The sequence below is a fragment of the Dendropsophus ebraccatus genome, chromosome 1 (assembly GCF_027789765.1).
Source record: "Dendropsophus ebraccatus isolate aDenEbr1 chromosome 1, aDenEbr1.pat, whole genome shotgun sequence".
Taxonomy (NCBI): domain Eukaryota; kingdom Metazoa; phylum Chordata; class Amphibia; order Anura; family Hylidae; genus Dendropsophus; species Dendropsophus ebraccatus.
In genome coordinates, this window is record NC_091454.1 from 84,148,065 (window position 1) to 84,285,234 (window position 137,170).

The window sequence follows — 137,170 nt, forward strand, 5'->3', positions numbered from 1 at the left end:
AAGGATAGTGGCAGCATCATAACATGAATTATAACCTAAAAAAAAAAGCATGGGCTATCTTGATATATATTTCATTGCTTAGTGTGTGGGAGGCAAGGAACTACCCTAGATTTGATATGAATTCAAGGATACAGCTGGTACAGTTATGGAATACTATGAACATATTCTATGTGGGTGTTGTGCAAAGCAGAAATTATCCCATTGTAGGAGAGAAGATAGGCTTTATAATACTGTTATTTTTGGATAGATGAAAGCAATGGGAATTTGGGAACTATGAAAAACATTTGTGATGTCCACTGTAAAATGTGGCAGAAGATTCCTAAACAAATCAGCTCACAAGTAGCCCTTCAATTGTGCCTAATAGCACATAGCCTGTAGTGTATCATAAAACTATATAGAGTACCCGGGGAAAAGCTGCGAAGATGCGATTGCTGTGTGCAGAGGGAGCAGTAATTACCTTATATGTGGAACAGTCTATTCAGCTGACCTCCTTACTATGATCAGTAACCACAAGCAAGCCAGAGGGGGCATCTATAAGACATTTATAGCATATCCTGTGGATATACAATAAATGTCCAAAAGGTGACTACTTACATAAAGCTAACTCCCATTCTTTTTTCGTCGTCTAACCAAATGCATATTTGAAAAGCAATACAGTGAGAAAAACTATGAACCCTACTGGCAACAGATTAAGGGTATAAACCCACACACCGTATATGCAGCGTATTTACTACTGCGATACGCAGCAAATACGCAGCAAGTACGCAGCAAATACGCAGCAGATTAGATCTAAATAGCTGAACACAGCATCAAATCTTCAACATCACATCTGCTGCGTATTTGCTGCGTATTTGCTGCGTATACGGTGTGTGGGTTTATACCCTAACACAGCTCTAATATTAATATACAGTAGGTTTCTTAAAACAATGGCCCAGATGTACCATAACTTTCCATGTGCAAATGTAGACAGTTTCCAGATGTGGCACAGGCTGTTTGATAAATCTATTGCATTTGAAGACTGTTGGTTTAGACCAACTATTAGTGCTCCATATTTTTTATCCAGATTTGGCACATAGTGTCACAACTTAGGGCTTGCCCCTATTAGCAAGGCCACACCTCTGTTTGAAAGAGGCCAAAAATTGTCTCTAAAGTGTCTAAAATGCATAATTAATGTGAATAAAAGACACAGAAGTATGTCACAGTATGTCAAAACACTGAATTTCTTTACATAATTGGATTTTCCATCCCTTATCCATAACCCCAATTAAGGAAATTATAGCCAGCAATTATAGAGTGTTCAATACTGTAAAGGAAAAAGAAAATAAATGTTCTGAATATATAAATGAAAGTATCACAGATCATATTATAAATCGGCCATTTAATTTATCCATTTACTTCCCACACTGAATAATTTAAATGAATGATTTGGATTATCCTTCTCCATTTATGCCCTGTGATGGCCTTTGGTCATTTCTGCCAAAACGAAATATAAAAAAAGGGCTATATATATTTTTTTTTATCATTATGTTAATACAACATACTTACAGCCACTAAAAGAAACAGATTTTTGGTCTATTTTATGGGTGTATCATCTTGTAGCCCTTGACGCATCTCAAATTTGCCTCTTTTTGTGCCTAGTAGGAACCTGTAGTTGGAGTTGTATTTTTTACTTAGAGGAGTCCGGAGATCCTGAGAAGTGTCTATCTTTTACTATTCGACACCTTCAGTAGGTGGGAACCACTGGAAACCTATTCATTTTCTATACTGAACAATATTTATTTTAGTCCAAGATATAATTTAAAAAGTTTGCTGTTAAAACCGGTTTGCTATTGCTGGATAACCTACTGAATAATCAGACATCCCCATTGGATACCGACAATCTGTGACGCAGAGCCCCTCTTCACAGTGCCTTCAGGAGAAACCGGACCAATCAGTGAGCAGGGATGCCGGACCATTCAGGGATGCCGGACCAATTGGAGCTGGCACCTAGATCTCTATTTAAATTCCCGGTGGTGACTGTGAATAGTCTTACAAACCTCACTAGCATTTCTTCCATGTATTCAGATTTCTCAGTATCCTGATTGTTGCCTCATTTTCAGATCATGTTTCTGCCTTCTAATTTAGACCTGAGATACTATCCCGGTTTGACTGTTACTTGTTTTGACTACTCTGTTCGACTCTGTCCTGACCTGAGTTTGTTATTCCCATTGTTCCCATTGCTCTCTCCCACTGGTGCCATTTTTGTGGACCCCTGGTTCCACTGCACAGCATTTTTGAGGTCAGCACATTGATAAGGCCAGGTGATGTGATTTTACCAACTTGCACCATACCTATATGACTACACCTATATATACTGCCCTCTGAAGAGACTGGAGATGATCAGAGCATGATCAGAGCGTGAAAGAGATGTTCTGGATGAAGAAAAGGAATGCTGGAAGCACGTCAATGAGAAGAGCTCCTGGAAAATTATCATTTGTAGTCACAATACCCAAGGCTTATAATCATAATACATTGTCTTATCTGTGCCTGTGATTTATAAGTGACGAGTTGGTAATACTGCAGGTTACAGCTCTAGATATATTCAAAAACCATCCATCCTGGGAGGACCTGGCTCCATAGAGTCAGGTCAACATCTAAATTTAGACTTATCAACATATAATTGCCTACTCATCCAATCAGTGTCCACAGCAGTGTCCTGCCTCAGCCCCTCATTGGCTGATCAGGCAATTCCAATTGCTAACCCTGACCCCAGAAGTACTAGAAGCAGCAGAACTTAGGCTCCTTAAGAATGATGACAATAAGGAAGAAAGAAACATTTTAGCACAGAACAAGTATATGTTTTTCAGCAGACTGTATACAAATGGACAGACAGCAGACTGTACACAATTACCTATAAACAAAAATCCCTCAGGGCCCCACATACACAAGGTGCTTAATGTAAAAGAATATATTTTTTCATAACAAAATTGTCTGGAATTTAAACTATGGATTTCCCCACTGGAAAACCCAGGAGTAACAAACAGGATGAGCAGAGAATAGAGCTTCCTGTTTATGCCTCCTGGGAAAACATTGCATAGAATATTGATCTTATTATTAAAGACATTGTCCACATAACAAAATACTACATAAATGCATATGTTTTTAAAGGAACTGTCAGGAAAAGCTCAGCAAGGATTGTAGCAACTGTATAAAGCCAAAGTTAATTAAAGCAGAGGTTGCTTAGCCCATGCTCACCCAGCTGAAATTACATTCTGGAGTATTTCATAATCTAACAGAACATCTCCCTATGAAAGTAATTATATTTAAGGTAGTAAAACCTTAGTTTGTTATGCATGAGATAAGAGAGATTATTAAGAGCTCCGCGTGTATCAAAATAATTACCTGTAACAAGTAGACTGGAGTAGTCAACATTCCCCAAATTGTGTTTACAATGTCTTATACAAATTTATCAATGTGTATAAAACAAACACTGGTGTAATTTGCTCATAGCAGCCAATTACAGTTCAGGTTTCATTTTATTAGAGATCATTAGAATTTAAAACCTCAGCTGTCATTGTTTGCTATAGGCAAAATACACCAGTTTTTGTTTCACACAGATAAATCTCGGACAATGTTTTTTGTTTTTTTCTTTTGTGCCATTTTTCAGTTTACACTTTTGCCAGATTGCAGCTGTTTTTTATTCATATACTTAAGGCCCTATTCCACGGGTCGTTTAGAGGAGCAATATCGTTCGTATTCGGCCGATATCGACCGCTACAAACGATATTCGTCCCGTGGAATAGAGTGCAACGATCAGCCGACATCGTTCATGTCGGCTGATCGTTGCAGTCGCTTGTTTTTCAACATGTTGAAAAACAAGCGACTGATATAGCAGCGATCTGCTGCCGTCGCTCCGTTGAATAGGAGCATCGGCAGCAGGCGCTGCTGTATCCTATGGGCTGCCCGGACAATCAGCAATCCCCCGGGCAGTCCCCCCAGCAGCTCCCCGCCGCCCCTCCCGCACTCACCCGCTCGCTGACGCCGCGTTGAATAGCGGCGGCAGCGAGCGGGGAACGAGGAGCAAACGAGCGCTAATAGTGCTCATTTGCTCCTTCAAACGACTCGTGGAATAGGGGCATTAGATGCATTGCCAAACTAGCTTTTCCTGCGCCCAGGGCAAAGATTTAGTTTGTACACATAAACCTTACACCTTAAAAGAGAATTTCGGTTAAAAAAAAATAAAGTGTACCTGCCGCTATAATTTTTAAAATATAAATCAATAGTAGGTGTGAAATAAAGCAAGTTTGCAATATACATTCATTATTTTGTTGTTGTTTTTATTATGCTGTAAAACAAAACTGAACTTACCAGATATCCAGGTCCAGTGTCTTGAAGATTTTCTGATGCCTGCTGGTTGAAAAAAAACAGACTAAACACAGGAATTCCAGTCAGTACAGAGAGTCACAGCTCAATGTGTCCAGCAATCACATGGCTGCCTTCTCTCTGTGAGCGCTCAGATGGCCAGGGATATACAGGACTCCCTGTTTTCTGACTCTTTGAGAAAAAAAAACAGGAAGTAATAACTAAAAAAAATGAATGTAAATTGCAAACTTGCTTTATATCACATCTACTTTTTGTTTAGATTTTGAAAGTTATAAGGACTGTGACAATTTAACCTTGTTGAATCCACACCCATAACCTTCGCTTATTTGCAATAGGTTTCTATTACATGAATTGGGCCATTTGTCTGCAGCACATGCTGACTCACATCCTGAAGCTGCTGAAAATTCTCACTTCCTTATCCAGTCTGTCTCAACAGCTCTGTCCCCCCCCCCCTTCCTTCTGAGACAGAGGTCACATGATCTCTGTCTCTTCTGTTGCCAGGCAAGCTGTACCACCTCATCTGTAACCCCCGACCACCACTGAAATCACACAATGATCACCATAGTATAGGGAAATGAGAAAGGCGGCGGAGGCCGCAGAAACGTCGCATCAGACTCACCTTGCTGTGTTGCACTGTTTACTCCTGTTTTTGGATATGAAATAAATCACAACGTTTGAATTCTAAGCTGTGCTGTGGGGAATTCCTTGCTATATACAACGGGCTCCTGGTCAAAGCCGTCCCTGTTGGCACTCGGATCCACTACTGGTATAGTGCTACCTATATACTGTGATATCTATCTATCTATCTATCTATCTATCTATCTATCTATCTATCTATCTTCTTGACCAGGTATCATGATGTACAACTGGGATCATTTGTAAAAGTGTGAATCTGGGGCTTGAAGCAGCAAAGGAAAGGTGTCAAATAACACTGGTCAACAGCCAAAAAGGTTCCGACATGAAAACAGTTGATCTTAACTAATTTTGGGGTGCTGAGATCGAAAATGATGTTAAAATTTTTAATTGGCTCTAATTTTCAAGATATAGACGTACTTTCTATACTTCTCACAGCCTGTGATACAATACAGGCAAAAGTTTGCATTATCAGTATTGCATCATCAACTGGTATATTGCATCATCTAATGCTACGTTTACACGGAGCGATAATTCGCCCGATCGTACGATTAACGATTTCGAAGTAACGATTTTTTTTTTAACGATCAGCGTTTAGATGGAACGAATTTTTTGCGAACGATCAATGACGATTTATTAACATGTTCAAAGATCAAAATGAACGATTTTTAGCTAATCGCTTGATCGTTCGCGGATGCACACAAATGCATCCGTTTTTAATCGTTTTTTGCAAAAAACTGATAAAAATACAGATTGCAAAAACGCAGTGTGAACCTAGCCTTCATGGAACCCATCAATGCTTGCAGATTACTGTTGGACAGTTATCAGACACAATCCCATGTATGAATACAAAAGACGTGTAAATGCACCGAGAAGCCATTGAATAAGGACCTACATTCCAGAGTTCAATAAACATAATTAATTTGTAAAAATTCTTGGATATGCCTGTAAATTGTAGTTGATTTCAGATAGAACTAAGTTTCCTATGAACATATTTCAAAGGTTTATGAGCAATAAACTTGCTTCCTTATGATTGCAGAAGTAATAAATATGTCGGCTATTATACTGTATTCTATCTAATTCACAAAACAGTAACATGAGAACTCTCCGATATCATAGAAACTAGAGCCAATTCACATTTTTCCTTGTGATATTTGAATTCAGCACATAAAAATCATTAAGAAATAGATAATTTTATTTCTGAACCAAACAACTTTTGAAAATTGGTGACCAGTGTAATCGGTAGGGGATTGTGGAGTGAACCTGTATGATTTTGTGCATTCTATTTTTTATGGGATCGCTGGAGTGCCTCTTTCATAATTTTTAATAAGTTCCTTTGTAAATGTAAATTTATTTTCATGTTCTAGCAGACTAGCCATATTTTTGCCTGCATACAGAACATAACAGATAAATAGACTGATCTCATAGCGACTGCAGAAACAGAAATGTCTTTGTGTTTTTGCTGCTTAATATTTTGTATTTCCATCAGCAAGCTTGTCATTTACCAGGGGTTGTTGTCTTTTACGCTGAAGGGCCAAATGCTGAAAGTGAAAAGCATTGTAAATATGGTAAACATTGATAATTATATGTAGTTAAACAATGAAGTAAAACAAAGGGCATCGTTTACATGGTATAATCATGCCCCTTAGGACACATTAATGCAGCTATTTACACGCTTCTAATTTCTCATGGGTGAGGTAATCTCAGGATAACAACATCCTATTTGTTGTTCGCACTGTAGTTATGCTTGAAAGACTTCCTTGTGCAGTGTTTGTACAGACCAGCTTTACTGCAGATTTTCATTAAAAGACAGTAATACTAGGAATGGTAATAGCATACTCATGACGCACTTTTCTGATGATAGACTTTAACTCCCTTAATCATGTATGCTTGATCTAGAAAATGTGACTAGAAACTACATTTTCCCAGGATGTTAAGCCAACAGGTGAATGGACTTTAATTCCTTAAGCTAAACACGAGCAAAACTGCCAGGGTTATAAGTATGCCAGCTATTCTGGAGCCTTGCGTAAAGAATATTGGACATGTCCCTATTTTATTCTTTAGTAAGGATCCCTATTAGTACCCCTGCTATCGCATCTGTTTAGCATTAATCCTGTGCTGTGACATTGTGTGTATTATACCTGTATGTAACACCATTATATTTTGTTCTGTCCTGACATAGTACATAGTCAGTGTACATGGTGACCTCTATGTGTAAAGCATAACCTCTTGTGTTATGATAATATTGTCTGCATTATCTTTATACTATGACTTCAATATTCATAATATCTTAGGGCCCTATTACACCAACAGATATGGGACAGATTTTTTTAAGCCAAAGCCAGGAACAGGCTATAAACAGAGAAAAGGCCATAAAGGAAACACTGAGATTTCTTCTCTTTTTAAATCCATTCCTGGCTTTGGTTTAAAAAAATCTGACAGATAATCTGTTGGTGTAATAGGGCCCTTATGGTATGTGCACACTATGGAATTTGGGCGGAAATTTTAAGTGAAGTCCGTGCAGCGGTCTCCGCTTGAAGTTCTGCCTGTCCCACAGGGCCCTATTTCACGGGCCGAGAAGGGCCCGATCAACGATGTAAACAAGCGCTGATCTGCTAGATCGGCGCTCATTTACTGGGCCTATTCCACGGCCCGATGATCGTTGAGCAAGGGCTGCAGGGACATCGTTACCAATGTCCTTGCAGCCCTTGCACCATAAATTACCTGTCCGGGCTGCAGGGCTTCTCCTCCGCTCCGTCTTCCTCCCCGGGTCCTGCGCGCTCTAGCTTCAGAATGGCCTTTCAGCTGACAGGCCACTCAGCCAATCACAGGCTGCGGCGGTCCCGGCCTGTAATTGGCTGAGCGCTCTGACAGCTGACTGGCCATTCTGAAGCTAGAGCGCGCGGGACCCGGGGAGGAAGACGGAGCGGAGGAGAAGCCCTGCAGCCCGGACAGGTAATGTATGATGCTGCTGCTTATTAAATCGTCGGTCACCCGCCGCGCACCGCTATTCCACCGTAGCGATGCGCAGTGGGGAACCAATGATTTTAGGTCTGGCTCTAAATAAACGATCAGCCGATGACACAATCATCGGCTGATCACTTTCTCTATTCCACTGAGCGATAATCGGCCGAATAGGGCCAATTCAGCCGATTAGCACTCCCGTGGAATAGGGCCCATAGACTCAATGATATTCTGAAGCTCAATCTGCCATCGCCCAAAAAATTGACTTGTTAAACACTGTGACCATTTGATGAAAGGAATTAAAGCTTAAATAAATTGTTGGATCTAGTATTACGCTTGCATTTCATGTTCATGAACCTACAGTGACCTACAAGACGAAATGTGGGTAAGGTGTAAGGTGGGTAATGAATGTGAGTAAGGTGTAAGGTGCCAGGAATGGATTTGAAAAAAGGAAAAATCTCAGTCTTTTCTTTATGACCTGTTCTCTGTTTATAGTCTGTTCCTAGCTTTGGCTTCAAAAATCTGTCAGATAAATCTCTCTGTGTAAATGCACCCTTAGCAGTGAGTTCTATTTCAGAAAATCATCATACCACAATCATTTTGCAAGTTAGCAGTTATAATTTTCCCAATTAGGTCTAACTCCTTTAACCCTTTCATGACCTAAGATAATTGATTCCTCAATGCCCAGGTCGTTTTAGGACATCAGCTTATGGGATCATAATGATCCCATAAGCTGATGTCCCGGTGTCTGCCTCCTCTCACAAACTTGTAACAGCAGCAAGGAAAAGAGGGGAGGGGGCAGAGCTCACGGGCACACTCCCCACACGCCCAGCCTTTCCTCCCGACCCCCGCTGGCCTCCGTAGCCAGCAAACAGGAAGCCTGAGGCTCCCAGTTTCAATGGCTACCATCGGGGCTCTGCGATCACTATAGCAGAGCCCTATAGATGCTGCGGCCGTGCTGACCGCAATATCTATAGGGTTAACCCTCAGCACTGGAGCGTGGCTCCGGTGCTGAGAGTTGCAAAGGGTCCCCGGCTATCAGTGATAGCTGGGACCCACCACGGATAACACAGGCGCAGCTCCTGCACCTGTGTCATCCTGGATCATTAATTAACATTGCTGCAGCATCAGGCATAGGCTGCAGCAACGTTATTTAACAGTGCAGCAGCGGGGGAGGGTTAAATAACAGTTTAAAACAAAGTACACTTTTTTCTTCAAATTGTGTTGAATAGAAATGCAAACACTGTAAGATTATGATCACACACAGTATTTTTTCTCAGTATTTTGGTCACTCTTTTTTCAACCAAAACCAGGAGTGGATTAAAAACTCAGAAAATTATGCAAATCTCTACATTATAATTTTTCTCTGTCACATCCACTCCTAATTTTGGCTAGAAAAACTGCCCAAAATACTAACAGAAACACTGACCAAAATAGCAAAATAAAATGTGGTGCTTTTGCAAATTTTATGTTTGCATCTGGTCCATCCTTGCACCAAAGGGGTGGACATGGGGCGTATAAGGGGGTATGGCAATACACAGAGGGGGAGCGGCCTATGCATGCGCCGCATTTCTCATTTTTCCATAGGAAAAATGTCAGTGAGCTGGTGTAGGTTGAAAAATGTCAGTGAGCTGGTGTAGGTTTCATTTTTTTTTTTTTTTGCACTGATGGACTTGGATGTGCACAGGTTTTATGTGGAGGCATTGAGTCTACATAAATCCTTTGAGCTCCGGCGCTACAGAGAAATTTTTCAGCCCAGCACAAAAAACGCCGGACTTAATAAATGTCCCCCTATGTGTTAACATAGCCAAAATCTGAATGTTAATTTCTACTCTAAATCACATTAGCAGCATTTATATTTTATAGATGCTATACTCTCATGTTGACTTGATCTGTCTCCCATAAGCACAATGGCCAGTGTGTGTATTGGAAAAAGAAGGTAAAAAAAACACACAAACCTCACAGCTAAGTCATCACTTATAATTTACATGCTTTATTAAAGAAAGGCTGTCCATTTGAAGAAATGGAAACTATGAAGATTCTATAAATGGCCAATGAAGCTTCATCCAAGAAATAGGGAGAAAAAAAACAAAATCTGCTGCTTTGCCCAACTAACAATATGCGATTGAGAAATTGAGTAATAGCTGCCATGGATAGTATCCAGGAAAACGATGTAACATATTTCACATTTCCTGCCCATCCATGGCAACAATTTTAAGCTAAAACCTACAAATATCATGAAAGACAACAAATTTGTGTTTAATGCTGATTCCGAATTAAACAACAACAGTAAAATGTTTTAGCCATTGAACATGAAAATTGGGAATAGATTTTGTCTGTGAAATTGGCATTGATCATATTGGTTGTGTTGACATATCGAAATAGGATATGGATGTATGTTAAACATTGTCTCGAAATACAACTTTATTTCTCTTATACTATGATACTATACTGATCCAGGAGACCAAAGTGAAAAAAAAAAAACCTGTACATTCACCTGCCCAGGCTCCTGTGGCATTGGCATCACAGGGTTTCTATGGCCACTTACCTCACCCTGAAGAGGACTGGTCCGCCATTCAGTCCATTGAACCCCAAGACAATCAGCTCGGTATCCAAAGAAGGTATTTATTGAACTATGTAAATTTACTTGTGGTTTTTAATTTTTTGAATATGTTTTTCCTTTTAGTGTGTATTGAACTGCTGACTGTGCAGCCAGTAACCCTTTCATGTGTTTTTTTTATTACATGACCTCCTGATTTCACATTTAGACTATATGCCCATTAACCCGTTTGCTAATTTCGCATTAGCAGCTAGTCTTGGTTTTGGTTACAGTTGTCATTTAAGATCAGACCCCCAGGATCATTACACAGGTCTATTGTGTTTTTGTTTTTTGTGTATATTATATGATCAAATAACTTTGATGAACCTTTTAAAATAACATCTGGCAGCTAGAGAATTCCTTACATCAATTCACTTAAACCATTTTTATGTGCTGGCATCCATTAGCTGGGGCTTTCATTGGTCTTCTGAAATATGGGGGCCAAGTACTTGATAGGGGCCAAGTACTTGATAGGGGGCAAGACTCGTTCAGTTGCCACCACCCCTAACCTATCCCCACTGTGGACATGTCTGTTTTAGTAGAAGAAAAATGCATTTCCCACCACTAAAAAAACTATTCTGAAGCATTTATGCTTACAACTATAACTGTATTGGGTGGTTTCTTTATTATTCCTGCTTGAAAATTATGAATAATTATGATTAATAACTCTGACAGTGTGCAATCAGTGCTGAGAGTAGCAGATTGCATGAGGACCTGTCCTCAATTGTCAGTTTATATATATTCATATATATTTTGGAGGAATGGCACAATGTTGAGTTCTAGGAAAAGATGCCTCAATTCTTATTTTATGGAACATACAAGTTACTTAAACAAATCGTCTTTACGCATACTTGGATATCATAATTGTAAAATGAATTTTTATGCTGCCTAATTGTACATCTAAACTGGTTACCAACTGAGATTAAAGGTGATATGCCAACCGGACACTGAGCACCTGAAGCTCATGACCCAGATTTTTTTGCCTGGTGCCCCAGATCTCCAGCAAGCACAGCTTTAGACCATCCGTAAACATACACAAGTCCATGAGACTGCTAATTTTGAATGGTCAAACAATTTTAACATGGGGATAGGAACTGAAAGCAAGGCTATAAAGGTAAAAGAGCCAGTCAGCACTTTAACACAATAGGCTATGTTCACACAGCATCTTTTTTTTTTTTTTGGTTGTTTGATAGCAGTCTTCTAGAACTGCCATAATTTTGAGGCCAAATAATGTTCATTATTATGACCACAATTATTTGTACATTCACGGCCATCATTATAAAATAATGGCCGTCACTAGGCCTCAAAATTATGGCTGTCTTAAAAGATGTCTGTCAAATGGCCAAACTAAGAGAGTGTGTAATAATAGCCATAAAGTTTTTTTTTTCGTGTAACATAGAGTGAGACATTTACTTTTCAAAGTAAAAAAAAATTCATAAAAAAAAAGTATAAATTAAAATCAGGTTACATAATTTTACTTACTGTAATTATACTTACACCGAACAAATGCCACAGATACAAATACCACTGACACATTTCCTTTATTCCATTTATCCTTCACTTTGTCAGCCTGGGTTCTGTGTCAATCATGTGCTGGCATGGACCTCTGACCTCCTGTGTATATTTCCTTGGTCTGTTAACCCTTTGCTCGCTATTAGTTTTTCTTTATAAAGCGTGCTAAGTGTCCTCTTTGTATCTTGTTCACTATTATTCTAGGTTACCTGACTTTGACTTATTGTACCTTGACTTTGCTTGGATTCAGATTTTGTACTGCGTTGTTTGTTTGGATTTCCCCTTGGCCTGTTTGACTACCCTTGTGTTTGTTCTTCATGTCCTTGTTTTGTGTTACAGGTTGTCACAGGTTAGGGACTGTTGCCCAGTTGCCCGCAGTCACCTAGGGCTGTTCGAAGCGAGTATGCAGGGACAGAAGGCAGGGACTAGTTCAGGGTCCACTATCTGTGTCTACCTTGTCCCTTCCTTGGCTGAATTCTACTACTTGGCCCAATAATACTATATATATATATATATATAGTCACAACCGCAGGTAAAATCATATATATATATATATATATATATATATATATATATATATATATATATAGTACATTTTTATTCTAATATCTGCAACAAGTGAGGAGGGGATATTCATGGAGTTCTATGAGTATGAGACAATGTTGAAAATTGATTTTTACAGAACAGGAATTGTCAATGCATTATTATTAGGTTTAGTAGACATATTTCATTGTGGGACTGCATTATTTATGTGACGATGCTGCAGTTCCTTAATAGTACTGCAATGAGACTCCAACATGTGGAAACATAGCCTTTACACAAAAAGCTGTCAATCACTTAGTAGAACTGCCCATTTGACTACTTAGTTGACACTGAGCAAAGATTTTACATAAAATGGCAAGTTATCCTCAAACTGATCTATTTAAAATTCTTGTCATTTTAGGTGGCAGCATTTATGGCACCCACTACGTTTGGCTGTTCAAAGCCACTAAGATTGCATATCTTACCCAATGCTCATATTTAAAGTTTATGCTGCCCTAGGCACTGAGACTGCATTTAGGTATTTAACCCCTTAGCGACCCATGACGTATCTGATACGTCATGGCGCCGCGGGGGGTGTTCAGAGCGGGGTCCCGCCGGGACCCCGCTCTGAACGGCGCTGATCCCGGCTGACACGTGCAGCCGGGCAGTGCCTCTGTTAGCCGGCGCGGGTCCCGTTGCCGCGCCGGCTAATTAAGCACTTCAATGCAGCTGTCAAACCTGACAGCTGCATTTAAGTGCTTTATGCACACTATCCCTGGTGTCTAGTGGGTCGGATCTCGGGGGGGAGATCCATTCTTCTGGCCGGCCCGGGTCTTAGCGTCGGAATGACGCTGATCCCGGCTCGGCAATAGATTGCTATGGCCTGCAGCAGGCCATAGTAATCTATGACCGATCTCATGGATCTTTGCTGTGTATATACACAGCATTGATCTCTATGAGAGATCAGTGCTGTCTATATACAAGCCCCCCAGGGGGGCTTCTAGTCCATGTAAAAAAAAAAGTCAAAAAGTGTTTTTATTAATAAAAAATCCCCTCCCCTAATAAAAGTCCAAATCACCCCCCTTTTCCCATTTTATAAATATAAATTAATAAATAAACAAATAAATAAACATATTTAGTATCGCCGCACACGTAATCGCCCGAACTATTAATTAATCGCATTCCCGATCTCGCACGGTAAACGGCGTCAGCGCAAAAAAATTCCAAAGTGCAAAATTGCGCATTTTTGGTCGCATCAAATCCAGAAAAAATGTAATAAAAAGTGATCAAAAAGTCATATATGCGCAATCAAGGTACCGATAGAAAGAACGCATCATGGCGCAAAAAATGACACCTCACACAGCCCCATAGACCAAAGGATAAAAGCTCTATAAGCCTGGGAATGGAGCGATTTTAAGGAACGTATATTTGTTAACAACGGTTTGAATTTTTTACAGGCCATCCGATACAATATAAGTTATACATGTTATATATCGTTGTAATCGTAACGACTTGAGGAACATGCATAACAAGTCAGTTTTACCATGGGACGAACGGCGTAAATGCAAAACTCCCCGAAATCAAAACAAATTAGTTTTTTTTTCAATTTGACAGCGCAAATGATTTTTTTCCGGTTTCGCAGCATATGTTATGGAAAAATAATGCCTGTCATTACAAAGTACAATTGGTTTCGCAAAAAATAAGCGCTCATATACGTCTCTAGGTGAAAAAATGCAAGCGCTGTTGACTTTTAAACTTAAAATGAAATAAGCAAAAGCGCAAAAACGAAAATTGGCTTTGACCTTAAGGGGGATAAAGGGAACCTGTCATCAAGACAATGCTATCCTTTTGACCCTGAATCACCCATGTTGGGTGTTTTACATGCTACGGGTACTTGTCAAGTGTATCTTATACCAATTTATTCTACTTTTCATGTATAATCATGCTCTAAAAAACATAAAAATAATTATTAAAAAAAAGACTAGATGCTATCTTATCTATCGGCATCATGTTATAGAGCAAGAAGAACTTAGTAGACTGATATATATCTTTTTGGGAGAAGACTAAAGGCCCTATTACCATTTAAAAATTCGCTATAATGACCGAAAATTATCTGTCCGTGTAATAACACCCAGTGATCAAATGATGAACGAAAAATTGTCATTTGTTGTCTTTCAACATGTTGAAAAATTATCATGGTAGTTTGCCCGTCATAGGCAAATCTGTTAGTGTAATAGGTCTTTCGCAGATAAAATATGGAGCAGGGTCATCCTGAGGAACGATTAACAACTGCAAAAATGATCGTTTATAACAGCAATTGGTGAATGTAATAACATCAGAATTGTTTGCTATAATATCGCTAGTCATCGTTAGCGATAGATCGTTATAGCGAATCTTTAAATGGCCCAATGACTAATATAAGTTTATACTTACCACGCTGCTTGTGATTTGGTATCTGGTTTTCCAGTCCTCGGCCACTGCTGTATCTTCAGGTCACTGGCTTCCATAGAAGGATTTACAGCTGGAGGAGGCGGGGCCTGAAGAAGCGGCCAGAGGACTACAGAAGCCAGATATGGGATCACAAGCAGCGTGGTAAGTATATACATATCTGTGCTGTGAGTTGCCAGGTCTGCACCAACAATACAATAATTGTTGGCAGTGTCGGACTGGGGTACCTTGGGCCCATCAGGGAATTTAATTCTAGGGGCCCACACTACTTACACCAGATATAACCAAACCTTTGCACAGCGCTGTGTATGTGACCAGCAATGCTGGCTCACTGCTGGTAACTTGTCAGTCACTCTATGCAAACAGTATAGGATGCCACATAAGTATCTTGAAAGGAGAAGTCCCATTAAAGGGTAACTCCAGGTAGAGGTTAAAAAAAATGAAACTTCTACAGAAGCATAAAGCATTACTTACCTATCTATCCCATTTTTGAAACTACCAAAAATCCATTTGTTTTGGGGGGTTTGTTCTGTTTTGTGTTTCTGCATTTCCTGGTTTATCAGTTGTACACAGTACTACAGGTTCCAGAATGCAATGCTTTCCCTCAGCTGTTCATCACAGTCCTCCACCCTGCACATTCCCCACTCAAAGCTGCTGCAGAACATCTAGGCTGTGTTCACACATTGAAGTTTCATTGTGTTACTGAATTATTTGCAGTAATTTATGATTTCATTGTGGTCCCATGCGGCACACTGTATTCTCTACCTGTAACACCACACAGCACGCTGTATTCTCTACCTGTAACACCACACAGCACGCTGTATTCTCTACCTGTAACACCACACAGCACGCTGTATTCTCTACCTGTAACACCACACAGCACGCTGTATTCTCTACCTGTAACGCTGATATTGAACTAAAGTAAAGAACTTTTTGAATTTTTTTTTTCTTTTCATTTCCACGCACATATTATGGTCAAGCATCTTTTATCTTTGAAGTTGAGCCCCACAATAAGGCTCTGATAGTCTCTGCCATTTAGCATCATTTACATGTGTTACTGCACCATTTTTGTGAATACGCTGCAGTACTGCAATGACACTCCAACATGTGTGCACACAGCCCTAATTTCACTGCACACTTCTGCACAATTAGAGAAATGAGTGCTGCACTTGCTTCTGGCTGGTCAGAGATGGTGAATCACTCAGGGGATTGGGGGATCCAGACAAGCCTCCTGGGACATCACGCCCTGCCCCAGGTCTGCATCATCAGCCTGATCTCAGCAAACACACACAATGTAAGACAGAGGCATGGATGATTTGTCTCCTAAGGGAGGATAGCAGCAGGAGCAGGAGACAATATGGATCTGGCAAAAACTTTTTTCTTCTCAAACCAACTGGTGTCTGAAAGTTATATAGATTTGTAAATTACTTCTATTTAAAAGTCTTCCAGTACTTATCAGCTGCTGTATGTCCTGCAGGAAGTGCTGTGTTCTTTCCAGGCTGACACAGTGCACAGTCTCAGCTGCCACCTCTGTCCATGACAGGAACTCTCCAGAGCAGTAGCAAATCCCCATAGAAAACCTCTTCTACTCTGGACGGTTTGTGTCATGAACAGAGGTGGCAGCAGTGAACACTGAGTCAGACTGGAGAGAATACACCACTTCCTACAGGACATACAGCAGCTGATAAGTACAGGTTTTTTTAAAAATAAAAGTTAAAGGGAGCCTGTCACCTACCCCGTGCCGGGGTGACAGGCTCCCGACCCCCGTTAGAGCCCCCTATACTCACCTAATCCCGCCGGGTCCCGCTTATGGAGGTGGTCGGGTGACGGAGATCTCAGCCGCTGCAGCCCGGCACGCACGCTGAGAGATGAGTCCAACGCTCATAGAGAATGACGGAGCGCTGGACTCTCCTGTCATTCTCTATGGGTGTTGGACTCGCGCCGGGCTGCAGCGGCTGAGATCTTCATCACCCGACCACCTCCAGAAGCGGGACCCGGCGGGATTAGGTGAGTATAGGGGGCTTTAAAGGGGGGTCGGGAGCCTGTCACCCCCCTGTGCCATTAAATACAAATCTTTATACATCAGTTGATTTGAAAGAAAAAAAAGTACCAATTTAATTCTACTGAATTCACTACAAATGTGAACCAAGATTAAGACTGTTGCACATCTTCCTGCTTTTTGGTGTTTTTTCTGGCACTTTTTCTGCCGTGTTCTCATTTTAGTGTAAAGTTTAGTTCTAATTTTATCCCCTGTGGGGCTTTTTCGGTACAAATCATGTGATTCTTTATCATGTGATTCCAGGTTTTACGTTGAAGAACTGGGGAAAAACACTAATTTCCATATAGACATGACAATATTCCCCCCTATAGAAGCTTGTGGCAAAGCACAAAAAACCACCATAGCAGAAAAATGTCCTATGGGTGCTGTGTTTCGATTTTCCCCACTGACTAACATCTGGTCTCTGCGTCTTTGAACCCCAAAAATGCCATATGACATTTCTGAAAAACACCTCGTCTGAGTCCAGCCATATAGTACATGAGAACATACCCCTCTCCTAGTTATTCACAGGATAAGGGATAACAAGACCTATAGAGAATTAATGGAGCACTGTCCCCATTGTTTATTTGAGGGGGGGTATGTTTCCCACATTCTCATAACCACTGGGACCCCAAACAATCAGCTTGATATCCCCTATCCTGTGGATTTTGCAGGGGGGGGGCAGCTACCTAGCCCACACCTGCATGTATAGGTGTGGGGGCACAATACTCTGCCTTGCCCCTGATCCTGCCCACACACACAAGAGCCACTGGGTTATGTATATATCATGTATATTTATGGTGGTGTCTGTGTTGCTATGATTGGTGTGACCCTGTCACTTGATAAAACCTTTTGCCAAGCCTTGTAGATGTAGGTATAAGCCTTGTGATACATGTTTTTTCTTCAAGATTTGAGTGTTCCTTTAATCCAGGGATATGCACATACAAGCAGGAGTTCCACCAGCCACCACTCCATACTACTTGTGCGCATTGTGCAGGTGATAGATCTGTGTAGCAGGCAGATGTCCAGCTTTATGACTCTGCAATGACCCCCAACTTCCCCAAGTTAAACCAAAGAACGCAAAATAAAGACACAACACATTGTAATCAGGTGTCAAAGGGTCCCAATTTTATTTAAAATTACATGACACTGAAAATGGCAGACCCCCGACTCACGAAGAGTCACCCTCCAGCACTCAGGCAAGGAAAAAACCCCTGTGGGGGAAACCTCGAGGGAGCCATGGCTGGAGAGCTGCCCCTCCCCTGGGCTTAGAGGGTAATACCATACTATAAGTATAATAAACTGGATGTGAGAGAGATGAGGCTGCAATATCTGTCACCTTATTGATGGCTAGGCGGCTGTATCTCTTCTCCTTCACAGATCCAGGTCCCCTGCTAGAACCTCCAAATTTCATCAAGGGTAGGGGGCAGTAAATTAGTCAAGCTCAAGGTCCTCTGGCGCATCCAAGATGGCACTGATCAGGGCGCGGTGCATTGCTTTATGGAACCTTCTTTATGACATAAGCGCTTGTCATCAAAGTGCATGGTTGCCATGGTTACTGCAGGTAAACACATCTGAAGCATTAACCCATTAATGACTGGCGATGTGCTTTACTGCAGAGGTCACTAAACACACTTGTGACCAAGCAAACAGCTTATAGTTAGGCCACACTAAGAACACTAAATAATATGGTTTGATGTGGCCCATAGCAACCAATCACAGCTCAGCTTTCGTTTCTCAAATTACTCTGGTAAAATAAAAGCTAAACTGTGATTGGTTGCCATGCACAATTTAGACAGTCTAATCTGCCCATAGCAACCAATCAAAGCTCAGCTTTAATTTTATAAGAGCTTGTAAATATATGAAAGGTGAGCTGTGATTGGTTGCTATAGGCAAATCAGATTGTGTTTTGTCTGTGGCAGATTGATAAAGCTGCTCTATTGCTGTAAAATCTTATTATGATGATGATGACTGAAAACACGGGACATCAAGCTTCCCCATAATGCTTTGCAGTCAGCCCTTCCTCCATACCTCCCAACTTTTTGGAGGGACACTTGTGGTTCACAGACATTTCTATACACAGTTTAGAAAACCACTGTTATACAGTTATATACAGCGGATTTGTTAACATGAATGAGACAGCTGACAATCTTATTTCATTGTGGAAAGGGCAGCCCAAGAGTATTACTACATTTCCCAGGCTGTCATAGGAAATCAGTGATCACCCGATTAGTTGATCAATGGAGAAACTGCACTGACTGTACAAAAGCGGCTGTCAAGTTGTTTAAAGGTAAAATAGTCCACAGTATTAAAGGGGTACTCCAGCAAAAAAAAAATTCAAATAAACTGGTGCCAGAAATAAGTACTTTACTTCTATCAAAAAAAAATCTCCAGTACTTATTAGCTGCTGTATGTTCAGCAGGAAGTGGTTATTCTTTCCAGTCTGACACATTAATATTTGCTGCTAAAGTAAGTAACTGTCCAAAGTAAGTTCCTGGCATGGGCAAAGGTGGAAGCAGAGAGCAATGTGTCAGACTGGAAAGAATACACCACTTCCTGCAGGACATACAGCAGCTGATAAGTAGGGGAATGCTTGAGGGGTTTTAGTAGAAATAAATTAAAAATCTATATAACTTTGTGACACCAGTTGATTTGAAAGATTTTTTTCTTAGCTTGACATCGCCTATCCTATGGATTTTAGGGGGAGCACCACCTTGGGCCCACCTGGGAATTTGATTCTTGGGGCTCACCATACCTTACACCAGATATAATAAGCACCAAACCTTTCACATTACTATAGTGACCTTGTACAGAGCTGTGTATGTGACCAGCGATGCTGGCTCACTACTAGTAACTCTTCAGTCAGTCTATGTGAACAGCATAACGTGCCACTTAAGTTTCTTGAAAGGAGAAGTCCTATGAAACTAACAAATCTCAGGTAGGCAGGGGGGTGCAGGAACATAATAAAGAAAGTATATTTACCCATCCCTGTGCCCCCCGAAGCTCTTCCTTAATGTGCCCGCTCAGCCAATCACTGACTGGAGATGGACACTGCAGCAGCTATTGACTGGCTGAGCAGACAATCTATCAGGCGAGTATGTGACATTGAGCTGGGGCCGTGACATACACAGAATCTGTTTGAAAATGACTGAAAAACTTCCAGCAGCTGTGGGAGAGAGCGCGGTCCAGGGGCACAGGGACTGGTGAGTATAGTTTTTTATTATCTTTCCACACTCCACTGCCTGACTATCATTTGTTATGAGGTTTCTGTCAGCTGTAATTCGCGTTCCAAACTGCTGACACTGTTAGATGCTGTTAGGTCAAGAAGACACATGGTACCTTACATATATTTGTCTGTGCTTCTATAGCATAGAAAATGTTTTTATTCTCTGGTAGAAAGAGTCAGACAGGGAGGCCCACCTCCTGTCAGGGGCCCACCAAGGGGTAGGGCCCACCGGGGGATTCCCCTGTTCCCCTGTAGGCCAGTCTGAGCCTGATTGTTGGTGCAGCCCGGGCACTCGATTTCCCATGCCATGTAAAGGCACTGCAAACTAGCATCGATCTGAGGAATCGTCAGGTCCCAAAGGACCCTTAGTATGGAAAGATCAGAGATTTCAATCAATAAATTACACAATAAGTTATACTGAGTGCTTTCCCAAAGAGATATGTATCTATCTGAGTCATAGGTACACTTTAACCTTTGTACAACAATAAAAATCTACATTTTTCTTCTGTTTTTTTTTTTTTTGTTTTTCAGGGCTTCTACTTTACACTTGTCTGCTCTCCCCTCTGACACCATTTAAAGTATTTCATGACTACAGCCAGCTATTTCACAAAAAGGTTAATACAATTCTTTCCTCATAGCAAATTTCTTAATCATAATGTCACCCTCCTACTTCAATGTGCCACTCATTTCTTGGTTGTTTTTACCAAAGTTACTAAATAATTGTATAGACCTTCTTTAAAGTGAAACTCCGACAAATAGTGACTTTATGACAGGTGCTGTTTAAAGGCTAACCATACTATATAGATAATACCACTATACCGACGTTTCCCCTCTGTGCCAGTCACTGCACTGGTTACCCATTAAATCCAGAATCCACTTCAAACTCCTCACCCTCAACCATAAAGCCCTCCACAACTCTGCCCCTCCATACATCTCCTCCCTCATTTCCACCTATCATCCTTACCGTGCTCTGCGCTCTGCAAATGATCTAACCTTAACATCTTCCATAATCAGAACATCTCATTCCCGCCTCCAAGACTTCTCTCGTGCTGCACCAATTCTCTGGAACGCCCTACCCAAACACATCAGACTCATATTCAATACTCACAGTTTCAAGCGTGCCCTGAAGACTCATCTCTTCAGGCTCGCCTATAACATTCCCTAAACGGTTTTCCCCTTCTATTGTTTCCCTTGCTCTATCTCTGACGGTTGCTGCACTTTATATGTTTACTTGCATCAGACATTGGCGTTGTTACTGGCTTATCCTGTATTTCTATCTATGTACAATGGCTGGACCATGGACAAATAAAGCACTTATGCCTGGTGTTAACGAAAATTTATAGTCTGTAAGCTCGTTTATACTTTGTTTTTTTGTTTTTATTTATGTTCCTATTTATTCCAATTTAACTGTGTATTATGTACCTCTGTACTGTATGCATAGAAAAAAAAAAAGCGCTGCGGAATACAAATAAATTTATTATTATTATTATTATTATTATTATTATTATTATGTACCAGTTTTATTACACATTAAAGGGATTGTACAGGATTGTTCTCTTCCAAAATAGGTGATGCATCCTGCTACAGAATATGTTTGTTATTGCAGCTCAGTCCCATTCACTTTAAGGCTGGGTTCACACTATGTATATTTCAGGCTGTATTTGGTCCTCATGTCAGGTCCTTATAGCAACCAAAACCAGGAGTGGATTGAAAACCCAGAAAGGATCTGTTCACACAATGTTGAAATTGAGTGGATGGCCGCCATATAACGGTAAATAACTTCCATTATTTCAATATAACAGCCGTTGTTTTAAAATAACAGCAAATATTTGCCATTAAATGACGGCCATCCACTCAATTACAACATTATGTGAACAGAGCCTTTCTGTGTTTTCAATCCACTCCTTGTTTTGGTTGCTATACAGCCTCAAACATACAGCCTCAAATATACGTAGTGTGAACCCAGCCTAAGGGTGCATGCACACGACAAAATACGCATAAAGGCCGCTGTGGATTCAGTCACTGGCCCCTGCTCGCGGCAGCATGCATCTCCGTCCGTGCCATAAACACCATTTTATGGCTGGGCCTTTTCCGCCGTCCGCTGAAAGAATGCAGTTCAATGTTTCCAAATGTAAAACAATGCACTTGGGGAGAGGTAATCCTCTATTGCAGTATCATATTGGCTTCAGAAGAGAAGGATTTAGGGGTAGTGATTTCTGACAGTCTTAAAATGAGTCACCAGTGCAACCAAGCGGTGGGGAAAGCTACTCGTATGCTGGGGTGTATAGCTAGAGGTATAACCAGCAGGAAAAGGGAGGTTGTGATCCCGCTGTATAGAGCCCTGGTGAGGCCTCATCTAGAATACTGTATTGATAAAATAGAAAGAGTAGAAAGATGGGCTACAAAAATGGTGGAGGGTGTGAGGCACAAAATATATCAGTAAAAAGACTTAAGGATTTGAATCTGTATCATCTGGAGGAAAGAAGGAAAAGGGGGTATATGTTAATGGACTGCATAAGGTTCAAGAGGTAAGTGTTTTAATAAAGCATTAACTTAAGAACATTTACTTAAGGGGACACAGTCAGAAGTTAGTTGGAGGAACGATCAGAACTAGAGATGAGCAAATCGCTCATCTAAATGAAGCAAAGCACTTGTATGCAGGTGGCTCATAGATTGCAGGCCTGAAGTTGCCGCAGTCTGCAAGTGAACGGCAGAGCAAGGAAACGATAGTTCCCCATTCTGTCATTCCACCTGACTGCATTTGTGTCCAGACATTTGTTACATGGCCATGTCATTTGTGTCAGGCCTTGTGATGAGCTCCTAAGCATTACACTTGTACAACTGCACATGTATAGAGTAGATGGGGGGAGAAAGTACTGTGAATTGATAGGAAGCATTGTCCTTCGGAGACTGAGGGTGATGGTGTATGTTCTGAAACCTGCCTTAAGCAGTTCTAGAAATGATGTAAAGAGAAATGTACAACTAGCCAAACTACATTCTCAGCTTAAGAAGCATTAAAAGCAGAAGGCAAAAATGTGACATGTGAAAACAGGATATACAGCTAGACAAGGATCCTCTTTCATGACACCCGCATTTCTCAAAACCACATTTGTTTCAGGAAGAGAACACACAACACTACTATTTTACTGGGATATCCAAAAAGCTTTGTCGTCAAAGTCTGCCAAGCGCCAGTCACTCGTCTCTTGGAAATAAATAAACATTGCTCCTTCTTTGACCTCAGGAACAGAACACATTCCAGAAGAGACTGCTGTTGTAGAGTGTGCGCGTGGGAGAAAGGAACAAGAATCTAAGGCTCCTCAAAACAGCCTGACACTGTTAGTCATGAAGCACATCCTGGTGTGCTTTTCCATCTCATGTCATATGTGAAATAGATAAATAGATAGATAAAAAAAAATACTTTCAGACACATTAAATATAATGTTACATTTTTAGTTGGCTGGAAGCTGGAAGACCTTGCAATGATTACTGAAGCTGTGATTGTCATCATGTTAACAAAAGATAAAGAGATATAGGTGGAATAGATAAAAGCTGCCTAAAAAATGCTTAGGGCTGTATTAAGCGTCGGACTCGGGTACCTGGGGCCCACCAATAAAGAACCAATGTGAAGAAACATGCTGTCCGGATTCTATGTTGGATTTTACTGTATCTGTATACTGTATCTTATGAAGCTCTCCAAGGACACTGGGAGTTGTAGTTTTTGAGACAAAACAAATGGGGTAGCATGAAAGTGATAGTTGTGTAGACATGAGCAAATTGCTCATCTAAACAAAGTGAAGTGCTTTATTTGATCTGCGCTCCACTCATCAAGCTGTTGGCCTTCCAGCACGACTTCACTCCTTACCATCACTCCCAGGATGCCGGGAAAAGCTGGATCCCGGGGTAGAGCGGCAAGGAGCTGAGCTTAATGAGTGGAGCCCAGATCAAATTAAGCCCTTTGCTTTGTTTAAATGAGCGATTTGCTTATCTCTAGTTGTATGGATCAGTGCTTCTTAACTCCAGTCTTTAAATCTCCTCAACAGTATTCTACCCAAAGATGACCTAGGGCGATACTTGATGACTAGACTAGAATTATATCAGCTGTAAAAAAAATTTAAAACAGGACCTATTGGGGGATGTGAGGACTGGAGCTGAGGAACGCAGGTGCTGAGGATCCTAGTGCTGTAATCTATGGGTCTTTAACCCCTTAATGACCAAACCAATTTTCATTTTTGCACTTGATTTTCCTCCTCGTGTTTCTTGAAAAATGTATAGATTTTCCTCCTCGTGTTTAAAAGGCCATAGCACTTTTATTTTTTCACCATATGAGGTTGTATTTTTTCTGAAAATATGCTGCAAAACCAGTCAGGCGATTCTGCATGCGGTGATACAAAATAAGTTTTTTTTTTTTTCATTTAAAAATTAGGAGAAAGGCGTGATTTGTTCCGTGTATTATGGGGAAAGATTTCAGGTCTACAGCAAAAATTCTTGTTTGCAGTCGTTTATCAGTAATTAGAGGAAATGAAAAATTGCTTAGTCTAATAGGACCCTTAGACTTATAGGGCTTGTCAAGTTAAAGGGGTTATCCGGTTAGGTAAAATATAAGTTGAATCATCCCCCTCCCCCCACCCTCCTGAAGACTAACAAGTCATTCTGTCATCTTCCCCCAGTTCTGAGCCTGCTGCTTTTTGCTGAAGGCACAGAAAACTCTGTCTAAGCTGTTCACTCCATCTCCTCTTTCTTCCGTGATGGCTGAGAGAAGAAGATTAATTGCAGTAACTTGACCTCTCAGCTCACTATCAGCTTTACGCAGTGTATAAACAGCCAACCAGGGATGTTGTTTACATGACCTATCTCAGAAGGGAGGGAGGAGAGGGGAGAAGGGCAGAACAGCTTAAATACAATTTTCTATGTGCAGAAAGCAGCAGAAGAACTGGGGTAGGAGACAGATAAGGTTATCATGTGTATGGAATGAATTGTTAGTCTCCAGGAGGGGATATTCAACATATATTTTACCTTACTGGATAACCCCTTTAAATATTTTCGCAAACACATTCATCTTGCAAACTTGCCTCCATCTTCAGATACGCCTGCTCTCTCCTGCTATTGTTGACAGCTTATTGTCTAGGTGTCATATTCTGTTGTGGATGGTCAACTCGCCACATCACATGGCAGAGAGGAAGCGTGGTCTATTCCCAAGCCTGATTTATTATGAATTATGCCTGCTAGCAGGCATAAATCATGGCAGCAATCTACACCTGCTCAGGAGTAGGTGTAGATTTCGGCGCCCACCTTGCGCCAGGCGCAGGTCCCACAGGGTTTACTTAAGAGGCATACACATCTTAGTAAGTCTGGCAGTGGTAATGGGGGTGAGGCATGCCCATCATGCCCAGCATTAGGGGGCCCTGGGCAGAGCTGTGAATTGCCACGCCCACCTCCAAGCTACACCACATGCAAATATACATACACACAGATAGGCACACTGCATATGGTAGATACACAAATGCACTTACATATATACCACAAATAGGCACGCTACATACAGTAGATACACAGAAATCACAGATGCACCACCTCGTATGGGCGTGCAATAACCACGGTCCAAATACGTGTAAATTATATTTAATTTCCCAGAATCACGTATAAAATCTAACTTTTATTAGATATGCATTAAAAGTAAAAAATGTATTAAAACAAGTGTTCTACACATATGAAATAGGCACTTCACAACAGATCTAGGGTGTTGACCCTTTGATAGACTGGTATACTTAGGGATAGATTAGCCCAGATGTATAAAGATGAAACCAGACTTCAGAAAAAATTGCGATAAACAAGTATCTCTGTCTCAGTCCAAGTCTCTACGCGTTTCACCCAGATATATCCCTGGGATCATCAGGAGACCTTCACAAAACAGAGTGGTTGCTGTTTAGAGATTATATAGAATTGTTGTGTTTAAATAAATAGAAAAAATCAGATGAATATAGAAAAGGGTAGGAGACAAGTGGGGATATATATATAGTGTGTGTACTCTGTGCGTGCGTCAGGTGCTCACCCTGGCCCGGCCTCCGATAAGCACTTGGAGCGAAAGGTCAGGATAACCCCAAGACACAGACAAACCACACACAATCAGGAGTACACTTTTATGGCTGCAGTATTACATGTCAGAAACTGTATGTATGACCAATAGGAATAGCAATGACCCTCAGAGACAGTCCTTTGGGGTTCAGGTTAGATACCAGTATCCTATGATGTCACAAGCCACATGCAGATATGATAACATGCATAACCTCTATGATAATATATGGCAACATACAGTAGATACACACATGCACATATACAAACACACAGATAGGCACACTACATAAAGTAGATACACACATGCACATAAACATACACACAGGCACACTACATAAAGTAGATACACACATTCACATACACACAAATTGGAACACAACATACAATCATGCCCATATACATACACTCAAGTACACTCACCTGTTAGGTAAGTAATCTCTGGGGTGAGGAAGTGGTGAAGGGGGCCCTGTGTCTCTACAACTTCCTGCCTGTCATAATCATTGTCACCATATAGTAAGCGGGCGGTTATCCAGCTTACTCTTTAGAGCCTGTGACTGGGATGACAGTGGTCATTGGACAGTGGCTTCCCCAGAACTTCTAAACTAGGATGACAGCCCTGCAGCAGCTGCTATGGTGGTAGTTACGCCTCTGGGGCCCCCTATAAGTCATGAGCCCTGGGAAGCCGCCTACCCTGCCTAATGGGAAAAATGGCTCTGGTGTGAGGCCTAATTTAAGACCAGTGTTCCAATACACCGGTCTTAATAAATGTCCCACCATATCTCCATACATCTACATTATGTTTATATATCTATCAGTCTAACCAATGTTTTTAGAGTAGAGCGGTGGCCAGTGAACTAGACATTGAGATGGCAACAATGAGAGGGAAAGAGCGGCATATCAAGAGAAGGAGACAAGTTTGTTAAACAAATGTATTTGCAAAAATATTAAACTAAACTCAATACCAGAACTGTTACATATGATTGCTAGACATAAAATGACAGCAAATTTATGTACTACTGTATTTGTAATTCATGATATTAAAAATATAAAAGGAGAGTTTTATAAAAAGGGATCATATAGGAAATGGTATAGTACAAATCACAAAGCCATAAAAAAGCAAATAATGGATATTTACATCAGCTATTATTACTCAAGTGGTGGGAAAATTACATACAAATCTGTAAACACGTTCACAACAAGGCACAAGTGACAAGAAATAACTTAGCAGAGACCCTTGTCAGGAAACAGGGGGGAAGAAAGGAGTATATAAAGTATATAAGCTGACTGCAATGAATACCCCTGCAGCTCGATCAGAAGGAGATGATAACCAAACAATACTAGCAAGTGCTAAAATACATCAGAAGTATACCAAGTGTTTGTCTCACCGCCTCACCCAACATACATTTTGCTATGCTTTATCAAGGGTGAGAGTTAGCACATAGGATCTATGTTTTGCCCAGTCACATATGCGGGTGACAGGTGAATCCCACTCACCGCATAATGACCACCATATAATGTGTTATTTTATGTCTAGTTCTATGCCAGTACCAGTACTGGTATAGACATTTACTTTCGGTAGTTCAAGTGTTTATAAAAATATTAAACTAGACAAACTCTACAGGTTTAACGATATTAGTTGAGAAAGGCATACCCCTTTACGTCAGTAGACCTAACCCTTTTAACTCAGACTGCATAGGTGTTCTAATATTAAGCAGTCTATTAGTCATAATAAAAAGCAGTGAAGTCATAGAAGGAAAAATAAAAAAGCTGGGCATCCTTTGGAAATCCAAAAAAAGGTGGGAGGACATGAAAGGACAGCACTGCTAAGTTACTACAATGTGCTATTTTCAGCCTCAAGTCTGCGTAATAGATGGCGTCCAAAACTCTGCAGACTCAGATCCCTGATCCAGAATTCACACCTGCTCTTTCAATTGTACGATGAGTACAGAGTTTTCCTGGCTTTCTGCCTGAGACTTAAGCAGCATTTAGAGGGTCTGCATAAGGCACTACTATTTTCCTTGATCATTCCATCTCCAAACACATATCCTGTTTCCTGACCATTCAGATTGTCAGCTGCTAGATAAATCTCGCAGGAATGGTCAACCGAAAAAAAAACCATACCTGTGGCATCACATACTAAAATGACAATTACAGATTTTTTAGTATGCCCCAATCTGAGGACAATTACAGAAACAGACATTTCTATCTACAAACCAAGGAGCATCTCAGTTGTTCCACTTAGAGAGGTTTTCCAGGAAAATATAAAACAAGTGTTGTATGGCATGAAAATGTGGTGAAGATGTCAGGTAATCCTCCATAGCCTGTTGAGGAGTCAGCTGACCATTATTACAGCTACACAAAAATCCAATATTTTATTTTACTAACTGTTACCCTGGGCACATATGTTACATTCAGAGAGCTGTTTCTAGAACTCAGTTTTGTGATGATGCAGGATCCACTTGACGTGACTGTCACAAGAACTCGTGTCTAAGATGAACCTATGAGGCAACAAAATATCTTGGATAGGGCTCTGCTACTTGAGCTCCTTGTACCACAAGGACTAGGAAATCATGTTGTGTGTTGGCTGATCAGTTTACCATATATATATACCTGACTCCAAACTCTAATGATTTTAGACGCTAAGCCGTAAACTTTCTTTGGAGCAGTAAACACTTTCTTACATTGCGTTACCAATGATGCCTAAAGTTGATGTATGTTTTTAGTTGTGAAAATGAAAAGTAGTCTGTCAACTTATACTCACAATATAAGCTGTAGACATTGTAGGACTGACAAATATATGTAATATACTGTAAATTAGACACACATAACTCAGGGCTCAGAACTAGAAGTCGAGCTGACACAACTGTATGTAGGGTAGCCTGAGAAGGGGCGGGAAAGGACACTAACTGTGAGCTGACGTAGAGATTTGGACCTGATCCAACTCTGGAACTGTCGGGGTAAATAGGGGTATATAGGGCTCCTGGCAATTTCCCCATAAACAAACAATGAGGGCATAGATTTGCCTCCTGGGCACTTTGAAACAAGTCTAAGTAACACACTGACACTTTATACCTAGGCCGCGCTGGGTACATTTTCATGTACAAAATAAAAACAAAAATTTACTTTCAACAGGGCTTAGGGTAGATTACTATGTCAACCGTTTACTTACACGGAGTACCACAATCCTCCAGGTCTTAAGAGTGCATATAACATGCAAAAAGGAAAGTGTTTCTTGTTCAGGGAACTCTACTGTTTTTTTCTTCTTCTTCAATAAAGCAGTATAGTCTTTCTTAACACATGGTCTGTGCCTGAGGTACTTTTATACCCAAAGTATTTGTGGTAATCATTCCATAGACCCCCTTTTTACTTCTACTCAATACAGAGTACCCAGCTTGCTAGGTATTCTGACTGGGTCCCAAGTGTAGATGGTACTGTAGAAGCAGGTACTGTAGAATCAGTGGTGTCTGGTCTCACTCCTCACCACTTTCTCATTCCTGTTGTCCACCAGAGATGTCATGTCATGTTAAACAGCTACAGTATTTCTCAGACAAGATATTGGGATAGGTTATTATAGAGATGAGTAAACTGAACTTCCTGAACCAAAATTTGCTCCAACTTTTTCAAAGATGGTGGGCGCACATCTAAAAACCAAAAAAGTTGGTTGTCCCACCTGTCCACACTCTCCCGGTGTCCTCCTCTAAATCTTTGGTGTTTCCACCGGCTGTGTCAAGTGATTGACTTGAGAGTAACAGCCCGCTCAGCCAATCATTGACCTTGCGCTGGTGCAACTCCTGATGCTGCTCTAGCCCCTGCCTTTTGCCTTTGATGTGGGCAATCCAGTCAAGCAGAGCATTTTCCTTGGCAATCTGTGAATGAGTCTCTGGACACTTGTGTTGATTCTTTGGAAATTAAGTTCTAAATCAGAGCGTTTGCAATTAAGAAAGGCAGCATTGGCCATTTCCAGTGTTTGGGATCAGACTGAGCAGGTCTCGCTTGGCTGTTTGTAGTAAAAAAACACGTGTATTTCTTTTATTTGATAGGAAATCCTTCGGCTTTCTGTATAGGAAACACCAGAGAAATATTCACTCATATTATACAGCAGAGGACCAGATGCTGATTATACAGCCTGCACACCTGGCTGCAGATTCCTTCAAGACCTCAGACAACAATGGCAGCCAGCTCAGTCAATTACTGGCAGCGGCACTTTCCCATCTTAGTGATTGGCTGAATAGGATTATGGCCGCTACAGGGGACACCTGAGAAGGACACCAGTGGAACACGGACAGGTAAGTTCTGATGAGCGAATTTTTTGAACCACACTAAAAATGCTAAATGTCTGCAATTGTTTAGCTGTTTAGCTGTTTAACTTTGCATTAAAGTTAGAGGAACTTGCTGATCCTAACTTTTGAAAAGTTTACTTGTTTCTAGTTATGATCCATTCTGTGTAGGCTACATGGTTCTGCAAACCTCTACAACTTCTCCTCACAGTGTAGTTGCACTGTTCAGTAGCTGCTGAAAAAAGAAATGGTGACTTCTGTCCAACATTTATAAGTCAAGTACATGATTCACAGAACACTTCAGACTCAGGATTGGGAAATGTTGTATTGTGAGTCACTGTCCAGACAATTAACACAGACACACAGTAATGTTTCCCAGCCTTGTCCTCAAGATCCCTGCTTATGCCAAATTTTAGGACTATGCAATTAATAGACAATAATACATGATTCATTTGGTTATCTGGCACTCACTTCTCTAAGATGTTTATGGCAAATAACAAGTCTATTCAAAGCATAAGTGAGACATCCATTCTTGAATGTGCTCTAAGGGTACAGAGAATTTTACAGAATACCTGACATGACCGTAGGTAGGGCAGAGCATGAGAAGGGGTGGGGGAAGACACAGGCAGTGCAGCCTAATCTGGTCCCACCAACCGACCCTGCCTGTTTGCCTCAACAGAATGACCCTTCTTGGAATAACGTGATACACAAAACACAGAAAACACAAACTTACATACAAGGGATAGTCAACAGAGCCAAAGTCAGGCAAAGCCAGGTAATAATACAGGAAATGATATGGGGATGCTTGCACACTAGTCTAATAGCCAGAGTGGATATCATTATATACACTATATAGTAGGTCAAGGACCTGGTCCCGGATGTGATTGGACTAGACAAACACACACACAAACAGCCAAGGTGAGTGGAACCAGAAATCAATCACCTAAGCAAAACAGAGGTTAACTGTGAAGTGTCCAGACAGAACTCAGTGGAAGACACAGGTGTGGCAGATAATTCAATTCCAGAACAAAAGGACCAGAGCAGTGTTCAGGCTGGAGCAGATGAAACAGAATACAAGAACTAATTCATAGCCAAAAGTGCAGTGTTAGCCATACTTTATGAGCACAGGACTGACTAGGCATGGACATGACAATACTACACCTAATGAGATGAATAAGCAGCAGTTTAATATGTAGTTGGACCAAAGAAGGGCACTTATGAAAACAGTAGTAATGGCAAGTTTTCTTATGTTTATATATTATGCACACCAATAACATGTGCATCATGTAAATGAGGGTGTCCATTCTATGTGCAGTACAGGGGGCCCATATACATGACAAATGCATATTACAGGTCATGAAGCTCTTTAAAGGGGTTATCCAGCGCTACAAAAACATGGTCACTTTTCCCCTTACTGTTGTCTCCAGTTCAGGTGCGGTTTGCAATTAAGCTCCATTTACTTCAATGGAACTGAGTTTCAAAACCCCACCCAAACTGGAGACAACAGTAGGGGCAAAGTAGCCATGTTTTTGTAGCGCAGGATAACCACTTTAAAGTGAATGTACCACTTATGCTAATGAATTTTTTTTTACATGACCTGGTCAGCACAGAGATCCCGGTGGAGCAGTCCATTTTTCGTAACATGGTTTCATAACATGTATGCTCTATGCACTGGAGGCGGGCCTGGCGCCCCCAGTGTACTGATGTCCCATCCCCTCTGTAACTCGCCTCCTTTAGAATCAAGTCTGGCCAGGTCACTGAGCGGAGGGGATGTCGGTACACTGCGGATGCCAGGCCATTTATTGTTATATGAATGATGCAGAGTTGTATGTTTTTATTGGATGTTATTATTATTTTTCACTTAGATTTTAGGTCTAACAGTACATTAATATGATATTTGTATTGTTTACTCTAGTTTGGGCAGTCTGACGCCATCACGCAGGTGAGAGCTGCGTGGGCAACGCCTACCAGCCTTACCTGTGCAACTATTTAGGGGAGCTTCAAATCCAATGGGATAGCCATGATTAAGGGTGCTTGCTGCACTTGAAACGCATTTGCGTTTTGAAGGGACCAGTTTGTACAATATGCACTTTATAATAAATTTTGGATTTTATTTCCCTGCACGCTAAACTCAAATCTGGTTGAGTTGTGTGTTCAGCATGGACCAATCTGGAAGTGAGAATAACAGAGCTGTGCAGGGGGACAGTGACAGAAACTTTATATACAGCAGTGTGTATAGCTGAGTGTAAGTGCAGGCAGATTATAGCAGGAATGAAGAGGATGGGAAACACAAGGGCTGACAGAGCCTGCAGGGAGCAATGAGCATATATATAGCAGCACTCTGTCCAGGGAGACAGAGGTTACATCCATGAAGAGATTACCTTCACAGTCCCGTCCCCTGATGCAATTCCCAGCCTGAAGTGGATCTGCCATGATTTGGAAGGTGAGGGAGACTTCCTGGGTCAGAGTACAGGGCTGTAGACCCCGTTATGCAGGCCATGCCCCTCCTCCACTCGCGCTCCCACCCAGTACAGGGAGCTCTTAAATTAAAGCAATGGTCTTCAAACAAGTTACAAGTTTGAAAAACTGTGAGCTCTTCTTGCAAAACGCTCAATCCAACTTTCTCTTAAAGGGAACCTGTCACCCCCCCGTGCCGGGGTAGAAGGCCACCTGACCCCCGCTAGAGCCCTGGATACTTACCCCATCTCGCCAAGTCCCATTCCTGGAGCAGGTCCTGGGACGGAGATATCCTCGGAGTCCGATGCCCATAGAGAATGATAGCTCCATTCATTCTCTATGGGCGTGGGACTCATCTAAGCAGCACGCACGCCAGGCTTTAGACAGGGATATCTCTGTCCCGGGACCGGCTCCAGGAGCGGGACTTGGCGAGATGGGGTAAGTATCTGGGGCTCTAGCTGGGGGTCAGGCGGCCTTCACCCCAGCACGGGGGGGTGACAGGTTCCCTTTAAACCAAGGTACCACTGTAATTACAACACATGGATTGATATCACAGAACTCTTTGAAAGCACTTGGATTCTTTCAAGAAACTGGAGGGGAAAGTTCAAGCAAAACATTTAAATCTGAACAAACATTTCTGCTTCTAACTCCCGAATTATTTTGTTAAAGTATAATTTTATTATAAGTGTGATATATTTGCGAGAGAGGGGCTCACCCCAGTTTCTCCTGCCTGTTTCAGTGGTAACTGACAGGCTGCTGTGTATATATGTTAAAACTCAATGAAAATGTTAAGATTATATATATATATATATATATATATATATATATATATATAGTGGTGCCTTGGGTTATGAGCATAATTCGTTCCGGGTCCGTGCTTGTAATCCAAATCCACTCTTAAACCAAAGCAAATTCTTTCATAAGAAATCACTGAAATGCAGACAATTGGTTCCACACCCCTAAAATAATGATTTATTATTCTGAATACCATATAAAACAGATGAAACAAACATTCAGAAACAGCAGAATATGTGATATTATAAGTTACTGCACAGTAATGGAGAGGATGGGAAACACAAGGGCTGACAGAGACTGCAGGGAGCATGAAGGAATGAGCAGGGCAGATGTGCGCACAGTATAGCAGCACTCTCTGTCCGGGGAGAGAGGGGTTACAGCTATGAAGAGATTACCTTTATAGTCCTGTCCCCGATGCAAGCCCCAGCCTGAAGTGGATCTGCTATGATTTGGAAGGTGAGGGAGACTTCCTGGGTCAGAGTACAGTGCTGTAGACCCTGTTATGCAGACCATGCCCCTCCCCCACTCGTGCTGCCGTCCAGTACAGGGAGCTCTTAAACCAAAGCAATGCTCTTAAACCAAGTCACAATTTTGAAAAACTGTGAGCTCTTAAACCAAGTTACTCTTAAACCAAGGTACCACTGTATATTATCACTTTGCTGCTGCCTAAAATGAGGGCAAATCATGGACATCTCTACCAAATAATCTACACAGTTCATTGTCAAAAAGACTGCTTCACTCTCAGTACAGTATGGACTTTATCATGAACAGACCTACCATATGATAATGAATACTCTTCTCTCTGAAATAACCTACATTTACGGAGAAGCTGAAGTTCAAGCATATCATTATACAGGTGATGGAACACAGTCTAAGTTGGAGGCTTCTATGCTAAAGCTCTGGAATAACTTCAGTGAAAATGTTGAGCACAGACAGTCAGTTCCTGTCAGAGGTTCTAAGTAAGAATGTTTTATCCTTTTTAAAAACCAGAGGGATTTCCTGTTGGTATTAGCAGGATAAACTAGCCTTGTAGATATCTTTCATGTGAAGATAAAACTTTACATGAAATAGAAATGTTAGTCATGTTGCTTGTTATGACTGCCATGCAGACTCAGCAGTAGCTACCTCAGGGATGGACAAAATGCTGCACCACCTCAGGAGCCAGTTTTTTTTTTTTAGCTTGATCACCAAGTAAAAACTATTCAACAAAAAATGAAATTGCCACTAATAGTGCTATTAAAAGTAACTATTAAAATACCCCACAGACCCATGTGGATATCCTAGAGTGAGGTTTCCCCATTTAGAATCTATCTCTATAAGGTACAATTTAAAGTGACTCTGTACCCACAATCTGAACCCCCCCCCCCCCCCCAAACCACTTGTACCTTCGGATAGCTGCTTTTAATCCAAGATCAGGACCTGCGTTTGGCAGGTGATGCAGTTATTGTCCTAAAAGCCAACTTTTAAACTTGCAGCCCAGTGCCCAACGGGAGTATCTGTGCCCTAACTTTGCACAACGTCTCTGTCCCTCCTCCCCACCCTCTTCAAAATTAGGAATGCCACTGGAACATTTTCTCCTGTCTGAACATTGCACAGGTGCCTTAACGATCCAGCCCAGGATCAGCATACACACAGCTGACGAATAGGAGAAAATCTGCCTGGAGCATTCCTAGTGATGAGGAGGGCGGGGAGGAGGGACAGAGAAGTTGTGCCAGCCTAATGCATACACAATCGAAGCCCCGGCTGTTGGGCACAGGGATGCCAGTTTAAAAGTTGTTTTTTAGGACAATAACTGCATCACCTGCCGAACGGACCACAGAACAGATCTTGGAAAAAAAGCAGCCATCTGACGGTACAAGTGGTTTGGGGGGGACAGATTGTGGGTACAGAGTCACTTTAAAGGACATGTATTACCTAGATTTTCTTTTACTGATTAGAGTAAGATACTAAAAGTTGTTCTTGTACTCTAATCTGTTTCTATTTTCTGACTGCAAATTAAATATATGGCTGGATACAACCTCACACAGAAACATCGGCTGATCACAAGTGGTTAAGGCTAGAGATGAGCAAAGTTGCCAAAAGTTCGGGTTCTATTCTCTGACTATAATTATTTTAAATTTCACGTTATGTAGATTATTATGGGGGCTGCCATCTTGCCTGAGCTGTTTTTAACAGCATTTAATGATATGCTTTACAGCATGACTCATGGACATAGACGACTATAGACAGTCAGTCTGTCCCCTTAAGATGAATGTGAAACAATACTAAGCATAGTCTATGAGGTGATTACATAGGGAGCTGCTATTCTATTATACTGGTGCCACATTTCGCTACAATGTTGTACAGATGTTGACACAGCAGTCTCCTTTTATAATCACAGACCCACTAGAAAGTTTCGACTTAGTTTTACCCCCAGTGGTGCGAGAGAAAACAGCAAGATTTCAGGATTATTTTATAATATAGACAGGACAATGGAAAATTAGGGGAAAAAACACCAAATCACCAAGGATCCTTAAAAAATCGTTAACATTAAAAGCATAAAAAGCAAACAAAAAAATTGAAACAATAGGTAACTTACTGATGACACATTCCCTTTAGCTTCCACTCTGGTGGACCCAGCCTATCCATACATTATATGGCTGGCTATTCATTTGAAATAAATAAAGTAAATCCCTGTCTGTGCTAATGGTGAAAACAACTTTCCTCTAGACATAGAGGATACCCCCTTGTCATGGTTACTAGCCTATATGTAAAAAGATCACTAGAAAGATTATTTCCAAAAACCTGTTACCTTTGCTGGAGCTGCAGGTTTCTGCTTTCCAGTTTATATTGGGGTAAAGTCCTCCATAATAATGTCAGCCATGTCTCGCTTATCCCCATTATATGGTATTTTTCTCCCACTATTATCAGTTCTAATTCTTCAGCTTTATTATTTAGGCTTCTACCATTTGTATACATACATTTAATATGTTTGTCCATATTATATTTCCATTGTTTATCTAAACAACTATGGCATCATTTTCTGTTCTATAGTGTCTCCAAGTGCCAACAAGTGTCTATGTATAGCAGCCAATAGAGGATAAACTCGCCCAGTAAAACTGATAAAAATTTACTTGGATTGTAAAGAATGAACTAAATGTAATTTGTTCCACCCAAATTGGTACAGGTGGATTTTGGTACAACACATATAAGTAACAACTGCCTTTCTGTCCCCCTCCTCCATACACTGCAGAGCAGGAATTATTTTCCTCAGGTGACAGGGGCTATCCTGCGAGCAATGCCCTGCCCCCTTCTTGGCCTGCTCAGAGGAATGCTAAGGGGAATTTCCATATATGGGCTATGTTCACACTACGTAAAAGTACTTTATGCGGAGTGGAACATTGCCTTATCTGCTATGGGATCCCGGCCGGAGCGTATACATGTCGTATACGTTCCGGCCGGGATCCCATGCAGACCCGCAAATAACTGACATGTCAGTTTTCTGCGGCCCCAATTCAGTGAATAGCGGCAGCAGAAAGACCTGTCAGTTCCTATGAGGAGTTCTGATGCAGGCGCGCACTGATGCTCCCGCATCAGAACACTGCGTCCGGGAAGATCATCCGGCCGGTACTTAAGTCACAGAACGGCCAGTCTCTTTACGTTGTGTGAACATAGCCATAAGTTGTTTTCTGCTGCATGATCTAGAACTAGGACTGTGCGTTCATTTGCTGTCTGTTTAACAGATCAGTTTTTAAATGTTTCATTTTAACATATGTATATGCAAAAATAAACAGTTTCAATCCATATCTTTTTTATAATGTAAGTCAAAGGAAAACAGATCCTGATGGATGGCACACAACTGCATCCATTATTTTCTCTTCATAAAACAGATATTTTAAACAGACAGCAAAAAAGCAGTATATATGTAGCCTAAGGGTACTATTACACGGAACAATAATCGGCTGAATCGACACGATTCGGCCGATTATCGCTCTGTGTAATAAAGACAATGATCAGCCGATGATTGTTGTCATCGGCTGATCGTTGATTTGGGTTAGAACCTATAATTGTCTGGCGCCGGTAATGTAGATCGTCACTTGCCGGCCACGCACCACTATTACTCGTAGCGGTGTGCGGCCAGCGACTGACGATCTACATTACCTATCGAGGCTCCATGTCCTTTCAGCCCTTGTTAAACAATTGTCGGGCCGTGTAATAGGCCCAGTAAACGAGCGCCGATCTAGCAGATCGGTGCTCATTTAGAGTTGTTATCGGGCCCCTATCGGCCCGTCTAATAGTACCCTAAGACTTCATCTTTCCGTGCTGCTTCATTGTGGGCTATTCAATTAGAAACACCAGTGTCCCAGTCTGATGGCCAGCCTGGTCTATGTGTGCACTGACTGGCTGTGCAGAAATAAGGGCACAACATTTCTTCACTGTGAGTTTAATTTCCAGCATATAAATGAGAAGTGTGGCTTTTTGCAAAAAAAACTTTATCCGGGATGTAAACAAATAGAGTTCATGTCTTTTCGGTGCACATTTCATGAAAACCGTTTTTCTTAACTTGTTTTCAAATTATACATGTCACGCTTCACTCGTTATTCTCTTCACGGGTTCATCACTATGTACTGCAAAAGAGACTTGTTCTGTTATGACTCTTTCGTCTAGACTTGTGATTTAAGGGGTTTTTGCTTAGCAATTTCCTGTAAACAAAATAGTGTTATGAGTCTTATTTTATATATATATATATATATATATATATATATATATATATATATATATATACACTCACCGGCCACTTTATTAGGTACACCTGTCCAACTGCACGTTACCACTTAATTTCTAATCAGCCAATCACATGGCGGCAACTCAGTGCATTTAGGCATGTAGACCTGGTCAAGACAATCTCCTGCAGTTCAAACCAAGCATCAGTATGGGGAAGAAAGGTGATTTGAGTGCCTGTGAACGTGGCATGGTTGTTGGTGCCAGAAGGGCTGGTCTGAGTATTTCAGAAACTGCTGATCTACTGGGATTTTCACGCACAACCATCTCTAGGGTTTACAGAGAATGGTCCGAAAAAGAAAAAACATCCAGTGAGCGGCAGTTCTGTGGGCGGAAATGCCTTGTTGATGCCAGAGGTCAGGAGAATGGGCAGACTGGTTCGAGCTGATAGAAAGGCAACAGTGACTCAAATAGCCAACCGTTACAACCAAGGTAGGCAGAAGAGCATCTCTGAACACACAGTACGGCCAACTTTGAGGCAGATGGGCTACAGCAGCAGAAGACCACACCGGGTGCCACTCCTTTCAGCTAAGAACAGGAAACTGAGGCTAAAATTTGCACAAGCTCATCGAAATTGGACAGTAGAAGATTGGAAAAACGTTGCCTGGTCTGATGAGTCTCGATTTCTGCTGCGACATTCGGATGGTAGGGTCAGAATTTGGCGTCAACAACATGAAAGCATGGATCCATCCTGCCTTGTATCAACGGTTCAGGCTGGTGGTGGTGTCATGGTGTGGGAAATATTTTCTTGGCACTCTTTGGGCCCCTTGGTACCAATTGAGCATCGTTGCAATGCCACAGTCTACCTGAGTATTGTTGCTGACCATGTCCATCCCTTTATGACCACAATGTACCCAACATCTGATGGCTACTTTTAGCAGGATAATGCGCCATGTCATAAAGCTAGAATCATCTCAGACTGGTTTCTTGAACATGACAATGAGTTCACTGTACTCAAATGGCCTCCACAGTCACCAGATCTCAATCCAATAGAGCATCTTTGGGATGTGGTGGAACGGGAGATTCGCATCATGGATGTGCAGCCGACAAATCTGCGGCAACTGTGTGATGCCATCATGTCAATATGGACCAAAATCTCTGAGGAATGCTTCCAGCACCTTGTTGTATCTATGCCACGAAGAATTGAGGCAGTTCTGAAGGCTAAAGGGGGTCCAACCTGTTACTAGCATGGTGTACCTAATAAAGTGGCCGGTGAGTATATATATATATATATATATATATATATATATATATATATTAGAAATACTTACATCCTGTGTAGTAACACTTTATATTCCAGGTTCACAATATTTTTATGAACTTAAACATCCTCTGAGCATCAGTTTATATATTTTGTATAATTAATATACATAAATAATGTAACCTGAAGTTTCTTGGCCGGGTTGCAAAATCAGGTTTCCGTACCTTTCATAAGCCATGTCAAATATTGGTATGATTTTATGTGGCACTGGGACCAGTTACACTCCTTAGGCAGGAAGGCATAGGTTACTGCTACATTCATAGGGTATTAGTATGCTGCCATACCAACACTGAAAAGAATACCAGACCACCACCAAACTAACTTGTACGGAAAATGTACTTTTTTTTTTTTAAAGGATGTGTGTTATGTCCTATAGATTGTCCCAGAGAAACTTGTTATTCGTGTTCCTGTTTCATGTTCTACAACTTACATTCTTACCTTGCATAACTTTGACTTGCTCTTAAATGAGCTCAGCTAGTATGCACATTCCTCTAAATCTTTGAATATGGTTTAAAATGATCAAATAAAAGTAAACGTGCCAACATTGCACATTACTATGTTTGTATTTATCTTTTTGATGTTAAGAGTAGAACAAATGTCAATCAACAACCTAAGGTTGAGTCCATTGTATTTCAGAGATACGACTGGAACGGGTGGTGAAAATCAGGAATGCATTACACAGAGCAACCAATGTTTTCTCTGCATTTTGCATTCAGGTGAAAAGATAATAAAAAAAGCTCATAGAGAGGTGAAGTGAATAAAATGAACACTAGTATGTACTAATCGTGAAAATTTAGTAAATGTTCTATGCCTATAAACATCCTTTTACACGCACAGATAAAACACCTATTCTCTTGTTTAGAGAACAACTGATTATTTTCTTCTTTAAACAGTAGGCATTTAGATGAGAAGATAAATTGCTATGGAAAGCTGTTAAAGGAGAAGTCAGGCGCAAATTTTTATTAAAGTGATGTATTGCCCCCCCCCAAAAGTTATACAAATCACCAATATACACTTATTACGGGAAATGCTTATAAAGTGCTTTTCCCCTACACTTACTACTGCATCAAGGCTTCACTTCCTGAATAAAATGGTGATGTCACGACCCTACTCCCAGAGCTGTGCAGCGTGTGGCTGCTGGAGAGGATGATGGCAGAGGGATGCTCAGTGTCCCTCCAGTGTCCTGTGTCCCTCAGTGTCCCTCTGCCATCATCCTCACCAGCAGCCACAGCCTGCACAGCTCTGGGAGTCAGGTCGTGATGTCACCATTTTATCCAGAAAGTGAAACCTTGATGCAGTAGTAAATGCAGGGAAAAAAGCACTTTATGTGCATTTCCCTTAGTAAGTGTATATTGGTAGTTTGTATAACTTTTAGGGGGCAATACAATACTGTAATAAAACTTTTCGCTGGACTTCTCCTTTAATGCCATAATATATTCTATAAATATTCGTAATTGCATTGCATTGCAGTTGTATCAATATACAGTAAACAATGAGTGTTTACATAAAAAGACTTGAAAACAATTAACAATGATTTTGACATCAGCTTAAAATATGCGATCAGCAACATACGAACAATCTTTTGTTCGTAGTTTGATTGTTTCCGCGTTTACACCAGAAAATTATAGCTCAAATTCAAATAATTTAATCCTTTTTTTCTTACAATAATTAGACCAAACTCAGTTTGACGGTGATATTAAACCATGTAGCTGTGTATAGAGATCATTAGGTTCCTTTTACACACAGATATTTGGCACATTTTTAAAACCAAAGCCAGGAATGGATTTGAAAAGAGGAGAAATTTCAGTCTTTCCTTTATGACCTGTTCTCTGTTTATAGTCCATTCCTGGTTTTGGCTTTAATGATCTGTCAGATAAACTTGTCTGTGTAATAGGGCCCTTAGAGCCCTATTACAGGGCAAAATGACTTTCTGTAAGCGAGCGACAATCTCCAGAGCCCATGGAGCCCATATGCTGCCGGATAATAGGGCAGCAAAGGCTGCACAGGCATCATTAGCGATGTCCATGCAGCCCTTGTACAAAAATAAACTCCTACATAACTCTCCTTGCTCCCTGACGTCCTGCTAGCTTTGGCCTTCTCCTGGCACTGGTGTGAAGTCGCAGGCTGCTCAATCACCGGGACAGTGCTGTGCTGATGATTGGCTGAGCAGCTTGTCACTTCAAACAGTGTCAGGAGCGGCCTTAAGCTAGCAGGACGTCAGTGAGCGTGGAGAGGTATGTAGCATGATCATTTTAAGTCTAGACCTAAAGAAACGTTCAACCGATGATCGTTTCATAAGCTGATTGTTGGCTGTATTACACGGAGCAGTCGGCCTGATTCGACAATTGTCGCCTGGTGCAATAGGTCCTTTAGTCTCTCCCTGGCAGACATGTGGGGAAAGAGAGATTAGGCCTGTTGGGTTTCAACAAGGCAGACCCTTTGTCTGCCAAAAGAAATATAAATCACTGCCTGTTTCTCTTTTTCTCATTGAAATACATGTATGTTTAGCTGAGTTGAGTGTGCACGTTTATGGGAGGAGACAAGCAAAATAGCTGTCTGCTAATGTAAGGAATAGAGATACTAGATGCAGCCTTGGAAATTCAATCTGTCCGGTTTAAACTGTCAAGGCGTCTTCGTACGACACCATAATACTTACCATTAAAGGAGTATTCCGTCCAGGGCCGTTTTAATACATTGGTGGGCCCAGTGCACAGCCCTCAAGAGTGGGCCCCCCCCCTTCCCTTTCGGCACATTGTATAATGTACTGAATTTGCCCCCACACTGTATCAAGAGCCCCAATACATACAGTAGTTACCTTATAACACTATTTCCACCATACAGTGATTACATATTACATAAAAACTGCACTAAACAAAACAGAAAGATATCACCAATGATACCATTACATAATACCGCCACATCATGACCCCTAACACTACAACCCTATAACAGAGTGCAGTTACATCCAGTGACTCACCGGGGGCGTCTTCTCCGATCAGAGTCTGTCACCTTTTCTTTTTCTCTCCATCCAGCCTTGGCCACCTTGAAGTTTTTTCCTGGCTGTGAATCTTCTCTCCAGAATCTGCCAGACAAATATTTTAGGCTCCAACACACACAGTAGTTAGGTCCCTTGTACCCCTATACAGTAGTTACACCCCTCTCTACCCCTACATAGTTACACCCCTCTGTGCCTCCATAGTTTTAAGGTGTCCCTGTAGTATATAGACCCTCATGTGCTCCTCCAGTTATATACAGCCCTCCTGTGCGCTCCCCCATTAGTATATAGCCCCCCTGTGCACTTTTCCCAGTAGTATATAGCCCCCTGTGCTCCCCCATAGTATATAGCCCCCTGTGCTCTCCCCCATAGTATATAGCCCCCTGTGCTCCCCTATAGTATATAGCCCCCTGTGCTCCCCCATAGTATATAGCCCCCTGTGCTCCCCCATAGTATATAGCCCCCTGTGCTCCCCCATAGTATATAGCCCCTGTGCTCACCCATAGTATATAGCCCCCTGTGCTCCCCCATAGTATATAGCCCCCTGTGCTCTCCCATAGTATATAGCCCCCTGTGCTCCCCTATAGTATATAGCCCCCTGTGCTCCCCCATAGTATATAGCCCCCTGTGCTCCCCCATAGTATATAGCCCCTGTGCTCCCCCATAGTATATAGCCCCCTGTGCTCCCCCATAGTATATAGCCCCCTGTGCTCTCCCATAGTATATAGCCCCCTGTGCTCACCCATAGTATATAGCCCCCTGTGCTCACCCATAGTATATAGCCCCCTGTGCTCACCCATAGTAAATAGCTCCCCTGTGCTCCCCCATAGTATATAGCCCCCTGTGCTCCCCCATAGTATATAGCCCCCTGTGCTCTCCCATAGTATATAGCCCCCTGTGCTCCCCCATAGTATATAGCCCCCTGTGCTCACCCATAGTATATAGCCCCCTGTGCTCCCCCATAGTATATAGCTCCCCTGTGCTCCCCCATAGTATATAGCCCCATGTGCTCCCCAATAGTATATAGTCCCCTGTGCTCACCCATAGTATATAGCCCCCTGTGCTCACCCATAGTATATAGCCCCCTGTGCTCACCATAATATATAGCCCCCTGTGCTCCCCCATAGTATATAGCTCCCCTGTGCTCCCCCATAGTATATAGCCCCCTGTGCTCCCCCATAGTATATAGCCCCCTGTGCTCCCCCATAGTATATAGCCCCCTGTGATCCCCCATAGTATATAGCTCCCCTGTGCTCCCCCATAGTATATGCGCTCCCCCTCCCATATAACATTGAAAAAAACAAACACTTTTACTCACCTAGGTCCACGCGTTCCTCTTCTCTTCCCTCTTGTGGCCGCACTTCCTGCGGTCACAAGAGGCTGCACATCCCCTTACCCTCGCACCGACGCTCCAGTGACGTCGGGTGCTAGAGGGAGAGTGCGGCCTCTTGTGACTGCAGGAAGTGCGGCCACAAGAGTGACTGACAGGCGTTCCCCCCTGACAGGCTGGTGGCCGGAGCCCTGTGCGACCGCACTGGTCGCACGTAGCAACGGCCGGCCTGCTCGGGGGGGGCCCCTTTAACCAGTGGGCCCGGTGCACGTGCACCATGTGCCCTCTGGTTAAAGTGGCCCTGATTCCGCCCCCATAGTAAAAATTTAATTGTTGCTGGGGCAGGAAGGGAATAGAAAGAAAACAAATCTACTTAGCTAGTTCTGGTTCCAAAGCTTCCTTTCGGTCCCCTGCATCAGCAGTATCCCATCTTGGCCAGTGATTTGCTAAGATGGCAGGTCCTGCTCCTGAGCACCAGTCTCAAAAGCCGGAAAAAGAGAAAAGAAAGTGGAACTGGATGAAGACAAACAGGAGCTGCTGGGGAGAAGCAGGTGGTAAGTATGTTGTTTTTTCTATTTAGAATCACCCTCTTTATAGATCTCATCTAAATAACCCTGCGATTGCTACAAATTAAGATTTGAGGTTCTTCTAGCTCACTATTTGGGGCCATATATGATTGTCTCCTCTCAAAGTAACATGTAATCAAAGGGGAAATAGGGGGAATTAACAGTAAGTTTTCATTCAAGAAAACCGAAGAAAAACAAAGTGACTGTATTTTCCAGCATATAAAAGAAGTTTCACCAGTAAAATATAATTTTCCTGACAACTCTGACTTGTTCACAAAAAGAAGCAAAGCTTTGTGCATGAAAATTTTATCTGGGGTACAAAAAAAATGCACAGCTTTTTGGCACGCGTTTCACTTAACTTTGGAAAGGATTTCACTTAATTTACTACAGTTAATAAATGAAGAGAGTCTCAATAAAGAGAATCTTATTTGTCATTTTACTTTATTAGTCAATTGTAAAATAGTGAAAACATTTGGTTTTCACAAAATATATTTTACACATTTTTTGGCTGGGTGGGGGAAGTTGTTACCTTTCTCCAGATCAAAACAGTAGGAGGTAATAAATTCTTAAATTTACCCACAATCCTTCTCTTCATCTATGTCCCATTCCATGTCTCGGTTAAACATAGACATACATGGATATACATTTGTGTAGTCTTAGTCCAAATGCATGAGCACCGGCCCTCTTTCTAGGGTGGTATTGTGTCTCAACCAGGGACCCAAATCATCTTGTTCCAAGACAGATAGGCCAGCTTTCCCAACAGGACCATATTTTGTTTGGTCCTGTTGTATCGGTCCATGGGAAATCCACATTAACCTGCAAATCAGTAACTATTGAATTTCTTGTCTCATTTATTGTGCTATCAACAAACTTAACGTGGTCAAGATTGGGAATATATGTGGGTAGTAAACCATTTATCCATTATAGATGTTTTTTTCAATATACTCTACAATAGTACTGCTATCCATGCTTTACATACTTAGCCACCTCTTCAAGCCATCATTTAGAAGATGCTGTTGCAGCATTGCCTTTGTGATCGTAGTGTAAAACCTGATCTTTTCTCCTTTATTATAGGGGTATTCTGCCCAAAGTAAACCTTAAATATGTTGCTGCCCCTGCAAAAAACATAACAAACTGACTATTCTTACCTTTCCATGCTTCCCCAGTGTCGTTGATGTCATCTTCGAGTCCCCAACTGAGCGATCCTGCCTCCACTTTCAGGACGGACTCGTCTGGAGGTTGTCAGCCTCTCAGCCAATTACTGGCCACAGTGATGTCCCATCCCAGTCAGCGATTGGCTAAGAAGGCTGTCACTTCCAGACAAGTATGTCTTGGAAGTGGAGGCGGATTGTTCAGCCAGGGATCCGAAAATAATGTAGAGAGACACTGAGGACACATGAAAAAGTAAGAATAGGTAGAAACATATTAAACATTATTACTTTGGGCAGAATAACCCTTTAATGTGCAAAATCTCCAAAGTTTGGCATTTTCTAAGGCTGTGTTTACACACAGATATCTGACAGTTTTTTGAAGCCAAAGCCAGGAACAGACAATTACAGAGAACAGGTAATAAAGAAAAGACATAAATCTGTGTTTGTAAACAGCCTAACACAAGGTCTGGGTTGTCATCCGTTTTGCTTCAATTTTGCTTCCGTGTCAAGTGTTTTTCACGAATCTGTTTACAGCATTTTTAATTACACCGATTACATCACATCTGTCATTATGTCACATCCGTGTACATACCTGAAAAACACGGATCTCATTGATATCTATGGGGAATCCGTTCCCCATGATGACATGTCCTAGCGGAAGGGATTGGGCAATGGGCTATAACTTTGCTTGTGCAAATGGATCCAGACAACTTCATTGAATGCAGCCTTAGCAGAAACTAGGTTTTCTATTACTACTAAGTCTAGTGAGTATTATAATAAGGAGAAATATTTTCAGTTTGATGTGTGTGATGCTATATGGCACCTTTGGTCTGCATTTTCAGGGATGTGGTTAATGGCCCTGGGGACGTAGCTAGACCTCAGGAATTGCTGAGTATGGTCAAGCTTTCTGTAGCTGCTGGGTTATGGTGATCATTGTGCAATCCTGCACTGTTATAGAACAAAAACAATTTAAACAAGACAACTCTGGCTGGAGTCCGGTACCATTGGTAACAACATCTTCGTCAATTTTTAGTGACCATACAAGGTTCCATAGTTACAAAAAATAGGCAATAGCTGTGACCAAAGGCTGAGCTGCAGTAGCCCAGCACAGCCACTAGGCAGTGAACTGATAAACTGCTTCTGTTACTATTCACAGCATAGATCTGACCACGGCAGCCCCTCAGATATTGATGGTTTATCCCTAATATGTGGATTTAAAAAAAGCGCTTTAATATCTTTCTACTAGAAAGCCAGTATTTATTATTATCATACCTCCAAAGATTCTGGTACTTAAATATCTTCATTTTTTTACACTATATTTTTAGCCTATGGGTGCTGTATTTACAGTACATGTTTTTATAAAGTAAGCTTTACAATTACACCCAGATGGTCTGGTGGTTATTGTTCTATCAAAGCATCTGCTCTTGTTATACTCGTGAGCACAGTTTTTGTTCCCAGCTATGCCAATTATATTTGTAAAAGCCATGTATAAAAGTTGGAATTGTCACATTGTTTCATATTTAGCTGCTTCATGTGAAATCAACCTTTCCGTTTCTGTCTTCCAAAAGACATTAGGTAATTATAAAATATAATCCTAAATAGTGATGAGCGAACTTGCCGAACATTCAGATTCGGCCAAAGCCGAACGTTCTGAATTTGGATCCAAATGGCTGGAGAAGTTGGATGCTGCCAAAGGGCTTCCAGAAAAACATGGATACAGCCTATACATTTGGTATAAACCTCAGCCCCAATGAAAACGTGCTTCTGGGATATCTGTTTCGTATAGATAGCTGTGAGCTGAAGGTAAAAATTTACAATAGATCACAATTTTTGTCTATGGGAGGGTTTCCATAACTGTTCGGTCAGTCAGTTGTCTCTCCTATTCAACCCCTATCCTCCCCATATACAGGAATGTTAATGGACCTCTTCCTTCCCTCTTCCCCTTTCTCCCTGTTCTCCCTACTTGCTTTTACTCCTCTTCCTATCTCCCTGCTCTTTGGACTGCTTTGTTGGGTACAAACTTTTCAACCCTGCTTTGTGAAGACGCCCTCTTTCTTTTAGGCGATGTTTAGATGTAGATTAGGTCAAGGACAAGGTTACACAAGTTACATATCGTTGTAATCGTACTAACTTGAGGAACATGTCAGTTTTACCCTAGGGCGAACGGCATAAAACTAACTCCCCAAATAAAAAAAGTATATATATTTTTTTTATTTTACCACACATTAAATGTTTTCTGGTTTTGCAGGATACTAAATGCAAAAATTAAGCCTGGCATTGCAAAGTACAATTAGTGGCGCAAAAAATAAGAGGGGAGAGGACTGCATTAAATCACAGTCCGCTTACCCATTCTGTTTCAGAAAAAAAAAAGAGACTTCATAGACTTATATTAGGAGCCCGACTGATCACGTGACACAGAGCCAAGTGTGGTCTTCTCCCGGCTAATTCTCACGATCGGTAAAGAGACAGTCGTTCCCCAAAAAAACACTACTAGTACAATTGCAGCACAGTGAAGCAGAGCGAGTCAGCATAACTGCCAATCACCTCTCCCTCTGCTTTACTGGGCCATGGCTGCAGAGCTACTGACACACACAGCATCCCCAAGTCTAATGCTAATATGCATGAAAATAGACATTAGGGGAAGCTCAGTGTCTGTAATTGTGCATGCAGCAAAGTTAGCGATATGTAACTGTGCCAAGACTAGAGCTTGTGCAGCCTTGCACCTTTAAATCCCCTCAAACGTTACTATGTCTTTCTTGTTCACTAGGACCCAAAACGGTACGCAGTATTCTTTGTGTGGGGTCAGACTAGTGATTTGTAAAGTGGTAGAACTATGTTTATGTCATGTGCATCTACATCCCTTTGAGGGACCTCATTATCCTATTTGATTTGGCAGCAGATGTCTGACACTGCTTGCTGCAGTTACATTTACTGCCAACTAAAATTCCTAACTGTTCTCCCCACAATTATTCCATATATTGAAGCATTTTGGAACATAGAATATAGAAAATATTCATATGCTCACTTCTATCACATGTACACGACAAGCATATTCATCATCATTCTGGGAGTGTGGGTGCAGACATTCATATTGTTCTTCTCTGCCTTGTAGCTTACTGTGCATCTACAACTCTTTATGTATCTGGTGCAGAATTTGTGTTATAAATGTTCCAAAAGTGTATGAAAATAGATGGCAGAAAAGAGTTCTCTTCTATAAAGCTATAGATGCTGCTCAATATTAAAATAAGACCTGTGCCGCTCTGCTGGACGTGCTCAGGAGCAGTGGGCTCCATTTATCACATTTTTTTGCTCTGCCCGGCCAATTTACAGTTTTGGGCTATGTTGTGAAGTGTTGCTTCATCGATTCTACAAAAGCCCCTTCTGTGTGATTCTACAGTGTGCTTGTTAAATCTGACGCTAGGTAAAGACCCTTATCGCTCGGCGCTGGAAACAACAGACTCCTCCCTCATTTACAGATCTAATAGGACGAGTTAAAAAGATGAGGTCAATGGAGTAACTTACAGCTTCCTTGAATAATCGAGTGAGAGCGTTTGAGAAAGTATGGGCCCCCTGGAACACATAATCTTACTTGAAAGGCTTTACTTCTTAGGTACCTGACTTTACTTTCTCCCTTCCCTTCCCCTCCTGTCTTAGGCTATGTTCACACTACGTATATTTCCAGCCGTAGTGCGAACCGCAAATATACGCCCGTAGTTTTGAGGTTGATGTGTACGCTTGGATGTATACGATTTGTGGCCGCACAATGCACACTACGTATGAGCTTACGGCCGGATTGTATACGGCGCCATGAAAAATGAACAAGACCATTGTTTGCGGACGGAACTGTTCCAACTCACGGCCGCGGATTTCCATGCGGTTCCGTACGGAGTACTTATTTCAGCCAAATTGAACTTGATTTTTAGATCCAAAAGGTTCTGTGTGTTTTATTGGGTGGGCGAAGATTTTCAAGTAAATGACCTGTTTCAGATCGCTTCCAAACAAGCTAGGAAGCATAACTGTACTACGGCCGTATGTTCGCGGTTTGCCCGCATGTTCGCAATTTGGCCGGATGTCTATTTTTCCCTACGGTCGTAGTTTCAGCCGCACATGTCCGGCCACGTACGAACTACGGACGGACATATACGTAGTGTGAACATAGCCTTAGTTTGTATCTGTCTGGTCTATTTGTGGTCTATGAGGGAGATTTATCAAACTGGTGTAAAGTAAAACTGGCTCAGTTGCCCCTAGCAACCAATCAGATTCCACCTTTTATTTTCCAAAGAGTCTGTGAGGAATGAAATGTGGAATCTGATTGGTTGCTAGGGACAACTGAGCCAGTTTCACTTTACACCATGTTTGATAAATCTCCCCCTATGTTTATGATGTTTTTGTGTTAGTTTTTTTTTTCTCTCTACTGGCTGAGGATTGGCTAGTTATATGGACGGTGTTTTTTGGTTGGATATTGTAGTGTTCATTGTTGCTGATATACATGGACTCCTTAACAGCACTATAATTTTCTGTTCCCATAGATCGCTATGGATTGTTTTGATGAATGGGTAATACCTCCACTCTTGTTTAGTTGTGATTTGCCTTAGTCCAACTTGTTTGTAAAATTTTTAAAATGTGAATAAAAATTTACAATTTAAAAAAATAAAAATAAAAAATAAGACCATTGTTAGATTGTAACTAGTAACAGGCTTTAGAGGAAAAAAAACCTTGTGTTTGGGCTATACATACATTACACTCTTGGTCTTAGATTTAGTGGAAAAGAAAAAGAAAATCTCTTTCCTATTTTTTACTTGTCTTTTTAAGAAAACACTATTTTTATGTTTTGAAAGGACCATATCTAGAGTACAAAATGTCCTTGCACTGCAGATCTTCATCTGTTTTGAATTGTATATCCTTAAACACTGGAAGGGAATACTCAATGCGAGTGACGTCTTACAATTTATCCTATATACTGTATACACACACAAAATACCAGAAATTCTTCCTCACCGTGAGCAAAGAGACGGCTCCAACACTGCTCATTGTGCTGGAGTGTAATACCATATTAAGTAACAACTGGAAAGGTGAGATTATAATGCAAAGCACAACAACCTTCAGAACAGATGTGAATTCCACAAATATATTTAGAAATTCTTCTTGGTTTTTATAAGCAAACGATGTAAAATTTTAAATGTATCCTGCTGCAATAGAGGCCCTTTTACATGGGCAGATCATGGGGCAAATGACTGTTCCTAGAAACACTTGTTACTGTCAATTAGTCTGTGTAAAAGCCTTTTTTTTACTGTATCTTTATTACACAAAAATATTGCAAACATTATAAAAAAAAATAATAATTGCTTTGTACTTAAAAGGGTTAACCGGCTCAGACCAAATCCTTTAGTTAGAAGTATCCCCTGATGATAAGCTGATCACAGGGTGTCATGCCGCGAGGACCCAGAGCAATCAGTCAGGAAACCTGGCACCTGAAGGGAAATGAAGCCTTACACAGTTTCTCCTGAAAATAGTAGGCTGTCTGTGTGATGCTGGGCCATACTGGGGTATAGACACTTGTTGTAGCCACTCTTCCTTTAGGTTAATTATGATCTTATATTGGGGGGGGGGGGGGGGCTTCCTGTATAAATTCAGATTTCCTTAATAACATTATTGGAAATAGTTGGAGCCGCAAACACTAACCATTATGTCATTTGCTCAATATATATGTATGCTATGGCCAATCACATATAAAAAGTATAGCTTTTAGAGCTGTCACCAGTACCCAGAGCTGCACCTGCATCTTCAAATCACGTGGCCATCGTAGAGCCGCATGCGTGGGGCGACTGGGCATAGGACGGCAGATAAATATTCATGTTGAGCATGCGGCACTCTCCCCCATCCCGCTCTTGAAGCTATCACTACCTGGGGCCACTTTATATTTATAGAATTTATAGAGCAGCAAGGAGTGTTTCCCTGTTGCGCTAAAACATGCCTTGTACACGCAATGTCATTGGTGTAACGTTCTGTGTACAGGTTAACACCTTGAAACTAGTACACAAGCCAGGTGCTGGGTCAGTGATGTCATTCCATAACGTGACCGACATAAGGTACCCCCAAAGCTAGACCGAATTGCCAATAGAAGCCAGAATTTAAAAGGGCAAGTGTATTAAACTAATAAAAAAAATAAACTGTCCAACCCCTTTAATGTTACCTTTTACTTTCTGGCACTGTGATTAGGAACATATTACCTAATCTTATTGACCAACTTTGGGCAAGATCACAGCAACTTTTCCTCGATCTGGAGTTGTAACTATTATACCTGACCTACACTGGATCATTCGATTTTTTGGTTGTGTTAAATTGATGAAAGAACAGAGGTGTGAGCAGAAATGGGAGCTGTCACAATGAACCCACTCATTGTTTAAAAATATATTTTACTCATTAGGAACTATTAAAATCTGTGCTGAATGAAACACGTTTACAACCTAATCCACCCACAGATATCCACCATCTACTTCTGTACACTCAGTCGATGGGTTAATCAGGTGCATATTCTAAATTACCAATTTCTTGAACTATAATGTAGTGCTAGAAAAGAAGAATAATAGTTATTTTAGGCTGACTCTATTGGTGGAAATAATGGATTCTTAATAGCAAAGAATAGTTACAAATGTATCCAGTACTGTGATTCTCACATTGGAATTATCAGAAAGGTTATTCTGGCTATATTATTGAGGGAAGGAATATAAGCATTGATTTGGCCAGAGGATAAAATAAGAATTGAAGCTAAATCAAAAACACTGTTATACACACAGGAAAATTGATTTTAGAGGTCGTCTGCAAGGAAACGTTCAACTTCTTAGTTATACAACATAGCATCATTTAGGCCAGGGATGTCAAACTCAGGCCCTCCAGTTGTTGCAAAACTACAAGTTCCATCATGCCTGGATAACCAAAGCTTTAGCTGTCCAGGCATGATGGGAATTGTAGTTTTAAAACAGCTGGAGGGCCTGAGTTTGACATATACAGTATTATTTAGGCTGAAAATTTGCTAATCTGTATGTTGTGGGAGGAAACCTACCCAGGTCCCCAGCTGCAAGCCCACTGTGCTGTCTCATGATGCCATCTGTCCTCATGTTCTATTAGGGCACATAAATATCATAGTAGACCCACGTCAGCACCCAGTGAACCCAGGCAAATTCTGAGACCTCCTGGGAGGGCCCAGGCTGCCTCACTGAGGGGAGCAGCACTCTTTGCGTGGCAGCATGTAAATAATATGTATCAGAATGTAAAGAATACACCACTTCCTGCAGGGCATGCAACAACTGAAAAGTACTAGAAGACAAGTTTTCCCGAACAATGTTTAGAGCCCAAAGGAGATAGCTGCGGTCTGCTGCTTCTATTACACAGAGTGACAACAGCAGATAGTTGCTTTCTTAGGGTGGGTTGACACTACAGAATTCTCGCGGATAAACTCTGCGGAATTCTGTCGCCTGTCCGTGCGCCTATCCGCCGACTCAATAGACACCATTCTTTGGGCCGGCGTATTCCGCTATCCGCCGAAAGAAGTGACATGTCACTTCTTTTAGCGGATAGCGGAATATGCCGGCCCATAGAATGGTGTCTATGGAGTCGGCGGATAGGCGCACGGCCGTGCGCGCGGACAGCCAACGGAATTCCGCGGACATTATCTGCGAGAATTCCTCAGTATGAACCCACCCTTAGTTGTTTTTCAACATGTTAAAAGACTACGACAGACAACAATCAGCCGACATTGCTCATTGCCGTCTATTTCACGAAGCAATTATTGGCCGTAATGGCTGATAATTGGCTAAATACGGACGATAATCTCTTCGTTTAACCCCTAGACGACCCTGTGTGTACAGGTACGTCCAGGATCGTCTACGGGTGTTCAGAGCGGGGCCGCAGTTCTGGGTGCCGCATGTAGCCTGGGACCGCGGCTATTAGTGGGCACGGTCCGATTGCCTTGCCCGCTAATCAAGTAATCAGATGCAGCTCTCAAAGTTGACAGCTGCATCTGATTGCTTGCTGTCAGCCATCCCTGGTATCTCTAGTGGGGTGCAGCAGCCGAAAGCAATCCAGTGCCCATCTCATTGATCTATGCAGTATAACTATACTGCATAGATCTCAATGAGAGATCAGTGTGCCAATACTAGAAGTCCCCCAGGGGGGCTTCTAGTATAAGTGTAAAAGAAAAAAAAAGTGTTATTATTAATAAAATGCCCCCACCCCTAATAAAAGTTTGAATCACCCACCTTTTCAAATGTTATAAATAAAAATAAATAAATAAACATGTTTGCCTAAACTATTAATTTATTTAATTCCTGATCTCGCAAAAAAATCCCAGAGTGCAGAATTGTGCATTTTTGGTTGCATCAAATCCAGAAAAATTGTAATAAAAAGCGATCAAAAAGTCGCATATGCACACTCAAGGCACTGATAGAAAGAACACATCATGGCGCAAAAAATCACACCTTACACAGCCCCATAGACCAAAGGATAAAAGTGCTATAAGCATGGGAATGGAGCGATTTTAAGGAACTTATTTTTGTTAATAAAAGTCAGTTGTACCCCAGGGCAAATGGCGTAAAAGCAAATACCCCCCAAATAAAAGAAATGCTTTTTTTTTTCAATTTCACCACACATTGAAAAGTACAATTAGTGGCGCAAAAAATAAGGGCTCATGTGGGTTTCTTGGTGAAAAAATGCAAGTGCTATGGCCATAAGCGAAATTTGGGGGGGGCAGTGGCTCCTGGGCCCACACTGGCAGGGGCCCACTGAGGTCTCAGAGGCTTAATGCTGTCTGCAAAAGCTATTTCTTTTGCAGACAGCCTGCAGAGCGATGAGGAAGGAGCTGTGGTGACGTCATAAGGGGGTGGGGCTGAGAACTGGAGAGGATTCTTGTGGATGAAGGACCTGTGGTGATGTCATGAGGGGGCGGGGCTGAGAAGATGCTGGTGCATGAAGGACATGTGATCATTGTCCTCTTATATCTCCTCCTGTAATGTGATAGATAGATAATAGGAGATAGATAGATAGATAGATAGATAGACTAATAGATAGATAGATGATAGATAGATTAATAGATAGATAGATAGATAGATAGATAGATAGATAGATAGGAAATGGATATCTAACAGCTCATCACATATCTTGGATTGTACATGTATGATCACAACCAGCTCACCCCTTTGAGGTTATGTTCACACTGCGTATGTTTCTGCACGTAGTTTTGAGGTTGATGCGTTCGCTTGAAAGTATACGATATACGCCCGCACAGTGCACACTACGTATGAGCTTACGGCCGGATCGTATGCGGCGCCGTGAAAAATTACCAAGACCATTGTTTGAGGACGGAAATGTTCCAACTCACGGCCGTGGATTTCCATGCGGTCCCGTACGGAGTACTTATTTCAGCCCAATTGAACTTGATTTTTAGATCCAAAAGGTTCTGTGAGTTTTATTGGGCTGGGCGAAGATTTCCAAGTAAATGACCTGTTTCAGATCGCTTTGAATCAAGCTAGGGAAGCATAACTCTACTACGGGCGTATGTTCGCGGTTCGTACGCATCCGGACGCATGTCGATTTTTCCCACGCCGGCGTACACAATGCGGCCGGACTCATACGCAGTGTGAACATAGCCTTAATGTCTAAAAACTTATTACCTATACCACTATTATTTTTAGGCAAAGATAATCTGGTTAAAAGGGTTCTCCAGAATTAAGAAAAAAAAACATAGTTTCTTTCTTCCAAAACAGCGCCACCCCTGCTCTTAGGTTGTGTGTGGTATCACAGCTTAGCACTATTCACTTCAGTCGAATACCACACACAAACTGAGGACAAGAGTGGTGCTGTCTGTGGAAGAAGGCAGCTATATTTTTCTAATCTTAAGCACTTTAAATTTTTTTGTGGTTCTATATGTGAAATGTACAGAAGCTTCTTACACTGCTCTTTATCCTTATTCACTATGAGTAATGTAGAAGAATATTCCCTTTATTATTCAGAAATCCTTGTCACCTGCTGAGGTTCCCTATGAGTAACATAACCGGTTGGGGGCCCACTCAGACTCACTCGCCCCCCCTAGGCTAAACCCCTAGCTACGCCCCTGGCTATGGCCTTTTAAGCACAAGGAGTTAAAAAAGGAAAACGCAAAAATTTTAATTGGCCCGGTCCTCTAAGGGTTAATAGGGCCTTAAAGGCACTGTACTGTCTAAAGATATTGCAGAGATCCTTATTAGCAGATGAGCAATGCCAGCGGTTCAATCAGTAGAATCCTGGTGATTGGTTCACTTTAATGGTGTGAATTATGAGTACCGGTTACAAGTGGTGGCCAGAGGGGGCTGTTCTGGGTCCTGTTGTTTTCAATATGTTTGAAAGTGACATAGGAGGAGGTTTGGTGGGTAATGGTGTGTTTACACAGATAGATTTATCTGACAGATTTTTGAAGCCAAAGCCAGGAACAGACTATAAAAAGAGAACAGGTCATAAAGGAAACATTTCTCCTCTCTTCAAATCCATTCCTGGCGTTAGATTTATCTGACAGATTTTGGAAGCCGTCTGTGTAAATGCACCATAAGATATATCCGTTTGCTGAGGACACGAAAGTGTGCAAAAGGGTTGATAATCCCGGAGATGTCTATAATATAGAAAAGTTATATATGTATCATAATATAATAAGAAAGGAAATACTATAAGGGCAGACTAGATGGACCAGGTGGTCTCTTACTGCCAACAAACTTCTATGTTTCTATTCTTTTTTCTGAAGGATCCCCAACGTCTCCTTATCAGCTGAATCTTCACAGATCCAGACTCTGTGCCTTATAAGTGGCATATGCTAAGCATCTCTATTTGTATAAATGTCACAACAATCAAAAACTACAGTCTCAAACCTATTAGGAACAAGCTGTAAGTTACAAAGTACAGTGTTAGGCTATGTTCACACTATGTTTAAATTTAATTGACTTTAATGTAGTGCATTGAAGTCAATGTAATGACAGACATCCAATGCACACAGCGTATAAAATAACGGACGTTGTCAGTGCAGGTGTCAAAATAATGATCATGACAATTATTTGTGGATGTCTTTACGTCTTTTTGGTCGTATTTTTTTGGTGTTCACAGTTTTTATTTTTTCATCCTTCTTAACTAATTCTAGTACTAGAACAATGTACCAACAGCATTCATTGCACTGACGGGCTGCCAAACAGCAAAATGACGTCTTTCATTTTGACCTCAAAATGCCAGGCGTCATTTTTCCTTTTTCAAAGACGGGGAGGAAAGAATGTTGTGTGAACATAGCCTTAAGCTGTTCGTTGTGGTGACCTTTGACCAAGTCTTATGAAAAAGGATGTATAAAATACCATGTCAAGTAATTTTGCATGGTTAATCTGTTCACATCTTTGATCCCATTTTTTTTTCTTTTAATTCATGCACAAAACAAGATCTTTTATGGCTGCTTGACAGCATTAGAGGGTGTCTGCTAATGTTTTTGGTAGTTTAGATAGTAAAACAGATGTCAGGCAGATGATACAAAATCTAAAATCATCAGAAAAAAAATGAAGAAATGTTGCTTCCCCTTCTGCCAACTTAGAGGCTTTTTCAAGAATTTGAAATATGAATTACAGTGAAATTAAATTCTTTGAAATCTCACAATGATCACAGAGTATATTATGTACATGTAGGGGGAGATTTATCAAACTAGTGTAAAGTAGAAATGTCTTAGTTGCCCCTAGCAACCAATCAGATTTCACCTTTCATTTTCCAAAGAGTCTGTGAGCAATGAAAGGTGGAATCTGATTGGTTGCAAGGGGCAAATAAGACAATTCTACTTTACACCCTTTTTATAAATCTCTCCTGTAGAGTACAGATAATGCACAAAATGACAAAGAAAAAAACAAAAATTGACCACATCTTTATTAGACCACACATAAAAAATGAAATATAAAAAACTATACATACTAGACAACTAGGACACTACTATAACAAAATATGTGTGTTTTGGATGCATTCATGACAAAGTAACCCTCTAACTACAAAGTACTCATACAATCATGCAAAGTAAAAACATTGCCCTAAAGGGGTTGTCCAGGCTATTTGGGAACTTCTACTTTCATGTCCTCAGTTTCTGTCTGGTTTTGCAAGCTCAGTTCCATTGCAATGAATGGAGCTAAATTGCAATACTACACATAACTTGAGAACAGAAGTACCATGTTGGCAAAAAAGTAGCTGTGCTTTTTCTAAACCTGGATAACCCTTTTATCTACTGTTTCTGTAATGCACAATGCTATGGGCACAGGTGTGGTATAAAAAGTATGTACAGGAGCAAGGACTCCTGTATATCGCTGTACTTCTTGCTTCTGTACTGTAGTGATCAGTTCTATATACCCCCCGTATGGCAAAGTACATTTATTGAGCTGGGTCAGAGATCAGCCTGCCCAGTGAATGTAAAGTAATTAGCTATGCATAATGTACATGCTTGGCTACTGACATACACTTGGGACCTGTGGTAGGGCTTGGTGCCAACCTGAAATCTGAAATGTCGCAATGTGTGTGGACAGTGGAAAAAAAAGGGTATTTCCTGTATGATATCTCACATTATTTCTTATCACTGAGGAGATGCCTGATAAGCCTATTGATGGTTTCCACTGACAAACAAAACAGTTACTGTTCTCGCCTATAACACATATGAATTTGTACAAGCATGTTAAAATACATAGTTAAGGCCTATGTACCCAGAGTCTTTTTTGGCAGACTGATGGCCGTCTTTTAGGGCGGTCGTTATTTTGTAACAATGATAATTATTTGTACAATCTCCAGCCCCACAATGACGGCCATTCTAAAAGACCACTATCAAAGGGCTAAACCTCAAGTGAGGAAAGCTATGTGCACACCATTAACATGGCATACCTTATTTTTACTGTGTTAAAAAGCATAATCAATAAGTTATTCACTTTTAAGCTATGTTCACACACAGTATTTCCATCAGTCTTTTTTCAACCAAAAGCAAAAGTGGCTTGAGAACACAGAAACTGTGAAAATCTTTCTATTATAATTTTGCTCTGTCAGTCCCACTCATGGTTTTGGTTGAAAAAATACTAACCAAAATACTGAGTAGAATATATGTGTGAACATAGCCTTATATAATATGTCTGGTTCATGAAACTTGGGCATTACTTGCTATTTCCACAGTGAAATATACAGACTCCAGAATTCCAGGTTGAGATCAAAATTCCACTGAAGCATGAGCACCTCTTATATTCCGGTTGCAGTGATGTGTGCTGTCTTCATGTGACTTATTATCTGGGAGAAATATGACAATTGTATTGTGGATTACAACTAGAAGCCTTCTAAAGAACACATGCTGTGATGCTTTGTTAAGAGGAAACTCCAGACTTTTTTCTTTCTAACAATATCCTGTACGTAAAAACATGAATTGTTAATGATTCAAATTCTAGATCTTTTATGGCTGAAGGGTGTTTTACCTCCACAATAGGATAATTATCATTTATCTCATTCCAATATCATCAGATTTAAGAATAAAAAAAAAACATGATTTGATTATTCCTAAAAAATACACAAAATAACAACTTTAAGGGTAGCTTCACACACACCGTATTGCAGCGGATTTTATGCTGCGGATCCGCAGCAGATTTGATCAAAATAACTGAACATGGCATCGAATCTGCACCATCAAATATGCTGCAGATCCTGTACGTGTGAATACACCGAAAAAGAATAGGCAGAAAACTTGCTCCTTCCTTTTTCTTTCATCCAGTGCATCTGAACTGAAAAATGAAAATATAGCAAAGGGATTTCTCCTGCCCGTTTGTCCACAACAACACAGCCAATCTATGTGTCTCCATGGTAACAGACTACAAACTAGCACTGTGCACTCTAGGGCCAGATGGATGGCAGTATGACTACTATATATGATGGCAAGATCAATTTCTTGTAAGCTACAAAAGTATGTTAGAAAGAAGTAGACGACTAGTAAGAGTATGACTGTAGCATCTGACTACACAAGGTTTGATTCTAATGTGAAACCGTTCACAGCATGAGGCTGGGTTCACACTACGTATATTTCAGTCAGTATTGTGGTCCTCATATTGCAACCAAAACCAGGAGTGGATTAAAAACACAGAAAGGCTCTGTTCACACAATGTTGAAATTGAGTGGATGGCTGCCATTATATTTGCTGTTATTTTAAAACATTGGCTGTTATATTGAAATAATGGCAGTTATTTACCATTATATGGCGCCCATCCACTCAATTTCAACATTGTGTGAACAGATCCTTTCTGTGTTTTTAATCCACTCCTGGTTTTGGTTGCAATATGAGGACCACAATAGTGACTGAAATATACGTAGTGTGAACCCAGCCTAAGACAGGATTTCTACACACAGACTATTTGTAAATGTACCTCATTTTGCATTCTAGATGCAATGGAATAATGGCTGTGAGAGTGGAAATATGCTTTCAGAATTATATACCTGAGAAAATCATTGTCTTTTAGAATTCACAAGTCCACATATATAATAGTTAAAAAAATACATAATTATATACAGAAAATGATAATAAATAACATTTATTAAAACAAACAATTATTGCAGAATGTCTGATTATCAGTCTGAATCAGAAGTCTGTGTTGAGATCCTGTGCTGATTTTCAAGGCATTCCTTGAGTTTATCTTCCGTCAAGGTCAGTCGGTGTTCCAATATTGAAACCGTCTGTAAAACAAAGTTTTTACTTAGAAACTGGTATTAACATCCCTTTATCCTTTTATAACAGCACATTCTGGCGAGGGCTTACAATCTAAGTAGTTCTGTATTTAACAGAATTCTACATTGGAAAAATAAAACAAAAAACTTTAGGCCAACAGCACATTGTTGGCAAGAAAGTACATTGTGTACAGCATGTTGTGTACTACTGAGGCAAGCCATTAAAGTGACATTGTCACCCCCTTTTGATATGTGCAGTTCTCAGCACCACTTAGAAGTTTACATGCTGTACAGTTTATATATACTTGTATAAAGCATGTCTTTGTTGCCTTTTTGGTCAAATTGCTTTTTATCATTGGTGGATAGTGTCAGCTGCGTGAGGCTCCACTGGCTGTTGTGTTCCAGTCTTCCTTCCTACGTCGGCGCCATAATATCCGTATCCATAGATAAGGATACAGCAACGTCACTGCCTGACCATATCTGCGCAACAGATGATGAGTCCCGGCCTCCACTGTAGTAGGAGCGGCCCATTCCGATTACATCAAACTACATCGGGGAAAAACTATGAAGCAGACATAGGCAGGAAGAATAGGTCAAAACACCCAGTGAAGCCCTGCCCAAAAGACACTGTCCGCCAATGATAAAAAGCAATTTTGACCAGAAAAACAACAAAGACATGTTTTGACACCAAGCGAGTTCCATGCATAACCCCTATTCTGATTCTGGGATTGTGAACGGAACTTGATCAGCATGGACATATCAATAGTTACTCAATCTTTAGGTGGCAGGAGCAACTGCATGCCAATCGAGTAAAGATGCCGAATTAGAGTGCAGGGTCTCATGAACAACATACATACCAACCTGAGTCAAGATACTTAGCTGATCCACAATATGCTTCAAGGTGCTTCTAAGTGGAGAGTGGGAGGCTGGTTGCTCATCAACCAGAATTTTTTCTTTGTGTCCTCTCCTCTTTGATGTAGAAGGCTGTTGTGGAGAAGGCACACTGTCACTGGTCCTGGAATTCTCAGTATGCAGAGCGTGCATCTAAGATGTATAAAGATAGACAAAAATGGAAGTATATAGCAGAGAGTGTATTAAGCGAGATGCACCAATAAGCAACTTTTCTAGTTAGCAAGCCCTAATTTCCCACTGCAAGAGAAACAAAGGCCCAGATTTATCAATCGGAGACAAAAATGTGTCCAATTTTGTTAAAAAGGATATCCTGCTTCAATTAAACTGCTGCTGCTGTCCTTGGGAAGATCATAAACAGCCTATTCTTACCTTTCCGCTCTCCACTGGTGTCCTACATCACCGTTGGGACCTGGCTGAACAATCTCACCTCCACTTCCAAGATGGATTTGTTTAGGAGATGACAGCCTGCTTAGTCTATTGCAAACTGGGACAGCACTGCAACCAGTCACCTCAGAGACTAGTCTGTCTCGGAAGTGGGTGTGGGATCGGTTAGCCGGAAACCAGATTATGATGTAGGATGACACTGGGAAAGCATAGAGCAGTAAGAATAGGCTGTTTGCTATGTTCTCCCTGAAGGCAGCAGCATATTGAAGGGTTCATTTGGGCAGAATACCCCTTTAAAGGGGTAGTGCGGCGCTAAACAATTATTCACAAAATAACACACATTACAAAGTTATACAACTTTGTAATGTATGTTATGTATGTGAATGGCCCCCTTCCCGGTGTTTCCCCACCCCCACGCTAGACCAGGAAGTGTGGTGCATTATACTGACCGCATCTCGTGTCAACCCCCGTCCGCCATCCTGGGACAATGACGTAGTCTTCAGGAGGCCGGCTGGAACGCTCCAGCCGTCACTCATGCCGGCCCCCCTCTGCCGTGTCATCAGCAGCTCAGCCGCGATTGGCTGAGCATAACTGTGCTCAGCCAATCGCGGCTGAGCACAGTTATGACGCGGCAGAGAGGGGCCGGCATGAGGGACGGATGGAGCGGTTCGGCCGGCCTCCCGAAGACTAAGTCATGGTCCCAAGATGGCGGACGGGGGTCGTCACGAGATGAGGTGAGTATAATGCACCACACTTCCGGGTCTAGCGTGGGTGGGGGGAAACATGGGGAAAGGGGGCATTTACATACATAACATACATTACAAAGTTGTATAACTTTGTAATGTGTGTTATTTTGTGAATAATTGTTTAGCGCCGCACTACCCTTTTAAAGTCATTTTACATGGGAAGATTATCAGCAGGCATGAAAGCTCACAGTCAATATTTGGCCAGTGTAAATAGGGCAGCAATCAGCTGATGAGTGAGAAATCTCTTGCTCATCAGCTGATCGCACCTTTCGTGTGACCATTAAAATAATCATTGCTTGGCCTCACATTGTTCTATGTAAATGTTAATGTGCTGCTGCTGTGATGAAGTGAATAGGTAATTGAGTTTTGTTATGGTTTCGCAAATTTGGTGTTCTTCGCCTATTATTGCGGCTGTTAAAGGCTGAGTAAAAGGGCGTATCAAACCAGAAAAGTGCTACGAGCAGCCTTGGTTATCATGGTTATGATTAAGGGTGCTTGTAGCATTTGAAAGGCTTTTGCGGGGAGCAGGTTGTACAGTATGCACTTTTTTGGTGAGCTACAATAAAGTTTGGATTTTATTTCATTGCACGCTGGACTCAAGTCTACTTTTCCAGATTGATACAGGCATTGGAGTGGGAGCACCAGCGGGCAGTGAACAGCTGCGGTAAGCTGGCTAATCCTCTATACTACTGTGTAAAAGGGCCCTTAGACAGATAGCAACCAACCAACCACATCTCAGATTTAGTTTCTCTAAATGAGCTGTAACTGGTTGCTATCTGGGACAAAAATCAGACACATTTTTGTCTCAGATTAATAAATCTGGGAGACAGTGTTACATGGGTCCATAGAAATAAATGTACCATCCATGTAAAGCACAGATTAGCTGAAGTCACGACAATGTGAACTGCTCATTGCAGCTGCTGTCTCCTCTGGCTAATAGAAGGATGTCTCTATCTTCCACATGAAGATAAACATCAAAAGATACTTCTAGTATCCCATAAGTTAATGGCCATTCAAACAGACTGGCTGAATAAGCCAATTATTGCTGCATGTAATGGAGGCAACTATCAGCTGATGACAACGATTGTCTGTTTAGGTCTGGACGTTAAATCATCAGCCGCTGACTGCACATCGCTATGTGTAATAGCGGTGCGCCGCTGACTGCCAAAGATTGAACACACTGTTATACGTTACCTCTCCAAGCTCCCTGTCTTCTTCTGCCCTCTGCTTGCTTCCTGGTGGCTGCAGCTTGAAAACAGGCTCTGAGCTGAAAGGCCACTCAGCCACCGGGAAGCAAGCAAAAGGTTGTAGACCAAGAGCACGCAGAGGTAATGCATAACAGCTTAGGGCAAGGGCTGCACAGACATCACTAATGATGTCTGTGCAGCCCTTGCTAATCGATTATCGAGCTATGCAATAGGCTCAGTAAATGATCGCCAATGTAGCAGATCAGCGGCCATTTACATTATTGATCAGGCCATTATCAGCCGATCTAATAGGACCCTTAGGGCCCTATTCCACCGGACGATTTTGAAGGTGGCACATCTGTGGGTAGAGTTCATAATGTACAAATGAAAGTAGGTAAAGACATATAAATGTTTAAATAATAAAAAATGCATGCACATATTGTAGTACTGTACATGTTAGTATTGCAGCCATGGCAGCATGCACCTATACAGTTATTACATTTTGTGTGGAGGTGCTACTCGCTGTTTATTTTACCTTTTACACCTAATCTATGACAGGCATTCTTCAGTCACTCACCTGAATGAAAGTGCTGCCCAATTCCCTCCTCAGCTCCCCCCCCCCATTCTAATCTTCTTAATTCCAAAACACCCACTCTTTCATACGAGTAGCTAGCAGTAAGGCAAGAAATGACTCAAGAACATGTGAGAAGCACAAGAACATTTTGACATATGAATTAGTCTGATAAATGCTCTAAAGCAGAACAACAAAGCCCTTTTTTTTCAATGGCTGCAGGAGAAATGCAGAATAATACAGCACTCATTGAACTAAATCCACCATCCATGTAATGCATAGTGCCACCAGTGAAACCTTGGTATACAAGTAATTAGGTTTGAGAGCGTTTTTCAGGACAAGCTAACAATATTCAAAAATTGCAACTCTGTAAAAGAAAGATTTCTTAATACAAGCCCCCCTATTTCCCCATCCTGATACTGTACGCTGTCATTCTAACCCACTGCTACCTGAACTCTGCCAGTGATCAGACTCCGGCTCTCCTCCGCTGCCCGTCTGCATCGCCCTTCACCGATAGCTGCTCAAGACAGCTGCCACTCGTACCAGCTGGTAAAAGCACTTTATCAATACAGAACACCTTACCTATCTAATTTTTGGGTTGTGGAACAAATTTTCTGTATTTCAATTACTTGTTATTGCTTTGCTATACAAGTGATTTGGATTACAAGCACGGTCCCAGAACAAATTATGCTCGTAATCCAAGGTTTCACTGTATCATAAAACTGCTATTGCTGTAATTACTGTAATAAATCCGTCCAGTATAGAGAATAGATGGCTATATGAAATATTTAAATATTTTTGTTCCAAGGATGTCCCAATTAACTTGACTTGTATGGTAAAGAAAAAACGGTTTCCCCTTTAGGCCCAGTCTAGGTTTTGGCTTAAAAGAAATGTGTGCAGCAACTATACTGCAAAATTGCAGAACTTCTTGTATTCTCTTACTTTATCTATATTTACAATGTCAAGACAATCTCATTTTATATTACTAGACTTAGGGCCCTATTACACGGAGCGATAATCAGCCCAATTTATCCGATTATCGCTCAATGTAATAGAGAAAACGATGAGCTGATGAAACGATCAACTGATGGTTGCTTTAGGCCCCAACCTAATATTATCAGCCGCCAACTGTGCATGGCTACATGTAATAGCAATACGCGGCTGACGATTCTGCAAACAGACATTACCTATCCATGCTCCAGGGCTCCTTCTGCAGTCTGCTTCTGAATGACAGGCCGCTCTGAAGCTGCAGTGTACGGGACCCAGAAAGAAGCAAACCGCAGGAGGAGTCCTGGAGTGTGGATAGGTAAGGTCTACTGTTTAAACAAGGGGTGCAAGGACATTGGTAACAATGTATGTGCAGCCCTTGCTAAACAATTATCAGGTCGTGTAATAGTCCCAATAAATGAGCGCTGATTTAACACATTGGCGCTCATTTACAGTATTCATCGGGCCCTATCGGCCCATGTAATAGGACCCTTAATGATTTATAGAGTACCTGTACCCTCAATAATACAGAATTTGCTTTAGTAGACTGCTTTCGAAGGCAAACAGCATAGTCAAGTCAAGTGTATAGGCAGGTTATTTCACCTCAATAAGCACTTGGCTACTAATTGTTTCAGAAGTCTAACATAAATCTAAAATATACATGTGTGTGAAGGATGGTCAGATGCTATAGTAACAAATTTACAAGTGAACATGGGAAGAACACTTTGCATTTGCTACATAACAGAGTACACCACATCCTGGATGTGCAACAGTGTCATCCCTGACCACATCCTCTTAGTATTTGTTAGTTCTACCACAGAGATAACAAAGGGCTGGTTGTACTTCCTTTCCTAAGAATAAAATACCTTGACTGCATAGTCATAAGAGTACTTCAATGTGTATTAGCTTGACAACAAAGAACTACTGAAAAATTTCCACCTTACGCTGTTAACAGATAATAAACTAATGGCCTCTTTGCATCCGTTTCTCTGCTACATTTCTCTATTCACTAAAGAGACATTATTAAAATTTCAGTTCAGATTCTTTAGTGTGTTATATACCTTGGCAGTGCTAGTGGTTTTCTTTGTAGGTAAAGATAACAGAAACCATTTGAAATACTAATACTTTTCAGTTTAAAGTGTACATTTTAGGTACTTGTATGTACATGGGCATCAGTATTTTTGGCAATTATATATCTTGTATATGGCATTTCCACCAGTTTTATTACGTCTGGAGCTTCCATCCCTAGTTTTCAGTTTCCCAAAAGTTAGTGGGTAGAGCCTATTTTTTTTATGGCTCCCATACACTCCACAAACACAGGAGAGCAAAGGAGGGTATTTCTCTTTACTATGTGACTATAGATTTGGCTCAGAATCAGCATAGAGGACATTAAAGAACATTACTTAGTAGTGTAAGCGGCAATCCAGCACCGAGGAGCAAATATTCTTAAAGCGTAACTGTCATTTCAGGGTCATTTTTCTGAAAACATTAAATATCAACAGTACAAGCGATTTTAAGAAACTCTGTAATAGGTTTTATGTACTAAAAGAGTTTCCTTCTGTACTGAAAAAGCAATCTCCCAGCCTCCCCCCTCACATCAAATGAAGCAGGATTTCTGTCTCCATTATGTGGCTATGGAGAGGGGAGGGGCTGTTAGGAGTGACTGAGCACGGAGCAGTCCTGCAAAGCACAACACCCTGCAATCTTCTCTCAGTAAGTTCATAGATAAGCACTGACCTTTCTGACACCTCAATCCAGCGTATTAGGTGCCCAGAGAGTCTACAAACAGCTGACCTTTATGTCACCTCTTCCTGCTCCCTCATCTCCCTCGGCCCCTCCCCCCTTCATAGGCTTACAATGGAGAGAGCAGAGCCCGTCTTCACTGGCTTCTCTGTAATGAAGACGTGTTTGCCTGATAATGCACAGTTAAGAAGTTAAGAAGGCTGGGAGATTGCTTCTTGAGTACAGAAGGAGGTTTTTTGGCTGATGAAACCTATTACAGAGTTTCTTAAAATCGCTTATACTACTGATTTCTGCAATAAAAAAAAAAACATGACAGTTACGCTTTAACCCCTTCGTGCTGCAGCTAGTTTGGGCCTTAATGACCAGGCTAATTTTTCAAAATCTGACCTGTCTCACTTTATGCTCTTATAGCTCAGTGATGCTTTAACGTATGCTAGCGATTCCGAGATTGTTTTTTCGTCACATATGGCACTTTATATTAGTGGCAAAATTTGGTCACTACTTTATGTGTTTTTTGTGAAAAACATCAAAATATCATGAAAATTTTTAAAAATTTGCATTTTATGAACTTTGAAATTCTCTGCTTCTAAAAAAAGAAAGTCGTAGCACATAAATTAGTTACTAAGTCACATTACCAATATGTCTTCTTTATTCTGGCATAATTTGGTAAACATATTTTACTTTTTTAGGGTGTTACGGGGCTTAGAAATTCATCAGCAAATTATCACATTTTCGTGAAACTGATTTTGTTAGGGACCAGTTCTTTTTTTAAATGGATTTAGAAGTCTGGTATCCTGAAAACCCCCATAAGTAACCCCATTTTGGAAACTACACACCTTAAAGAATTAATCTAGGGGTATAATGAGCATTTTAACCCTACAGGGGCTGGAGGAAAGTATTCACAATTAGGCAGTAAAAAAAATGGAAAATTAAAATTTTCCAATAATATATACGTTTAGATTAAAGTTTCTCATTTTCAAAAGGAACAAGAGAAAAAAAGTACCCCAAAATTTGTAACGCAGGTTCTCCTGAGTACAATGGTACCCCGTATGTGGGCGTAAACCACTGTATGGGCACACAGGAGGGCTCAGAAGGGAAGGAGCGCCAATTAGCTTTTTCAATGCAGATTTTGCTGAAGACGTTTCTGAGTGCCAGGTGCGTTTGCAGCGCCCCTGTAGTGCCATCAAAGTAAAATCTCGCCATAAGTCACCCCATTTTGGAAAGTGCACCCCTCAAAGAATTCATTTTGGGGTGTGGTAAGCATTTTGACCCCATAGGTATTAGAGGAAAGTATTCAAAATTAGACAGTAAAAATGAAAAACTAAATTTTTTCCAATATTATGTTCTTTTAGTTTGACATTTCTCAATTTTATGAGGAACAAGAGAAAAAAAAGTACCCCAAAATTTGTAAGGCAGGTTCTCCTGAGTGAAAAGGTACCTCATATGTGGGCATAAACCACTGTATGGGCACACAGCGAGGCTCAGAAGGGAAGGAGCGCCAATTAGCTTTTTCAATGCAGATTTTGCTGAAGAAGTTTCTGAGCGCCAGGTCCGTTTGCAGCGCCCCTGTAGTGCCAACAGAGTAAAATCTCCCAATAAGTCACTCCATTTTGGAAAGTACACCCCTCAGAGAAATCATTTTGGGGTGTGGTGACCATTTTTACCCCACAGGTATTAGAGGAAAGTATTCAAAAGTAGACAGTAAAAATGAAAAACTCAAATTTTTCCAATAATATGTTGGTTTAGTTTGAAATTTCTCAATTTGACGAGGAACAGGAGAGAAAACGTACCCCAAAATCTGTAACTCAGGTTCTCCTGAGTAAAACGGTACCCCATATGTGGGCATAAACCACTGTATGGGCACACAGGAGGGCTCAGAAGGGAAGGAGCGCCAATTTGCTGGAGCAAAACTGCAGCTAGTAATGGTTATTAGAATAGCGCAGTTACTAAAATAAAATTAGAAAAAAAATGAGATTACAGGTAATGTGGGGTGGTTACGGGCAACCTGGGGTGGTTATGGGCAACCTGAGGTAGTTACAGGTAATCTGGGGTGGTTACGGACAACATGGGGTGGTCACGGGCAACCTGCTGTGGTTACGGCAACCTGGGGTGGTTACGGGCAACCTGCAGTGCTTACAGACAATCTGGGGTGGTTACGGGCAACGTAGGGTGGTTACGGGCAATGTGGGGTGGTTACGGATAAACTGAAGTGCTTATAGGTAATCTCGGGTGGGTACCTGTAATCTGGCATGGTTACCGCAATCTGGAGAGGGTCATTGGCAATTTGGGGTGGTCAGAGGCAACATGCAGTGGTCAGAGGCAACCTGCGGTTGTCGGAGGAAACCTGCGGTGGTCAGAGGCAACCTGCGGTGGTCAGAGGCAACCTGCGGTGGTCAGAGGCAACCTGCGGTGGTCAGAGGCGACGTGAGGTGGTCAGAGGCAACGTGGGGTGGTTACAGGCAACGTGGGCTGGTTACGGGCAACCTGCTGTGCTTACAGACAATCTGGGGTGGTTACGGGCAACGTGGGTAGGTTACGGGCAACCTGCAGTGTTTACAGATAATCTGGGGTGGATACGGGCAACGTGGGGTGGTTACGGATAAACTGAAGTTCTTATAGGCAATCTGGGGTGGATACCTGTAATCTGGCATGGGCACCGCAATCTGGAGGGGGTCATTGGCAACGTGGCGTGGTCAGAGGCAACGTGGCGTGGTCAGAGGCAACGTGGCGTGGTCAGAGGCAACGTGGCGTGGTCAGAGGCAACGTGGCGTGGTCAGAGGCAGCGTGGCGTGGTCAGAGGCAACGTGGCGTGGTCAGAGGCAACGTGGCGTGGTCAGAGGCAACGTGGCGTGGTCAGAGGCAACGTGCGGTGGTCAGAGGCAACGTGCGGTGGTCAGAGGCAACGTGCGGTGGTTACGTGCAATCTGGGGGGTTACATGTAATCTGGCGTGATTACGGGAAACCTGGGGGGGTTATGTGCAACCTGGAAGGGTTACAGACAATCTGGGATTGTTACTGCTAAACTGAAGTGCTTATAGGTAATCTGGGGTGGGTACATGTAATTTGGGGTGGTTACGGGCAATCTGGAGGGGGTCACTGGCAATTTGGGATGGTTACGGGCAATGTGCGGTGGTTACGGGCAACGTGCGGTGGTTACGGGCAATGTGCAGTGGTTACGGGCAACGTGCGGTGGTTACGGGCAACGTGCGGTGGTTACGGGTAATCTGGGGAAGGGTTAGGGGTAATTTGGAGTAAACTGCAATTATTACTATAATAAAAAAGTGTGTGTTTTATTTTTTTGTATGTTTGTCACTTTTTGTACTTTACACATTCATTTTCACTGTATTACTATGATTACTGTGATATTTTGTCGCTTTAAATTTTCCAGAGTTGGCTGGTTGTGAAGCGCATACGCACTTCATAACCAGCCAGGACGTCGAGGAGGACGGAGCTCCAGGATCAGGTGAGTATATGGGGAAGAGGGGGGTGACTGGGGGACGGGGGTGACAGGGGGGGTGACAGGGGGGGTGGGGGGGACATCACTTGTTATCCCCTGTCACCAATCATTTATGGTGACAGGGGATAAAAAGTGCCGGCGGCACATGGTACAAGCGATCAGCGGTATATAGTATATACCGCTGATCGCTTGTACCGGGACCCCACAGGGGGGTCCCTGATGACTGCCCCATGCTCTCCGCTACCTCCGGTGGCGGAGAGCATGGGGCTTTCATTCATTTAAACTTTTCCATCCCTGCGAACAAACATTGTTCGCAGGGATGGCGGCAGCCATCTTGGAAATGATGGCCGCCGGGGGAGGGGGGTTAGTTATCGGGGCACTAGGGGGGTCTGATATACACTTATTTCATCTCCCCCCGCTGTGGATTCACGGCGGGGGGAGATGAAAGGCGGCGGCGGCACCGGTAATCCCCTTTACCGACGGCCGCCGCTATAAAGTTAATAGCGGCGATCGTCGGTAAGGGGGGGGGGGGGCGGGACGGACCCCACACACTGCCCCAACCCCTCAGCAACCTCCGGTAGCTGGGGGGATGGGGTGGGGGCCGTCCCGGCCCCGCAGCCTTATACTCTGCCATCGCCGTAAAAAGCTGAGGGCAGCAGAATAAGTCCCATTAGTGACCACCGTAAAAAGCCGTATCGGCGGTCACTAAGGGGTTAATATAACTTTCAGCAGTGTCTCTCCAGTCACTCCCCCCCCTTCTCCATATTCATCTATAGCCCATATAAACTGATCCCACAGGGAGGGGATTCATTGTAGTAAAGAATTAAAGTGGGTCATCTCATTAAAGATTAACTGTTATCCCCATACGTCACTTCTTGACGGCCGCTAGGGCAGTCATACCCAGACACTGGAAATCCACAGCCCCCCCATCCATTGCGGAGTGGGTGACCAAAATTGACTTTTTGTTTCGCATGGAATCCCTGATGGCGGAGGATCACGACCGGGGATCCAGGGTAGAGCGATTGTGGCTCCCGTGGTCTTCTTTTAGGGAAAGTCAGGGCCTTGCAGCATACCTAACATAAATTGCTCTTAGAATGCCTTCGTGGCCGCCCCAGCCGATTGGTTCCTACTCCTCTGGATGGTGTTCTGGTTCCCCCTCCCCCCCCCCCTTCTTTCCCCTTCCCTTTTTGTACCTGACCTCCTGGACCTTCCCCCCACCTGCGCCCCTCTTATTCTTTCTGTATCCTTACTCTTTACTCTTCCTATTCTTGGGGTCTCTGCCCAGTGTTCTCTTGTTTGCTCCAGATTGTTGTGCCACTGGCGCCTTAGTTATTTGGGGGCGACGTAAGATTTTAGTGCACAACTCACACTACCGCAACAATGAATTGTAATAACCTAAATGTTATTTTGATGTACACCATGGCGTTTTCTTTACCTTGCATATAGCGTTGCCCTCAGAGTCCGCAACATGACTTTACCACATGTTAATACTGTTTATATGCATCTACTGTGGGAACTGCGCTCCCCCTCTGTACTGTTCTTTTTCTTATCTGTCATATAAGTAAAATTCTCCATAATAAACCTTGATTTACAAAAAAAAAACAAAAAAAAAACTTATCCCTATATTATCAGCTTCCTGGAATTATGTAGAAAGTGTATGGTAACGTGACCAAAAGTCTCTTCTATACTTCTATATTTGTATGGCAACTAGGCCACCTGTAAATAAGCCACCATCCTTCACACATACATACATACATACATAATCCTCCCAGGGGCGACAATACTTTAACCTGGCTTTCACAACCTTTTGCAGAAGTGTCAATTAAAATTAAAAGGAGCCCAAGCAAGTTAACAAAGCATTTCCTTATTATGTGTGGTTATAAACAAGATATTGGTTCTAGATCCAATTTAAGTCTGATCCTAGTTTTCATGCACTTTAAACAATATGACCATTTCCAGGACTGTATGAAAATAAAATCTCCGATCATTCTCGGCATACAGAAATACGGCTTCATTAAAAAAAAAAACATTCTAAAAGTGTACAAAAAAAAAAAGTTTGCTGCAATTAAAAAAAAAAAAAAATGTAACGCCATGGTTTACTAGTATGAAGTAAGGTAGCGTGAGCTGACTGAAGCAATTGTAAGGCTGTAGATTTCCAAAGGTGAGAAATTCCCTAGCAGACAGCCAAGTCTAAATTTAACAGCTCAGGAAGGATAACACTCCAACACTTACATAAATTACAAAAACACTGAAGCACACAGTAAGTGCTAAAAATAACAACGTGACCTGTACAATTAGAGCGGGAAAGCTATGGAAACTGGTCAGTGCCTACAGTGCCCGAGCTAGAAAATGTCATGGAAATAGCACTATGATGTATTAACAATATGTATACTAAACAAGATAACTGTTATAGGAGTCTACGTAGCCTCCGAAGCTATCAGCATTACCACTTTTAATTAAGCTTTAACATTTTAATTATTATTATGGAAAAATCTGGCAGCAATCTACTGTAAGACCAGGACTGCTCAAACACTGTTGCTTATTTGTTTATCTATATACACATACACACACTTCACCCATCAGCGTTGTTGCACTGATTACGGCAGTGCCCTTCATCTGGAGATCTGCCGCCCTGTTCTGTAGTTTTGGCTGGGTTTCGTTATATGTAGATGAGCATGTTTAGTACACCGAAGGCGGGTCTAGCACCCCCAATGCACTAAATTCTCCTCCCATTGATGGGCATCAATGGAAGAATTCTGTGCACTTCGGGCGCTACATATAACTCTACATCAGCTATACATCACCTAGCACAATACCAAAGTATGGATGGAGTGGTGTAAAGCATGCCAAGATTAGACTCCTAGGCAGTGGAAACATATTCTGTGGAGTGATGAATCATGAGAGGGCCCAACTGTTATGAATCCCTGTCTAGGTGACAATGGCAACCGATGAAATAAAGCAATTTTACTGCAGAAAGAAGAAGCAGACAAGTGTAATACAGGTATATATCAAATGTGCAGCATCTAAACTTGTAAAAATGCAGAGAATCACTCCTAGAGTAAGAGGGTGACAGTAATGCCTCAACACACCAAGCTTTTTTTGACAACTGGGATGACAGTTTGACAGTCCTTTTCTGATCCACCATGACTCTACCCCAGTGCAGATCTCTCACCCCAGTATTATCAAAAACATTTGAGATGAGCTGGAACAGATAGCTAGCAAAGCCCTTTTATCCCAAAATCGGTGGCTAACTTCATAAATCGTGTAGAAAGTCATTCCATAACAGTGGAAGTTGTTATTTATCAACAGTGGCGTACCTGTAGCAGGTCTTACATAAACCCCTGGCCCCATGCTGGATTTACTAAAAGGCTCACGAGGCAGAGACTGCATGGCAGGCGCAGAGATCTATACCAGCTTCAAAGCAAACATAGATTTCTGCCATGATTTACACCTCATCATGATAAATTAGGCAAAGGGGGAAACACCTCTTACCTGCCTTGCTCACCCCATTGCCTGTCTATGAGGGGTGCAGGGTCTTACGCCAGAGAAGGTGCACATTTGGTTGGTGCAAAAAATACTGCCTATTGTATTGGCCATGCAGCATATTTATGGGTAACGTCAACACGCTTATGCATATTTGGCACCAAGCACTATGTATTTGTTGGTAAGCATCTACTAGAAATCATTGAGCTATGCTTTAAAAAAAAAAAAAGCATAGCATAATTAACAACGAGTTTCAAAGTTTTTTTTTTTTAGGACAATAACTGCATCACCTGTCGAACAGACCCCAGGACAGATCTTAGATTAAAAGCAGCTATCCAAAGCGGTCAGATTGTGGGTACAGAGTTGCTTTAAGCACTAAGTATAACAAGCATGAATACTTCCTGGAAATCTACCTGTCACAGCATAACACCTAGAACATTCACCTACTATGCACGCACTGACATGATGCTAAACAAATATGTCACATCCTAATATGCCAGACAAAGTTACTCATCTAAATATACGTGTCATGTCATTGGGTGAAAAAGTGACAAGCTTACCTTATCTAGGTTTAATGTGCATATACACATCCATAAATAAAACTGTATGAGCCATTGTAAGGGAAATATTGGGGTACAAGTCCAAGCAAGGGGCCTAGGACCACCTGGTACCCTCTGACCCCACATAAATTTTACTATGAACTTTAACCCACCATGTTTTGCTAAAGCTTACATGTGCCTGCATTGTTATGATAGCCTGCTGCACTTGGCTATGACGCACTTATAGGGAACCTATCACACAGGGGATCAGGACAAAGCCCACCCTACCCCATAATAGAGATTTTTATACCTGTCTCTCACAGTTGAAGTGTAGCAATGAAAAAATTTAGGTGAGAAAACTTGCAAAATCAGCAGTGTATCAAATACTTATACTCCCCACTGTAGCTCAGAGCTAGCCTTACAATTTAAGGGTATGTGCACACTTCACAAAAGAGTCATAGAATCCGTTGCGGAAACTGGCACTCGCGCCCGCTTGCGGACTGCGGCAGGTGTGCGCTTCTCCGGCTGTGTCATAGACTCTATTCTGTGCACAAGCGGATTCCGTCGCCCATCCAAAATATGAACACGTTCATTCTTTGGATAGACGACAGAATCTGCCCATGCACAGAATGGAGTCTAATGGTGCGTTCACACCTACAGGATCTGCAGCTGATTTTCTGCAGCAGATTTCATTTAAATAACTGAACACAGCATCAAATCTGCTGCAGATCCTGTAGGTGTGAACGCACCCTAAGGGCCCTATTCCACCGGACGATTATCATTTGCATAACCGTTAATGATTAACTATCTCAAACGACCGCTATTGCGAAAGACCTGAAAATGGTCACTCATTTCCATGGAACGATAATCGTTACTTGTGATTGTAATTGCGATAGTTTTTTCTTCGCTATTTATTTGCTATTGCGTTCGTATCTATTGCGAACGACCGAACGATGTCTTATTCAATGCGAACGATTTGCGAACGTTTTGCGAACGAGCAACGATAAAAATAGGTCCAGGTCTTATAAAGCGATCAACGATTTCTCATTCGTTAATCGTTAACTGCATTTCAACCGAACGATTATCGTTTAGATTCGAACGATTTAACGATAATCTGAACAATAATTGTCCGGTGGAATAGGGCCCTAAGACTCGGGAAGAGATGTGTGCATCCGCCACATACCCCTAGGCTGCATTCACACAATGCGTGCTGCGATCCGGAGGAGGATCGTGGCACGGATCCCTTAGCCAGAGCCCACCCACCCCCAGCAGCAGAGATCACAGGAGCGCATTGTGTGCGCTCCTGTCATCACATCTGACTACTCACCTATTCCCCTGTGCAGGCCGGCTTCACACGCTCACCTGGAAGTGGCCTGGACTACGCTGCCGGGAGAAGAAGGTAGCGTAGTCCAGGCCACTTCTGCTGAACATGAAGCCAGCCTGCACGGCGGAATAGGTGAGAAGTAGATGCGATGAGGAAAGGGGGCTCCCCAGACGATTTTTATATCGTCTGGAGAACTCATAGGAGATAGCGTCTGCTGCGGGGCGATGGCTAACAGACTATGAAAGTTAAAGTTTTGTTTTTCAACATGTTAAAAAGACAAGGATCGGCCGACATTGTGCATGTTGGCTGATTATTGCTTTTTAACACCAGCTATTACACCAAGCGATTATTGGCCGATAATGGCTTGGTGTAATAGGGCCTTAACTCAGCATTGGCTAGAGGGCTGGAGAAAACCCTGGCAACTTAGGGGGCCCATGACTCTCTGCACTGTGAACTGACTGTAAAACATGGACTGTGACAAAAGGAGAGCTGAGCAATTCACTTCTCGGTCTGTCAATATCATTCTCTCTTGTGAGAATGGGGGCGCAGAACGCAATGCAAAAGCGGTCTCCCATACCCCTGCCACTGCACTGCGCTTCACAAATCCGGCCGATGGACCCACACACCAGATTGCTTCAGATTCGGATGTGGCTGGGAAGACGGGAGGGGTTGGAAGGTCTGGGGGGGGGGGGGAATGGTTGGTCATCGGGGGCAGCTGAACAGCTCTGCCCAGGGGGCCCATAATGATAAGGCGGCACTTCCTCTATCCCTATTATTTTGCTTTCTAGGTTAATACTTGGTGTTACTAGAAGCAAAACTATGACGACGCTTGTAAAGATCACTACTGCTTACTCTGCCGGGTCATTTTCAATCAGAAAGTAAAGGCAGTTGTATTTTTGCAGCAGCGGAATGTGAAGACAACAACACCATGAGCCTGTTGTCTCTTAACAGGAAAAGATGGTGATTAAGAACAGTAAAAATGTAATGACTTATGCCAGCATAAACAATTAACAAGAGTTGCACAACAAATAGTGAGATGCTTGCAAAGGTGCACAAAACAAACTGGTATTTTGTGTGGAGCCAGATAGGGCTCCAGCATGTTCTAGGTCAGCAGGAAGCTCATTATGAGTTGACAGTCCAAGCTACAGAAGCACTTTTCTGTAAGTGGCACATGAATAATTTCCTGTGTGAAAGCCCTCCTGTTAGAGTTGCATTCCTCGGGGTATATTTCTTCTAAGAGGATGTTACTCTTCCACAGGAAGAGAGGAAGGAACCAGTTGTTGCTGGATGTGTGGGTTGATAGCTGTCGGGCATTTTTTGCATGCCTCAGTATCAGCTGTGAGAGTGATGGCTTGAGCTCAAGTTCCCAGCCCAGTGAGGAAAATCAAATGACGGCTGTAAAGACAGGGTCACGGTTTACAAGTACAGTGATCTCAGGAAGCTCAGAGACAGAAATAACACCTGGAACGTCTAAACCTCCAACTGCCAGGAAATTGCTCATTTAATCTAAGACAAGCACAGAAGAATAAATCATGTTGACATAAACATTACTTAAGCCTTTTACTGACATCTATGCTTTGTTGCCCTGCTACCAGTGTTCAATAAGAAAATAACATCTATTTAATGGAAGGTTATGCAAGGTGGGAGAGGTTTACTCACACACAGTCTCAAAGAATCATTACCATTCAGAACTTGCAGCTGTAAATAGACTTTATTGCAGAGAGATCATAAACCATTTACGTGCCATTAAGATAAATGGTTCAGCAGGCTGATTTTGCTTCCTAACCTTATACTTTGACACTGTGTAACGTTCTATAGTAATAGTCCATTAGTTTTAATTGCTTTAATGTAAATGATGAAAACTAAGCAAATAAGGTGACATGAGTCCACACATCTGGGGAATTTATTAATGTTGGGACCTCAGTTTGCTGGCACAAAAAAAAAAAAAAAAAAAAAAAAAAAAAAATAGCATTTTTGCCAATTTTGCACTGGGGACATTACTTTAGCCCCTCAGTGCATGATACTGTGATGTCATTGATATCACTATTAGGCTGCACTAACAGTTTAAGTGCTAAACCCCTGGTGTTAGACTCCCTTTAAGGGCAGCGTCACACGCATGGTATCGCAGCAGATTTCAAACTGTGAGTTCCACAGCGCTATTCTGTACTGTTGTTTCCCGTGAATCTAGGTTCTTCTAGCATATTTTCATTCCGCTTGCCAGTATGTAGCCCCTGCCCACTTAACCCACTTCTTCCAGGCTAATACATTGTGAACCCTGAATTACTGCAGACAGATTCCCTTTAAGTACACGTTTAGCAGCAGAAACACTGTATAGCAGACCTTTGTAGCATGAAATCTACTGTAGATATGGTACATGTAAATGCACCCTAAAAGGTATGTTCTAACGTTGTGGCCCCACAATGTTGTAGCAATTATTAGCAAAGTCATATCGCCATTAGCCACTGCATGTGGGTGTAATTTTGTCTGTATGTAACTGCTGCAACATGTAGACACATTAAAGGGTTTATCCAGGATTAGAAAACCACAATTACATTCTGTAAAACACAGTGCCATACCTGTCCTCAGATTGTGTGTGGTATTACAGCTTTGCTCTATTCATTTAAAGTGTCACTGTTGTTATAACCTTCAAAATCTAAATCAACAGTAGATGTAATGTAAAGCAAGTTTGCAATTTACATTCATTATTTTTAATTATCATGAAAAACACGGCACTTCCTGTTTTCTGACACTTTTTTTTCCTCAAAAAACAGGAAACAGGAAGTTGTGTTTATCCCAGACCATCTGAGCGCTCACAGAGAGAAGGCAGTCGTGTTATTAACGGACACATTGAGCTGTGACTCTGTACAGGCCGGAATTCCGGTGTTTAGTCTGTTTTTTTTCAACCAGCACAGAAAATCTGCCTTCAGGAGACTGGACCTGGATATCTGGTAAATTCAGCTTTGTTTTACAGCATGATAACAACAACAAAAATAATGAATGTATATTGCAAACTTGCTTTATATCACATCTAGTGTTGATTTAGATTTTAAAAGTTATAACGACAGAGACACTTTAAATGAAACTGAGCAGCAGTACCACACAAACTGAGGACAGGAGTGGTGCTTTTTCTAATCCTGGACAATCCCTGAATTGTAGGCAGACGCTTGCATATCTCTGTACTGGTAACACTGGCAGGGTTATGCTTAAGAAAAAGTTGACCTGCCACTTGAAAGCAGGACACACTTCTCTGTATAAAATTGTAATCCATTATTATCTATGCATGTATCTAGAATGTGTAATACATTCTACATACACATAAATGGTACGCTACTTTTACTCTGACATGCATTACCGGCATTTTTAAATTCTTCTTGTGCATTCCTGTCCAACTTCAAATCATAATATGTGTTTATCGCTTGTGTAACATTTATTAAAAGGTTACGTAAGCAAATAGTGACACAGTGTTAAAGCTTATCTGTAACCTAAAATATAGTAGCGGATGTCTTGGAAAATTTAATTATGGCTGGTGAATTTCGCGTTGAGTGACTCACATGAGGGAGTTCCTTGTCTATTAACAGCTGAAAGGACACTTGCATGCAAAAATTATTTATACATTGACATGTTTACCAACCGGGTATAATTATAGCCATAGGAATATATTCTAAAAATGAAGCTTTCATTTGTAAGGCTATTTTTGCATATTCTGTTAAATGACCCACAGTCAGCAGTATAAACAGGGAAGACATGGAAAATATTAAATATAACGCAATGGTAATATTTTCTCTGTACATGTTCACATTGTGTCATCCATTTAGTTGTGGAAATGAAAAAAATTTAAGTGTGTCAAATAAAACAAACATATCGCTGCTGCTCCAGCCTCTTCCCATGGAGGACACTGCCATCAGGCTGCTAGGGCTCTGGGACACCTCCCCCAGCACAAGACGGTTGTTCTGGGAGCAGTGGTACCAGGGACTTAACCCTCAATAAGCTATTAAAGGCTACAAATAATTGAGCCTTAAAGGGGTTATCCAGCGAAAAACATGGCCACTATTTCCCCTCTTGTCTCCAGTTCAGGTGTGGTTTGCAATTAAGCTCCATTTACTTCAATGGAACTGAGTTTGAAACCCCACCCAATCTGGAGACAAGAGAGGGGGGGTTAAAGTGGCCATGTTTTTGTAGCGCTGGATAATCATTTTAAGTCCCTGGCACCACTGCTCCCAGAACAACCTGAGAAACCGGATACATTTTGCCTGCAGCACTACACAGCTGTAACTGCAGCTCAGCTCCTACTCACTCGAATGAGAGCTGAGCCGCAGTTAAATAACCCCACCACTACACCAAACAGCCGTTATCTACTTTTCCTCCTCTATAACCTAGGTGTGTCTTATAAAGCAAAAAATATGGTACTTCTATGTGAAAAACTTGGGTCTACTAGTACTTATCAGCTGCTGTATGCCCAGCAGGAAGTGGTGTATTCTTTCCAGGATTAGAAAAACAGAGTTGATTTCCAGAAACACCATCACTCATATCCTCAGTTGTGTGGCAGTAGTGTGTGGCATGGCAGCTAAGTTCTATTCAAGTGTATGGAACCAAGTTGCAATACCGCACACAACCTGAGGACAGGTGTGGCAACTATGTTTTTCTAATCCTGAATAACACCTACAGTCCCCAGACTTGACACCTGGCTTATCTGCTAAACTTTGTTCATGTTCAATTATACTCTGGTATCTCTGCTGTCTTCACACTTCTGACCTTTGCTTGTAGACAACACCTTTGTTTCTGCTGTCAATTCCACCAAGCCAGGCTATTCTGGACATCACAAACTTGGGTACTCCATGCGATTTAATCCATACCTGGCCTGAATTGGGTTCACACACAATATTAATTGTGGGTCAGACACAAGCATAATGGATGTGCACCTTTTATGTGGCTTGGGCCCACTCCTGAATATAGCTTCACATTGCGCCCCCTATCTACTATTTGGTATAGGTCTTCTGTTGAGCACTGGCACACTCTGAAATGTGTGTGGAGATTTATGAATCTGCTCTGGGATTAATATTTCACAAGAGCATTCTTACGGATGTTATAATTGGATTAACTCCATAAATGCAAGGGATATCAAGCCATCAGCATATAAATCTACTACTCCGGGTCAGCAGTACACATTTTATTCCTGACTGTTCACAGGAGGATACGCCTAACATCTTGAAATCCAACCTAATGGACACCATAAAACTGGCACTGATAAGACCAGCTAAAACATTTACACCTTAGTGACCATGTTATGTTTTTCTGTTATCATTTAAAGGAAAAACAATGTATCATCATTCTCTCTTTTAGAACTTAGGTATAATAATGTACATAAAAAGTGATAAGAGATTGCATAAAGAAAAATATTACTAATGCTATGGTTACATGTTGTAAAGTACATACAATCTGGGTGAGTTCAACTGTTGCTTATCTGTGTTATATATATATGAAATGGCAAGGTACAACTATTTATAAAGCCAGAGGTTAAAGGAGAGTGACAGTTCTCTAGTCAAACAGCTACATACTTACTATGAGCGGGTTCATTATAAAAGGCTACTTATCTCACTTAAACATCTATTCATCCACATTGGGCAGCAAACTAGAATAAACTGGAGAGGTTTAAGACTGTCTACTGATCTAGAAGTAGTCATGTATTAGATAATAAGTAATAGTACTGATTTAAAGTAGAAGACAAGAGGAGGTCAGAATAAGATCAGACTAAACCTTCTGGCCCATTAGGTAAGGAATACTATGGTTCTTGTTTGATGCTGATTAGAAAGTCAAGTTGGTCAAGGTTCCTACTAGAAGGGGACTTTTAATAGCTATCACACTTGGGCATTATTTTGGATGGTCTGTGCTACTTCAGACTTAGGGCCCTGTTAGGGTCCATTTACACAGAAAGATTATCTGACAGATTATCTGCCAAAGATTTGAAGCCAAAGCCAGAAACAGACTATAAACAGAGTTTAGGTCATAAAGGAAAGCCTGAGATTGTTCCTCTTTTCAAATCCATTCCTGGCTTTGGCTTCAAATCTTTGGCAGATAATCTGTCTGTGTAAATGTACCCTTACATGTTCCGATGTGGAGCCATCTACAGAAGGAAACAAGCAATGATCAGCTAAATCATTTGTTGGGCCTTTACAGGCCACATGAACGATCCCTGTATCATCCGCGTGGCCATTTAAATACATTGCTATCGGCTACACATCGCCTGCTTACCCAGGGAGATGTGTGGCTGCTGAATGAGGACTTATATGCCTAAAAGACACAATCAGCCAAAGAGCGTGTTTTCTTGCTCCTTGGCTGGTCACTGACACTTTTACATGGGACAGTTATAGGCCAAATGAGTGGCTCTAGCAAAGCTTGTTGCTGACAATTGGCTTGTGTAAAAAGACCCTTAGGCTCTTTTCACATGAAAGCCCATTACAAGGAGTAACCGAGATGTTTGGTGCTCAATTAAAGGAGCCTTTACACAGCCTAATAATTGTGAGCAAATAGCCATTTAAAGGATCACTGGATAGTTTGTGTGCCTATTCATCCCATGTTTATATGGAGAGGTGTGCTGCTAGCAAACCATTTATAGAGATGCACAATCCCAGTGATCAGACAATTATCAAGCCTTTGTCTGTTCTTTGGATGATCCCTGTAGTCTTTTACACAGGGCAATAATCAGCCCATCATCCAATAACTATCTCATGTAGAAGGGTTAAAAGCTGATAATAGTTCCAGAGGTGTTATATACAAATTCTCAGGTGCAGGGTTTAAAATAAATTGAATGTATAACATTTGACACAGCTGCATAAATATGAAGTGGATCATTGCAACTAGAAATAAAGGGGGAGATTTATCAAACATGGTGTTAAGTGAAACTGGCTCAGTTGCCCCTAGCAACCAATCAGATTCCATCTTTCATTCCTCACAGACTCTTTGGAAAATGAAAGGTGGAATCTGATTGGTTGCTAGGGGCAACTGAGCCAGTTTCACTTTACACCATGTTTGATAAATCTCCCCCAAAGTGTCTACAAGGTATATAAATGCTAATGATCAAATAAAAATTTTATACACAAATCTTAAACTTATACTATTGAAAATAGCTGTGAATGTGATATACTAGATAAAGGATACCTAGGACCAAATATGAGGTAGCTCTTTTTTAGGCTTTTTATATACACTGCCCTTTAAATGCCCCAATGGGGTAAAATAAAGGGTAAAATGTATGTATGTATACATGATATATGCCTTAAATGATCTCAATATTATCTATGTAAAGTCTTTACTCTAGGACTGACTATATTGCCCACCTGACTTTTACTCACTGCTAGAGGATCATAAACTAGTAAACTGGGCATCTATACTAGTGGCTTTGCCATGGAGACAGCCTTTAACTGCAGAACCTTGAATATGCTGTCCAACCTGCAGTCATTATTTATACAGCAAGAGAAGCTGGGCCAACTGATATAAAAAGGCAGGGGTTTACATTTCCATATATATATATATATATATATATATATATATATATATATATATATATATATATATATATCCATCTACAGTGGTACCTTTGTTTAAGAGTCACTTGGATTAAGAGCGTTTTGGTTTAGGAGCTCGCAATTTTACAAAATTGTGACTTTGTTTAACAGCATTGCTTTGGTTTAATAGCTCCCTGTACTGGGTGGGAGCGCGAGTGTAGGAGGGGCATGGTCTGCATAGCGGGGTCTACAGCCCTGTACTCCGACCCAGGAAGTCTCCCTCACCTTCCAAATCGTAGCAGATCCACTTCAGGCTGGGGCTTGCATCAGGGGACAGGACTGTGGGGGTTAATCTCTTCATAGCTGTAACCCTCTCTCTCCCCGGACAGAGAGCTGCTATACTGTGCCCACATTTGCCCTGCTCATTCCTTCATACTCCCTGTAGTCTCTGTAAGCCCTTTTTTTTCCATCCTCTCCTTTACTGTACAGTAACTTATAATATCACATTCTGCTGTTTCTGAATGTTTGTTTCATCTGTTTTACATGTTATTCAGAATAATAAATCATTATTTTTGGGGTGTGGAACCAATTGTCTTCATTTCTATGATTTCTTATGGAAAAATTTGCTTTGGATTACAAGCGCAGCCCCGGAACAAATTATGCTCATAATCCAAGGCACCACTGTATGTATACAGGGCTGGAAGGAGGGTATGTATATATTATACATACCCTCCTTCCCGCCCTGTTCACCATTAGGAACACCTCTGGGTGGATCTCTCCTAATCACCACTTGTCTGAACACTGCACAGGTGCCTTAACAATCCAGCACATGTGCAGTGTTTAGGCTAGTGGTGTTAGGAGAGATCCTACCCAGGAGTGTTCCTAATGAAGAGGAAGGTGGGGAGAAGGAATGGAGAGGCGTCGCAGGCCTAGGGCACAGGGACTCTAGGCCACGCAGGGCTGCAAGTTTAAAGTTGATTTTAAGAAAAGAAACTGCATCACCTGCCGAACGGACCCCAGGACAGATCTTGAACAAAAAGCAGCTATCTGAAGGTACAAGCTGTTTGGGGGAACAGATTGAGGGTACAGAGTCCCTTAAATGTTAGCCTAAAAGAGGCCATGGTGACCCGAAAATCTAGGATCACCTTAACTTGGTGGAATGGTGCACAATATTTGGTATGCCAAGAACCTTATTTTATTCTATAGCAATTTTGCTATTCTAAATATCTATATTAACCATAGGCATACACAAATATATGTACACATACATACACACACATCTCTTTTTTGCTCTTTCTGCTCTATAAAATGATTAGAGATGAGCAAACTTTTCGTGGTCGGCAATTTCGTATATTTTTGGCCTAAAATTCAGATTTGTTCGAGCTTTAAACGATCTGCACTAAAACAGCTAAAAAATTGCAGGTGTTTTGGTGCATTTCAGCTGTTTTCTCATCTCTTCCCGTCCGCACTTCCCCGATGCCCTCAGTCTCTCGTCTCCAGTGTCTTCCGCAGCTGAAATCCTGGTCAGAATTACTGAGGGACATTGATTAGTATATGTGTGACAGCCCGCTTAGCCAGTCACTGGCTGCGGCAATGTCCCATCTAAGTCAGCAATTGTCTGAGCGGGCTAGAGACACCAGACACAGAGAGTGCGGACAGGTAAGCATATAATCTTTTTGTTTTTTAGATGTGTGGCCACCATGTATAACAAATTTAAAAAGTGAAGCTTGAAAAAATTTGCTTAGTTGCAAATTTTTGCAAACTTTGTTGAGATTCTAGCTTCGCTCATCCCTAAGAATGATGCCTACAGACTGAAATACATATTTTACGTGACAAGTTCCTTTCATCCCACTGGAATATCAAGCTTGCTTTAAGATAGCTAGGCTCCTATGCTGTAGTAAAGATCTGGATAAATTACCTACATTCATTAGAAGTGTTATCCTTAGGGTCTCTTAAGATGGCCCACTATGGGGCAGTCCACACAATCTTTGTTGTGCCTTAGTTGTTACAGAAACTAGTTGTGGCTTTACAAGGCAAAACCAATCAAACGGACGGGCCACAAAATTGATCCCTGGAATGTTCATGTGGCCAATTAAATACACTGTTGCTGGCCGCATTCCCCGTTTACACCGGGAGATGTGCAACCGGTAAACAATGATTTATAGGCCAGCTCAAAAGATGTGATCAGCCAATAAGCGTGTGTTTTCCCACTCCTCGGCGGATCGCTAACACTTATACACAGGTGGATTATCAGCTGCACTGCTAACAACGATAATCCACCATTGTAAAAGAACCCTTACATACTAAAATGTGCTTCTTCTGTCTACTACAATAACATTTTACAGGCAATATGCATCCTGATTTTCTGAAATATACATATTCTATACCTTAAAGAAAGCATGACATTTCAAATGAGAAAAACACAAAAACCATTAGGTTCAGGAAACAATTATGCACAATTCTATTCATAGTAGAAAAAATATATACACACCAGGGCAACCCTATGATTATGTAACATTTCATTTGTAAAAGGTCTATAGACAAGGATTATTACATTGCCCCAGCAGGTTGTCAGAATGCACTGGGGATTTGAACTGTGCCAGCCGTACACTACTGCACAAATAAACGCTCTAAATTAATCTCCAAAAGACAAGCTTTAACCATGACAGCTTCCCATGAGAGAGGGATCATGCCTCAGATGACAGTGGCGATGTCACTTTGAGCAGAACTATTTTCAGCTGCAGTGTTCAGAGGACTAGTGGGGAATAACTGTAAGAAAACCAACACTAGTGATGTTGCTATTAATATCAGCCCTGCGGAAGTCTAGCTTTTCATTGCCTCACATTCCATAGCTGTAAACTTAAAGAGTCAAAATGTACCCAACCCAACATCCACTACTAGTCTTTGATTAACAAAAATATTATGCTTATTTATACTTATTATACTTATTTATTAGTGACAAAAGGAAAAAGAACTGCAGCATTACATTACAAAACAAGCTGGAATGCTTTCTATCCCTATCCTTACTCACTGACCGTTAATTTGTTCACACCGACAAAAACCACCCCATTTGAGTGTCAAAATGCCTTTAAAACCCCCCCAAAACACAATTTCTAGCTCCCATTGACTAATGGGCTATGCTTTAATAAGGAATGCTCCAAACAGCATGAAATTAGCACTGAATAGAGATAAGCATGACTCAAGCATGCTTGAGTCAGATTGCCCTGCATTTCAATACTGCCAAAGGCCATGTTCACACACTGTAATGCTTTTATTTGCATATAGTGCACACTGATTCCGCAGCACTTAACATAGTTTTTGCCAATTATTGCTCCCTCTCCCCATTAGGGCTCACAATTTAAATTTACCTATCTGTATGTTTTTGGGTGTGGGAGGAAAGTCACGCAAACACGGAGAGAACATACAAACTCTTTGCAGAGGTTGCCCTTAACAACATCGGACGTAAGTGTACGCCCCTGCAGGGTGGGCTTTAATGCAAACGTGCGTACACTTACGGCCGATGTTTCCCCGATCGCTGTGTGTTCACACACAGCGTTCGGGGAAGATGGCCTGCTATAATGTATAGCAGACCATCTCTGCTCGTCGGCACGGGGGGTGATTAACCGCGGCATCCTCGCGTCTTCGTCGGCTTGCGTCAGGAATCTTCGGAAGTACTTGGGTCTTCAGGCTTCGGCCATCTCCGGCAGCTCCATTCTACTGCCCTCTAGCGGCTGATCAGTGAATATTATTCACTGATCAGTTGCTTTGAGTTAAAAAGATATATATTTTTTTTTCAACATTTTTTTTTTTTCCTTTTTATGCGCCCTAACGCCGCTGAGTGCTGATCAGCATCGCATGTAAGTGCGCCGCTGATTAGCAACTCCTCCTTTTTGGCGTATGGCGTTTTTTTCCCCCCTATATCCTACCGCCACTGGCTGCTGATAAGTGCCGCAAGTGCGGCATTTATCAGCAGCTCCTTTCTTGGCGTAGGTATATTTTTTTCTTACTGTCAAAAACGTAAAAAACACTACATTACATGAAATAAAGTTTTACAGTACACCAGTACACATTTGCATACCCTATATACCAATCCCTGTATAAAGATGGCCCCCAGGGTGTTTTCGGCGTCGGACGCATACACTATTATTGCCTCCGACACCGAAACAGCCAGTGAGGATAAATGGGGGATCCTTTTTTCCTCCATTCATCCTCATCATCCAGTGACGTGTCTGGGGGTAGCGTAGCGTACGCTACCCCCCAGACACGTCTTTTCCGCCAGTACCGTCCCAATAAGAGATGACGGTATGGCGTGAATTTCTACACACTCTGTGAGAGTTCATTCTTAGGACAGACGATGGAATCCACACGTGCATAGAAAGGAGTGTGACACGGTGGAGAAGCGCCCGCATCAGTCCGCCGCCGGGTGCCAGCTGCGGAATGCACAAAGGGTTATCCTTCGCCATTCCGCAGTGTGCACGTACCCTTAGAGTGTATGAAAGGACACCCGAATCCAGCCTCCAGATGCCCCCCCCCCCATGCTCGGAGTTAGTGGGACGATCGTTCAGGAACTGATCTTCCCACTGCTGGATAAAGGTTACCACCTATGCGGGGATAACTTTTATACCAGTACCCCCTCTTCCGGTCCCTCGCTGCCCGAGCTACTGTAGCTTGCGGCACAATCCGAAAATATCAGAAGCAGTAATTAGGTCCCTAATATTTAGCAGCCATGGAGCGGACCCAGCGCTTCTGGATATGAAGGACCCCGTATCCCACCAGGGCAACATTTTCCAGGTGACGTCCCCCACACTGGAAAACAGGAGACCCCAGAAGAAGTGCAGAGTGTGGCGTAACAGCGGGATCAGGAGGGACACCATTTTTCAGTGTGACGCCTGTCCTGATCCCCCCGGCCTCTGCATACAGGATCGCTTCAAGGCGTACTACACGTCATTGGAGTTCTACATTTTCTAAATTCTGTCCCTTATTCCTATTTTAGGGGTCACGTTGGTCCAAGGATTATTCTGATTGCCATTATGGAGTCGGGAAGGAATTTTTTCCCAGTGATGAGGCTACTGTCGTCTGCCTCACGAGGGTTTTTTTGCCTTCCTCTGGATCAACACAGGTTGAATTTGATGGACACCTGTCATTTTCAAACTTATAAACTAATAATTGGCCTAATACCCCCAAAATTAATTAAAATTGTCCCTTTTCTCCAGCTAAATAGGTATGGCCGCCATTCCCATTAGAGGATGCCATGATGCAATTATAAAGCCTATGTGCTGCCAGGACAGTAGAAACCCCCCACATGTGACCCCATTCTGGAACCTACAGCCCATAAGGAATCTAACAAGGGGGGCATCGGGGATATGGCCCCCTGGAGACGGCCACATTTGTGGCATTTTTTATTTTTACGGCACATGTTCTACATATGTGCCCGTCACCAGTGGGGTCCATATGCTCACTGCACCCCTTGTTAGATTTCTTATGGGGTGTAGTTTCCAGAATGGGGTAATTTGTGGGGGGTTTCTACTGTCCTGGCAGCACAGGAGCTTTGTAATTGCGACATGGCCTCCATCCTCCATTCCAGCCTCTAAATGGCACTCTGTCCCTTTGGTGGCTTGCCCTATGCCCATATGGCACATTATGTCCACATGTGGGGTATTTTCATACTCAGGGGAAATTACCCTACACGTTTTGCATTCATTTCCTTTTTTTAACCCCTTGTGGAAATGGAAAAAAAATCAAAGCTAGACCAACATTTAGTGTAAAAAAATCTTGTCTTGATTTTTTTCATTTTCACAAGGGGTTAAAAGATAAAAAAAAAACACAAAATGTGTAGAGCAATTTTCTCTGAGTCCGTAAATACCCCACATGTGGACATAAAGCAGCATGCGGGTGCAGGGTAAGCCTCCAAAGGTAAGGAGCGCCATTTGGTTTTTGGAGGCTGGATTTGGCTGGAATGGATTTCGAGGGCCTTGTTGCATTTGAAAGGCCCCTGTGTTGCCAAGACAGTTGAACCCCCCCACAAGTGACCCCATTAAAACTACACCCCTCAAGGAATGTAACAAGGGGTGTAGTGAGCATATGGACCCCTTGTAAAAATGAAAAATGAAGGCTAGAACAACATTTTAGTGTAAAAAATGGAATTTTTACTTTTTTACACCACATTGTTCTGAAAATCTGTGAAGCACCTGTGGGGTCCACATGCTCACCGCACCCCTTGTTACATTCCTTGAGGGGTGTAGTTTTCTAAATGGTGTCCCTTTAGGGGTGTTTTTTATGTTTTGGCACCCCAGAGCCTCAGCCAACCTGAAGTGGTACAGTCAAAAATGACCAAATAAAACGGAGGCATTAAAATTCACTAGGCGCTCCTTTATATCTGAGGCTTGTGGTTGCGGCAAATAGCGCAATAGGGCCACATATGGGGTATTTCTATAAACTGCAGAAACGGGGCAATCAATATTGGGGTGCAATTCTCTGGGAATAGGTTTACAATTATGAAAAATATTGGATTACAATAAAATCTCTGCACAGAAAATTAAAATTTTCAAATTTCTTACACACTTAGCTTTTATTTCTGTGACTCCCCTAAAGGCTTAAAAACTTTCTGGATATGCTTTTGCAGAGTTTGGGGGGGGGGGGGGGTGCAGTTTCTGAAACCGGGTACTTTGTGGGGCTTTCTAACATACAGTCCCCTCAAATACACTTTGAGGCTATGTTCACACTACGGATGAGACCGGCCGTTCCGTGACTCCGGCCAGGTCACGGAACGGCCGGTCTCAGCCCGGATCATCACGGCCGGTACTTAAAGCGTAACTATAATTTCAGTAGCCAAAAAATGAAATTTCTCAAATAAAAAGCCCATGTGTTACTCTTTAAAAAGAGCCCTAAACTGTGTTGATAGCTTGTACGCTCGCTGAGATATCCCCAGTTGTTTGGCTCAGAAGAATAAATTAATTTTTCTTCTGGCTGAGAGAAAGTGGGCGTGGCCTATCCCTCATCTCCCTGGCTGGGTCCCTCCACCCACTGAGCAGCACCTTAGCAGATGTGTCACACATAGCAGGATTAGATACAGCCCCAGTATACAGTATCACAATGTAATATTAGATACAGAGCCCCAGCAGATGGTATCACACACAGTGGGATTAGATACAGTCATCTGCTCTCATTACACTGTAGGATAATGTCAGCCATGGAGGTGGGGGCACCTGCTGCAGACATCTGATAGTGAATGTTATATGTACTATGGAAGGACTACAGCTGTGTTGTGCTGGGACTTGTAGTCCTCCCCTCAGTGACTCACCCACTCTCCCTCATGCAGCACATTGGAGTCATGGTGGCATGTCCTTCCTTGTTGAAGCACTGAGTACTTGTCCCTCTATCCATCTCCTCCCCTGCGCTGCTCCTCACACACAACACCCTCAGCTCTGCTATGTGATCTCTGTGAGGGGAGGGGGGAGAACGTGTTGCTAGGAGGGGGGAGGAGGTTTTGTTTCTGTTTCTCTCTGTGTCAGGACTGTTATCTGATCCTCCCTTCACAGTCCGTACACTCAGGACGGATCTGCAGGGAGGGGGCGTGTCCAGCAGGAATGCAGAAGTAAGTCAGAGCCAGACAGAGCTGTAAGGGCATAATCAGCCTTATGTATTTAAAAAACTGTTCATTTTAGGTTATTAATGTATATTGCAAAAATTGTTATCATGCCCTAAGCTAACTAAAACTGAATGGTCAAAATATTTTCGTTACGCTTTAAGTACCGGCTGGATGATCTTTCCTCCGTGGAGCTCTGATGCGGGCGCATCAGCACGTGCCTGCATCAGAGCTTCCCATAGCCCACAGTGAAGCAAGCGGCCGGAGCCGCTCGCTTCACTGTGTGAACTGCCAGGTCCTTCTACGGACGGAATTCATTGAATTCCAGCCACAAATAATGGACCTGTGTTGTTTGCGGCGCTGAATGGGAACTGGCCGGAGCGTATACGATAAGTGTACGCTCCGGCCGGGATCCCATAACAAACAATGCTATGTTCCACCCTGCAAATGTACGACTGTAGTTCTGCGGCGAGAACTACGGTCGTAGATTTACGTACTGTGAACATAGCCTAAACCTGAACAGGTCCCTAAAAATATCTGATTTTGAAATTTTACTGAAAATTTGGAAAATTGCTGCTAATGTTTTATGCTTTCTATTGTCTAAAAAAAAGAAAGATAGTTTAATAAATGCCGCCAACATAAAGTAGACATGTTGCTAATGCTATTTAATATATAATTTATGTGGCATAACCATTTTCTGTATAACCAGAAAAGTTCCAAAGTTGGAAAAATGTATTTTTTCGCAATTTTTTACGTTGTTTTTTTTTTTTTTTCATAAAGATTTGTTATAAGTATCGACTCCATTTTACCAGAAATGTAAAGTACCATATGTCACGAGAAAACAATCTCAGAATCAGCCGGATAGGTAAAAGCATTCCCAAGTTATTAATGAATAAAGTGACACTGGTCATATTCATAAAATTTGTCTCTGTCCTTAAAGAGAACCAATCATCGATGAAAATCAAAAAAAAATTTTTTTCCCTAACTAGATGTATTTACTTATTTTATTAATATTTGTAAATTTAATTGATTACTTTTTTGGCTGTGTTTTTAAAATATTTACTTTTTACTTTCCTATCTCGCGCCGGATCTTTTCAAAAGAGCCGGCGCGAGACAGGAAGCTCCCGTCATGCAAAGCGGCAAGGCCGGGCACCGCCATCTTGATGACGTCACTTGCGTTCCACCGCTGGAACGCAAAAGACTAAATCAAGATGGCGGCGCCGGCCTTGCTGTAGCGGTCCAGAGGATCAGGTAAAGTATAAGATACAGACTGCAAAGGCAGTCTGTATCTTCATTTTGTCTATTTATTAAGATACAGACTGCCTTTGTAGTCTGTATCTTATACTTTACCTGATCCTCTTGTTCGGTGCAGGAAGGCCGCGCGCCGCCATCTTGAATACGTCACTTGCGTTCCAGCGGTGGAACGCAAGTAGCGTAATCAAGATGGCGGCGCCGGCCTTGCTGTAGCGGACCAGAGGATCAAGTAAAGTATAAGATACAGACTGTAAAGGCAGTCTGTATCTTTCCGAAGTCTATTTATGAAGATACAGACTGCATTTGCAGTCTGTATCTTATACTTTACCTGCTCCTTTGTTCCGGTGCAGTAATGCCAGGCGCCGCCATCTTGATGACGTCACTCTGGAACGCACCACTGGAACGCACGTGACGTCATCAAGATGGCGGCGGCCGGCATTACTGCACCGGAACAAAGGAGCAGGTAAAGTATAAGATACAGACTGCAAATGTAGTCTGTATCTTCATAAATAGACTTCATAAAGATACAGACTGCATTTGCAATCTGTATCTTATACTTTACCTGCTCCTTTGTTCCGGTGCATTAATGCCGGCCGCCGCCATCTTGATGACGTCACGTGCGTTCCAGCGGTGCGTTCCAGCATGACGTCTGGATGGCCGCGCCCAGCATTACTGCACAGAGGAAGAGAAATTAGGTAAAGAATAAGATACAGACTGCAAAGGCAGTCTGTATCTTCATAGATAGACTTAGGGAGAGAGAATCTTTGATAATAGGGATAGTAAATTTTAGGTGATTGGTTCTCTTTAAGGCCATTTCAGGCTCTGTCCTTAAGGGGTTAATGGGATTTGAACCCAGGACCCCAGTGCTAACCACTGAGCCACCGTGCTGCCCGCACTGTATTTTTTTTATAAAATAGTGGGCGTTATTTGATACTCAAAATAGAGTCAGTTTTTTTCAGTCTTCAATGATTTTCATTGTCTACGGAAACCAAAGGCCGTTAGTTCACACAATGCATAGAATAACTGCAGTTGTTCGCAGCGGCCGTTAAACTAATGGTCAGGACATTTATAAGCGAGCATTATTTAGCGTAAAATTAATGTTATTTTAAAGGGAAACAATCAGCATGATATATTGTGTAGCTCCCCAAGGCTACCAGTTGCATTTGAAACAGTAGCTTTACATCAGGGAAAAAGAATTTTCATTACAGTGTGCAAGGCTGGGAGAGGGGCGGAGAGATGTCCATGGTTAGTCACTACTCTCTACTGTCAGTGCACTCTGTGGGGAAAACTGGCGAGCAAAGAGACATGTTAATGTCTCTGACTGTCTATCACCCCCGCAGAGCGCACTAACAGGCAGAGATCTGTGACTAGTCATGGAAGGCTCCCTGCTCAGATGACAAGTTGCCATTCCTAGACCTTGCGCACCAAAATAAAACACCATTTCCCCCCCAATGTAAAGCTGCAGAGGCGGCTGATAGGTTTGGGGAGCTTTACAGTAGATCTATACTGTGCAGCTGGGAACCATATCAGCACAATCCTGCTGATTGGTTCACTTAAAGTTGTTCATACAGATTTTTTTTTTGGCCTTCTATTCACTGTCTTTCCAACAAAATTCAATAGACCTTTAAAAATAGTCACACCTAAAAGGATGTTAAACACAGCCATCATTCAACCTAAACCATCAGGTACATTCGCTTTAAGTGTTGCATGTAAATTGACTGCGTAGCCCGCCCTTAGTGGGAGGAAACCTCCCCGTCTCTTTATGATGCGGCTCCATTGATTCTAAGGGAGCAACGTCACAGAGGGGAGGGAGTTTCCTCCGGCCCACCTCTAGTGCTTTAGCCCTGGCCGCAGTTCCAAAAAAGGACCACGACACCAGCTTCCCCCTACCGCTGCCATTCTATTTATATGCAACACTTAAAAGTGAGTGTACCTGATGGTACATTTCCTTTAAATAATGTACCAACAGCTGTCATCGCCATGATGGCCACCAAAGTATGTTAAATAACAGCATTATTTGGTCCTCAAAAATAACAGCCGTTGTGTGAATGTGGCCTATGGCTGTATTCATGTTTTCCAGGACTCCCTAGGGCTGCATCCAACTTTGTAAGCCACCAGTATACAAATACACACTTGAGTTGTGCTTGTCTCTAGCGCTAAATAAAAAAATTTAACTTTTTAGAGAGAATCTACCTAGTGGCATACATTAAAAACAATAGGAGCTTGAAAGATGCCTAAGAAAATACACCCAAAGATGCCAGTACTTAAAAAATATAGGCAAAACTACACTGATTTGCAGGCTGTTTTGTAGGCTGGGTTTCCAGGTGGTTTATAAACACCTTACGTCATGGCATTTTAGGGGGGTTAAGAGACGGGTCGCGTCTGAATCGTGTCGGGGATGGTGGCTATTTGTTGGTGCAAGTTGATTGCCACGCCTGGCTAATTAATCATTCACAGCGGCATTTAAATGACTTGAAAAATCCATCAGCTGGGGTCACACAGAGGGGTGATCCCAGCACCGCAATGTCGCTGATCCCGGCTTGGCACTCGATTACTATGGGCTTCCATAGCAATAAAGCACTGATCTCATAGATCAATGAAGTACATATGTACTGCATTGATATATGAGAGATCAGTGCAGTTATTATAGAAGTCTACCAGGGAGACTTCTAGTTACAGTGTAAAAAATAAATAAATAAAGGTTTTTCATTAATAAAAAATCCCATCCCATAATAAGTTTAAATCACCCCCCCTCTTTTCCCCTTTCATAAAAAAAATAAAAATAAACATATTTGGAATTGCCTAAACTATTAAATTATTGTTCTCTGATCTCACACGGTACAGGGTGGTAAAAGTGCAAAATTGATGAATTTTGATCACATCAAATCCAGAAAATTTGTAATAAAAAGTAATAAAAAAAAGTCACATGTACAAAATCCAGCTACCGTTAGAAAATACAGATCATAGCGCAAAAATGCCACCTCAAATAGCCCCACAGACCAAAAATAAAAGCTTTATAAGGGTGGTAATAAAGCAATTTTGAAACAAAACGAAAGTGCAAAAATGAAAATTGGGTTCAAGGAGAAGTCCAAGCACAGATTTTTTTTTCCAAAACTGCCTGGGTGAACAAAGCATGCACTTACCTCCCCGAGTGAGAGCGGAGGACAGCTGACTCCTATGCTGAAGCCAAGGGGGGTAAGTGCATGTTGTCTTTTTGTTCACCCACCTCCTCCCTGACAGTTTTGATAAAAACTCCATGCCTGGACTTCTCCTTTAGGGGAATGTTGTTCACACATACTATATATGCTGCAGATTTTAGCTTTGACTTACCAGCAGAAAATCTATTATTTATTAATTATTATGATATTTATCACATAAAATGTCTGATCGCTGGGAGCCCCCAGTCACTAGATTAGGTGTCCCTGAGTGCTGTTACTTTCACTACACAGTCAGTAATTATTTGTAGTGCGCATACTGCGACTGTACAGAAAGAACATTTCAACATGACATACTGGAATATCATTTCAGATTAGATTGCCCAATGGATAAATTCACACGTACTATAAATGCTGTGGATTTTGTGCTGCAGATTTTACCAATGACTTACCAGCAGAAAATCTGCAGCATATCTGCAATGCTCATATTACTACCTGTTCATTGGAAGAAACATTCCTGACATCTATAATGGGAGGATTGAAGGCTTGTGTATCTGCTACCTCAAACATGGGATTTATCTGCAAAACAGAATAGAAAAGAACAGTTCTTATATGGGAACAAAGCTCAGAGTATAGCTCTGTTTTAAAGCATGATAATTAAAAAAATAATTAATGTAAATTGCAAACTTGCTTTATTTCACATCCCCTGTTGATTTAGGTTTTGAAAGTTATAGAGACTGTGTCACATCCATTATTGGTAATGGAAGTACCCATTTAACATCATAAGATTAACAGCACAGTACATCCCTATACTCAATAAGGGAGAATAAGTAAAAAGATTTCCAACTGGAAAACTGGTAAAAGCCCTTTGTTTCGATCAATAAATGAAAAAGTTTCCACCAAAATAGCACATTTCTGACAAACCCATTAAACTAAAGGGTGCATGGAAAAAATTATAACAACCATGGGGGAGATTTATCAAACATGGTGTAAAGTGAAACTGGCTCAGTTGCCCCTAGCAACCAGATTCCACCTTTCATCCCTCTCAAAAATGAAAGCTGGAATCTGATTGGTTGCTAGGAGCAACCATGTTTGATAAATCTCCCCCCATAATTACAAGGTGCATGTTGCACCTAAAACGAAATGGTGAAATTTTAAAGGACAAGTACTTCTACATCAAGTACATATAAAATTTGGCACAGCTGGGCCAAAATGTATGTACCTTGTCCCACACATTTCCAGATGCTTGGTTTCCATAATCCTACATTTGTGCAAGTGTGAATTTAAAGTGAAACTAAAGGAGTTATTTTGAATTTGAAATAGCAGAGCTACTTTCTTGCAAAAACAGCACCACCCTTGTCCCTCGGTTGTGTGTGGTATTACAGTTCAGCTTTATTTACTTCAATGGAACGGAGCTGCAAAACCCACACCCAAACTGAAGACAGGAGAAGCGCTGTTTCTGCCCTGTTTTTCTAAGCCTGCATAACCCCTTAAATGGAATTTTTTGGGCAAAAAGATCAATGGCCTATTCCTACGATAGGGCATCAATCACTTGTACCCCTCGCCGATGAGCTGTTAGGCACCTGCGCTACACAGTGAATAGGACAGTTGGCTTAGTTCACTGTCTAGTGGTGGTGACACGTAATTGCACCTCAGGTTCCGTTTAAGTTAACGGCAGGTGTGCTGAAATAACCAGGCCCTGCCACTACACAGTGAACGGAACCAACTGCTTTCAGTCCTATTCACTGTGTAGCGCAGGTGCCTAGCAGCTGATCGGTGACAGTGCTGGCTGTTGGTACCCTGATAATCAGTCGGGACCTGTGAATAGCTCACCGCTCTATTTTGCATGGAAAGTCCCTTTAACTTTACACTAGGAGTAACAAAATGTTATCAGTAGGTACATTTACTTTATATACTAACAGATTCACAGGCTATTTTTTTTAAACATATTTTCATATGAAAATCATGGAAATTTTTATATATATATATATATATATATATATATATATATATATATATATATATATATATAATAAACACATTCTCTATCCCTTTAATCCTATGATACTTAAAATAGCATAGGACATCTGACAAATTTTTGTGCAAGGTTTCCTGCTTGAGTTACACCTTAGTAAATGTAAAAGGTTCCTCGTGGATCATGTGACTTCAATACTTTCACTGGAGCATAACTGTTGTAAGCTTCCTAAATGATAATAAGTGCATATCTGTTGTACTGTCTACAGTGGTTGTGGAACCCAGGTCTCTAATACATACACTGTATGTGAATATGTAGCAATGGTAACATATATATATGGTTCTATTTGTTGTATAGCAGGTAGAATGCACTAACCATGGTTTTATAACCAGTTATTAACAATGTACGTTTCTACAGAATAGGAACAGTGACACCTGCTGTCTCTTTACACATAGTGCACATTACATAAACCACCGCAGAGCATGCTATGGTATTCTTATGATCCAAAGTTAATCAGCATCCACAGGATAGGAGATAACTAGCAGATCAGTGGTCGTCAACCACTGTGAACCCCACTGATCAGCACACATGGGTGATCAGCTCTCAATTCATACTCAGTGCTCAGCAGTGTTCAGCTGTCCACAGGGCGGCCAGATACTGCCTTAAGATAAAAACTAACTTATCATGAGACTACCCTATTAACTGATACTATCCCTTAAAGTCAGGTGATTAAAAAAATTTCACAGCCGGCAGAGAACATAATAAACAATCATTATGTAACCCTTTAAGCCCCAGGTTTATTTCCACTTTTTCATTTTCTTTTTTTTTTACTCCTCACCTTCTAACACCCATAACTTGATTTTTCTATATACAGAGTCATATGATGGCTTATTTTTTCCGGGACTAATTTTACTTTCATTTTGCAATAAAAGGTACAATGAAACAGAAAAAAATACATGCGTGAAATCAGGGCTGACTTCAAGTTTTTGCGGGCCCTTGGGTGACAGAGCCTCAATGGGCCCCTCTTCCATCCATCTACCATGCACCCATTCTCCACACACTATGCAGAATCACTTGAGACACCACTAACATACACAAACACACATTACTGGCACAGACACTGACACTAGCTGCGGATAGCTGGAGCCGCCATGTATGGTGCGTGGTTGAATCCCAAGTCTGCTCCATACCTCCTTAACAGCATAATCACGTTAGAGCAAATCTGTACCCTCTCATCCACCCCCAACCCCCAAACTACTGGTACTGTTCCTTAGATGAGGTAAAGTCTTTCCCAGATTTTTCTTTTTTTTTTTTATTCTGCTGGTGCAATGTCTTGGCTGAGAAATAATCTTTTAATTTTCAATAGCGCTGTCAATGAGGCGGGGCCTGGAACATTCGTGCTCTAGGCCTGCTCCGCTTCTGTGGTGATATTCTCCACCCTCTGGATTCTTGTACTGCCCCTTCCCTCATCCCAGACCAGATGAATGGACTCCAAGGATCTTTTTTTTCGATTGTACAGTGATCATACATGGTGCAGGAGCAGTGACACATCCAGACCTGTGGGGCTCCGTGGTGGTATTCTCCATCATTCCTCCTGGACTCTTGTATCACCTCTGGGCTGGATCACTGGTCTCCAACGCTCATTCAGGGCTTTGGGCTGTAGATAACCCCTTTAAGTGCATTCTCTCTCAGCTCGGTGACACAACCAAGTTGGAATCCTAATACACAAAAACACAGAAAAATGCAACAGCTCACCGCAACAGCAAGATACAGACCCGCCACAGACATGAAAATAATTAAAAGCAGCCCCCCCAACTGCCCAAAAAAATTCCCACAAAAATAATGAGTCTCTTGGTTACTATTTGCAAACAGCGTAAACTGCCTCACCACGATAAGGTGGACTCATATCGAGGCAGACCCTACACTGTATGTACACTATGGCCTCTCCATGGCGTATAATACGCCTATGCTCTGGGCATGCAAGATCCTGCCTCGATATGAGTCCACCTTATCGTGGTGAGGCAGTTTACGCTGTTTGCAAATAGTAACCAAGAGACTTTTTTGGGCAGTTGGGGGGGCTGCTTTTAATTATTTTCATGTCTATGGTGGGTCTGTATCTTGCTGTTGCGGTGAGCTGTTGCATTTTTCTGTGTTTTTGTGTGTTTGCAATTTCAGCCATGGCAACGTGCTCCTGCCTAGTGTGAACAGTGTTCTAGGAGAGCTGACCAATTTTTTCCTTTTTTTTCTGTTTTCCAGTTGGGGGAGTGGCTGCCTCTATTTGGTCGTGCACTCCACCTGTCTCACCCAGGTGATGCAATTATTTTTGCAGGTATTAGACGGATCTTGCATGCCCAGAGCATAGGCGTATTATACGCCATGGAGAGGCCATAGTGTACATACAGTGTAGGGTCTGCCTCGATATGAGTCCACCTTATCGTGGTGAGGCAGTTTACGCTGTTTGCAAATAGTAACCAAGAGACTCATTATTTTTGTGGGAATTTTTTTGGGCAGTTGGGGGGGCTGCTTTTATTTATTTTCATGTCTATGGTGGGTCTGTATCTTGCTGTTGCGGTGAGCTGTTGCATTTTTCTGTGTTTTTGTGTGTTTGCAATTTCAGCCATAGCAACGTGCTCCTGCCTAATGTGAATAGTGTTCTAGGAGAGCTGACCAATTTTTTCCTTTTTTTTTTGGAATCCTAATGCTCAGCTGCATGCTTCTTTCCCTGCTCTTTCTAGCAAGTTCTTAGAAGTGGTGGAGTGCTTAGACCCCGACCAAACAAAACTTTTGACGTGTCTAGGACAGAATGGTATAGCATGCTGTGCTACTGTATACAGCAGGGAAGGGGAACCCAAGGCCTTACAGCTATTGCAAAACTGCAATTCTCATGTCCCGACACCCAAAGCTTTGGCTTTCCTTGCCTGATGGGAATTGTAATTCTGCCACAGCCGGAGACCCCCAGATTCCACTTCCCTGCTGTATACAGAAATCAAAATGTGGTGAGACCATTATATGCCAATGGGATCTAGCAGTGTCCTCACAGCGCCTCTAAAAATGGAAATCAATGACATATGGGAAAGCAGAGACAAATTTTGCACATGGTACAAAGGGGAAAAAACAGAGACAGGTAACCGTTATTACCTCAATAGAATGCCCACTACTTCTGTGAAAGTGAGAAGATCTGGGATAAATATCATTTAAATGCGGAGGCACTTCAGGAAACAGCCTTTTCTGTTGCATTTTGTTAATTTCTTTATTTTCAAATACATCAAAATTTGTTTTCCAGGCTAAAACCTAAAACAAACAAACAAACAATACTACTACACAAATAGTTTTTATCAATTGTTGAAACCTTAAAAAACAAAGTATTTAAAATTATATCGTAATCTGTAGTGACTGGTAGAATACTAGTGAGGAAGCTAAACAGACCAAGAGGAAAAGAAAGCTCCTGCGGGCTTAAATAGGTTTTTAATTCTATTAAAAAATCTCAAGTCTTCCCATACTTATTAGCTGCTGTATGTCCTGCAGGAAATATTTAATTTTCAGACAGTGCTCTCTGCTGACTTCTCTGGCTGAGGCAGGAGCTCTGTCTCGGTTTTCCATAAATCCCCATAGACTTGAGATTCTTTAATAGAAGTAAATTACAAATCTATATAACTTTATGACACCAGTTGATTTGAAAGAAAAAGTTTTTTTGCTGGATAACCCCTTAAAGGAGTGAAATGAACTTGGATTCTCTGCATCTGGTATGTCTTCCTCTTCCTGCCCCAGTCCTAATAAAAAATTTCACTGGATGGGATCTGTGTGCAGTGGTGTATGAAGGGGCGACATGATGCTGACTAGCTGTGGCATATCTGTTCTCAAAATGCACAGATACTTCACTCAAGCACACTCACAGCCAAGGCTGAAAAGGCTAGTCCCAGCTCACAAGGGTATCCTTATCCACAGCATAGAGGATGGCTAGCTTCCATGCCCCCCTCCCCCGACCCCACATTCTTGAGAACAGGGACCCCAGTCCCTGCACATGCATAACACCACTCCATTCATTCTCTAGGGGACCTGACAGAAACAACCAAATACTGTACTCTGCTGTTTCCACCGGCAGCTCAGTTACATTCCTGTGCAGGTGGTAAAGAACTAAAGGTGCCAGCATTTCCTGCCTGTTTTAGAACATGTGCTCATGCTAAGCAGTTGGATGCAGCATCTTGGATAACATGGATACAGCCATAGGCTATGTTCACACACTGTACAAACAGCCATTCCACCGAAAGTGGATGTTGTTTAATGCTACCTACGGCCAGGAATTAACGATCATAATCATTTATTCCAGCTGTCACGATAGCAGAATTTTGATTTTGATACTGATATCAACTATTCAATTTCGATACCCAATATCAATTTGATACTTTTTTAAGTATCAAAAAAACCACAAAATGTCAAATTGTGGCCAATTTTTCAACAAAAAATGTTTATTGGCTTCAACAAGACCAGTCTCACATTGGCAATAGTTGATTTAGAGTTTTAAAGAAAACATTTCTTTTTACTTTTCCAATCCCCTACAATATTTTAAGGCCTTGTGGCTAGTGAGCAGGGTTCTGTTGCCCATTCACACATACAGGATCTTAGGATCCATTCCATCATTCAGTTACACTGCATCAAATTTGCAGCAGATCCTGTATGTGTGAATGGGAGGGACCATTTGGGTGCTTTTACATAGAGAATATTGCAGTGGTTTGGAGTCCTGGAGTAAAATCTGCTGCAATACAGTACATTAAAGACTCTGGCACTCCATTCTCGCAGCGGACTTTCATTCCACTGTGAGAATGTAGTGAGTAGTGAGGTAGTTTTGTTAAATTCAAAGGGGAACTCCTGGTCTTGATAATTACAGATGATTTAAATGTCCATGTGCAAACAAATATAGAGGTGGTGTCTGTATGGTGGCTAACTTTTTCAGGGCAATGTTGCCTTACTTGCATTTGCAACCAGGAAGTGCCAAAAACATCCCACTGTCTGATACACATTGGTTCCAGGTCCCCCACCCTCTGAGACAGGCTGACCTGTCTTGGTCTGTGGGCCTGGCTTGTTGAACATGTGATGAATCGAGCAGGACCCTAAGGTGGGTAGGGAGGGGGGTGGGGCTTCATTATTAGCTGGATTGCTCTAATCTGTATGAAGAGGCATCAGGCTGCTGCACTTTGTCATGCATTGGTTCTCCCCCTTGCCCCAGAATATAGGGGATGGATGGAGCCACATACAGCACCACTTTCCAGCAGCTCCACAGAATGGACACTGTGTGACCCAGACAAGTAGGGGCTAATAATGCTCAGTGGGTAGCAGAGTCAGACAGTTGACTGATTAGGGAGGGGCAGGCGGCGGGGGTCTGACTCAGACCTCTGCAACCCCGGGGATAAGTAGAGGGCCTTCCTGCCGAACCCACCGCGCGTCAGAGCGTGCTTAGAGGATGAATGAAGCTGCTGGTGGTGTCGGATGGGGGCAGTGGGTTTGGCAGGAAGGTCCCCTACTTGTCCCCTAGAAGGCGGAAGGTAGCTGCTGAGGTGTACCCCCCCCCCCCAAAACCAGTCAACTGTTTGACTCTGTGAGTCATTGAGCATTATTAACCCCTACTTGTCTGGATCGCACAGTGACAGGATCCATTCTATGTATTTGTGTTGTATTCTGCTCTATCCCCTATACACTCTGACATCAAGCTCACTCGCCGCACCCCCCCATCATGAGTCAGAGTGTACATAAAGGATAAATGGAGCCGCCGAAAAGTTGTGCTGTATTCTGTTTTTGTGGCGGGTGCAAGTTTGTTATTGGAGCGTACATAGGGGAGAGAGCAAAATACAGCACACACATGCATAGAATAGATCCTGTCACTGTGTGACCCGGACAAGTAGGGGTTAATAAGAAAACTAAGAACTGTTTACTAAAAATATTGATAGTAGTATGGAGATTTCGGTGCATCATGCGAACATGTGAACATGCCTGTGGCTGTATCCATGTTTTCTAGGCAGTCTTATAGCTTTATCCACTGGTAATCAAAGAAAAGTCCATGTATGTAAACATATTCAGATAACAGTTGTAGGCAGAATTTAGTAACAGACCTGTGCATCCGTGCCTCCAGATGCAAACTGTTCACCATCTCTCGAGAAAGCAACAGACGAAACAGGGCCCTGCAAAAGAACAAAAACATATAATAAAATTTCTAACAAAAATGAAGGTATGAGGCCCCCTTCGCAAGTCCGGAAAAAACACCCGGATTTCCTACTAGGAAATCCGGACGGATTTTCGGACCCATAGACTTTAATTAGTCACCCTTTTATAGGATATGTCCTATTTTTGCCCAAAATTCCAGCCCGGCCCGGCTCCAAGCTCCCCCCCAACCCCCCCAACGACGCACCCCCAACCCCCCCCCCCCCCCGGCGACCTCACCAGCGCTGCTCGGCCCAGCACCAGCCCCCCTCAGCCCGGCCCCGACCTCCCCCCCGGCCCGGCCACGACGCCCACGACTCCCCACCCCACCAGGAGACCTCAGCTGTCAACTGGGGGACCTCTGCAGAAATTAAGGAAAGAGTAAGATCCAGGACAGGTGAGACTAACCCTAGAACTACTACTCCCATCATGCCATGATTGAAATTCATGATGTGAGTTGTAGCTCTGCAACTTGGATGACCGCAGGTTCCAAAACTACAGCTCCCATCATGAATTGTCATCAGGACATGCGAAATACAAAAGGTTATGTGTGAGATCAACTGATAGAAAGTCTAACGAGGTAAACCTGTAATTCTCCTATACCCTAGGAGAGGAAAGTGACTATTGAAAAAGAAGGGTGACAGGTTCTCAAGGAAGACTGTATAGGTGTAAAATGGTATAAAACATATAGCTTTATTTACTATATAAATCGTCATCTATAATAAATACATGATAAACTAATACGTCATAGAAAAATTGAGAAAGCAGTTTATATGTTGCAAATAGACAGAAAAAACTTCAAGGAAAAGGCATAAAGTCATAAAAGGATAGAATAAATAGTTTTAGAGCCAATAAACCTCGGGGTGATCAGCCTCACGAGGTATTGGAAAATATAAAAATTGTAAAAATATATAAAAAATTATGAGTATTTAGTTTAGCCGTAAAAGTGGATTGTTATAAATATGCGCAGGTGATATATGTACAGAACATAGAGCCCGTTGGTGAGGGCGTCTTTTGATGTTGTAAGCTCTGCAATGTGCAGCAAAAAGTCATTAATCGGATAATAGCCGGCTTCTTAGAAGAAAGTTAAGACAGTTGTTTAGTGTAGCTCGGCCCGATTACTCAATCAAATCTTACTGGATGTGGTAAGTTAGTGGTGCTGTATGCACCGCTCACCCGTCTGGTGGCTTTGGAATCTCCTTGCGGTGTCAGGCCGATGGAGTATCCTGGTATAAGCTGCTGTCGGTGCGTGATGTTTCTGGTTGCTGTCAGCACTTCAGGCGCTCACGTGGGCAATAAGTAGAAGCTCCTTTTGTAATGGAGAAAACCTGCACATGCGTATTGTGCTTTGTTGGCCGCCGGACCTCGTGAGTATTTTTGGCAGTAAGTCTACTTGTACGGCAAAAAAGATTAATCAAAAATTAGTCATATAAGTGTAAATCAAGCTGGACGCGTTTCAAAGTCTCCCTAGACTTTTTCCTCAGCAGCAAGTTAGTAGTTGACTTACCGCCAAAAATACCACCCACGAGGTCCGGCGGCCAACAGAGCACAATACGCATGCGCAGGTTTTCTCCATTACAAAAGGAGCTTCTACTCATTGCCCACGTGAGCGCCTGAAGTGCGGACAGCAACCAGAAACATCACGCACCGACAGCAGCTTATACCAGGATACTCCATCGGCCTGACGCCGCAAGGAGATTCCAAAGCCGCCAGACGGGTGAGCAGTGCATACAGCACCACTAACTTACCACATCCAGTAAGATTTGATTGAGTAATCGGGCCGAGCTACACTAAACAACTGTCTTAACTTTCTTCTAAGAAGCCGGCTATTATCCGATTAATGACTTTTTGCTGCACATTGCAGAGCTTACAACATCAAAAGACGCTCTCACCAACGGGCTCTATGTTCTGTACATATATCACCTGCGCATATTTATAACAATCCACTTTTACGGCTAAACTAAATACTCATAATTTTTTATGTATTTTTTTTTTTTATATTTTTTTACAATTTTTATATTTTCCAATACCTCGTGAGGCTGATCACCCCGAGGTTTATTGGCTCTATAACTATTTATTCTATCCTTTTATGATTTTATGCCTTTTCCTTGAAGTTTTTTCAACATTTGCAACATATAAACTTTCTCAATTTTTCTATGACGTATTAGTTTATCATGTATTTATTATAGACGACGATTTATATAGTAAATAAAGCTATATGTTTTATACTATTTTACACCTATACAGTCTTCCTTGAGGACCTGTCACCCTTCTTTTTCAATTGTCATCAGGACATGATGGGAATTGTAGTTTTGCAAACTGCGGCCATCCAAGTTGCAGAACTACAACTGCAATCATAGATTGCCATCAAGGCATGATAGAAGCTGTAGTTTTGCAACTTGCGGCCATCAAGGTTGCAGAACTACAACTCCTGTCATAAATTGCCATCAGGACATGATGGGAGTTGTAGTTTTGAAACCAGGTTGCAGAAATAAAACTCCTATCATGTGCTATTGGCAGTTCAAATGGGAGTTGTAGTTCTGTAACAAATTATAGGTCGACATGGTATAGGAGAGGGGGGAGGGGGAAGTGGCACAGTAGAACTACATCTCCCATCATGGTGTGTGTGGTAATATGCAGGACTACATCCCCCAGCACGGTATATAGGGTAGGCTGTAGAACTACATCTTCCAGCATGGTGTGTAATAATATGCAGGACTACATCACATAATGGGAGTTGTAGTTCTGCAACACATAAGAGTATGACACATGGTATGAGGGGGAGATGGTCACACACTACACAAGGGGGGAAGGGGGCACGGTACATGAGGGGGAGGCGGTGGCAGGGTACACTAGGGGCTGTGTGGGTACTGGTAATGTATGTTGGCATACTGGACCATGTTAAAATCACTTTTTTTTTCTCATCAGGAAATCCTGAAGGCTTTTCCTGATGGTTTCCTGAAGGTAAAAACAGATTACTGTGGGCAAATCTTAATACAATACTTTCCTGATGACATTTGAGGCCTCCTGATCAGGATTTCCTGACAGTAAAAACTGACACGGAAGTGTGAATGGGGCCTGAAAGTGAATATGGTAACCTAAATGAACTACAGCTTAAACATGTTTACTGACTCCCAAGATACTACTAACAAAAACAGAAAATTCCCATTCTACTATGCCTAATGAATCAAACATGGCCATAGGTAGTTATGGAATATAATGGGGTACCTGGTGTCCATGAAGTGTGTAAAGTAGTCTTCCCTCCAGCAGGTCCAGAACCTTCACAGTACCATCATTAGAGGCAGACAGGAGGAAGTTTCCAGATAGGTGGAATGACAGACAGTTAACTTCTGCACTGTGGACTGAGAAACACTTAGTTACATATTGCAAACACTGGCTTCTTTGCTTGTAGAAGTACTTCTATACCCTCAAAAAATCTGGGGGCAGAAATTTTCTAGCCAATTTTCTTTATTGTAGTGTGGCTGTGTCCCACCTCTGCAATTTAATGGCTGAGCGAGTTCTCTACGTCATAGATCTATACATTCCTTCATCCCATATAATGCCCCGCAGCTTGCACAGTAAGAGCCTGGGAGCACTGTAATGGGACTTTTAGGCCCTATTCACACTTCCACGATTCTGTCCATAATTGCAGATCCGCAATTATGGACAGAAAATAGGGTCAAATTATTTCAATGACCCCATTCACACATTCGTTGGTGTATACATGGCCATGATCCATGCCGCATAAAAAAAATTCATTCACGGATACACCAATAGAACTCTATGGGATCCGTATGTTTGTGGATGCGATCTGCACAAAATACAGGTCCGCAATCAGCAAATCTGTGCAACCATGAGATGTCAGATGGCTGGAACCTACTTTAGCCGCAGGCTCCTCATGAATATTAAACTGGCAACAATTTTTTTTTTTCTGATTTCTGGTAGTTTTTCTGGTGTCTTATTTCGGGAGTTTCATTCCATTTTTTTTTCTTCATTATAAGTCATATGATTTTTTTTTTTTAAGGCAGATCAGATGCAGATAGTTTTCTTGCCATCCCATATTGGCAGGTGCCAAGGCTGTATGCAGTAAAGGTAGGTTACCTTGATAATGCTGCAGTAATTTGTTCATGCGAATATCCCAGACTTTCACTGTACTGTTAGAACCTGCTAAGGCTACACACGTTCCTGATGGATTAAAGCTCACATAATTGGAATGCCTGAAATATATAGAAGAAGGTGAACTGAGTGTATAAAAGAAATCAGAATCATATACACATAATGTGGGGGTGCATAAATGTTTAAAAATACTTAATACCAAGTATAATAAAGGTGTGTCAACACAAAATGCTCATATTCTCCCTTGTTACATTACCTTATGACTTGGCAAACATCTGACTAATGGTCTGAATAATTCTTGCAGATTATGTACAAAGAGTATTTAGACAAAGGAATTTTCCATAAGATGCCAAAACTACTTTCATAAAATTGCAGCCTGCTCATTCATATTCACAAGGAAGTCAATACAAATTTTCAGCACATTGGATTAAGGCAGCATTCACACATCAGTGATGTACAGATAATATACAGTCCATATGTCAGCTGTATATCAGGGACTGAACTCTTTATCATTATGATACATTGAGCTCTGGAAAGGATAGAGCACTACTCTGCTAAACTGACATGGCTGTGACTGTTCAATAACATTAACTGCTCCAGAGCTCACTGTATCGTAATAAATTATAATGCAGGGAGTCCCATAAGAGGTGAAGAGTCCAGTTTGTGATATACAGCTGACATACAGTATATTATCTGTATAATATGTAATCAGCTGACATACCCTATATTATCTCTATATCACAGATTTGTGAATGCAGCCTTACTTATGTGATCATTTACTCTACATGGTACAAATTGTGCCATATACATAAAACCAGCAAATGCCATGGGGGACAAAAATCAGCATAAAAACATTAGATACTTCAGAGATCTAGCTTTCTAAGCATCTATACATATGGCATATGGCTTTACATATTGCCAACGAGAAAAATGGCCACTTACTGGCACTGGTAAGGCAGACATACTTTATAAAGTGTGTATACTATATATCTACCTATGAGAGTATTAAAGGGGTGCTCCAGCGTGGGGGCACTTTTTTGAGGGGACCGGGGAGGAGGTGGCTGAAATAAAAGACGTCCACTTACCTCCCCGGTTCCATCGGCGGGCCCCGCATCACGGCGTTCCGGTGCCCCGGTTCCCGGCCGCTTCCGGGTGTCTGACGCCGCCCAAAATGCTAAGTCTCAGGGCCGCTCAGCCACTTCGTGAAGGAGGCGGGATCCGAGCGGACTTCAAACGGATCCCGCCTCCTTCACTGAGTGGCTGAACTGCCCTGAGATGTAGCGTCTCGGGTGGCGTCAGCCACCCGGAAGCGGCCGGGAACCGAGCACCGGAGCGCCGTGATGCGGGACCCGCCGCTGGAACCGGGGAGGTAAGTGGACGTCTTTTATGTCAGCCACCTCCTCCCTGGTCCCCCCAAAAAAGTGCCCCCATGCTGGAGCACCCCTTTAATTATTAGTAATGCTGGGTAACAGTGCAAGAGACTGGGATGCTCATATACATGGTAATTATATGAGAAAGCAAACTTTAAATCCTATATACTAGTCCCTAAAGCTTTTTTTTTCCTACCAGGCCAGTACATTGTGTCTGGACAAGTGCATGCCAAAATTACTTGTAGGGTTTGCAAGTTAAATATTTTTGCAAATACATTTATTTAACAAAGTTGCCTCCTCCTCCTCCTAATAAGCAGCAGATTGGCTTATCTGCTCTTACTGATGATTCTGCCCATAGGATAGCTGGCATTGAGAAGCATGTGACCATGCCACACCCCCGAGTCCTACATGTGCATATATGGTAGACACTAAGGGCGGGGCATATTCACATGCTCGGCCATCTTATGGACAGAATCACCACAGAGTAGGTCAGCACAAGATTTTTGGTTTCTTTGTAATGATAGGCACATACAGATATTGCCACAAGTATGTATGAATTTTGCACATCTTGAACATGTATTTTTAAGGAGTTGCCTGTTTGGTCAGACTTCTCTTCATGAGTTTGTTCACTGCCCCTGCTTAATTGGTAGTATGATGTGAATGGACAGAAGCACTGGTCTGGGGTCCAGGTAAATAGTACAAATAATATAGCAGAAGCTGAGAATCTCCAGCACCATGAGCACAAAAGCTGGTAAAATTAATTTCCTTTATTGTAAATATTCTAAAATCAAACGTTACATGCTAACAGAATATTTATGCCAGAAGATTTACAGTAAAGAAAATTAGGGGATCAATGAAACAAAAAATCAATGTCATAAAAACTTTTTCAAATAATTAATAATTAATAATTACCCTTTGTAGTCCACGAAGGTGTTAATGCAAACTCTGTTTGTTGTGTCCCAGATTCGCACAGTCTTATCGTCACTGCATGAAGCGATTAGTCTTCCATCTGGGGAGAATCTGTAATGAAGGAAGATTAGAGAACTCCAGAGAGGATGCTGATGAGAGAAATTACTTAGATTGTCTAAATACCCAAGGAAGAAGAAGATCAGTGTGAAAGCACTGACACCAAACAGCAGGAAATGTGCCAATCCCATACAGAGGTCAAAGCTGGGTGAAAGCAGTGGACACTACATGCCACATACATGGACAAAAAGCAGATGTATGCTCTCAGAACTTACTAAACATTAGAGAGCTTTGCAAAAATTACTAGATTAGATAAATTAGTGCTTGATGTTACATGCCTGGGGGTGGCAGCGGCTCATATTATAACAACACTTCCCATTCTGATTTCTGGCCTATTCGGTGTTTTATAGAAACAATAGTGAATATACAAATTCCTAACCAGCATGGGTCAGCCACGTAGAAAGATATATTGTATAACCCCTACACAAGATACCTAAGTGTGATACAAAACAGAAACATAACTTGCAGATAACCTTTGATAACTGTTGGAACCAACATGGACTACACCCAATATAAATCTGTTACAGTTTCATGGTCTCAGGTGGCAGAGGGCAAAGAGAGGATGCATGAATGGACTGAGCCTATTGTAAATAAAGGTCCTTCCAAAGACAATGAAATGGAGACTCAGAAATGCTGGACAATGCTAACCATCTGAGTGATAAGAGTGAAGTCAAACAGCAGAACAGCATTCCTGCAGTCGTAAAGCCATAAACCAGCCCCTGCGGCCGAACTTCAAAGCCTATTTATAGGAGTCACCAGTGGACGGGTATAACACGCCCAATAGAGTCATCAAAAGGACAAGGACCTTACTTTACCCAAAGGACGCCACCTACAGGAACGTGTTTACCTCTGCATTATTGTCTTTAAAACATAAAGGAACTGTAATGATTGGCTGAGACAGTATTTAGAGGTGTTCCAGGGACGGGCCATGTGTGGGCTATGTGTGTTTGAGTGACTGGTATATAAGATTGCACACAGATGAATAGTTAGGCACTTCCTATCCTCCATCATCCCTTCCTACCACTCTCTCCCTTCCCTTATATTCCTATCCCTTAGTTAGTCTCCCCTTGTGTAGATATTTAGGTTTCCACTTTGTAATAAACCCCTTAAAGATCCAGTTGTCCTTGATCAGTTAATAAGGCACCCCAAAAACCCAAGCAGATTCTACAATAACATAACTTGCAGATGACCTGGGATTCTGAAAGGGGTTGTCAGGTAAACCTTTTTTAAGGAGTACTATGACATCAGGTAAAAAAATAAACATGCATCAGAAGCATACAGATTTTTTCCCCCATCTGCCACACCAAGAACCTATTTGTTTTGGGGGTCTTAGTTTTGTATTTTGTGGTTGTACTTTCTGTTAGAACAGTTGCTCAGCACAAGACCCAGAAAGCTTTGATTTCCCTCAGCTCTCTATCACAGTCCTCCCACCCTGCTTACTCCCCCCCCAGCAATCCTGCCGGTTTCCCACCCAAAGCTGTTGCAGAACATCTAATATGACAGCAGACTATTGCACATAGTGAAGTTGCAGCACCTGCTCCTTTCACTTCTTATCTGCTCAGGGAGATGATATTGGCTAGAGGGGCTGCTCAGGGAATCACTTAAAGGTCTAAGGCTCAGATAAAAGGGCCAGCCAGACCTCCTGTGACATTAAAGGATAATGCGTTGCAATGGTACAGAGGGAGGAGCCGGGGCTAATATAAATTTTGTAGTCCTGCTATTTTCCATTCCTTGTCTGTGGTGAAGCACAGAAGCCGCTGAAGCCATTGCTCCCCATTCTGTGGCATCTGATTTCCAATGTATTGTTCTGTCAGTTTTGTAGTAAAGGCTTTTGGAGCGCACTGCATCAATGAATTATGAGTCCCATTTACAGCTACTTGTTCATGTGCTGCGCTTGGCTATGTGTTTTAAGCCTAAAAGTTGTAGGTAATTTGAACAATGACAAAAAAAAAAGCTTTAGGCTGCATTCCCACGTTCCGTGATCCTGACGGATCACGGACGTGGAATGCATGTACTAGAGCCCCCCGCGCCCGGACAGCATCTGCTATTAGATGCTGGGAGCGGGGGAGACTGTATTTATAAGCGCCGCGCTGTAATGAATCAGCCGCGCGGTGCTGTTACTACAGCGCGGCGCTTATGAATACAGTCTCCCCCGCTCCCAGCATCTAATTACAGATGCTGTCCGGGCGCGGGGGGGGCTCCAGTACATGCATTCCACGTCCTTGATCCGTCAGGATCACGGAACGTGGGAATGCAGCCTAAGATGCCTTCCCTGACCAAGCAGGATTACTGTGTAAACACATACCTTGCACATCTGACCCAGTTTGTATGTTGGTTCAGTGAGAAAAGAAAGCGCTGGTGATGGATACTCCATGCCTTAATTGACTTGTCATCAGATGCAGTGATCATGCACTGGCCGTCACTTGAAAAGTCAACACTTCTTACTGATGCCGCGTGAACCTTAAATATGGTTGACTCCCCTTTGCTGAAAATATAAAACTAGAAATAAATAAATGCATACATTGCGAAATCACCTGACGAAGGAGATGGGTTGATATGAAGCGCTAAACAAAGTGTTTTTCCTTTTATGCAAGTTCTCAACTATAAAAGCCAAATTTATACATATTATCAATCGAATTACCAGGTTGATATTCAGAATTTACAACTATTAAAGAAAACATAAAACTGTAAGTAAAGCTAAATGAACTGAAACACAAATTGTTTACTGGTTTGTTCCCAAATGCACTATGTAAAAGAGCCATTACACTTAGACTAGGGAAGTTCTTAAGCACTGCTTGAGGTATATTTAGAACAATCCAAACAAACAAATTACCTTGCTAACAATGCTAGGAGTAAAAATGACTAAATTACATTTATTCTCATTGAGTACTTACATGTTAGGGGCCCAGAGTCTAACTGTCCTGTCCTTAGAGGCTGATGCCAGCAGGTGTCCGTTAGGAGAAAACTGAACACAAGTCACAGCTTCTCTGTGCCCTATAAACCTGAAAGTGCGTGACTGAGGCTTGAAGTTCCAGACCATAACAAATGTATCTGCAGCAGAGGATGCTAGAAATATTCATAAGAAACACATGAGACAATGGAATAGATATGCCAATATTGTAACACATCCAATCACAATAATATTAAATGGTGCATCACTTTATATCCTCAAGATTAAAGCGACTCTGTACCCACAATCTGACCCCCAAACTGCTTGTACCTTCGGATAGCTGCTTTTAATCCAAGATCTGTCCTTGGGTCCATTCGACAGGTGATGCAGTTATTGTCCTAAAAAACAACTTGCAGCCCCGTGCCCAAAGGGAGTATCTGTGCCCTAACTTTGCACCACCCCTCCGGCGGGGAGGAGGAACAGAGAGGTTGTGCCAGCCTAATGCATGCTGCAAGTTTAAAAGTTGTTTTTTAGGACAATAACTGCATCACCTGCTGAACGGACCACAGGACAGATCTTGGATTAAAAGCAGCTATCCGAAGGTACAAGTGGTTTGGGGGTCAGACTGTGGGTACAGAGGCGCTTTAAAGAAGCATCCCACTTTATTTTTTTATTTATTTGCAGCAGCATGGCTTATCATAGAGTATACAGCAGAAGACATGGCGGGCAATAAGCTGAGTGCCTGCCACGTTCTCTGTGTGTCCCCTGTAGTGTCACCTCTTCTGTCCACCTGCCCTCACTCTTCAAATAGCCGGCACACAGCGATCGCATGTGCTGGCTATTTAACTGTATACATGCCGCTGTCACACTGACAGCGGCATTACCTTCCTCCTGAGCCCATTTCATGTGCAGCAGGGGTCGGCTACTGTGTGTAGCAGACCCCGGCTACTAATGACTGCAGCCCGCGATCCCGCTGGCTACAGTCATTTATCCTTTTAATGCAAAGGTCAGGGCAGGGTCGGTGGCTGCAGAGGGAGAGCGGCAGGCGCAGTCCTGAAGAGGAGACCGGAGGAGAAGGCTGGAGTCGGAGAGGAGATGCGACCACTACATCTGGCTGCACAGCACTGTGAGGAAGGGGCGGCAGGTCGGGGCCAGCAGGACATTCCCGATGCAATCATCAGCTATGTGAGAGGGGTGAAGAGGGGGTCGGCTTGGCTCCCACTGGGAAGGGGGGAGGGGGGGCTGTAGCCTGCAGATTACCCTGCCACCCAAGTCCAGGTCACCCTGCCCTGACAGCAGGAACAGTGCAACTACAGCCCCATCATTCCCCTGATAGCTGGTGTGTGTGTGTGTGTGTTACATGACTACAGCCCCCATCATTCCCCTGATAGCTGGTGTGTGTGTGTGTGTGTGTGTTACATGACTGCAGCCCCCATCATCCCTGATAGCTGGTGTGTGTGTGTGTGTGTGTGTTACATGACTGCAGCCCCCATCATCCCTGATAGCTGGTGTGTGTGTGTGTGTGTGTGTGTTACATGACTGCAGCCCCCATCATCCCTGATAGCTGGTGTGTGTGTGTGTTACATGACTGCAGCCATCATCCCTGATAGCTGGTGTGTGTGTGTTACATGACTGCAGCCCCCATCATCCCCGATAGCTGGTGTGTGTTACATGACTGCAGCCCCCATCATCCCCCTGATAGCTGGTTTGTGTGTTACATGACTACAGCCCCCATTATCCCCCTGATAGCTGGTGTGTGTTACATGACTGCAGCCCCCATCATCCGCCTGATAGCTGGTTTGTGTGTGTTACATGACTACAGCCCCCATCATTCCCCTCATAGCTGGTGTGTGTGTGTGTGTTACATGACTGCAGCCCCCATCATCCCCCTGATAGCTGGTTTGTGTGTGTTACATGACTACAGCCCCCATCATCCCCGATACCTGGTGTGTGTGTTACATGACTACAGCTCCCATCATCCCCGATAGCTGGTGTGTGTGCGTGTTACATGACTGCAGCCCTCATCATCCCCCTGGTAGCTGGTGTGTGTGTGTTACATGACTGCAGCCCCCATCAACCCCGATAGCTGGTTTGTGTGCGTGTTACATGACTGCAGCCCCAATCATCCCCTGATAGCTGGTGTGTGTGTGTGTGTGTTACATGACTGCAGCCCCCATCATCCCCAATAGCTGGTGTGTGTGTGTTACATGACTTCAGCCCCCATCATCCCCGATAGCTGGTTTGTGTGCGTGTTACATGACTGCAGCCCCAATCATCTTCTGATAGCTGGTGTGTGTGTGTGTTACATGACTGCAGCCCCCATCATCCCCAATAGCTGGTGTGTGTGTGTTACATGACTACAGCCCCCATCATCCCCCTGATAGCTGGTGTGTGTGTGTTACATGACTGCAGCCCCCATCATCCCCAATAGCTGGTGTGTGTTACATGACTACAGCCCCCATCATCCCCCTGATAGCTGGTGTGTGTGTGTTACATGACTGCAGCCCCATCATCCCCCTGATAGCTGGTGTGTGTGTGTGTGTGTTACATGACTGCAGCCCCCATCATCCCTGATAGCTGGTGTGTGTGTGTGTGTGTTACATGACTGCAGCCCCCATCATCCCTGATAGCTGGTGTGTGTGTGTTACATGACTACAGCCCCCATCATCCCCGATAGCTGGTGTGTGTGTGTGTTACATGACTGCAGCCATCATCCCTGATAGCTGGTGTGTGTGTGTTACATGACTGCAGCCCCCATCATCCCCGATAGCTGGTGTGTGTTACATGACTACAGCCCCCATCATCCCCCTGATAGCTGGTGTGTGTGTGTTACATGACTGCAGCCCCATCATCCCCCTGATAGCTGGTGTGTGTGTGTGTGTTACATGACTGCAGCCCCCATCATCCCTGATAGCTGGTGTGTGTGTGTGTGTGTGTGTTACATGACTGCAGCCCCCATCATCCCTGATAGCTGGTGTGTGTGTGTGTTACATGACTGCAGCCATCATCCCTGATAGCTGGTGTGTGTGTGTTACATGACTGCAGCCCCCATCATCCCCGATAGCTGGTGTGTGTTACATGACTGCAGCCCCCATCATCCCCCTGATAGCTGGTTTGTGTGTTACATGACTACAGCCCCCATTATCCCCCTGATAGCTGGTGTGTGCTACATGACTACAGCCCCCATCCTCCTCCTGACAGCTGAAGTGTTACTGTCCATACCTTCCCGATCACGCACGGTAAACAGAGCAAGCACAGAAACCTCCAAATTCAGTACCACACAAAAACATGGTACTAAATAAAACTGCAGATCACGGCGCAAAAAAAAAAAGCCCCCTCACCCCCCAGCCAGACAGGCTAAAAAATAAAAAAGTGTTGGGAATCAAAATAGGGCAATTTTTTAAAGCCCATTTATTTCAAATAATGTAAACTTTATTTTTAAAGTAATAAAATTAAAGGAACATAAATTGGTTCGTACAGACCTGACAGTCGGGGTGGGGGGTGCATTTCTATTCTTGTGGGGTTTATTTTAATATAATTTATTAAGTATCGAATTGGTATCAAGCATTGAAAAAAAAAGTTGGTATTGGTATCAAACTCAAAATTCTGATATCGAGACATCACTAACTGCTGGTGATCTTTAAACTGACAGAACATCGGCTGCAGGAGCGCATCTAGCAACTTTCCTGGCAGATAATCAGTCTGTGTAAACGGCCTTTAGTCTGACCATGTGAATAATGAGCTGAATTGACAGTATCATAGTTTTCTATCCTGCTTTCAGTTCTAGTCTTTAGACCCCCTGGTAGGGCCAGGACTAACTGTCCTAAGACTAACTGTGCTAGTATCAGTTGGAGCCTGCATTCCCAGAGTATAGCCTTATTACTAGCCCAGGAGAGGCCACAGTTAAAGCCCTATTACACAAAGTGATTATCGGCCGTATTCAGTCCACACTGACCATTACGGCCCAAATAATCGCTTACTGTAATAGAAGACAACAATCTGCTGACGTGTATGATGTCGACTGACTGTTGTCTTTCAACATGTTGAAAAATGAACAATGAGAATAGCAGCGATATAGGAGCGGATAGGAGTGGCAGCAGCAGACCACCGCTACCTTCTATGGGCTGCCCGGACGATCTAGCGATCACCATGGCAGCTCCCTGTGGCACCCCGGCTCTTACCCTCTGCTGTCGGCGCGTGTAATGGGGCTTTAGTGTATGAGGCCACCTTATTGTGGTGTGGTACACACTATTGGCAAATGGTATGCTAAGAGCTTCATTATTTTTATGACGATTTTCTTGAAGTGTTACTGTCCTTGTAATTTTTAAAATCTACATCAACAGTAGATGTGAAATAAAGCAAGTTTGCAACATACATTCACTATTTATTTTGTTGTTATCATGCTGTAAATCAAAGCTGAACTTACCAGAAATCCTGGTCAAGTCTCCTGAGGGCAGAATTTCTGACTTGTGCTGGTTGTAAAAAACAGACTAAACACAGGAATTCCAGCCAGTACAGAGAGTCACAGCTCACTGTGTCCATCAGTCACATGACTGCCTTCTCTGTGAGCGCTCAGATGGCCAGGGAAACAATGGACTAACTGTTTTCTGACTCTTAGGGTACAAACCCACTTGATGTATTTGCTGCGTGAATCAGTCTAAGGGTACAAACCCACGTAATTAGTAGACTCAGCTCACCCAGCCAGTGCACGACCAGTGTCGAGGTATACAAATAAAGGCAAAAATGGGTCAGCACTTCCAATAAAAGTTTCTTCTTTATTTCTTTACTCCATTAAAAGCGAACAAAAGGCAGATACAAAAAAGTAGGGAAAATACACATCTGACGCGTTTCTGGCTATACGACCTTAACCCCTAGACGACCCTGGACGTAGGGTTACGTCATGGAAGTCTGTCCCCAGACGACCCATGACGTAACCTTACGTCATGGGTGTTATTCCCGCTATGAAGCGCGCTCCGGAGCGGAGCGCGCTTCATAGGAGGTGGGGGCCGGCTGCAGTGAGCAGCCGGGACCTCACCGGCAATGACACGCTGCAGCGATCGCGCTGCCGCGTGTCATTAACCCCTTAAACGCCGCGATCGCGGCGTTTAAGTGTAAGTGACAGGGGGAGTCCCCTGTCACTTACCGATCGGGACCCCCGCAGTGTGACTGCGGGGGTCCCGATCGGTAAAACGGGCCGCCGGAGCTCTCTCACCTGCCTCCGCGCGGTCCGATCGGCGCTCTGGTCACTGAGCCTGCACAGGCAGGCTCAATGAGCAGAGCGCCGATAACACTGATCAATGCTATGCCTATGGCATAGCATTCATCAGTGTAAAAATCCAAGTAGTGAATGTAAAAGTCCCCCAAAGGGACTTCAAATGTGTAAAAAAAAAAAAGTTAAAAACACTAACACACTACCCCAAACCCCCTCCCCCAATAAAAGTCTAAATCACCCCCCTTTCCCATTATATAAATAAAACATATAAAAATAAATAAATAGATAAACATATAATATACCGTAGCGTGCGGAATTGTCCGATCTATTAAAATATAACAAGCGTCATTGCGAACGGTAAACGGCGTACACGAAAAGAGGGAAAAAAGTGCGCGGATTACCGATTTTATGTTACATTATATATATAAAAAAATTAATAAAAAGTGATCAAAACGTCCGATCTTCACAAATATGGTATTAATAAAAACTAGAGATCATGGCGGAAAAAATTACACCCCATACAGCCCCGTCAGTGAAAAAATAAAACCTTTATAAGCGTCACAATAGTCCCATTTTATTTATAATTAATTGCCAAAAAAAAGGATTTCATTTTAAAAAAATATATAACATTAGAGAATCTGCGTAAACCTGCATATGGTTGTGTTCGTACTGACCTATAGAGTAATGGTATCATGTCGCTTTTACCATATAGTGCATTACGTAGACACAGGAACCCCCCAAACGTTACCATATTGCATTCTTTTTTGCGATTTCACCAATTTATATCTTCATAAATAATATATTTGGGATTCCTGAATACATGTTATGGTAAAATGAATGACGCCATTACACAGTACAACTATTCCTGTAACAAATAAGCCCTTACATGGCCTGTAGATAAAAAACTGAAAGTGCTGGAGCTCTTAGAAGGGGAGGAGGGAAAAACGGAAACACTAAGATCAAAATTTGCGCGGTCCACTGGGTCATTTTGGGCCTGGTCCTCAAAGGGTTAATCATAGAATCTATGATTAAGGGCGTATAGCCAGAAACGCGTCAGATGTGTATTTTCCCTACTTTTTTGTATCTGCCTTTTGTTCGCTTTTAATGGAGTAAAGAAATAAAGAAGAAACTTTTATTGGAAGTGCTGACCCATTTTTGCCTTTAAGGGTACAAACCCACTTGACGTATTTGCTGCGTGAATCAGTCTTAAAAATAAGCAGGCAAAACGCAGGTTGTTCTGAGTTAAAATACGCAATTGCGTATTTTTGAAGCGTGAAGCTACATGCGTTTTTCGCACAGGTTGTTAACAACTGATGCTTTGCTAACAACAAGCTTCATGCTTCAAAAATACGCAATTGCGTATTTTAACGCAGAACAATCGTATAAAGCCAACCTGCGTTTTGCCTGCTTATTTTTAAGACTGATTCACGCAGCAAATACGTCAAGTGGGTTTGTACCCTAAGGGTACAAACACACACACCGTATACGCAGCAGATACGCAGCAGATCTGCAGCAGATTTGCAGCAGATTTGATGCTGTGTTCAGTTGTTTAGATCTAATCTGCTGCGTATCGCAGCAGAAAATACGCTGCGTATACGGCGTGTGTTTGTACCCTTAAAGAAAAAAAAAAAGAATATATGAGTCAGAAAACAGGAAGTGCCACATTTCCATGATAACAATAAATAAATAATAATAATCAATATAAATTGCAAACTTGCTTTATATCACATCTATTGCTGATTTAGATTTTGAAAGTTATAACGACAGGTACACTTTAAAGTGACTACCACCAGGCTGAAGCACTGGAGGCGGCCAACCCATCCTTAGTGGGAAGAAACCCCCGCCCCTCCATGAGGTGACTCCATTAGAATCAATGGAACCCTATCATAGAGGGGCTAGGGTTTCCTCCCACTAAGGGTGGGTTGGCCCGCCTCCAGTGCTTCAGCCTGGGCCTGGTTGTACAGTCACTGTATTTAGTGTATTTTTGTGTATGCCAAGCAATATCTTAACATTATAGTTCTTCAGAATTAAACCATATAGGTATTACCGAGTTGTTTGCTGTCTGGACTAAAGTCAACACAGGTGATGGCATCTTTATGACCTTTAAAGTGGCGGATCAAGGCCGGATCTTCCTGTGGGGGAAAAAGAAAAAATAAGCTCATCATCTGTCAAGTAGAATGACTATACATTGTTTTCTGCAAAGCTGGCATGAATTTTCTTTTTACACAAAGATTTGGGTAGCTGAATGATGAAGACGTCCCAATTGTGTAAAGACTTTTTTATGCAGTTATAGCAGCGGCGATCGCATAGGGTTCTGTCTGATACTTTATTCTACATAGAACCACATTACAGTGTAGTTAGGTGGCGTACACTCCTCCATACAGATGGGTTACTTTTCATGGACAGATCGGTCATATAAATGCCATATGGTTTAAAGTGTTACCGTCGCTTAGAAAAACTTTCGACATGTCACAGAGATGTCAAAAGTTTTGATCTGTCCGTGTCCGAGTGTTCAGATTCGTACTGATTGTGGGGATGAGCACAGTCTTTTCCTGACTCGCTCACAATCTGTATGGGTGTGGATACTCAGACCAGGACAGATCAAAATTTTTGACACTTTAAATATGACGGCCCAGATTTAAATAAAAGCCGCTGGTGTAACCCACCCACAGCAACCAATCACAGCTCAGCTTTCATTTTAGCACAGCTGATAAGTGAGCTGTGATTGGCTTCTCTCTACACCTGAGTCTATCCTACAGTTGGATAAATCTGGGCGAGTCATAGTGAGTCACAAGCATTGCACATAGAAGCCTTGACAGTTATACCCATAGCGCTGTACATACAGATCACACATTGACACGTCTTACATATGACTGAGACGCCCCTGCCCCTGAAGTGACCACACACTGTAACTCTATGACTAACATAGTACGTGCACGCACTGCGTATACTGCCGACAAGGAAGCAATGTCAGGAGCTCACCAGCACAGACGCCATAGATCGCACAGAGCGCAATTTTCAAAGCGACCAATCAACAGGCTCTGTTTCCGTCAAGTGACTAGCGTTTAGACGTCACCGGCCACGTGATCGCTCAGGGGGCGGGTAACGATGGAACTAGGAGTAGACGGGTTTGAGTGAGTTTTGTGCGGGCTGCGGGCTGATGCGGTGTGGATGATGGCGGTTATAACGGACACAGGGCGGTGTGGATGAGGCTGTGTATGACGGCGAGCACGGGTAGTATAGATGAAGCGAATATCACGGAGAGCGTGTAACAGCGCGGGTTATGTTGGTTGAGACATATGAATATATATGTTGTCCATACTTTGTCTCACTATGATAACTTCTTCGGGTGTGTAACAATAAAGATGCAGCCTCGTTTCCTGCTGCCTTTCATTCTTGTGGATTTCAAGGGGACCCTGGACCAAGCAGTGAGATGTGCACCATACATAGAATTATATATATATATATATATATATATATATATATATATATAACTATCATGTATCTTCTATCCAGCGCTGTGGATTACTACTATAGCTGCACAGTCAGGGCTGGGGTTTACAGGCTCTAACAGGCAGGTTTACCCTATAAGGGTATGTTCATACTGAGTAGATCAGGTGGAATTCTATGGTGGATCTCCGGTCTGCGGAATCTCGCCTGCCTCAGTGTGCCATAGCCTGTCTATGGGAGGGCTTGCTTGCCGCCGCTCTTTGCTTGAAGAATTGATGTCAAGGGGGATTAAATTCTGCCTGATTTACTCAATGTGAGCATACCCATACATGGAGCGATAATCGGCCCATTTTGGCCGATAATTGCTCTGTAATAGAGACAAAGATCTCATAGGCTTCTCGTTTCTTTAGGCCCAGACCTAAAATCATCGCCCGCCCACGACATTGCTGTGTGTAATCGCAAAGCATGGCTGAAGATTGGCTAAACAGTAAATACCTTACATGTCCACGTACCTGGTGTTCTCCTGTGCTCTGTATGCGTCGCATCACTGTGCTGCAGCTTCAGGGGGCCTGTCTAAGATGACAGGCCGCTCAGCCAACCGCTGGCTCGGACTACCGTGGCCAGGGATTGGCTGAGCTCAGCTCGAACAGGCCACCCTGAAGCTGCAGCGCAGTGTTGGGACGCATACAGAGCACTGGAGAACACCAGGTACGTGGACATGTAAAGTATTAAGATGAGAGATGAGCAAACCTCCAGCATGCTCGAGTCGATCCGAACCCGAACTTTCAACATTTGTTTAGCGGGGGCTGCTAAAGTTGGAAAAAGCCCTAAGGCTGTATGGAAAACATGGATATCGTCATTGGCTGTATCCATGTTTTCCAGACAACCTTAGAGCTTTATCCAAGTTCAGCTGCCCCAGGTAATCAAATGCCGAACGTTCGGGTTCGGATCGACTCGAACCCGGTTCGCTCATCTCTAATTAAGACCTTTCACCCTGGCACCCCCTCCTGCAGGTCCCGCTCCAGAAGCCGGTCCCGCCGCGTAGAAATCGCCACCTGGCAGACTGTGCACGCTATATGTAAATGACCAGAGATGAGTCCATAGGAAATCACTGCTTCAGTCCAGCATGAATGTCGGACTCATCTCTGGTCATTTACATATTGCGTGCGCAGTCCGTCAGGCGGCAATTTCTCTGCGGCGGGACTTGCAGGAGGGGGTAAGTATCCGGGTCTCTACTGGAGGTCGGGTGGGCTTTGCCTCGGGTGCCAGGGTGAAAGGTCTCCTTTAACTTCGGGCAAGGGCTGCACGAACGTCAAACACTATGTCCGTGCAGCCCTTGCTAAACAATCGTCTGCTATTGTTATCTAGCAGAACGGCGCTCATTTAGTATATTGATCGGCCCGTGTAATAGTACACAAGCTATGATCCCACAATGTAAAAATCATATAATTATTAACTGCTGTTATTCTTATTTGTACATTGTGGGAACATAGCCTAAGGCCTTCTTCACACACTGTATGTGTTAGTAAAACAACAGCAATTGTTAACTAACATTGCTTGATGACATTGAAGTATATAGAACACTGGCTGTGGTGTATACGTGTCTGTTTTGGGTGGCCACACAAATGATGTAGCGATTATACTTACAACCCTGGCCACACAATTACCAAACTGTGCAAATGGCTCAGTAAACAGGCCTTGTGTCATCCATACCTCAATTTGCTGTATGGCGGCAACTGCAGGGGTGAATAAAGCCACTGTGCTTACAGAAGTGAACTACACAAAGGTGTCATCACCCCCTGCACAGGTGTTCACAGTGGCTAGTATATAAAATCTGTCGAAGTCATATACTATACACTGACCATATACTAGTAGATGCCAGTGCTACACATTCTCTGCAAACCATAGAAATGTTGACAGTGACATCTTTTTTTGATCAGTCACTCACTTTTCTTTTCTATGGATAAACCATGACTTTTTTTGCAGAGTCTGCCAGAGAAATATGTTAGGTTCACTACATTAAAGGTCCAGCAAAAATCTTTTTCTTTCAAATCAACTGGTTTCAGAAATTTATATAGATTTGTAATTTACTTCTATTAAAAAATCAGACAGAGATGTCAGCAGATAGCACTGTGTCAGACAGAAAAGAAAACATTTCCTGCAGGGCATACAGCAGCTGATAAGTATGGGAAGACTTGAGCTTTTTAAGTAGAAGTCAATAACAAAAATATCTTTCTGAAACCAGTTGATTTGAAAGAAAAAGATTTTAACTGGACAACCCCTTTAATACTTATAACATAAGATCCCTCTGTACCCCTATATCAGGGGTGGGGGAACTTCCCGCACCTGAGACCTCCTGATGCTGTGAGTGCCGTCCCCTTCCCCACCAGAGCGGCGCATGTCTTCCTTCCCCTGCGGGCAGCACGCTTTGACGTCATTTCAGGAGAAGACAGGCACAGGCCAGAGAGGAGAGAAGAGGACCTGTGCAGTGTGGGAGCGGAGGAAAGGTGAGTGGGATGTTTATTTTTTTTACTTGAGACAGACACTGGGGGTTAACTAAAGCCACCAGGGGCATGACTGGGGGGGGGGGGGTAACTAGAGCTACCAGGGGCATCAATAAGAGGTTAACTAGAGCTACCAGGAGCATCAATAAGGGGTTAGCTAGAGCCACCAGGGGCATGACTGGGGGGGGGGGGGGGGTTAACTAGAGCCACCAGGGGCATGACTGGGGGGGAATAACTAGAGCTACCAGGAGCATCAATAAGGGGTTAACTAGAGCTACCCGGTTCCTGACTTTGGGGGGGGGGGGGCGGGGGTAACTAGAGCTACCAGGAGCATCAATAAGGGGTTAGCTAGAGCCACCAGGGGCATGACTGGGGAGGGGGGGGGGCGGTTAACTAGAGCCACCAGGGGTAATGACTGGGGGTGATTAACTAGAGCTACCAGGAGCATCAATAAGGGGTTAAGTAGAGCTACCAGGTGCATGACTGGGGGGGGTTAACTAGAGCTACCAGGGGCATGACTGGTGTGTTAACTAGAGCTACCAGGAGCATCGATAAGGGGTTAACTAGAGCTACCCGGTTCCTGACTTGGGGGGGGGGGGGGGGTCGGGGGTAACTAGAGCTACCAGGAGCATCAATAAGGGGTTAGCTAGAGCCACCAGGGGCATGACTGGGGGGGGGGGGGGGTTAACTAGAGCCACCAGGGGCATGACTGGGGGGGGATTAACTAGAGCTACCAGGGGCATCAATAAGGGGTTAACTAGAGCTACCAGGAGCATGACTGGGGGGGGGGGGGTTAACTAGAGCTACCAGGGGCATGACTGGGGGGGGGGGGTTAACTAGAGCTACCAGAGGCATCAATAAGTGGTTAACTAGAGCTACCAGGAGCATCAATAAGGGGTTAACTAGAGCTACCAGGTGCATGACTGGGGGGGGGTTAACTAGAGCTACCAGGGGCATGACTGGGGGGTTAACTAGAGCTACCAGGGGCATCAATAAGGGGTTAACTAGAGCTGGGTGCTGCTAACCCACCCACAAACTGATGCGGCCCTCAAATGATTAATGCCCGACTGGCCCTCAACAGGGAAAAGGTTCCCCACCCCTGCCCTATATAGTTGTTAAGACACACTGTAGGTAGTCTCCCCTCCCCCCCCATATTTTAATGGAATAATAAATATTGTGTTTTACATAGAGGAGTCGGTGGGTGCCACCATTTTTTCTCTTCATCTGCATTGTTCGACTTTTTTTCTTTGTTGGTTCGCTGCCTCCAGTGCTTCTTCAATCTAGTTTGATTTTCAAGGGACTGAATGTTGTTGGTCTTTTTGTTCTCATTTTATACTTTTGAACCTAGCCCCGTGCAGTGTTTATTCCCCAAATTGCTTGCAGTTCAGTAAACTTTATTTGTAGAGTCTTGGAGAACCTTTCAAAGACCCATGCCAGACAGGGTGCAATAAAACAGACCCTAGGAAAAGGTCAGCCATGATTAATTCATTGCTAGCTATCAGATACAGCCTCCCTGTAAGCTTCAGCTTCTACAGTGTACAATTAACTTCATAAATAACACAATCAACTATTTATTAACCCTAAATGAACACAACTATTCTAGGTTTTGAGGGCACTCTTTGCAGTTTTCATAGCTGCACTCCAGGTTGCAATGAGTTGATAGCAGGATGGAACCATTTTAGGACAGATATAAAAACTTTCATACATTTTTGGGTGGAGGTTTTGGAGAAACTAGAAAATCCATCATTTTTGGGAGTTGTTTTTATGGGATATACCATGACATGTAAATGAAATATAAATGGTGTATTCCCAAAGGTTATCCCGTGGATAGGAAATAAGCTGTTTGCAAGATATGTATGCACAATAAATAATGTGTGATTTATAGTGAGGATCATCACAGTTGAAACCCATTTGTTTAATCATGGGTGTTGATGGGGTGACAGGATTCCATAGTGTGGACATACCCTAACTGCTTAGACACTGCTGTTGCTATTAAGTGTGCCATTTGAGGGGTTAAACAGCCAGAATCAGGGTTGCTTCAGATTGGTGTTTGGACTAAACTGGGGAGCACAGTCCCTTAAAGATCCAGGATTAGATAAAGCAGAGCTACTTTCTTGCATATACGGCACCACCCCTGTTCTCAGGTTGTGTGCAGTATAACAATTCAGCTCTAATCACTTCAATAAAACGGAGCTGCAAAAATCACACTCAAACTGATTTAGAGCCAGAGCTGGTGGTTGACAGTCAGCTCCCTTCCAGCATGTCAGTAACACTAAAGGGCCTTTTGCATGGGCCGATTATTGACCAGTTGCGTTGCTAGAAATGCTGCTGTGGCCAATAATTGGTGTAAAAGTGTTGGCAATCAGCTCAGGAGTGGCAAAACTACTGCTTGTTGGTCAGTGCATCTTTTGTGGCCGCACAAACAATACCATGGTCGTTTGTGTGTGTTCTAAAGGCACAGCAAAAGAGTGACGATCTCGCTGCTTGCATCCTTGTACGGCTCCATATCAAGTCATGTAAAAGGACCCTGAAAGCATAACTGTCATATAAATGTCATTTTTCAGAAATCAATAAATATCAATAGTACAAACGATTTTAAGAAACTCTCTAATAGATTGTATTAAGCAAAAAACTCTGTAATAGATTGTCCATTGTGCTCTATGGAGGGGGGGGGGGGGGTGAGGGGATGAGTGAGCACAGAGAGGAGAAAAGGCATTCTACATCCTGCAATCTTCTCTCACCAAGCTTTTAGATAAGCACTGACCTTTATAACATGTAAACTCAGTGTTTTCTGTGCCCAGACAGTCTGCAAACTGTAACTGCTTGTCTCCTCTTCCTGCTTACTCATCCCTTGACCCCTTCATAGGTTATAATGGACTCGGCAAACCCCTCTTAACTTTGCTTCTCTGTAATGAAGTTGGCCTTGCCTGATAATGAGCAGATAAGAAAAGAGGGGGGAGGATGGGAAACTTTTGAATACAGAAATAGGCTTTTTTGCCTAATAAAACCAATCACAGAATTTTTAAAAATTGCTTGTACTATTGATTTCAATGATGATGGTGACTTCAATGCGTCTGGGCCACCGGGGGGAACGGGCCCAGATAGCTTATTGACACACATTACAAAGTTATAGAACTTTGTAATGTGCGTAAATTAGGCAGAAAAAGTAAATCGCTGTACTACTCCTTTATTAGATGTGTCTGAAACTAAATCTCATAGGTAGGATTTCCTACTTTTTGACATGTGGACAAAAATTATGTATTAGTTGAAAGCAGCAGAATAATGTGCAAATGTGGCCAAATTTTGGTCTATTGACCAATGTAAAATTCCCCCCACTTTTTTTTTTACCTCAGACAACTCTTTTAGTACATACAATGGCTAAATATGTGTGGAAACACTTCTTAAAGGGGTTGGCCACTTTAGTAAAATTGTTCAGTGTACAGTATTAGTAATTGTATACTGACAGCAGCTCCCTGTGTATCCCATAGAGCTAAAATAAGACTCCCCTCCTCCAGGCTGGGATGTCCTACTCTGTGGTGAGTGTGTCCATAAAATGGCTGACATGGAGTAGCATGTGACCGTGCCCCACTCCCATTGTCCTTCTCTGAGCCTGTATATGCCTAAAGAGAACACTGGGTGGTGGGGCATTATCACATGCTCCTCCATGTTGGCCATCTTATGGACAGACTCACCACAGAGAAGCCCAGCCTGGAGGAGGGGAGTCTTATATTAGCTCTATGAGGTACACAGGGAGCTGCTGTCAGTATATACAGTGAGTACAATTACTAAAACTGTGCAGCAGTTACTTCACTATTTGTTCATCTCAATATGTGACCGTTTCTTTATGTTGCAGCATGCATTTAATGGATCTACAATAAAGCAAACATTGTTTTCAAGAAGAATAGGAGCTCTCTTTGGAATCTAAGCTCCCAGAGAAATAATACATAAAATATTAAAAATGTTGTTTACCGCCAGATAGTGTTAAAAAGTTAAAGGGAACCAATCACTGGAAAAAAGCATATAGAGCTTTTGAAATGTGCTGTTAGAGCACACAGCACACTTGCCACACGTGTTTCCATAGCCTCCGTGCCTTCCCCGTGTAAGCCGCAAAGTAACTTTATAAAACTGGCGCCCTGTATGCTAATTACCTGAGGTAGTCACCTGGGCGGTGTTCGGCTAGCAGGTAGTCACGGTCCCCTGGGCGTTCTTCCGCTGTAATCACGAGTGGATGTGGCGTCACTCGGGACCGCGCCGTGCCCAACGTCGGCGCGCTTACGTACTGATGCCGGACGCCGCCGCACATGCGCAGTGCAGCCGCTTTCATTCCGGTTGGACTGCGCCTGTGCAGAATAGCCTCGAACTCCGGCTAACAGGCTATTCGAGGCTATTCTGCACAGGCGCAGTACCGCCGGAATGGAAGCGGCTGCACTGCGCATGCGCGGCGGCGTCCGGCATCAGAATGTCACAGCTACTCGGCCATATGAATCTCTGGGCGTGATTACAGCGGTAGACAGTGACTACCTGCTAGCCGAACACCGCCCAGGTGACTACCTCAGGTAATTAGCATACAGGGCGCCAGTTTTATAAAGTTACTTTGCGGCTTACACGGGGAAGGCACGGAGGCTATGGAAACATGTGTGGAAAGTGTGCTGTGTGCTCTAACAGCACATTTCAAAAGCTCTATATGCGTTTTTCCGGTGATTGGTTCCCTTTAAGTGTACACTGTTTAAGAGTAAGGGCCCATTCACATGTCAATTCTTTGAGCGGACAGTGGAGGTGCACAACACATTACATTGAGACACTGAGGCAGACAGGATTCCAAGCGGAGTCCATGGCAGGGGTTCTGCTTAGAATTTCCACCTGTTTTACTCAGTGTGAAGGGGCCCTTACAGTGGCCCATGCTGTTAGATTAAACTGTATAAAGATGTGCCAATTTTTTTTTTAATCAAAGTTTAAACTACCTAGTAGTTAGAGCAAAGTATGCCATGCCCCTATATTGGCTAGGGAGTAAAAAGGGTGTAAGGCTATGTTCACACACACACACACACAGAAAAATAAAAGAATAATACCACAGTTAAATAAGTTTTTTTTATATTTTCAGAAAAGTGTCCCAGCTGACCCATACCCCAACATTCAAGTTATTACACGTGTTCACTTGTAGAGCTGTATATAATTTATTATGGTTGCAGTATTGTATTCAGCCACCATGTGTCACTCTAGCACAACAAAACACTATTGAATAGTTGATTCTATGAAGTGAATCTTTATACTGTGCGCACAAAAGCTTGCAATGTTGTTTTTTTATGTGGAGCACCTTTATGAAAAGGCAGCCATGTCTAGTAGCATTTATTTATAATGGCACCGTGCCCTGCAAATAGAGCGTGTCATAATTATTTGCAATTTTTGAAAATGTACTAAACTAAAAAAGAAGAGAATGTCAAAGTACCAAACATCACAAGGAAACAGATATTTATGCGCAATCCACACAGAGGAAAACATAAAACAATATAACTCAAACACTACCCTTTTGGAGGACCTGTTGGAAAACAGCTGCACTGGTGTCATGTACTTGTTAGTTGTAGTAGCCAAATTAGATAGATGGATTAAACCTCTTGATTGATGCTGTCTGCAGCAGAGGTGCACAATGAAGTCACAGTACTCTATGTACAAGAGGTTAAATTCAATCACTGGTCTTAGCGGTCACATGCAAGCGTAAGTGCACATAATTGGCTGTAGCATCCTATGCATTGTGTACTGACAGGTATAAGTTTTGTTCTTCCTAATTTTTTGAATAGCCCAGAAGCCCTTTTAAAGGGAATTTGTTAGGTTCGTACCAGACACCAACAGATAGATGATAGGGAGATAAAGCAAATGATGGCCATTTGCAGAGTTATAAAATTGCTTTTTTACTTGGAAGCTAAAGTGCCATAGAAGTAATGCTGAGACACAGCATGCATGCCTCTTCCCTCCCACACCCACCCTGTCTTGACTAATTGACTTACAGAACTGAAGGCAAGAGGTATGCATGCTGTGTCTCAGCATTAGGGCGGGTTCACACTACGGAATTTTTTTCTCTTCCCATCATTTAACCCCTTAAAGAGTCACTGTCAATTTTTTTTTTTTTTGCAGAAATCAATAGTCCAGGCGACTTTAAGAAACTTTGTAATTGGGTTTATTAGCCAAATCTGCCATTATCTGCATGTAAAAAGCCTTTTCCCAGGCCCCCCCCTCCTCTCCTTTCTGTCATCCACTGTTCAGAATCAGGAAATCTCGACAGTTTTTTCATCAGTCGAATCTGTCTGTTCTATGAAGAGGGGAGGGGGAGGGGGAAGGAGCGAGATTAGCGGGCAGCAGAGAACAAAGGATTGCACTGGGGGGAGCTATTCAGAGCCCTATTCAAGAGGTCAGAGAGGTCAGTGGTGACTGCAGAGGAGAGAGCCGTGATGAGAGAGCTAGTTTTGCTCAGTGTGAACCCGGCCTTAGGGGAGGGGATTTTTTATTACTAAAAAAAACATTTTAACTTTTTTTTTTTTTTTTTTTTAACATTAACTAGAAGTCCCCCTGGGGGACTTCTATATACACAGCACTGATCTCTCATAGAGACAGCAATGATCAGTGAGATCATTGATACATTGCTTTGGCCTGCTGCAGGCCAGTGCAATGTATTGCCGAGCCGGGATCAGCGTCATTGCGACACTGAGGCCCGACACGGGCAGAAGGACAGATCTCCCCTCTGCAATCGCATCGCGGGGGGGAGATCTGACCCACTTGACACGAGGGACTTGCGGAGCAAAGCCTCTAAATGCAGCTGTTAGGTTTGACAGCTGCATTTAGAGGCTTAATTAGCCGGCGTGGCAACAGGACCCGTGTCGGCTAAAAGAGGCGCTCCCCGGCTGCAGATATCAGCAGGGAGCGGCGCCGTTCAGAGCGGGGTCCCGGTGGGACCCCTCTCTGAACTCCTCCTGCGGCACCATGACGTATCAGATACGTCATGGGTCGCTAAGGGGTTAACCTGGTACGAACCTGACACCCCCTTGAACCCCTTAAAGAGAGTCCGTGCTGTACTGCGCAGGTGCAGAAAGCCTCAAACTCATTGCTGGAGATCCGGCAATAAGTTTGAGGCTATTTGGTAAAACTGACATGGTATATATTAGGGATGGGGAACCTCGGGCCCGCAGGCCGCATCCGGCCCCTGAGACTGCGGCGCTCTGGTGGGGCAGGAGCCGGCATACACCGCATACCCCTGTCTTTGTGACGGCTGCCAGACACAGGAGGATGCTGTATGTGCCGGCTCCTTCGCCACCAGAGCGCCGCACGTCTTCCTTCTCCTGCGGGCCGCGCGCGATGACATCATTTCACCGCGCGCTACCTGCAGGAGAAGACAGGCTCGGACAAGAGGGGAGAGAAGAGGACCTGGGCAGCGTGGGAGCGAAGGAAAGGTGAGTGGGATGTTTATTTTATTTGGGACAGGCACTAGGGTTAACTAGGCTATCAGGGACAGGCACTGGGTGTTAACTAGGCTACCAGGGACAGGCACTGGATGTTAACTAGGCTACCAGGGACAGGCACTGGATGTTAACTAGGCTACCAGGGACAGGCACTGGGGGTTAACTAGGCTACCAGAGACAGGCACTGGGGTTAACGAGGCTACCAAGGACATCAGTAAGGGGTTAACTACAGCTACCAGGGTCATCACTGGAGGGTAACTCTGGCTACTGGGCATCACTAAGGATTCATATCAGGTACAAAGGGCATCAAAGAGGGTTAACTACAATAGCAGAGGGCACTAGGGGAATAATACTTTGCCTTGCCCCGGGTGCTGCAAACCAACGCTACTAACTGCCGCGCATAGTATGCGGCCCTCGAATCATTTTATTAATGCCCGACCGGCCCTCGACATGGAAAAGGTTCCCCACCCCTGTTATATATCTACCTCAAGTTGTTACGATTACAACGATATGTAACTTGCATAGCTTTTATTTTATTTGACAGCTTTTAAAAAATGTAAATCTTTTAAAAAACTAAATGTTCCTCAAAATTGCTCTATTCCCAGGCTTATAGCGCTGTTATCCTTTGGTCTATGGGGCTGTGTGAGAAGTCATTTTTTGTGCCATGATCTGTATTTTCCATTGGTACCTTGTTTGTGTATATGTGACTTTTTAATCACTTTTTATTACAAATTTTCTGGATTTGATGCGACCAAATTTTTTTTTTTACGCTTAGCCATTTACCACGCAAGATCAGGGATGGGATAATTTAATAGTCCGGACAATTTCGCATGCGGCGACACCAAATATCTATGTTTTTTATTTATTGAATGGGAAAATGGGGGTGATTTGGACTTATTAGTGGAGGGGATTTTTTATTAAGAATTTTTTTTAAAACTTTCACATTAATTAGAAGCCCCCAGAGGCACTTCTACATACATAGCACCAATCTCCCATTGAGATCAATGCTGTGTATATAAAAGAGCACTGATCCAATGGAGCAGTGCTCTATTACTCTGGTCTGCTGGAGACTAGATTCATAAAATACCAAGCCGGGATCAGCCTCACCAATCGCATTGCATGGGATGCTCCCCAGTAGACCACCATGGAGGGGCTATGGAGGGCATTTAAATGCAGCGCTAATAGCCGCGGTCCTGGCCTGCAGAAAGCAGCCGGGATCACAGCGGTTCAGAGGGGGGTCGCAGCGCCATGACGTATGAGATTAGTCATGGGTCGTTAAGGGGTTAAAGGTTTATATGCAGCTAGTCAGCCAGTCATATTATTTAGCTAAATTACCTAATTTAGTGTTCTCATGGTGATCCCCTGGAAAATACATGGTTTTCTGTACTACCAATGGGGTCACTATCTCTGCTATAACTTCCTATACAATCTGAGGCTGGGTTCACACTATGTATATTTGAGGCTGTATTTGGTCCTCATGTCAGGTTCTCATAGCAACCAAAACCAGGAGTGGATTGAAAACACAGAAAGGCTCTGTCCACACAATGTTGAAATTGAGTGGATGGCCGCCATATAACAGTAAATAACTGCCATTATTTCAATAAAACAGCCGTTGTTTTAAAATAACAGCACATATTTGCCATTAAATGACGGCATCCACTCAATTACAACATTATGTGAACAGAGCCTTTCTGTGTTTTTAATCCACTCCTTGTTTTGGTTGCTATACAGCCTCAAATATACGTAGTGTGAACATAGCCAAAAACTGCGTGGACTGTTTCACTCAAGCTTACCAAGGGGGAGAGGGTGTTCAGTGACCTATTAGTTACTGATGATGATTATGCAGCTCGTCATACAGTTACAAAGACTGTATACAGTGGGTACAGAAAGTATTCAGACCCCTTTAAATTTTAAACTTTGTTTTATTGCAGCCATTTAGTAATTAAAAAAAGTTCATATTTTTGCTCAGTAATGTACACTCTGCACCTCATCTTGACAAAAAAACAAATGTAGATATCTTTGCAAATTTATGAAACAAGAACAACTAATATATCACATGGTCATAAGTATTCAGACACTTTGCTCAATATTTAGTAGAAGGTCCTTTTGAGCTAGTACAGCCATGAGTCTTTTTGGGAATGATGCAACAAGTTTTTCACACGAGGATTTAGGGATCCTCAGCCACCATTCTTCCTAGCAGAGTCTCTTCAATTCCCCCAGGTTGGATAATGAACGTTGGTGGACAGCCATTTTCAAGTCTCTCCAGAGATGATCGATTGGGTTTAGGTCAGGGCTCTGGCTGAGCTAGAAAGAGTTGTTCTGAAGCCACTACTTATTGTTATTTTAGCTGTGTACTTAGAGTCATTGTCTTGTTGGAAGAAGAACTTTCGGCCTAGTCTGAGCTCCAGAGAATTCTGGAAGAGGTTTTCATCCAGGATCTTTGTACTTGGCCGCATTCAACTTTTCTTCAATTGCAACCAGGTGTCCCGTTTCTGCCGCTGAAAAACAATGGGGGATAGCATGATGCTGCCACCACGTTCATTGTTGGGATTGTATTGGGAAGGTGATGAGCAGTACCTGGTTTTCTCCACACATACCACTTAGAATTAACATCAAAAAGTTCAATCTTCATCTCATCAAACCAGGGAATCTTATTTCTCATAGTCTGGGAATCCTCAATGTGTTTTTTTCTTTGGGCAAACTGTAAGCGAGCTTTCATATGTCTTGCAGTGAGGAGAGGCTTCATCGGCACACTCTGCCATAAAGCCCCAACTGGTGGAATGTTGCAGCAATCGTTGACTTTGTGGAACTTTCTCCCATCTCTCTACTGCATCTCAGGAGCGCCGCCACACTGATCTTGGGGTTCTTTTTTTAACTCTGTCACCAAGGTAAAGAGGAATGCTTTTAAGTAAAGATACCCTGGATGAAAACCTCTTCCACAGTGCTCTGGACCTCAGACTTGGTCGAAGGTTCATCTTTTAACAAGACAATGACCCTAAGCACACAGCTGAAATAACAAAGCAGTAGCTTCAGAACAACTCTGAGACCATTCTTTACTGGCCCAGCCAGAGCCCTGACCTAAACCCAATTGAGCATCTCTGGAGAGACTTGAAAATGGCTGTCCACCAACGTTTACCATCCAATCTGAGGGGACTAGAGAGGAGCTGCAAGGAAGAATGGCAGAGGATCCCCAAATCCTGGGGTGAAAAAAACTTGTGGCTGTACTAGCTCAAAAGGGAGGGTGCTTCTACTCAATACTGAGCAAAAGGATCTTAATTAGAGATGAGCGAACCGGGTTCGGGTTCGAGTCCATCCAAACTTGACCGTTCGGTATTTGATTAGCTAGGGCTGCTGAACTTGAATAAAGCTCTAAGGTTGTCTGGAAAACATGGATACAGCCAATGACTATATCCATGATTTCCACATAGCCTTAGGGCTTTATCCAAGTTCAGCAGCTACCGCTAATCAAATGCTGAAAATTCGGGTTCGGATGGACTCGAGCATGCTCGAGATTCGCTCATCTCTAGTCTTAATTAGTGATGAGCAAATCTACAGTAGGAACAAAGCGAATCGCTTCGTTCCTATCTGTATTTCACTCATTGGGCTGCAGGGTTTTAAAGTGTGCTCCACTTCCTGTCACTTCTCCCCGGGTGCTGGAAAAAAGATGGATCCAATCCTAGGAAACTAAATCCACTCATCACTAATCTTAATATTTACGTGATATTTCAGTTTTTCTTGTTTAATTTGCAAAAATATCAACACTTCTGTTTTTTTTGTCAAGATGGGGTGCAGAGTGTACATTGAGCCAAAAAAAATAAACTTTTTTGAACTTACCAAATGGCTGCAATGAAAGAGTGAAACATTTTAAAGGGGTCTAAATACTTTCCGTACCTACTGTACTTAGCAATAGTGATGAGCATTATTAAAGTGGCTTCCTAGCAGGCAGAGATGGTATTGATCTAGATTGACCAATATCAAGTTAAAATAGAATTAAGAAAAAAGTCATATGCAATTTACACAACAGTTACTAATGAAGCTGTTGTGAGACTGGTATATGAATAACTCTGGGATAAGAGCTGGTCATAGATTTTGCAAGGATTCACAATCTTTTCTATATGGCTCCTGGCAGATAAGTGGTATAAGTATCAAGCCATACATACCCTATTTCTTCAATCTTTCAAATATTGCTTCAATGCAATCCGTTTCATCCCAGCTCAGTTGCATTCATACATTTTAACCCTTTAATTACTTCAGTTCGGTCATGTGATGAATAATGAATCACATGCTTTCTTATGTAGATAAGAGAGCAGTCTCTACACATTTTCTGTGACATGGAGAGAAAAGGAGCTGCTGCACATCACACCTATGGCTGATACCAATTTCGCTAGGCTATGTTTAAAAACCAATGCCAGGATGTTGGTATATAATTTGATCAAACCATATTGCCCCATGTACCACGTGCCAACATCCTGGTGTTTGTTTTTAAACATAGCCTAGCGGCATTAGTGTCAACCATAGGTGTGATGTGCAGCAGCTCCTTTCTCTCCATGTCGCATTCTACACATTCTCTCCTGACAGCTCTCAAATCCCCACTAGAATACTACATTGCTAAATATATTATGAAAAAAGCCAATAATATGTTAGGTGAAATCATAAAATGACTGAAGAATTATAAAACTCCCCTGACTCACACAGTGTGCCTCAACTTCACACTGCCCCCTGCTTGTAAAATGTTGACAGGGAGATAAATATCATAAAGGCTGAATCTGCATCATATAGGAATACACAGAGACTCTGCATTGCCATCTAGGTGACAGAAGTTGCAAGTGCAGTGATGAAACTCCATCCTCTCTGCAAAGGCATCCTGGGAAATGTAGTCTGCATCGTCAGCGGGGAGGAAGAAGCAAGATGGCATTGAACTTCTACACTATTTACTAATAGCCTAATCTGAGCCTGATGTCAGCTTTAGTACTTGGGCAAAATAATATATATATTTTATTTTTATTTTTTTAAAATATACCTATCATTTCAGGATAAGCTGTAGATATTAACAAATTTAAAGTATAAACAAGAGGAAGCACTTGGTTAACTCGGCAGTCAGCTTATCAACTAGCTGCCTTTGAACTCCATGCCAGGTGCCTGGAAAAGCTAAATCCAATCCTGGGAAACTAGTTTTCCAGGACTGGATTCAGCCTTTCTAGGCACCCAGAGCGCCACAGAGTTCAAGGGCAGCAGGCTCATAAGCTGACTGCCAAGCTAACGAAGCACTTCGTTAACACTGTACATTTGCTCATCTCTAAAAGGCTGTCCTGTGTGTACGTAATGAAAATCACTTTCTGGCCATTTTCTATATCGAAATTTTTCCTTTGCAAAATTCAACAATAATTTTAGCCTGCCCCTAGATCTAGCAGCCTAATCTCTATATGATGGCTCCCAAACATTGCACACACAAAAGAGAGGATCCGCATTTA

General features: G+C 42.4%; 1 protein-coding gene across 3 annotated transcripts; it reads right to left on the reverse strand.

Annotated features, from left to right (window-relative positions):
- Window positions 1-60,347: 60,347 nt before the first annotated feature.
- POC1B (POC1 centriolar protein B) lies at window positions 60,348-121,366 on the reverse strand. 3 transcript variants are annotated; one of them, XM_069955734.1, is made up of 12 exons: window positions 121,280-121,366; window positions 120,345-120,429; window positions 113,090-113,261; window positions 112,501-112,680; window positions 110,082-110,189; window positions 107,785-107,900; window positions 106,912-107,045; window positions 103,596-103,664; window positions 100,630-100,782; window positions 96,012-96,095; window positions 61,552-61,734; window positions 60,348-60,699 (listed from the first exon to the last, which is right to left on the reverse strand). In XM_069955734.1, the coding sequence occupies exons 1-12, from the start codon at window positions 121,292-121,294 to the stop codon at window positions 60,595-60,597; spliced, it is 1,404 nt and encodes a 467-aa protein (XP_069811835.1). In that variant the 5' UTR covers window positions 121,295-121,366; the 3' UTR covers window positions 60,348-60,594. The 3 variants fall into 3 exon arrangements, with proteins under 3 accessions (XP_069811835.1, XP_069811830.1, XP_069811826.1); XM_069955729.1 differs by lacking the exon at window positions 112,501-112,680; XM_069955725.1 differs by lacking the exons at window positions 112,501-112,680; window positions 121,280-121,366 and adding an exon at window positions 121,165-121,243.
- Window positions 121,367-137,170: the final 15,804 nt, after the last annotated feature.

What these genes read in the sequence shown, in the direction of transcription:
- POC1B (XM_069955734.1), bottom strand. An exon ending in AACTGGGTCAGATGTGCAAG is followed by an intron (nt 110,190 to 112,500) that starts GTATGTGTTTAC and finishes CCTTCATTACAG; the next exon opens with ATTCTCCCCAGATGGAAGAC. An exon ending in GTAGTGGGCATTCTATTGAG is followed by an intron (nt 96,096 to 100,629) that starts GTAATAACGGTT and finishes TCTGTTTTGCAG; the next exon opens with ATAAATCCCATGTTTGAGGT.